Below are 144,179 nucleotides of genomic sequence, written 5' to 3' on the forward strand. Positions count from 1 at the left end.
TTCATCCTCTCAAAGTTCTGCTTGAAATTTCAGGACATTAATGTCACAGCTGCCGACAAACATCTAGTCAAACCACCACCCAACTAACTCTTTAACATTTTAAATCCACCCTTTAATGAGGCCAAAAAAACAAGGCCTTTGTTTATATCAACCGCCAACTGGCTTCATCCAGATCATCTCCTGGTTTCCATCCTCTCAGCACTTTAGGTTAACGAGGCCACTGGCCAACCCACTCCATCCGTAGTGAAAATGCCATTGCCTCCAATAGGGCTGGCAAGTCTTGGGATAGGGAGAGATCGTAGCCTGTGTGTGTTTGTGTGTGTGTGTGTGCTTGTGTTTGTGTGTGTGTGTGTGACTGCTGAGCATGTGTGTGTGTGTGTGAGTACGGTGAAGAGGCTATCGTAAAAGACTGCATTTCCACACGGCTAAATAGTCGACATAGCTCCCTCCCTCCCTCCTTTCCCTCCCTTCCCCCTCCCTTCCCCCTCTCCATCCCTCCCCCTCTCCCCCCTCCCCCTCTCTATCTACAACTCCAATAGCCATGCAGTACATGTCTTTCATCACCACAGCCAATCAGGGAGGACTGATCACAAAGGTACTTCTTGCTGAGTCAAAGAAACCAAAATGACTGCCTATGCTTCCTGACCTCTTCCCTAGAACAGCCCAGATGCAGTGACACTGATGTGACACACACTGTTTATTCGCTGGTGTCCTTATGGAGGTGCGGGTTGGCCCCACATGCAAATCTAGGATCAGATTACCCCACTCTATCCTTACCGTGACCATTAGGCGGTAAAAGACAAAGCTGACCTCAGATCAGTCCATGGGGGCAACAACAGGCTTCACAAGTAGATCACTCGATGACGTGTCTCTCCATGCTCGTCACGCTATATCTTGAAATGCGTGTAATCAATTTGCCATTAGAATTTACTGACTTGGAGTCAGATACCCACTGGGCACACACTGGTTGCATCAACGTTGTTTCCACGTCATTTCAATGAAATAAGGTTGAACCAACATGGAATAGACGTTGAATTGACATCTGTGCCCAGTGAGTATGGAGTTCATTTTCCATGCTAGTACCCCAAGCACTGGTCACGTTGAAGTTATTGTGAAACCAGCAGGCTACACTTGGCAGTGAGATGAATCGGACGGGATACACTCTCAGAAAAAAGGGTTCCAAAAGGGTTCTTCACTCTTAGAAAAAAGGGTTCTTCACTGTCCCCATAGGAGAACCTTTTTGGTTCCAGGTAGAACCCTCTGTAAAAAAGGTTCTATATGGAACCCAAAAGGGTTCTTCTACCTGGAACCAAAAAGGGTTCTTCAAAGGGTTATTCTATGGGGACAGCCGAAGAACCCTTTAAGGTTCTAGATAGCACTTTATTTTCTAAGAGTGTACTGCCAAAAAACTTTGCCTTTCAAATTGGAAACAGGTCACAGACAGACACCACACGCGACGTGCACGTTTTCCCATCCTATCTCCCATTCAGAAATTCCTCATATCTCCAAGGTTCTTCAACAAGTGGCCCAAATCTTCTGACTTTACTGACACAGCAAGCAGTTAGCTGAGCTCCAACAGCAAGGTCATTGGCTGATAATGGCAATTGGGGTGTTATGGTTAATTCTTCACAGGAATCAGACAGCAGCCAGTGGTCCCAAGAATATAAGGAAACGCGTAACCAGGACAAAATAAAGAAGTGGATGTGAGTTTGTATGTGAAAGTGCAATGCAGATTAGTAAATACTTCTTCTCTTTTATTTATGATATTATGAACTTATAAATGATGCAAAAATATGCTGAGAGGAGGGCTGACAGAAACACAATTGTTGTTTGGAACATAAAACTAAAGAGTATTTAAACAATTCAGCATTAAGAAGTGCAGCTTTTTTAAAAACCATTTCTATAACAGCTTTTTGTTGAGAGATATATCCAGGAACAAGAGCAAAATTGTCTCAGTTGAAATCAGTGAGTATGTGAAACAGAGATGCCATGCATATGAACTTTACCATCAATCAACACAAACACTACAGCCCCTCCAACTGCAGGCAGTGATCGCCCTCTTGTGTCAACATATGGTAATGGCAATCAGAAAGATAACCTTTTACTAAAATACTCAAGAAACATCATGACATTAATATTTTAATAATTTTAAAGATTGTACATGAAATGCTAAGGAGGCTGTAAAGTACAGATAATTTTTGATAGGTTAACAAACATTTGTAATCAAGTAAAATCCATGCAAAGTGAGGGCTGTGTATCATTTCAATAAAGTTTTCCTTCATGTCTGATTCCGCACCCATAGTTATTATAGGGTTTCCTTTCCAGACATAGTCCACAGTCCGGTAGTTATGTACGTGCCATCGCTTCCCCTGGAACTCCAAACGACATTGTTCTCAGGGGTTACCACTGTGTCGTTGATCCACCAAATGATGTCCACCAAATGACGTGTGTTTAAACCACTGGGGTAAACCACTGAGGACACACACCAGTGTAGGTGAGGCACCAGGTTTGCTCCCAAAGGAGGAGAGGATTAGCACAGAGGGATTAGAAGGGTTCAAACCTGAGGAGAGAAAGAACATCAACATGCATGAAGCTCTCGGGGTGAAAGAAGTTGCAACCAAACACTTTTAGAAACATTTGGAACTCTGTACTACAGTATATCTCTTGAGCAAATGTTATTGAAATACAGACAATTGGGATTTTCCACGAAATGGGTGCCTTTTGCGTCCCTTTGATATTTTAAGTAGAAATTGTAAAAGCCACTCCCTGTTGCACACAACAAGATTCCATTCCCCCTTTCACAAGGGGGTGTATGGCTGATTTAAGATGAAATCCTCAACCCTGTTACGGTCAACCTTGTTACTTTATTTGGTACTTAATAGAGAGCAATAGTAATGGCGTCTTTTTGTAGGCACTAACTCCGCCATGGCTCGTTGGTCAAAGCCTACGGGGATTTTTATTTTTTATTTTTTGTAGGGTTTTTGGATAAACACCGAAAATAAGGTGTGTGGTAAACACAGGCTTTTTGTGAATTTTGAAGGATTTACGTAATCAAAACAAGCTCATAAAGCACATAAAGGCTTCATAATTCACAAAGTTCATGTTAACTGACTGATATTATCTCATAGCGAGCTCTATAAGCACTTACTATAGTCATATTTATTTATCCTCTTGAAGGAAAACTAGTTTTTTTATTAAGTTGAACATGTGCTGTTGCCTAGTCACTTTACCCCTACCTATATGTACTGTACATAGCTACCTCAATTACCTCGTACCCCTGCACATCGACTCAGTACTGGTACTCGCTGTATATAGCCATGTTATTTTCTACTCCTTATAGATAGCCATGTTATTTTCTACTCCCTGTATATAGCCATGTTATTTTCTACTCCCTATATATAACCATGTTATTTTCTACTCCCTATATACAGCCATGTTATTTTCTACTCCCTATAGATAGCCATGTTATTTTCTACTCCCTGTATATAGCCATGTTATTTTCTACTGCCTATATATAACCATGTTATTTTCTACTCCCTGTATATAGCCATGTTATTTTCTACTCCCTGTATATAGCCATGTTATTTTCTACTCCCTATATATAGCCATGTTATTTTCTACTCCCTATATATAGCCATGTTATTTTCTACTCCCTGTATATAGCCATGTTATTTTCTACTCCCTATATACAGCCATGTTATTTTCTACTCCCTATATATAGCCATGTTATTTTCTACTCCCTATATATAGCCATGTTATTTTCTACTCCCTATATACAGCCATGTTATTTTCTACTCCCTATATATAGCCATGTTATTTTCTACTCCCTATATATAGCCATGTTATTTTCTACTCCCTATATATAACCATGTTATTTTCTACTCCCTATATACAGCCATGTTATTTTCTACTCCCTGTATATAGCCATGTTATTTTCTACTCCCTATATATAACCATGTTATTTTCTACTCCCTAAAGATAGCCATGTTGTTTTCTACTCCCTATAGACCGCCATGTTATTTTCTACTCCCTATATATAGCCATGTTATTTTCTACTCCCTGTATACAGTCGTGGTCAAAGGTTTTGAGAATGACACAAGTATTGGTCTTCACAAAGTTTGCTGCTTCAGTGTTATGATATATTTTTGTCAGATGTTACTATGGTATACTGAAGTATAATTACAAGCATTCCATAAGTGTCAAAGGCTTTTATTGACAATTACATTACGTTTATGCAAAGAGTCGATATTTGCGGTGTTGACCCTTCTTTTTCAAGACCTCTGCAATCCTCCCTGGCATGCCGGCCATTAACTTCTGGGCCACATCCGGACTGATGGCAGCCCATTCTTGTATAATCAATGCTTGGAGTTTGTCAGAATTTGTGGGTTTTTGTTTGTCCACCCGCCTCTTGAGGATTGACCACAAGTTCTCAATGGGATTAAGGTCTGGGAAGTTTCCTGGCCATGGACTCAAAATGTCGATGTTTTGTTTCCTGAGCCACTTAGTTATCACTTTTGCCTTATGGCAAGGTGCTCCATCATGCTGGAAAAGGCATTGGTCGTCACCAAACTGTTCGTGGATGGTTGGGAGAAGTTGCTCTCGGAGGATGTGTTGGTACCATTCTTTATTCATGGCTGTGTTCTTAGGCAAAATTGTGAGTGAGCCCACTCCCTTGGCTGAGAAGCAACCCCACACATGAATGGTCTCAGGATGCTTTACTGTTGGCATGACACAGGACTGATGGTAGCGCTCACCTTGTCTTCTCCGGACAAGGTGTTTTCCGTATGCCCCAAACAATCGGAAAGAGGATTCAACAGAGAAAATGACTTTACCCCAGTCCTCAGCAGTCCAATCCCTGTACCGTTTGCAGAATATCAGTCTGTCCCTGATGTTTTTCCTGTAGAGAAGTGGCTTCTTTGCTGCACTTCTTGACACCAGGCCATCCTCCAAAAGTCTTCGCCTCACTGTGCGTGCAGATGCACTCACACCTGCCTGCTGCCATTCCTGAGCAAGCTCTGCACTGGTGGTGCCCCGATCCCGCAGCTGAATCAACTTTAGGAGACGGTCCTGGCGCTTGCTGGACTTTCTTGGGCGCCCTGACGCCTTCTTCACAACAATTGAACCTACTCCATGAAGTTCTTGATGATCCGATAAATGGTTGATTTAGGTGCAATCCTACTAGCAGCAATATCCTTGCCTGTGAAGCCCTTTTTGTGCAAAGCAATGATGACGGCACGTGTTTCCTTGCAGGTAACCATAGTTAACAGAAGAAGAACAATGATTTCAAGCACCACCCTCCTTTTAAAGCTTCCAGTCTGTTATTCTAACTCAATCAGCATGACAGAGTGATCTCCAGCCTTGTCCTCGTCAACACTCTCACCTGTGTTAACGAGAGAATCACTGACATGATGGCAGCTGGTCCTTTTGTGGCAGGGCTGAAATGCAGTGGAAATTTTTTTTGGGGATTAAGTTCATTTTCATGGCAAAGAGGGACTTTGCAATTAATTGCAATTCATCTGATCACTCTTCATGACATTCTGCAGTATATGCAAATTGCCATCATCAAAACTGAGGCAGCAGACTTTGTGAAAATTAGTATTTGTGTCATTCTCAAAACTTTTGACCACGACTGTATAGCCATGTTATTTTCTACTCCCTATATATAGCCATGTTATTTCCTACTCCCTATAGATAGCCATGTTGTTTTCTACTCCCTGTATATAGCCATGTTATTTTCTACTCCCTGTATATAGCCATGTTATTTTCTACTCCCTATTTATAGCCATGTTATTTCCTACTCCCTATAGATAGCCATGTTGTTTTCTACTCCCTGTATATAGCCATGTTATTTTCTACTCCCTGTATATAGCCATGTTGTTTTCTACTCCCTGTATATAGCCATGTTATTTTCTACTCCCTAAAGATAGCCATGTTGTTTTCTACTCCCTGTATATTCTACTCCTAGAATATAAACATAGAACTACACAACATAGAATATACACACCCTGACTCCACAAATAGGAGTCCCCAGAGTCAGGGCGTGACAGTACCCCCCCTCAAAGGTGCGGACTCCGACCGCACAACATACACATAACAGGGTAGGGGCCGGGTGGGCATTCCGCCTCGGAGGCGGATCCGGCTCAGGGCGTGACGACCTCTCACTCTTCGCCTCCCTATTGCGCCCCTGGTCTGGTCTAGACCACGGTGCGTTGCTTCCCCTCTCCTTCCTCCCACTATACTCCAAGCCCTGTCTGGACCCTGGTGTGGGAGACCCCGAACCTGGAGAGGGGCTGACGTCTGGGTCTGGACTGGAGCCGCTGACCGGAGGTGGACCGGGCACCGGTGGAGCGGACTGCTCAGGCTCCGGAGTGGAGCCGCTGACCGGAGCTGGACTGGACCCCGGTGAAGCGAATTGCTCTGGCTCCGGAGTGGAGCAGCTGACCGGAGCTGAACCAGGCACCGGTGGAACAGGCACGGGCCGTGCCGGACAGGACACATGCACCACTGGCTTGGTGCGAGGAGCAGGAACAGGCCGGACCGGGCTGGCGACGCGCACCACTGGCTTGGTGCGAGGGGCAGCAACAGGCCGGGCCGGGCTGGCGACGCGCACCACTGGCTTGGTGCGAGGGGCAGGAACAGGCCGGGCCGGGCTGGCGACGCGCACCACTGGCTTGGTGCGAGGGGCAGGAACAGGCCGGGCCGGGCTGGCGACGCGCACCACTAGCTTGGTGCGAGGGAAAGGAACAGGCCGGGCCGGGCTGACGACGCGCATCACTGGCTTGGTGCGAGGGGCAGGAACAGGCCGGGCCGGGCTGGCGACACGCACCACTGGCTTGGTGCGAGGGACAGGAACAGGCTGGACCGGGCTGGCGACGCGCACCACTGGCTTGGTGCGAGGGGCAGGAACAGGCCGGGCCGGCGACGCGCACCACTGGCTTGGTGCGAGGGGCAGGAACAGGCCGGGCCGGGCTGGCGACGCGCACCACTGGCTTGGTGCGAGGGGCCGGAACAGGCCGGACCGGGCTGGCGACGCGCACCACTGGCTTGGTGCGAGTAACAGGAACAGGCCGGGCCGGACTGGCGACGCGCACCACTGGCTTGGTGCGAGGAGCGGGACTGGGTCCCTTTATTAACCCCCGCTCCTTCTGCTGCCTAACCAGCTCCTCTCGCCGTGCCTCTACACTCTCCTTCTCCCTTTTAGCTTCCTGTAGCCTCGTCATCCACCCCGTGTGCCCCCCCCAAAATATATTTTTTTCTTGGGGTTGCCTCTCGGGTCTCCGTCGTCGGCACGGTTGGCGCCGTTTCTCCTCTCCTGCCTGGGCAACTACCTTCGCCCAAGGCCCTTTCCCCGCAAATATCTCCTCCCATGACCACCATTTGCCCACCTGTGACATGGCTATTCGCTCTTCCTGGGCACGCTGCTTGGTCCTCGTTTGGTGGGATCTTCTGTCACGTTCGTTGAAGAACGGGTCAGACCAAGGCGCAGCGTGATATGCATACATGTTTATTTGAACCGAATAAACAACGACAAAACAACAAACGAAACGAAACGTGAAGTCCAAGGTACACAAACAACATACCTCACACGGAACAAGATCCCACAACCCACTAGTGCCAATAGGCTGCTTAAGTATGGTCCCCAATCAGAGACAACGAGCGACAGCTGCCTCTGATTGGGAACCACACCGGCCAACATAGAAATACACCAGTCCCCAGAGTCAGGGCGTGACATATTTTCTACTCCCTGTATATAGCCATGTTATTTTCTACTCCCTAAAGATAACCATGTTATTTTCTACTCCCTGTATATAGTCATGTTATTTTCTACTCCCTAAAGATAACCATGTTGTTTTCTACTCCCTATAGACAGCCATGTTATGTTCTACTCCCTATATATAGCCATGTTATTTTCTACTCCCTGTATATAGTCATGTTATTTTCTACTCCCTAAAGATAACCATGTTGTTTTCTACTCCCTATAGACAGCCATGTTATTTTCTACTCCCTGTATATAGCCATGTTATTTTCTACTTCCTGTATATAGCCATGTTATTTTTTACTTGTTATTGTTATTTGTTAATCACTCTGTATTTATTCTTTGTGTTGCTATTTACATTTTTTTCATCTTATATTTAACTCTGCATTGTTGGAAATGGACCCGTAAGTAAGCATTTCATTTTTAGTCTACACCTGTTGTCTTCAAAGCATGTGACAATTGATTTGATTGGCTCTTTATGACAGAATGTTAAAATTAGGTGAAATCAAACATTTTTTGGACCAAGTTACACTTCTCAAAAGGCACCGAATTGGTGGAACGACACAATTGTGGCCTGCATTGTGGGAGAATGTGTCAATAACAATTAGCTTTACATTTACATTTTAGTCATGCAAATGGGATTTCATTCTAGTCTACCTTCAACAAAGGGTTGGATCCTTCTACTGAATACCACTTCCCTTTGAGGGGGCTTGCTCCCATCTACACACCTGAGGAAAAATATGACCATAATTATCATCAGAACACTGCAATAATCCACAGTACCTACAGTGCAATCTGCATTGAAAGTTGAGCTGAAAGTTACCCCAGTAGTAGTAAAGTGAAACACAGTCCTCGTGCTCTGTTCATTCTGGCTGAGTGGTCTGTTTCAGTTGGTGCTCTGGAGAGGAGAAAAGCCCAACTGCTTGAGTCCCTTGAGGATCTTGGTGTCTTGTCCTGCAGTATCATACAGCTCTCTCCTCTCACATGGACTTCTACCGCAGGGAAAGATAGTTCTTCACCTCAGGTTTTTATTTGAGCATTTAGCCCAATCCTGCTAAGAACTGTCAGTTAATCACTAATTAGGAGAATATCAATAAATGATACAGTCATATTGCAATCTCCTCTAAAGATAGAGACTTTCTCACAACTAAGTTGGTCTAGAGGAGGGACAACGGTGCAAAGAGGAAATGTTGTGAAAAACTATCTGGGTGGAACATGAGTGTTTTCCCAAGGCACATTTTGTCCCCCTCTATCGCAGGCTCAAAACAAGTAAATCAGTTATTCAGTTTGTAGGAGGATAGAAAAACAAGAACGGCTGGCACAAGTGGTTGTGTCTGAAACAGATGTAGACTCAGGTACGACTTCTCCAGTTCTGCCCACTATGGAGCATTTGGGGGGATACTGACAATGAGGATTGTCTGTGGTAAACCACAAGTGGCTTAACTTTACATATGTTTCTGCCCTTCTCCCTTTGCCATTATACTGTTAGTCAACCCACTAGAAATATTCCATGAAACACCATGAAAGACACTTGGTATATAAATCACTCTTAGAACATGGCAATACCAAAACAACAACATCAACCTGAGAGTTTATTAGGGGTTGCTTTGGAAGACCAATACAGAGTACCCTATACAGATGTAGGATCTTAATTTGAGCCAGTTTGCTACAACAGGAAAATAATCCTGCAGCAACTGGAAATGTGAATGATTATGTGGATTATAATTAATGGATCTTTTTGGTAGGGGTTGATCATTATTTTGTTACGGCAAATCAGTCAGAAATGTTAAAGCGGAAATTACAAACCTTAGAAGCCTTTTTAAACCTTGAATAAACTATTTGTTTGCATTTCCTGCTGTGCAGAAAACATACTCAGCAACAAAAGAGTGATCAAATTAAGATCCTACATCTGTACAGTACAATGTTACTACATAGTATACCTTACATTCATCTCTACAAATCAGTTGTTGTTTCTCTCAAGTCCTTCTGTAAATCTACAGTAATAAACTGCCATGTCACTCTCTTTAGATCCATGGATCTCTAACTCCTGCTGGTGAAGTGGGCTGCTATCGTTGGTCTGGACAGTGAACTAGTTGGGATGGAAGCCTTGACCGTAGAGCAGATGGGAGGTGTTGGTCAGGGGTGTTAGCAGTTGATGTTATTCTTCAATAACACAGACCCCAAAGCAAATCAGGGGGAGAAAAATATATTTATTCAAAGAGAACAAATCATAGTTGTTATGCTGGAAAGTAGATGGTAGATGTTAATTATTCCCTGTCCTCAATGTTTCTCCACTGAACAAAGAGACAGGATGTAGTTTATACCCAAGCCCATGGTTGACCAATTAGAATTCCTTGCAATAAAATTGGCCCAATGACCAAATACCAAGTATACCATTTCAGACAATTTGGACCAATGAGAACTTGCCACATGTAGCTATGAGTCCCTGGTTGGAACCCCTACACAGATTCTAAACAGATGTTGAACTGAAAAACAACCATTTCCATTGATCGTTAATTCCCTCTTGACCTCTAGTCCTCCGCATTGTGTATTTATCTTAGAATATTCTTACAGGGGGTAGCTCCGTACTAGCTCTATCCTCTCTCCTGGACTCTGCCTGTACCAGCTCACAGTTTCCACCCTACAGTTAGTGGACAGAGGGCAGTCCAGAATTACATCCTCCCCCACTTTCACTGATAAGCTCTTCTCTCAAATGTAGACCTGTAGAAGTCACAACAGAATGTCAAAGAAGGCAAGTCATATAGGGCTAAAGACAGTGGCCCGGTCTAGAAACAACCGTAGTTCTCGAGTCAATTCTGTTTTGAAAATGCATTACATTTCATAATGTCTTAATATGCGTACTGAACTTCCACAGAGACATAGTGTCACAATTACTGAATGGTTGTAGGGTACTGTATCTGACAGTAAAGCCTTTAAATGCATTGCGGACCACAACCAACAAACACTCGATCCGGTTATATCAAAATAATGTTTCCTATGATGTGTAACAATTTTGAGATTGTTATTTTAAAACAGAATTCAAAAGCCACTCACATATCTGAGCTATCTTTGTTGCAGGTGCATGGTAACAGTTGAATAAGATGAGAAAAAAGAAGAAACCCGCACACTGCTCTTGATAGTATCACTCCTCTTGATAGTATCACTCCTCTTGCTAGTATCACTCCTCTTGATAGTATCACTCCTCTTGCTAGTATCACTGCTCTTGCTAGTATCACTGCTCTTGATAGTATCACTGCTCTTGCTAGTATCACTGCTCTTGATAGTATCACTGCTCTTGATAGTATCACTGCTCTTGCTAGTATCACTGCTCTTGATAGTATCACTGCTCTTGCTAGTATCACTGCTCTTGATAGTATCACTGCTCTTGATAGTATCACTGCTCTTGCTAGTATCACTGCTCTTGATAGTATCACTGCTCTTGCTAGTATCACTGCTCTTGATAGTATCACTGCTCTTGATAGTATCACTGCTCTTGCTAGTATCACTGCTCTTGATAGTATCACTGCTCTTGCTAGTATCACTGCTCTTGATAGTATCACTGCTCTTGATAGTATCACTGCTCTTGATAGTATCACTGCCCTTGCTAGCATCACTGCTCTTTATTAAGCTTTACGTATCAGCCTCAAGGCCTTCGTCAGAGCTTTTGTTATTGTAATTGTTATTGTGAAATTGACTTACCATTTTGTATAACTGACAAGGGTAACATGATTCTCGTTATCCCTTTCATGGGCTGGTTCAGTGCTCTGTTCTGTGAGATGATGAAAAATAAGCCTTCTATCCCAGACTGCCTTACTGTATAGACTCTACTTGAGGTTTCTCTGGAGAGAAGGTAGGCTATGTTTGATAGTCCAACTGAGTCTCACAGAGGAACTGCCTTCCAACATGTTGTGCACAAACTCATCAGACCATTTCGACTGCAGATGTGTGTCTATCACAGTCTGCAAAGGCAGCATTACCTTTAGGCTCTCATATATTGTACTGTATTGTTGGGATGTGTTAATTTACATAGAGGACTGTGAATGACATACAGTGTGTGTGTACAATAGCATGTCCATAGGTAAAACATTTGGATAAAACATAATCGCCCCAAACTTTCTGATGACGTTTTTTGATGGGTTATTCATTTTCTGGTTTTCTGTCTCATTGAAATTGATGTCTTGCTGAAAATGTGTTGCATCAGTTCAGTATTTCAAGCAAGTATAGGCTCAGTATGCCAGGGTAGTACAACTTCCAAGAGGACTGGACTTCGTTATAAAGCATGGGCGGTAGTTAGCTTTCCCTGTCACAACAGGGTCGCAAGTTGGTGCAGTTCGAGCACTTTCCCTTCAGTTAATACACTGGTGGCAATGATGGGATAATCCTCGGGCAGTCTCTCATGATAATGCCTTTGATGGAAGTGTGAGGTTTGTACCTTGATGGCACAGATTGCTCTGCAATGAAAAAGATTGTTGGTTCAAACACTGTTCTAATCACTACACAAGTAGCCTATACTGAAGCTCGGATAGCATTGGATCCTTAGATTCAGTATGTGGGCAACACTCCTGCTGAACCCACAACAGTTATAGATTGTGCTTCCAACAGTCACATCCCTCTTCCTGCTAGTCCGTAATTTACCTTTATAAAATTATGATAGACTTATTATAATTATTATAAGTCTAAGTTAATGTTGAGTAAACTGAGGTTCGTTTTTACTGGAGGCTGAACACAGCTCTACTGGTATGAAAGAAAGACAAGTAGAAACAGGATTTCAAAATATCACTTTCGTTTCCACACAACAGACACACCCCCAAGTCTACTGAGAAACAGATACACAACACTTGCAGGTCAAACTGAACCGTAGGCTCAGCTGCACGTGGATAAAATCTCCAAGCAATCTCGCTAGGTTTGTATAGTTTACTTTAAGTTACTCTTTGAACATTATCTAATTTTTGGACGATCATTGGCTTTAAGAATTCAATGTTGCATGATGGTATATGAATATGTTATTACATTGACAGCATGTCCTTCAACTTCCGGACGGTATCTGGAAGTCTTCATAATTTTCCTGCACCAGTTTTGCATGGTGAGAAACCTTCATCAACACTTTCGGCAACAGTCCTGTTGGGAGAGGACGGCAAACCTGACTCGAGTAAAGTCTGCAAGGAGAATGTGATAAACACACCTGGGTGGGTTGCAGGTAAGCAAATAAGTGTAGACTATTATGATGTTGGAGTAATTTCTTAAAGGTCCAATTTTTTATCTCAATATCAAATCATTTCTGGGTAACAATTAAGTACCTTACTGTGATTGTTTCCAATGAAAATGGTCAAAAAGAAACAACAATTGCTTCTTAGCAAAGAGCAATTTCTCAAGCAATAATTTTGCTAGGACTGTATGGGAGTGCAGAAGGGAAAACTGAAAACTAGCTGTTATTGGCAGAGAGGTTTAGAACTCTCTTTCTTATTAGTCTATTAACTAATTTACTGCCTGATGTCACCAGGCAGGCCAAAACTCCATCCCACCCAAAAAGGCAAACATTTCAGGCGGTCATTTCAAACAGCTCTTACTCTAAAAAGGCATTATCATCATTTTCACAATTTCACAGTACTATTCCAACCTCATAGTGTGGAAATATATATAAAACACAGGGAAATCTGCACTGGGCCTTTAATAGCCTAACAGGGAAATCTGCACTGGGCCTTTAATAGCCTAACAGGGAAATCTGCACTGGGCCTTTAATAGCCTAACAGGGAAATCTGCACTGGGCCTTTAATAGCCTAACAGGGAAATCTGCACTGGGCCTTTAATAGCCTAACAGGGAAATCTGCACTGGGCCTTTAATAGCCTAACAGGGAAATCTGCACTGGGCCTTTAATAGCCTAACAGGGAAATCTGCACTGGACCTTTAATAGCCTAACAAGGAAATCTGCACTGGGCCTTTAATAGCCTAACAGGGAAATCTGCACTGGGCCTTTAATAGCCTAACAGGGAAATCTGCACTGGGCCTTTAATAGCCTAACAGGGAAATCTGCACTGGGCCTTTAATAGCCTAACAGGGAAATCTGCACTGGACCTTTAATAGCCTAACAAGGAAATCTGCACTGGGCCTTTAATAGCCTAACAGGGAAATCTGCACAGGGGCCTTTAATAGCCTAACAGGGAAATCTGTACTGACTGCACTGGGCCTTTAATAGCCTATTGTGTGCTGTGAGACTCATTGCCACTTTCCAGTAGACTTACCTGAACATTCATGATTTTTACTGGTTTGCTCTTACAATATACTCTTTCGACTCTAGGCCTGCCAGGGGCAGAACAGTGGCAAAGTAAGATGGAGTCCCCATGGAGGGAGGTGGCATGGACTGAGGAGTGAGTAGGGTATTACACCAATACATTCAAACTTACCTATGTACACCAACTAGGCCTACAAAACTATCCACCATGTAATCATATTGAATTGATGATGACCCATGTTTACCCAGACGCAGGGAGACCCTGATGGAGTCTATCAGTTCATATAAGCCTGGTTGTGAGGCTGTGTCTGAGGCTCGGGTTCTGCTGCTGGGGCCTATCGGAGCCGGCAAGTCCAGCTTCATCAGCTCTGTTCAGTCAGTCTTCACAGGAAGATTCACTAACCGGGCCATGGTTGGCTCTTCCTCTGCCAGCTTCACTAAAAAGGTAGAGGTAAAAAAAAATTTGAAAATATGTGAGAAACTGGGAGTATTGGGGCTGGTTGATATAGATAAATTACATGCAAAATAAAGATACTTGACTGGTTCAAAATATTGAGTTAAGTTACAAAAACTATTATTGTTAATCATTCCATATTTTTAAACCACATAGTATTTCCTAACGCATATAATTCTGTCTATGTCCTCTGTCTTAGCTCCAGTTGTTCAACATTCGTGGGCGGAATCCAAAGCAGCCTACTGCACTGGTCCTGTGTGATGTCATGGGTCTGGGAGATGGGGAGACTGGACTAACCCTCCATGATACTCTGGCTATCATCAAAGGCCATGCACCCGAGGGACACAAGGTACGTGAGGGAGAACGGACACAGGTGCCACCGGTGTGTGTAAGACAGAGTGCAAGTATTGGGAGTCAACGTTCATATAACTCAGAGTTTAGCAACGGGGCACAGTGTGTAACGGTTTTTGTTCCAGTTTAACTCTTAACACACCTGATTCAACTAATCACAGTCTGTAATTTAGACCACTATTATAAATCAGGTGAGTTAGTGCTGGGTTGGAACATAAGCATGCAGGCAGCCTCACAGGACAGGAGTTGCTCACCCCTGATATAAATGTCTCTGTTTGGTAGAGAATATTCCAATACTCTCTCAGCTGGTTGGTTTGAATAACCAAGCTAATGTTCTCATTCCCATTCATCCTCTACAGTTCAGTCCTGAGCAACCTGTGAGATCGGAGACTGTGGGCTATGTGAAGAAGCCGTCCCTTAAAGACAAGGTCCACTGTGTCGTCTTTGTGGTGGATGCTTCTAAAGTGTCCAGCTACACCAAAGGCCTAGGCGCCACCTTCCAACAGCTCCGAGAACACATCAGTGACCTGGGTGAGCACAATAGGAAGTGTTTTATCAATGGCAGTAATGGTTGTTGGAACTGTGGTCAATTCTGTCAGTTGACAGTGTGTGAAACAAATGTGTTTTGTAGGTGTGCATCAAGTGGCACTGCTGACACACGTGGACCAGGTGTGTCAGGAAACCTCCCGTGACATCACCCAGGTGTACAACAGCCGGATTGTTCAGCAGACGGTACTCTCAATAATACCCCTTATTGATGTTAGTCAGCTATTGGAATATCAGCTATTGGAACATCTGAAATTTAACCTCCCTGTATGTACAGTAGTTCTAGCGCAAATATGCAGGGGTAGGTTTATGTAAGGGTTGGTGTGAGGTGTGACCCAGGTGCGGTGCCGGATAGACAGTAGGCAGTAGGCAGAGACAAGGATCTTTACTGGTGGTACCAAAGCCAGGATACAAAATAACGGACTTGTTACGATAAAATAAAGGAGGAGCAAATTGGTCTCCAAAAAAAGGCTGACAGCAAACATACGAAATACTAACTACGACTGAAACAACAATGAAACAGGGATAACACTTCTCAAGTACCTGTACATACGTCTCGCGGTCAGACACTGATTAGTACTGTTTGCCATTGAGAAACTAGCAGAGAAAACTGAGCAAGGGAACACAGGGAAGTGAGGGCATAAATACACAGGTGAACAGGTAGACACAGGTGAGTAAGGAGGTGCCTAAGGTTGTCGGAGGATGACACCTAGTGGGTCGCTCCGGAATTGCGACCCCCCTCCTGTAACAGTGCCCCCGGAAGGCAGGTGGCGCCGAGGCAGGTGGTGAAGCCTTCCAGAACCTGGAGGCGAACTGAGGGCCCCGATCCGACACCACATCTTGGGGAAGGCCGTGGACCCGGAAAACGTGCTGCAACACCAACTTAGCCGTCTCCCGGGCCGACAGGAGTTTGTGAAGGGGAATGAAGTGGGCAGACTTCGAAAACCGGTCCACAACGACCAGGATGACTGTGTATCCATCAGAGCGGGGTAGGGTGGAAATGAAATCCAGCGAGATGTGGGACCAGGGGCGCTTGGGGATAGGCAGGGGTCGGAGCACCCCTGCTGCGGGCTGATGTGAGCTCTACGTGCGCACACACACCGGGCAAGCCGTAGCGCTGCTCTGACCAGCCTATCGATTCCCCATGAAACTGGGGTAGCAATCAGGGCGTTGGGGACAATGGGGTCGTCCCTCTCAACCAGGTCCACGGGGTCGAACTGCCGGGAGAGCGCGTCAGGCTTGGTGTTCTTCGACCCCGGACGGTATGAGATCGTGAACCGGAACCTGGTGAAGAACAATGCCCACCTGGCCTGGCGCGAGTTGAGCCTCTTGGCCCCCTGAATGTAGACTAAGTTCTTATGGTCAGTCCATACGACAAATGGATGGGCGGCCCCCTCTAGCCAATGCCTCCACTCCCCCAGGGCGAGCTTGACCGCTAGCAGCTCACGGTTCCCCACGTCGTAATTCAGCGTCGCCGGGGACAGCCGACGGGAGTAAAACGTGCAGGTGTGAGTCTTACCGTCCGTGAGGAACCGCTGGGACAGGATTGCTCCCACCGCAACGTCTGAAGCATCCACCTCCACAATGAACGGCAGGGACGTATCAGGATGACCTAGGACAGGGGCTGATGTAAAGCGCTGCATAAGCGCATTAAATGCGTTCCCCGCTTCCGGGGTCCAGGTGAAGGAGCGCACGCTCGTCTGGGTGATGGCTGTCAGGGGAGCGGCTAGGGAGATAAAATTGCAAATCAATCGGCTATAAAAATTAGCAAACCCTAAAAAACTTTGTAGTTGCTTGAGGGAGGAGGGCTGGGGCCAATCCAGTACTGCGCTGACCTTGGCTGGGCCCATCCGTAAGTCCCCCTGAGTGACGATGAACCCCAGGATGGAGACTGTCTCTGTGTGGAACATGCACTTCTCCGCCTTGACGTAGAGCTGGTGACGGAGAAGGTGTTGGAGGACCTGCCGAACGTGCTGCTGGTGTTCACTCATGTCTTTTGAAAATATTAGGATGTCATCCAAATATATACGAAGACGCTGTAGTCGAGGAGGTCCCGGAGCACGTCATTGACCAATGCCTGGAACACCGCAGGCGCATTGGCTAGACCGAACGGCATGACTTGGTACTCGTAATGCCCACTGGGTGTGTTAAACGCGTCTTCCACTTGTCCCCCTCCCAAGTCCTCACCAGGTTGTAGGCATTTCGTAAGTCCAGCTTGGTGAAGACCCGGGCTCCCTGCAATGACTCGAATGCCGTCGTCATCAGGGGGAGAGGTTAGAGGTTCTTAACCGTGATGTCGTTGAGCGCCCGGTAATCAATGCACGGCCGCTGCCCACCGTTCTTTTTCCCCCGAAAAAGAAGCCCGCGCCCGCAGGTGAGGTAGAGGGACGGATGTGACCCTCGACGAGTGCCTCGTCGATACACTCCCTCATGGCCAGCGTCTCCGGCCGGGACAAGGAAAACAATCGCCCTCGTGTGGGCATGGCGCCCGGCAGGAGATCGATAGTGCAGTCGTATGGCCTGTGAGGAGGTAGGAACTGGCTCAGAGAGGGAGGGTAACGGAACGCTCCACCCTTGGGCCAGCGTCGCGTCCATCACGTTGCCCGCGGCCCCCGAATCCACCAATGCATGTGCCCGACGCGCATTGCGCACCGCGGGCCCACTGAACCCTGACGGGGAGAAAAGTCAGGGAGTCTCTGGAGTTGGGGTCCCGTTTCCTGGCTTCTCCGGGCATGAATCGTAGTGGTGACCTGCCTGGTCGCAGTACAGGCAACGTCCCTGGCGCAGACGCCTCTGCTTCTCCATCCTGGACAAGCGCGCCTTGCGTCATTCCTCTCTCGTGCGCCTTCTCACGACGCTGATTGTCTACCCGCACCGAGAGGTCGATTAGGCCATCCAGTTGCTCAGGCAGCTCCCTGAAGGAGAGTCCTTCATCCCCTCCGATAGCCCCTGCGCGTAAAGGACGACCAAGACAGCCTCCTCCATCCTGCCTTTCGAGCCCGGGTCCGGACCTCCATGGAGTAGTCTGCCACCGAACGGTCACCCACCCGAAAGGCCGTGAGCCGCCTCCCGACCTCGTGCCCCAACACCACCCGAGAGGTGTCGAACACCTTGCATAGCTCTCAGGTGAATTGGTAGGAGTCGGAGCAAGCCAGAGTTTGGCTCTCCCACTACGCGGTAGCCCAGGAAAGGGCCCGACCCGTCAACAGAGTGATAATGTAGGCCACCCGGCCCTGCTCCGTCGGGAAGGAGGAGGGTTGTAGGCTGAATACCAGGGAACACTGGGTGAGGAATTCCCTGCAGCCCTCTGGACGTCCGTCGTACCTCTCCGGAGGTGGTAGGCGGGGTTCCCGCGATGTCGCAGGCGAGACTGGAGATGCCGCTGCCGCGGCTTCCGCTCTGCTGGCTGCCGGGGCTGGTCGGGTGTCCACCCGGCTCAGCACGGCAATCGTCAGCAGGCGGAGATTCTCGTGATCTGCTGCAGGGTGCGGTCGTGCTGGTTCAGCATAGCTCCCTGCGTTGCCAATGCGCTATGATACTGTGCTGCCTCTGCTGGGTCCATATTGGCTCAGTTTTCTGTAAGGGTTGGTGTGAAGTGTGACCCAGGTGCGGTGCCGGAGAGACAGTAGGCAGTAGGCAGAGACAAGGATCTTTACTGGTGGGTCCAAAGCCAGGATACAAAATAACGGACTTGTCAAAATAAAATAAAGGAGGAGCAAATTGGTCTCCAAAAACAGGCTGACAGCAAACATACGAAATACTAACTACGACTGAAACAACAATGAAACAGGGATAACATTTCTCAAGTACCTGTACATACGTCTCGCGGTCAGACACTGATTAGTACTGCTTGGCATCGAGAAACTAGCAGAGAAAACTGAGCAAGGGAACACAGGGAAGTGAGGGCATAAATACACAGGTGAACAGGTAGACACAGGTGACACCAATAGGATAATGATTAATCCAGACTGTGAGTGAGGAGGTGCCTAAGGTTGTCGGAGGATGAACTGCAACCCCCTCCTGTAACAGGTTTAGGGCTAGGGTTACAATTACGGTTAGGATTAGTGTCAGGGTTAGGGTTACGTTAAAGGTTAGGGAAAATAGGATTTTGAATAGGAATCAATTGTTTGGTCCTCACAAGTATAGTAAAACAAATGTGTGTGTGTGTGTGTGTGTGTGTGTGTGTGTGTGTGTGTGTGTAGATTAATAAGGCGGGGGCTCTGCTTGGCATGTCCACCTCCTACATCGTCCCGGTGAAGAACTACTCGTCTGAGCTGGACGTTGATGAGAACACAGACATCCTTCTGCTCAGTGCTGTGGACCACATCCTGCAGTATGTGGATCTGCACTTCCAGGACTGTGCAGCAACAATGCCTAACCTGTCTCTTTAAAAAGGCTGTGAAATGCTGTGTAATATAAAAATGTATAACATATGTTTATCATGTTTTATAACTTGCTTACCTTATTGTTAACTTGTTAACAGATGTCTTGCTTTGAGTAAAACAAATGTGTAAGAGCCATTTTGAACTGTGTATATGTTGTCTGTCTAAGGATTTCTTAACCTGTTTTGTACACTAGGGGCACTCTCACATGGGGTTATGGGTCACTGGCCACATGTATATAGGTACAACGTGTTAGCTTAGCACAGGTGAGCAAGTATGGTTAGCTGCAGCCCAATATGGTGACCGGAGTATGGGCGAGTGGGTGTGTCAAAAAGAGTGGGTGTATGGAAAGCGAATCAGCTAATTGGGCAGATTTGTTTTCACTCAAGACCGTTTTGCATGACTAATTTGACTACACGACTAGTTGATAAACCGGCAACGGCAACCAGTGCACCGGGTGTTGAATCATTGTGCCTGCCGACTTGATGTGCTTCCTACTTCGTGTCAAGGTTGTGTCGCTAACGTGACCATTTCTTTCTCTCACATTATTTTATTTCAAGTAGCATAGCAACTTACACAAGAAATAACTAATATTGATAACCATCTAGATGTCACCTTGATTCATACATACAGTCTACTACTCAATGGGGAGGGCATGAACGGCAACAACAAGGGTAGAGTGACGTTCGCTCCCGCTTGACAATTACTACTGTCTGGCAACAGCGTGGGAAGTAGCTACCTAGTAGCCAATATCAGGGTGACAGCTGTACATTCATTCCATGCATGAAGTACACCCATCATCAATACTTTTAATTTAAAAAAAACAATCATCAGTTTTATAACTGAAAATGTACCATTATTTTTTGTGTGTAAAACTGACAGTGAAAAATGACTCAGACTCATCCTCTGGCTAAAAAACAAAGTCCAAACTCTCACTGTATGGTAGGTCAATGTAAGGTGGTTGCAAGGTAAGAAATGGAAGAAGAAAAATACACAGCTCAATGAAAATAGTCTAACCCACGTGTCAAACTCATTCCACGGACGGCCGAGTGTCTGCTGGTTTTCGCTCCTCCTTTGTACTTGATTGATGAATGAAGGTCACTAATTATTAAAGAACTCCCCTCACCTGGTTGTCTACGTCTTATTTGAAAGTTAAAACCAAAAACCCGCAGACACTAGGCCCTTCATGGAATGAGTTTGACACCCCTGGTCTATCCTATAGCAGAGTGCTTTCGACTCACCAACTCCTTTCCACACGCCCACTCCTTTCCACACGCCCATTATTTTCTTTCAACATACCCACTCGCCCATACCCCGGTCGCCATTTTGGGATGCATCTACTCGCTTCTCCAGGTGAGGGACCCGTTCAACGGGGACAGGGTCACTCTTCCTGTCTACGGTGGCCCATAAGGCCTTTCTGGAGATAAACGAGGAAGCCACCACTGGCATGGTGACCCTAGAGATCCTAGTAAATTTACATTGTAGTCATTTAGCCGACGCTCTTATCCAGAGCGACTTACAGTTAGTGCATTCATCTTAAGATAGCTAGGTGGGACAACCACATATCACATATCCTCAATAAAGTAGCTATCAGCAAAGTCAGAGCTAGTAAGGGGGGGAAGCCAATTGCGAGTGTTGGTTCACGAAATACATGTTATTATATATGTATTTTATTAGTATTATTATTCCTAAGTCTATGATGGTGACGTTTTGTATGATCCGACTGGAATGCTTCACGGCTTATAGACACAAGACCAACTCCATCCTCTTCCTCCACACGTTTTGCTCTCCTCTGTAGAATAAGTGTAGAGAGAAACTGAATCCTTTAAGCCATATAAAAAATTGCTATTTGGGGATTGAAGAGTGCTAGCTAGCTATTATCTTTATCTGTTAAAGATAAGCCTCCAATCATAATTTAAAATGTTGGGTGATTTGAATAAATTCACTATAAGATAACAGTTTATTTCCATTTTGGTACAGTGATAGAAACTTTATTGGTGTAAGAGTGTGAATTGGAGTTGATGATCATTGATTAGTAATGTCTGGCCTGTGTCTATAAATTCCTGTGTGTCAAGTGAAATGATTGAGATGGTGGTTGGTTCTAGAGAATAAAGACATGTTTTGTAAAGCTCCTGTCTGGTCTTAACTTTCCTATAGTTGACGTTCCAATCTCCGAACCCTCTAAACGGAGTGTTATATTGGCATAGAAAAATATTATCTTGTTTTAAACTTACAGGCCTAAGCAAGCACCCTGGACTATACCAAGTAATATGAACATATTCAATCAAGCAAACCACTATATAATGTAACAGGGCATCATCTGGCAAATTCCATAATAAATAACATAATTTCACTTATAGTACGTCTTTCACAATACATGAAAATCATTGCACATCCTGTTGTGTTCTAATCAATGCACTATGTTTTCAGATAGTCCCGATATCATCTCTGTTCCTATTAGATGAGTTTGCTAATGGTGAGCCCAGCAGCAGAGGGAAATAGGTGTCTTGCTGAAAATGTGTTGCATCAATTTAGTATTTCAATCAATAGGCCTAAGTGTAGCCTCAGTATGTCAGTGTACAGCCTCTTCCAAGAGGTCTGGACTTATTAAGCATGGGTGGTAGTGAGCTATCCCTGTAACAGCCGGGTTGCAAGTTGGTGCAGTTTGAGCACTTCCCCTTCAATTGCTACACTGGCAGCAACGGTGGGATAATCCTCCTGTAGTCTCTCATTCTCATGCCTTTGATGGAAGTGTGAGGTCTGGAACTTTATGGCACAGATTGCCCTGAAACGAGAAAGATCGCTGGTTCAAACACTGTTCTAATTACTACACAAGTAGCCTACACTGAAACTCGGATATACACTTATTATAATTATTCTATAGCCTAAGTCTATGCTGAGTAGGCTGTGCTTATGCTGAACACAGCTATACTGGTATGAAACACTGTCCCTGTAGCAATACTGGGCTCGAACGAGTGATCCTCTACTTTGCAACACAAGTGACCACCCTCCTTGACAACGTATCAACTGTTTGAGGTATACAAAAGGTACCAATTGGGTAGCTCCATCAGCAACATTTCAAGCTAGCTGTGGAGTGAGCTTACGGCACGTTCTTAACTCTGTTACACAAGGAGTACTGGCACCGGAAGGGGCCCGCCCTCCCTGGCTCCCCTTGAGCCTGTGTAGGGATATGATATGATTAGGTTTTTAACAGAAAAGTAGGTTGATTTAGTTTTATTTTATTGGTAGTTTGTATGATGTTTTGTCTTCTTCCCCACATTGAAACTGTTTTGGACATATTGTTAACATCCCGCTCAGTAGGTGGCGGCATGCACATTACATTTGTGCGTGCCAGAGAAGAAGAAGAACTTCCTATCTTTCGTTTCCTCATAACAGACACACTTCTCTACTGAGAAGCAGATAGGCAATGCTTGCATGTTAAACTGAACTCAGCTGGGTCAGCGATAAAATCTCCAAGCAAACTTCTCACTACTGTTTTGCATTATTTAGGCTACTTTAAGTAAGTAAGTAGCTAAGTAAATTAGGTTCTTCTTTGAACCCTATCTGATTTTAGGATGACTGTAATTGGCACAACATTTTTGAAAGTTGTGATAAATGTTTGAATATGTTTTTACATTGACAGCATGTCCTTCGGTGGCTTCATGCAACCTGTTAAGGTAGGCCTAACTGAGATTTCTGCACCAGTTTTTGGTGGGGGTACATCTTTCTCAGTATTACCGTTAGCCTCTGAAATCCCAGTGACTACATCGGCAGGGGACGACAAATCCAAGTCCAGGAGGAGAATGACAAAAAACTCTGAGGAGAATGGGATAAACTCATCTGGGGGTTTTGCAGGTAAGCAAAATAACAGCATAGACTATCATGATGCCGGAGTAATTTCAAAATAGCGTATTGTGTGCTGTTTAATTGCCACTTTCCAGTAGACTAGACTTACCTAAACATTCATGATGTTCACTAGTTTGCTCTTACACTATACTCTATCGACTCTAGGCCTGCCAGGGGCAGAACAGTGGCAAAGTAAGATGGAGTCCCCATGGAGGGAGGTGGCATGGACTGAGGAGTGAGTAGGCTATCACACCAATAAACTCAAACGTACCTATGTACACCTAATAAGGTACTAAACACATGGGTAGACAATGCTATGTTTCCTACCCGGTCGGAAGACAGTGACAAACATAACACGCAGAACCCGTTCTACGGGCATGTGGGGGGAGGGTTCTTGAAATGTAACATTCAATAAAAATGTAGCTGCTGGAAGTTACCAGACCATTCTAGACGTTTTGACTAATACAAAATTCTCCATACCTCCAAAAGAGTCGTGACATAACAACAGGATTTGGAGGCATGGCTACGTGAGATTACATCTGGTGTAATCAAAATTAATTTAAAATGAGCCATGTTTACCCAGTCGCAGGGAGACCCTGATGGAGTCTATCAGTTCATATAAGCCTGGTTGTGAGGCTGTGTCTGAGGCTCGGGTTCTGCTGCTGGGGCCTGTCGGAGCCGGCAAGTCCAGCTTCATCAGCTCTGTTCAGTCAGTCTTCACAGGAAGAGTCACTAACCGGGCCATGGTTGGCTCTTCCTCTGCCAGCTTCACCAAAAAGGTAGAGGTAAAAAACAACAAAGTATTTGAGTTTGTGAGAAACTGGGAGTTTTGGGGCTGGTTGATATAGATAAATTACATGCAAAATAAAGATACTTGACTGGTTCAAAATATTGAGTTAAGTTACAAAAACTATTATTGTTAATCATTCCATATTGTAAACCACATAGTATTTCCTAACACATATAATTCTGTCTATGTCCTCTGTCTTAGCTCCAGTTGTTCAACATTCGTGGGCGGAATCCAAAGCAGCCTACTGCGCTGGTCCTGTGTGATGTCATGGGTCTGGGAGATGGGGAGACTGGACTAACCCTCCATGATACTCTGGCTATCATCAAAGGCCATGCACCCGAGGGACACAAGGTACGTGAGGGAGAACGGACACAGGTGCCACCGGTGTGTGTAAAACAGAGTGCAAGTATTGGGAGGCAACGTTCATATAACTCAGAGTTTAGCAACGGGGCACAGTGTGTGCCGGTTTTTGTTCCAGTTTAACTCTTAACACGCCTGATTCAACTAATCACAGTCTGTAATTTAGACCACTATTATGAATCAGGTGAGTTAGTGCTGGGTTGGAACATAACCATGCAGGCAGCCTCACAGGACAGGGGCTGCTCACCCCTGATATAAATGTCTCTGTTTGGTAGAGAATATTCTAATACTCTCTCAGCTGGTTGGTTTGAATAACCAAGCTAATGTTCTCATTCCCATTCATCCTCTACAGTTCAGTCCTGAGCGGCCTGTGAGATCGGAGACTGTGGGCTATGTGAAGAAGCCGTCCCTTAAAGACAAGGTCCACTGTGTCGTCTTTGTGGTGGATGCTTCTAAAGTGTCCAGCTACACCAAAGGCCTAGGCGCCACCTTCCAACAGCTCCGAGAACACATCAGTGACCTGGGTGAGCACAATAGGAAGTGTTTTATCAATGGCAGTAATGGTTGTTGGAACTGTGGTCAATTCTGTCAGTTGACAGTGTGTGAAACAAATGTGTTTTGTAGGTGTGCATCAAGTGGCACTGCTGACACACGTGGACCAGGTGTGTCAGGAAACCTCCCGTGACATCACCCAGGTGTACAACAGCCGGATTGTTCAGCAGACGGTACTCTCAATAATACCCCTTATTGATGTTAGTCAGCTATTGGAATATCAGCTATTGGAACATCTGAAATGTAACCTCCCTGTATGTACAGTAGTTCTACTGTGAACATCCTTGACTGACTTGTGTGTGTGTGTTTGGTTTTACTGTCATGGTGGGGACCAGAAGTCTTCACAAGGATAGTAAAACAAGGAAAATGCAGACAAGTGGGGACATTTTGACGGTCCCCAGAGGGAAAAAGGCTTTTTTAAGCTCAGGGTTTAGGTTTAAGGGTTACAATTAGGGTAAGGGTTAGAATCAGGTTTAGGGGTTAGGTTTAGATTTAGGGTTAGGGTTACTTTTAGGGTTAGGAATAGTATCAGGGTTAGGTTAAGGGTTAGGTGTTAGGGAAAATATGGTCCCCCCAATTATTTGGTCCCCTCAAGTATAGTAAAACAAACTTGTGTGTGTAGATGACCAAGGCTGGGGCTCTGCTTGGCATGTCCACCTCCTACATCGTCCCGGTGAAGAACTACTCGTCTGAGCTGGACATTGATGAGAACACAGACATCCTTCTGCTCAGTGCTGTGGACCACATCCTGCAGTATGTGGATCTGCACTTCCAGGACTGTGCAGCAACAGAGCCTAACCTGTCTCATTAAAAAGGCTGTGAAATGCTGTGTAATATAAAAATGTATAACATATGTTTATCATGTTTTATAACTTGCTTACCTTATTGTTAACTTGTTAACAGATGTCTTGCTTTGAGTAAAACGAATGTGTAAGAGCCATTTTGAACTGTGTATATGTTGTCTGTCTAAGGATGTCTTAACCTGTTTTGTACACTAGGGGCACTCTCACATGGGGTTATGGGTCACTGGCCACATGTATATAGGTACAACGTGTTAGCTTAGCACAGGTGAGCAAGTATGGTTAGCTGCAGCCCAATATGGTGACCGGAGTATGGGCGAGTGGGTGTGTCAAAAAGAGTGGGTGTATGGAAAGCGAATCAGCTAATTGGGCAGATTTGTTTTCACTCAAGACCGTTTTGCATGGCTAATTTGACTACACGACCAGTTGATAAACCGGCAACGGCAACCAGTGCACCGGGTGTTGAATCATTGTGCCTGCCGACTTGATGTGCTTCCTACTTGGTGTCAAGGTTGTGTCGCTAACGTGACCATTTCATATCAGAGTCCAGATGAGCCACTCGGTCACGTCTGTGATGCTTTAGGCTAGAAACAGGTGGTAAAATGCCAGAGGAAGACACGACTCTGATGAACATGGGAACATCTTTGATTTGTCTCTATGACATTCAGAAGCTGTGCTTCGACCTTCTAAGGTCGAGGAGTCAAATAAATTGGACTTTGCTTGGGAAGTAATCTTATACAATGTTTGACTCTGTCGCTATCAATTAATCGAATCACTTTTTGGAAAAGAGAATATTGTAACGACCCTGTATTGTGTTCTGTGTTCATGGTTGTGTTATCGTTCTCATGGGTGCTAGCAGGGGTTAAATATGCCAGGACAGATGGAAAGGTTGGGGGGGTATGATGGGTAATCCCGCAGGGTTTTGGAATGCTTAAATAGGGGTTACGGTCTCATCTCTCTCTCTTCTGTTCGGGACCCTTGATTTGACATGTTATATTTGTGTATGTTCGAGGTTTAGCGGCGTGGGCTGTGGCCTGAACAATAGCCCATTCAGGAATAAACCTGTGTTCTGCCTGTACACCTGGTGCCCGTCTCTCTTTTACTTTATGACCCAGCTGGGTCATTACAATATGTATAATTAAATTGAGGGTTCATAAAAAACATTTGGTAGCGGAATAAGATTTTGGGAAATCGGGTCTAGACTTTATTTTTATTATTATTAATAATATTATAATTAAATAGCCTACCTAAAATATGTAATGAGTCTTGTGAAACTACGTAGAATTGCAGCAAATGAGCTTCAAAACAAGAACATTTTCCTAGGTCCCTCAGATTAAACAAAATTAAGCTTGTGTACTTAATATAGGCTCAATAAAAATAAAAACATTTTCATGTGAAAAAGGGGGCCCTAAGGATTTTTTTGGGGGAACCCCTGATCTATAGATGAACAAATGTGATGATTTGTATCATGAAAACAACAACAAGACAAGTCACCATTGCCACTAAAGCTCAAACACTGGTCCTCCACTCCCAGGCAGGCCACAGTGCTGTTATACACAAAGTCTTGGAAGCTGCTGTAGGAGTTACATTGTCTTCCGTTAGCCAGCAAACTGGGGGCTGTAGGAAGAGAACAGAAATGGATATCTGTGGATATGCATTCTACATTCAGTGGTCATGGGTAGCTACAGTAGCTATAAATAACTATTTGCATTGCTAACGCAATGGAAACACATTCAGGAAGCATGTTGTTCTGGTTCTGATAGTGGAATTGAGCCAATGAGACAGTACAGTACAGTATAAACTCTCCTCGTGAATCTTATGTCTTACCTACAGTGAGGTCTAACATTATTGACACCCTTGATAAAGATAAGTAATAATGACTGTATAAAATAAATAATTAAAATACTGAACTACATTGTTTGCAACAAAAAAGGGACATTATGTTATTTATACTAATAAAATGGCTCAGAGAAAGAGAGTTTGTTTAATACTTTCTTTCTCAAAAAGGTAGGGGTCAAAATTTACACCCCTAAAAATTCTTATAAATAAAGTAGTCAAAAGTGTAGTATTTGGTCCCATATTCCTAGCACGCAATGATTACATTAAGCTTTTACTCTACAATTTTTTATTTTTTATTTTTTGTGTTTCAGATTATTGTAATTTATTGTGTCATTTTAGAGTCATTTTGGAGTCAAATAAGAATAGAATATGTTTCTGAACACTTCTACATTCATTTGGATGCTATGATGATTACGGCTAATGCTGAATGAATCATGAATAATGCTGAGTGAGAAAGTTACAGAGGGTCAGATATCATACCCCCAAGACATGCTAACCTCCTCTGTTATTGGTAATGGAGAGAGGTTAGAATGTCTTGGTGGTATGATATTTGACCCTCACTCATCATTATTCACGATTCATTCAGGATTATCTACAATCATGGTATCTAATGTAGAAGTGTTTAGAAACATATTCAATTATTATTTATAATAAAAGTGACTTCAAAATGCCAATACATTATTTACCATTATTGCTTTATTAAGGGTGTCAATCATTTGGGACCCCACTAAAAACCCTTCTAATGATTTAGCCATGTATTTCAATCACTGTGGCGCGTAGGGCAGCAACAAAGGCTCTCCACTTCTGGTTACAGTATGTGTTTGTGAACTGTCTTTCCCCCCATTTTTTTCCATCAGGGGACATTAGTTGCTATGAAATTGTACTAAATGAGAAAATCTCCAGAACAGGCATGACACCTCAGCTGGAGTATTTGCACAAGCATTCATCATTTAACATTTTAGTAATTTAGCAGACACTTTTTTCCAGTGTGGTGTCGAGTTAACGTTGCTAATTATGCTGTGATGACCAAGGAGGACCCGCTGACGCTGTATTTTTATCATAAGGTTTATTCATTACAAAGGGTTACAGCGTCGATTTACAGATACCTGCAGATACCCGGAGAATAATCGCCCCATCTCAAATATGATTATTCTGTCTTCCTCTGCCCTAACTGTGGTATATATCCTATGTAATCTGATATGGGTGTTCCCCTACAGACCAATCACCTCTCTCCACACAACAGACTTCCTCTGTTCTATGGTGTCACTCTAAAACGGCTCCCTCTAAAACTGAATAAACCTCCTCTCAGGTTCCACTTGAAAACATTAGCAAAGTCATAATTCTTCATACACTACACCAGAGCGACTTACATTACTGCATTCATCTAACATGCAAACCTCACCGGCCAAGTTGGGTGCGTGAGCGGTGCAAAAATAAATGTACACATACAGTGCCTTCAGAAAGTGTTCATAAAAAAAATATGTTTTAGTAATTTAACAGACGCGCTTATCCAGAGATACTTACAATTAGTGAGTGCATACATTTTTCATACTGGCCCCCCGTGGACCCCATTACTTTTCCCCCATTTTGTAGTGTTACAGCCTGAATTTAAAATGGATTAAATTGAGATTGTGTCACTGATCTGCACACAATACCCCATAATGTCAAAGTGGAATTCTGTTTGTAGAACGTTTTAGAAATGTATAAAAAATGTTTTAAGGTGAAATGTCTTGAGTCAATAAGTATTCAACCCCTTTACTATGGCAAGCCTTAATAAGTTCAGGAGTAAAAATGTACTTAACAATTCGCATAATAAGTGATCAATAAGTGATCATTCCATGATCAATAATAGTGGTGTAACGTGATTTTTTAATGACTACCTCATCTCTGTACCCCACACAAACAATTGTCTGTAATGTTCCTCAATCGAGTAGTACATTTCATGCTTCAACCACAAAGACCAGGGATGTTTCTCAATGCCTCGCAAAGAAGGGAACCTATTGGTACAGTGGCTTGCGAAAATATTCACCCCCCTTGGCATTTTTCCTATTTTGTTGCCTTACAACCTGGAATTAAAATAGATTTTTGGGGGGTTTGTATCATTTGATTTACACAACATGCCTACCACTTTGAAGATGCAAAATCTTTTTTTTATTGTGAAACAAACAAGAAATAAGACAAAAAAACAGAAAACTTGAGCGTGCATAACTATATAGGCTTTGGATGGTGTCTCAATACACCCAGCCACCACAAACATACAGGGGAAAAAAAAGAATAATGGGCAAATATTATACAATCCAGGTTTGCAAAGCTCTTAGAGACTTTCCCAGATAGACTCACAGCTGTAATCGCTGCCAAAGGTGCTTCTACAAAGTATTGAATCAGGGGTGTGAATACTTATGTAAATAAGATATTTCTGGATTTCATTTTCAATACATTTGCAAACATTTCTAAAAACATGTTTTCACTTTGTTATTATGGGGTAATCCATTTTGAATTTAGGCTGTAACACAGCAAAATGTGGAATAAGTCAAGGGGTATGAGTATTTTCTGAATGCACTGTTATTCAATAATTGCGCAGGTGAACAAGCGTCTGCGTAGCCAAGCGCTAAAATAGAACTTGGTTCTATAGTATTTCAGACCCGCCAGGCAGCTGCTTCTTATTGGATACCAGGAGGATATACAAACCCACGTGGTTGCTTGAAAGACAAATGAGGAGACATTAATCAAAGATAACTAAAAACTACCTAGGTTTCCCTTTCTGTCTTTGGATGGAGCACAGTTAGAAAGATATGGCATATAGAAGTAAACCGGATGGACATCATGAAAATGATCGGAGAGGTTGAGGGTAGAGGAAGTTCAGGAGTAAAAAGAAACAAAATAGAATTATTGTAAAATTGACTGTGTCCATAAAATTTATATAGTATGTATAAGCTGGAAGTAGAGGCCTAAGCATTGTTGTTCACAAGTTTACTCCAATTAGGGAAGGGGTGGTGGGGTTGGAAAGTAATAAAGGGAAATATATTTTTTTAAAGGATATGTACAGTGGGGGAAAAAAGTATTTAGTCAGCCACCAATTGTGCAAGTTCTCCCACTTAAAAAGACGAGAGAGGCCTGTAATTTTCATCATAGGTACACGTCAACTATGACAGACAAAATGAGGAAAAAAAAAAGGATTTATGAATTTATTTGCAAATTATGGCACTCCAAAATGTACTCCCTGCCGAGCCCAACACTTCCCATCAAAATGAAAAGGTCAGGCCTAGCAATGGCTGCAACCAATTCCCGCAGTACTGCAACCACTGTAAACATAGAAGTGTCACAATATACTGCGTCATCGGTTAAAAACCCGCCCCACCTAGTCCAATGGCAACACCAATGACTAGTGGGCAGATCACCAGAATACAGGCCATACTAATCTGTACTAGCAGATAGATGGTACCTCAATATCCTGTTACAATACTACCGACCACTAATGGAATAACACAAAGTGTCACTCTACATTGTGTACACGGTAGGCCGCCTCACTCAATCAATGGAACCCCAGAGATTAGTGGGCAGATCCCAGAACGTGATTCATACTAATCTGAACAAGCATATAGATGACGTCACATTCCGTCAAATTGTCATGACCGGTCTAATAGTACTGTAACCAAGGTTACTACTATTGTCCCTCATCATTCCGCCTCACTCCAGTGAATCACTGGTGGGCAGATCAATACATGCCCTCTACTGTACTGAACCTGTCAGTCAGGAGTCATGCCAAAAATATGTCCTTCTATCAGAAGCGGACCTGATGGAGACCTTGTCTCCACAGTCCTGCATTCCTCTCCTCCTAGCTCAAGTTCTCCCTTCAGCTACGCTGAGTACAGACTGAGCCAAAGAGTTAGAAGACATATCCAAGAGATAGAAACTGATAAATGGAGACGGTGTTGACCATGACGCCGCTCTACATATCTCCTCTACCCCTGTTCCTCTGAAAAGGGCAGTAGAAGCTGCTACTCCACGAGTGGAGTGAGCTCTGATACCCTGAGGCAATTGTCGCCCGCTGCCTCATAAGCTGTCTCAATGCCCTCACAAAGCCAATGAGACAGACGCTGTTTCGAAAGTGGTCTACCTAGTGCAGCCGCACCGTGACACACAAACAGCTGAGGCGATGACCTAATCGATGCTGTGCGCTCGACGTAACGCGCTGTGGGGATCTATTTTCTCATAATTGGATCTGTATGTGATGAATAGCTTAGAAGGAATGCATTGGTGATTAAACATAAAAGGTTTGTACTGTACTGATATAAATTGTTTCACATAACAAGCTGTGATTCATGTGAGGAACGTTAGGGGGTAGGATGAGATAAGTACTTGTGTCTCAAAATACTAGACTACACTGCCTCTATTGTGATCTGTGAACCGTCCAAGGACGTGTACTGCAAAAGTGCTGACTTTCTGGATAAGTTGCAAAACAACTAGACACCTGGCAACAGTGGAGCGCCGAGGGTCTGGGACCAGCCGGTGCGCCAACGGATTGGCTGAGTAAGTCTAAACCACGCTCAGTCTCTACTCTGATTGGCCCAGCAGGGAGTGGGAACTATCTCTGTCAGAGTATTTGAAGAAGAACCTGTAACAATGGATCAGTTCTCTGTCTGCCCTGCGTGGTATTTCAGTGGACCCGTATATACGAACCATCATACTTATCGTACATACTTTGCATATAATAAATTTAGCTTGGATGGAATATCTCTTGATTATGTTTTCTATTATTCCAATACCAGATTTGAATTACGCAATTTCTAACAATTGGTGACCTCCGACTGTGATCTGGTAGCGGAACTTCGCTGGAATTCACCCAGCCCATTGGACATCGCTGTCGTCGAACGGTGTGTTTCACAAAGTGCCCGGGCTTCTAAAAACAGGTAAGCAGACACCTATTGTTATGTAACTAAAGTTCTGCACATTGGCTTTATCCAAATTAATTTTGTGAAGCACCTGTTTGATGTAAGTGAACTCTATTACTCTATAAATAACGATTATAGATTACTAATTCGATTTTATAAGATACCATGCAAATGTTTGATAATTCTGACGGTTAAACCCATGGGATAATAGGAGGCTGTGTGCCCCATAGTAGAAGGAGGCTGTGTGCCCCATAGTAGAAGGAGGCTGTGTGCCCCATAGTAGAGGAGGCTGTGTGCCCCATAGTAGAGGAGGCTGTGTGCCCCATAGTAGAAGGAGGCTGTGTGCCCCATAGTAGAAGGAGGCTGTGTGCCCCATAGTAGAGGAGGCTGTGTGCCCCATAGTAGAGGAGGCTGTGTGCCCCATAGTAGAGGAGGCTGTGTGCCCCATAGTAGAGGAGGCTGTGTGCCCCATAGTAGAGGAGGCTGTGTGCCCCATAGTCAAATCAAATCAAATTTTATTGGTCACATGCGCCGAATACAACAGGTGCAGACACTACAGTGAAATGCTTACTTACAGCCCTTAACCAACAGTGCATTTATTTTTAACAAAAAAAGTAAAGATAAAACAACAACAAAAAAAGTGTTGAGAAAAAAAAAGAGCAGAAGTAAAATAAAATAACAGTAGGGAGGCTATATATACAGGGGGGTACTGGTGCAGAGTCAATGTGCGGGGGCACCGGCTAGTTGAGGTAGTTGAAGTAATATGTACAAGTGGGTAGAGTTAAAGTGACTATGCATAAATAATAAACAGAGTAGCAGCAGCGTAAAAGGATGGGGTGGGGGGGGCAGTGCAAATAGTCCGGGTAGCCATGATTAGCTGTTCAAGAGTCTTATGGCTTGGGGGTAGAAGCTGTTGAGAAGTCTTTTGGACCTAGACTTGGCACTCCGGTACCGCTTGCCGTGCGGTAGCAGAGAGAACAGTCTATGACTAGGGTGGCTGGAGTCTTTGACAATTTTGAGGGCCTTCCTCTGACACCGCCTGGTATAGAGGTCCTGGATGGCAGGAAGCTTGGCCCCAGTGATGTACTGGGCCGTACGCACTACCCTCTGTAGTGCCTTGCGGTCGGAGGCCAAGCAGTTGCCATACCAGGCGGTGATGCAACGAGTCAGGATGCTCTCGAGGGTGCAGCTGTAGAATATTTTGAGGATCTGAGGACCCATGCCAAATCTTTTCAGTCTCCTGAGGGGGAATAGGCTTTGTCGTGCCCTCTTCACGACTGTCTTGGTGTGTTTGGACCATGATAGTTCGTTGGTGATGTGGACACCAAGGAACTTGAAGCTCTCAACCTGTTCCACTACAGCCCCGTCGATGAGAATGGGGGCGTGCTCAGTCCTCTTTTTTTTTTCCTGTAGTCCACAATCATCTCCTTTGTCTTGGTCACGTTGAGGTAGAGGTTGTTGTCCTGGCACCACACGGCCAGGTCTCTGACCTCCTCCCTATAGGCTGTCTCATCGTTGTCGGTGATCAGGCCTACTACTGTTGTGTCGTCGGCAAACTTAATGATGGTGTTGGAGTCGTGCCTGGTGATGGTTCGGAGAGTACGACCCTGCCTTACACAGGAAGCGGCACAGGTCCTAATCCAGGCACTTGTCATCTCCCGTCTGGATTACTGCAACTCGCTGTTGGCTGGGCTCCCTGCCTGTGCCATTAAACCCCTACAACTCATCCAGAATGCCGCAGCCCGTCTGGTGTTCAACCTTCCCAAGTTCTCTCACGTCACCCCGCTCCTCCGCACACTCCACTGGCTTCCAGTTGAAGCTCGCATCTGCTACAAGACCATGGTGCTTGCCTACGGAGCTGTGAGGGGAACGGCACCTCCGTACCTTCAGGCTCTGATCAGTCCCTACACCCAAACGAGGGCACTGCGTTCATCCACCTCTGGCCTGCTGGCTCCCCTACCTCTGCGGAAGCATAGTTCCCGCTCAGCCCAGTCAAAACTGTTCGCTGCTCTGGCACCCCAATGGTGGAACAAGCTCCCTCACGACGCCAGGACAGCGGAGCCACTCACCACCTTCCGGAGACATTTGAAACCCCACCTCTTTAATGAATACCTGGGATAGGATAAAGTAATCCTTCTACCCCCCCCCCCCCTTTACTCCAACCCCCACCCCCCCCCACAATAAAAACAAAAAACAAAAAATAAAAAATAAAAATAAAAGAGAGAAAAAATGTAACAAACAAAACAAAAATATAAAAATATAAAAAATAAAAATAAAACATTTTAAAGTGGTTATCCCACTGGCTATAAGGTGAATGAACCTATTTGTAAGTCGCTCTGGATAAGAGCGTCTGCTAAATGACGTAAATGTAAATGTGCCTGGCCATGCAGTCATGGGTGAACAGGGAGTACAGGAGGGGACTGAGCACGCACCCCTGAGGGGCCCCCGTGTTGAGGATCAGTGTGGCAGATGTGTTGTTACCTACCCTTACCACCTGGGGGCGGCCCGTCAGGAAGTCCAGGATCCAGTTGCAGAGGGAGGTGTTTAGTCACAGGATCCTTAGCTTAGTGATGAGCTTAGAGGGCACTATGGTGTTGAATGCTGAGCTGTAGTCAATGAATAGCATTCTCACGTAGGTGTTCCTCTTGTCCAGGTGGGAAAGGGCAGTGTGGAGTGCAATAGAGATTGCATCATCTGTGGATCTGTTGGGGCGGTATGCAAATTGGAGTGGGTCTAGGGTTTCTGGGATAATGCTGTTGATGTGAGCCATGACCAGCCTTTCAAAGCACTTCATGGCTACAGACGTCAGTGCTACGGGTCGGTAGTCATTTAGGCAGGTTATCTTAGAGTCCTTGGGCACGGGGACTATGGTGGTCTGCTTGAAACATGTTGGTATTACAGACTCAGTCAGGGACATGTTGAAAATGTCAGTGAAGACACTTGCCAGTTGGTCAGCACATGCTCGGAGTACACGTCCTGGTAATCCATCTGGCCCTGCGGCCTTGTGAATGTTGACCTGCTTAAAAGTCTTACTCACATCGGCTACGGAGAGCGTGATCACATAGTCATCCGGAACATCTGGTGCTCTCATGCATGCTTCAGTGTTGCTTGCCTCGAAGCGAGCATAGAAGTGGTTTAGCTCGTCTGGTAGGCTTGTGTCACTGGGCACAAGCCCAGACCTGTGTGCCCCGTAATAGAGGAGGCTGTGTGCCCCATTGTATACCTTTGTTATCTGTGTGTCCTAAGAAACTTTAGTTGTGTGACAAAGAATTACGATTGTGTGTGTCATTTATGACTGTGTGATAGGATTATGACTGTGTATTGTGAGTGAGTGTGATAACTGTGTACTATTTTTGCTGTGTGATAACTGTATACTACGTTTAACTGTGTAATAACTGTGTACCATTTTGGCTGTGAATACAAACAACATTTTAAAACAGTAAATAATGAGAATTACAATTAGGAAATAAAGTTTAAATTGTGCAAACGTTAAAATAGATAGGCAGTGCAACGCTATGGCACATATCAGTTCAGACTAGATATGACTAGGTTCAAAGGAGACACTTAAAATTCTTTAAGACAGGGGTGACGCTATGCATGAGAGTGTGAATGATAAACCTGTATACCTTGATAGAAAACTAATTGGGAATTAAAGACGTCTGTGGCTGTCCAAACTGTATAATTTGTGAATAACTGTTGGGTTTGTGGTTGCTTAAACCGTATAACCCGCTAATAACAATTGGGGACATAAAGCTAAAGTGATGAATGGCTAGTGTGACTGAACTGAAACGTTTGAGCTGATATGATTGAACTGTAACGTTTGATGTTTGACCCTGTAAAATACTGGTTAAATAATTAGACCGAAATAATTAGGTTTATCGTTGAAATATAAATATGCACCGACTTTAACTAATTAGGTGGGAATAATTTGATTTAAATAAATAGACTAAAGTAGTTTAAATAACGGCAGAATATTGGAAACGCTAAAACGAAAAACAGACAACGCCTGTTCCCACTGGACACGGAAGAGAGAGTTGCGAGGGGAGGGGCTGGAGACAGCGAGAGTGTGGCTTTTGAAGAGTCAGGAGAGAAAAGGGGGGTGATTTGTGTCGATTGAAAATTGGCTAAAAACACCACGAAACGATTGTTTGAGAGGTGCCTGTGGGTTTCTGACGATATATACGTATGAACTTGCTCACCCGAACGTAGACGTATATCAGGGGTGAGAAAGTAGAGAATATTTACATTTGCATTTTTGGTAATTTGGCAGACGCTCTTGTCCAGAACGACTTGCAGGAGCGATTGGGGTTGAGTGCCTTGCTCAGGGGCACATCGGCAGATTTTTCGCCTGGTCGGCTCGGGGATTGGAACCGGCGACCTCTCGGTTGTTGGCGCGGCACTATTGGTCACTAAGCTGCCTGCCGCCCCATATGAGTTTAAGGTTGTGCCGTTGTTTCAAATCAAATCAAATCAAATCAAATCAAATTTTATTGGTCACATGCGCCGAATACAACAGGTGCAGACATTACAGTGAAATGCTTACTTACAGCCCTTAACCAACAGTGCATTTATTTTAAACAAAAAAGTAAGAATAAAACAACAACAAAAAAGTGTTGAGAAAAAAAAGAGCAGAAGTAAAAAATAAAGTGACAGTAGGGAGGCTATATATACAATAGAATAAAGTGACAGTAGGGAGGCTATATATACAGGGGGGTACCGTTGCATAGTCAATGTGCGGGGGCACCGGCTAGTTGAGGTAATATGTACATGTGGGTAGAGTTAAAGTGACTATGCATAAATACTTAACAGAGTAGCAGCAGCGTAAAAAGGATGGGGTGGGGGGGCAGTGCAAATAGTCCGGGTAGCCATGATTAGCTGTTCAGGAGTCTTATGGCTTGGGGGTAGAAGCTGTTGAGAAGTCTTTTGGACCTAGACTTGGCACTCCGGTACCGCTTGCCGTGCGGTAGCAGAGAGAACAGTCTATGACTAGGGTGACTGGAGTCTTTGACAATTTTGAGGGCCTTCCTCTGACACCGCCTGGTATAGAGGTCCTGGATGGCAGGGAGCTTTGCCCCAGTGATTTGATCATGTGATAAGGTTTAATGGGTAATCGGACCATAACTAATGTGGTTATGGAAGTAATGTATAGATAGTGGAGAGCCAATAGGGGGCTCCATTGAACTATTATGGTTTATTTGGCATTTCGGTGGCATGAGATGAAGTCTGTGTGTATGAGTGAATTCAACGGCTGGTGTGGGTGGTGACCGGATGCTACTGAGTATTTGCTTTGGTAATGTTGAATGGACGATTTGTAGCGTGTTTTGGGGTTAAATAGAAAAACTCACTTATTCAATAGGGAATGGGTGAAGGGAGAGAGAGTTTTTTGCTGAGGTGAAAGCTAGTGCGATTTTCATTTGGTGACGTCACTTGCTCTATGAACTGGAAGTAGTTGCTTTATGAGAATCACAGATGGTGTGGAGTGACTAGCAATGTATGTAGAGGGTCCCTGGTTCGAACAAAGGTAGGGATAGTAGGTAAAGCTTTCGCATTGGGGCTATAGACCTAGATTACTATGTGGATTGGGAAATGTGAAAGGTTGAATAAGATAGCTTAAGTAGAAGTATTCTAGAAAGGTCTATGAAAATATGTTACTAGGTCCCCGCCCCTTCTGCGTTGGATAGAAAGGAGAAAGGGGAGGGTGAGAGATAGTTCAAATGTTAGGAACATCATTAAATGTATGCTTATCAACGATAGCAAGTATTTGTTTTATTAATTAGGGCCTAATCAGAGAGAACAGTTAAAGAAATTGAATAGCGAACTGAAATGGGTTAGCGGGAAAATACAAATAGATAAAAAAAAATCGTTACGGGGAAGCAAGTGGCATTGGCTGTTGTGCTGGGGGAATAGCGCCAGCCTGTGGTGGGTTCTGGATTTGTTACATAAACAAACTTATATTTTAAACTAAAGTGATGGAATAGGCTACAATTATAACATTATCAGAAAAAAGGCACAATATAATTTCAAGAGTCTTTTCCTATCCACTGGCGTACTGTATATAACAACTGTGAATATACTGGAGTCCTTTTCCCACAGACTATAGCCTATCTGTTTTCGTAACTATCATTGCCCTGATAGTCATACTGTGACTTGAATAACTAGTATACAGTACACAACTGTGATGTATTTTGTAGTAGAGCGTAAACTTGCATATAACCTGATCTTGCAACGCCAGGGTTGTGGATTCGTTTCCCACGGGGGGTCAGTATGAAAATGTATGCACTCACTAACTGTAAGTCGCTCTGGATAAGAGTGTCTGCTAAATGACTAAAATGTAAATGTAAATGTAATAATGTGTAATAGTTATTACAATTATTATGAATAGCTATTACAGTTATTATCATTGATCCAGTAATGATAGAAGGATAGTAGAGGAAAGGCAAGGGATTAAATCTAATTTAGGGAAGGAAGAAGAGTATGAAGATATATTAGGGAGAAAATACTATTAATTGAGGGATATAAAACGTTTAGCTGAAAAAAGAAAACAGGAATAATTTACCTTACACCCTAATATAGACATTGCATTACTTTTGATGTAACCGTGATTGTATTGGCTAAAAAGTGAAGTATGACATTTACAGGGGGGACAGGAACAATAGAAGGGGAGACAGATTTTCCTAGGGGGTTGAACAAATAATTGATAATGGATCATTTGAGATGAGATCACATGTAGCAGAGTTAGGGTAATCAATTAAATAATCATTGTATACTCAAGGAATTTTGAGTGGTTTTATGGATTAGTTATGAGGAATTAGATTGATACAAACAATTATTGATGGGTTAAGACTGGGGATATCTGTATCATGTTTTGTGTGTACTACCATCTTTAGATTATAACCAGGAGAAAGAGATTAGCTCATCTCATTGGAATGTTGCCCAGGGCTAGAGGGAGCAGTAGTGAAGTTAGGCAGTATTTAGGTCATAAAAGTGAGCTACCAAATTAAGTGAGGCCTGGCTATTTGTGGTTGTTGTTTTTCAAATTGGGTTTTCAGCAGGTCAAGGGTGATAGGTCTTAGAGGAGCACGCACAGTGAATTTTATGGAGTTTTTTAGGTTTTGGCTGAGTTTGGGGTATATATGATTTCTTATGAGAATGAATGTCATGAGGACTTAATGAACACTTGGGATAACTAACATTTATGAAATATTTAGAATAATGGTAATGTTTGGTATACTATGGGATGGAACAGTTCGTTGAATAATTTCAATTGCCTCTGAACTCTGTTTTAACCTTCTGGTGTTAATTAATCATCCACACTAGTAAATTCTAAAGGCATGAGAGGAGGACTTTAAGATGAGGGTTGAGGGTAATTTATAATATTGTGAAAAGTGTGAAGAAGATTATAATTTGGTAATAATATATATGATTTGAACCATAAAATAACAGAAGAGAGAGTGGAGGGATGGCAATTGGATAATGAATTACCAATATTACCTAAGTGATTGTTTAGGTAGGTGGTAATATTGACACATGAGCAAATCATGTGTCAAAAGGGGGATGGTAGGATTAAATAATAAATATATATGAAGGAGAGGACAAAATACTTTAAAAAAAAACAAAAAACAACAACAATAGAAATTGAGAGCTGAACATGTATGTGTGAAGATAGTTTATTAACCACACCCATATGTCAGAGGTTTTGTGCCCCACAGGTGAACTAAAGGAGAAGGTGACCCACTCTATCTAACCAGGAGACTGGTGAGCATCCAGTCCCTAAAAGAAGAAAAACTGGAAGCAGGCCTGTTGGGAAGGGCCCTACCAAGTCCTATTAGATCCACCTGGGTGCATGTCACACACTGCAAAAAGGTAAACCCAGCTACACCTGACGAACAAACACAGAGTTAGGAGAAAGAACCGATCACCACTAGGGCTCGGGGGTTGGCTCCTTAACGAAGATTCCCTTACCCTGTCTGATCATCCCTGTGTGAGTTCGATAGAAGGTAAAGCAATGGGTTGGCCTCTGGCGTCTGACATGTTCTCAGGGCGAGGGTGGGGATTCACAGGTCTCCTGACGGTAGGTAGCTGTCTGATTGTGGGGGCCATATTCCTAACACACTCAAACCCTCCTGATCAGCCAGAAGTAGTAGTTAACCTAACACAAGTTGATAAAATAATACCCGAGCACAGTCTACGAAGGCATAGGAGACAGCTAGATGTAGGGAAAGGGGAAGTACTAGGGACTGTAGGGAAGGACATCACCATATGTATGTCACCATGTACATCCTGGGACTATGTAGTTGCTCATACCAAGCGGGAGGGGATATGTCAATCTCCATACACAGTTTAGGGACAGGTGTAGTATTGTGAAAGTAGGGAATTACCAGAAATGGCAGTGAGACCCATATAAGGGTAGGTACTGTCTGAAAGTCTGAATTACGCTAAAACAGGTTACAGACCTGAACAAGTGAGATATCCTCTTCAACTGGGGCACCCTATAGAGGTATCAAGGCGCCGCCTTGTGTTACCTCATAGAGGGATTGGCTGAGCAGACAGCGGCAACTAGCTTAATGGCATGGCAGAATAGAATCGCTTTAGATATGCTTTTGGGTGAGCGGGGCAGGGTTTGTGTTCTGTTTGGATCTATGTGCTGTACTTTCATCCCCAAACAATACAGCACCGGACGGGTCCGTGACCAAAGCGCTTCAGGGACTCACCACGCTGACGAACGAACTGGCTGAGAACTCTGGTATTGATAGTTCCCTAAACGGTTGGTTTGATAACATATTTGGTAAATGGAAAACTATTGTTGTAACTATTCTGGGTGAAGTTATAGCTTCTATGGGTATACTTGTTCTTTGTGGATGTTGTCTTATTCCATGTGTCTGAGGGGTGTACTGCAAAAGTGCTGACTTTCTGGATAAGTTGCAAAACAACTAGACACCTGGCAACAGTGGAGCGCCGAGGGTCTGGGACCAGCCGGTGCGCCAACGGATTGGCTGAGTAAGTCTAAACCACGCTCAGTCTCTACTCTGATTGGCCCAGCAGGGAGTGGGAACTATCTCTGTCAGAGTATTTGAAGAAGAACCTGTAACAATGGATCAGTTCTCTGTCTGCCCTGCGTGGTATTTCAGTGGACCCGTATATACGAACCATCATACTTATCATACATACATTTTGCATATAATACATTTAGCTTGGATGGAATATCTCTTGATTATGTTTTCTATTATTCCAATACCAGATTTGAATTACGCAATTTCTAACAATGCCAAGGCGCGTACTGGGCACAGGCGATGGAGCCTTTCCTCACTCCTCTCCCTATGAGGAGGAGGAGAAAAAGCCCACAGCTCCACGGTCTGTGATTTATATGAACTCCTAATAACCTTCGGCACAAATGCCGGGTTAGGACGTAACACCGCTCTGCTCAGATCGCCATTAATGGCCAGGCAGTCGGGTCTCGTCGAAAGAGCACACAAATCACTGACACGCTTAGCAGTAGTCAAAGCGAGCAACAGTGCCGTCTTCATAGACAGCATCTTGAGGGGTATTTGATTCAATGGCTCAAACGGCGACTTACATAGCACTTCGAGCACCAAAGCCAAATCCCACTGAGGAAGCGTGGCTCTAGGTGTTGGCCTAAGCCGCCGTGTTCCTAATAGGAAACGTTTCACTAGAGGGTGGCTAAAGACATTGTCTCTGCCAAACCCCTTGTGACAAGCTGAAATCGCCGCTGCAAACACCTTAATGGTGGCGGGCGATCGCTGCTTATCAAACATAAGCTGTAGGAAAGAGAGAATACTCTCAACCTGACAGCTCATGGGGTCTACACCTTGTGTGACACACCATCGTGAAAACACGTTCCATCTACTGGCATACATCCTGGAAGTGGAATTGGCACGTGAACCCTGTATGGTCCTGATCACTGCATCAGATAACCCACGGCGCTCTAGCCTGTCCCTCTCAGCAGCCAGGCCTTCAGTGGTTGGCCGATTATGGGCAACTGCCCTATCGTGCCCCCCGCCTGAGACAACGCGTCCCGTCGATGTGGAATTGGCCAAGGTGGCGCAATCAACATCTGACTCATCTCCGCAAACCAAGGAGCCCCTGGGCGATCGGGGGCTATCAATATCACTGACAGCCCTCCTGACCTCACCCTGGCTAACAGTGGGAGAATGCAGGACAGCGGAGGGAATGCATACAGAAGAACTCTCGGCCACGGGTGGTGCGCAAAAGCGTCTCTTCCCAGTGGCGGTTCGTCCTGTTCCCTCAGAGAGAACCATAGGGGACATTGCGCGTTCACGCGTGACGCGAATAAATCCACCTCGGCTCTCCCGAACTGTTCCCAAATTTGGAGAACAATGTCCGGATGCAGACGCCACTCGTCATCTCGAGGACCGCCTCTTGACATGAGGTCTGCTCCTACGTTCAAGTAGCCCGGAATGTGTGCTGCTCTCAATGAGCAAAGGTGCTCGTGAGCCCACAGCCACAATTCCTCTGCCGCCCGATGGAGAGCAGGAGACCTGACTCCTCCCTGGCGATTTATGTGGGCTACTGTGGTCCGGTTGTCTGACCAGACCAGCACATCGCGACCCCGAAGGGTAGACGCGAAGTGGGTCAAAACCAGTCGAACCATTTCCAACTCCAAGAGGTTGATGTGGCGACTCGAAAGAGGCCACACACCTCCTATCGCTTGGGTCTGACATGTCCCTCCCCATCCAGTCAGAGACGCATCTGTGAACACTGGGATGTAAGAGGACACTTTGCCTATCGGGACTCCGTGCGTGAGAACGTGCGGGTTTCTCCAATAGTTCAGATCTGCACTGAGCGAGAGGGGAACCACCACCAACCGATGACGTTGACGCAATGGGTCTAGTCTTAGTTGGGCGAACCATCGCTGCATCCTGCGCATGTGCAGGAGTCCCAGCGGAACCACAGAGTGGGCTGACGACATGAGACCCAAAAGTGACATGATCGACAGCGCCGTCACCGTGTGATTCGGACGACACTTCCTCAGGGCTAGCAACAAGGCTACCCTTCGGGGGTCCGAAATTCGAGCCCTCATCATTACAGTGTCTAGCTGTATCCCCAGGTAGACAATCTGATGACTGGTCCAGGGCGCGCTCTTTTTCCAATTCACAGCGAACCCCAGACGTGTGAGATGAATCACTGTCTGTGTCGTGTGAGTGATCGCCAGCTCTGCTGACGGGGCGAGAACCAGTAGGTTGTCTAGGTAGGCTAGTAGCCGTATTCCCTGACGACGCAACGGTTCCAATGCCGCCTCCACACACTTGGAAAACGTGCGAGGTGCCAGGGCGTACCCAAATGGCATCCTCGTGTATTCGTACGCTACCCCTTGAAAGGCGAATCGCAGAAACTTCCTGTGACGCGGCTGTACCGGCACATGAAAGTACGCGTCCTTTAGGTCTATGCTCGTACAAAAGTCTCCTTTCTGGACACATTCCAGCAGACGTTTTGTCGTTAGCATTCGAAAGGGCCGTTTGGTTACGCTCTCGTTGAGAATGCGTAAATCCAATATCGGCCTCATTCCCCCCATCTGTTTGGGCACCAGGAAGTAGGGTGAATATAGCCCTTTGTTCCTTTGCTCCTGGGGAACTACTGTGACCGCCTCCTTCACCAAAAGTTCCGTAATCTCTGAAACCAGAGCGGCCACTTTTTCGGGCGTTTTCATCACCGTCTCCACCACTCTCCTGAATGGGGGTGGGGTCCGATGGAATTGGAGGGCATAACCCTTCTGCAACGTCTGTTCTAGCCAGCGTGAGAGGGTGCAGCTTCGCTGCCACTGCCAGCAATGCAGAGAAAGCGGGCGAGCGCGAAGCTGTGGTACATTCAGTAGGAAGGACCTGTATTCCTCTATGGCCCTTGCCGCCGCTGTTCTCCAACACTGAGGTGGTGGAACAGCCCAAGAAGGGCCTCCCATGAAAGGGAGAGGAAACATTAGTGCGCTCTGAGAGAGAAGGAGGGGCAGAGACGTCAGTTAAACCCGTAACCGTCGTATTCCTGCCCTCCGTGAACGCAGCGCGGGTCTGAATTGCACTGACCGAGGCCACTTCCTGCGACAGGGCACCATCCCCAGCAAGCGATTGCGTCATCATCCCAGATGACTGCAATTCGCTATTAGAGCCCCTCACTACAATACTCCTAGGAGTCTGTAATATGAGGTCTCTATGAGGTAACACAAGGCGGCGCCTTGATACCTTCTTAACCTTCACCTTCTGTGTGTGTTCAACTCTGCACCTCTGGTGGGTTGAGCCACACTCAGAGTGGTGAGCATCAGCGCGTTCTGTGAGAAGCGGGGGCGCCGATACATTGGTTATACCTGTAACCGTAGTAATCAGACCCTCCGTGAACGCAGCATGGTTCTGAATCGCATTAACAGAGACCTTAGTCTGCGATAATGCGCCATCCCCAAACAGCGGTTGCGTCATCCTGTCTCCTGACTGAGACTGCAACCTGCTATGAGAGACACTCACTACAGTACTCCTTGGAGTCTGTAATGTGAGGTCTCTTTGAGATAACCTAAGACGGTGCCTTGGTATCTTTTTCCCTTTCACCTCCTGTGTGTGCTCAGCTCTGCACCTTGGTGGGCTGAATTACACTCAGTGTGGTGAGCATTGGCGCGTTCTAAGAGAGGTGGGGGCGCCGATACGTTGGTTACTTTCGTGACCGTGGTAATCGGGCCCTCCGTGAACGCAGCATGGGTCTGAATCGCACTAACTGAGACCTTAGTCTGCGATAGTGCGCCATCCCCAAATAGCGGCTGTGTCATCATGTCAGTGTCTGACCGAGACTGCAGCCTGCTATGTGAGACACTCACTACAGCACTCCTAGGAGTCTTTAATGTGAGGTGTCTGTAATGTGAGGTTTCTATGAGGTAACACAAGGCGACGCCTTGATACCTTCTTAACATTCACCTCCTGTGTGTGTTCAGCTCTGCACCCCTGGTGGGCTGAGCTACACTCAGTGTGGTGAGCATCAGCGCATTCTGAGAGAAAACGGGGCCGCCGATATGTTGGTTAAACCCGTAACTGTAGTATTCCGGCCCTCCTTGAATGCAGCACGGGTCTGAACTGCACTGACAGAGGCCTTAGCCTGAGACAGTGCGCCATCCCCGAATAGCGGTTGCATCATCCTGTCACTATCTGACTGAGACTGCAGCCTGCTATGTGAGACACTCACTACAGCACTCCTAGGAGTCTGTAATGTGAGGTCTCTATGAGGTAACACAAGGCGGTGCCTTGATACCCTTTTTAACATTCACCTCCTGTGTGTGCTCAGCTCTGCACCCCTGGTGGGCTGAAGGGGGGGGGGGGGGGCAGCTTAATCTCCAGCTGTTTAGCAGCCCACTCAATGAGACCTGAAAATTCAGAGCACAGAGAGGCTGTGGCGTCATCATCCAGGGATGTAAATGACCTCACACTTTCCTGAGGGAAAAGGGGTGTTAAACATCTGGGTCAGTGTAATGAATTGTTTCAATAGAATATTCATTTCTTCCCCAATAGCCCTGTCATCTCCTGAGTCAGCCCCTCAGATGATGCCTCAGAAGCTGAGACTAACACTGATAGCACATCCTCAAGAGGAATATCCTCCCTTAAAATGCCCAACGCTGCCTCCTCTCCTTCAAAAAAGGAGGGCGCAGCTGGCGCATAGTGGGGGATTAATGAGGCCGTCCCTGGCGTGCTGTGTCCCTCAACCCACGAAACATAAGTCGGTGGGGGTCGACAGCCGCCAAGGGGAACAGCTTTTGTTTAATACTTACCCTACGGATAAGCTTGGTGTGCTCATTGTAGGACGACGTCGATGATCTGGAAAATCGACGGCGTTTTCTTCGTCCTGAGTCTTCTCTTCGTCTCTTCTTGGCTTCTTCAGTCTAGTCCAGTCGCTGAAGATAAAGGGAGGCTGATTGAGGGGAGGCATCCCCTCTTATAGGGACACCTGTACTCCTATTGGCTGCAGGTGTGTGCATAATTTTGTCTCAGGCTGATGCTGCCTTAGGGCAGTGGGTAAACCAATAGGAGCAGAGCTCCCCTATGGGGCGGAGCTCCACTATATAGAACTGTCAATCTCCCTCGGCCTGGGGCTCCATGCAAGTTCTCACCTCGTGGAGATGCAATGATCATGAGAACGGTGAGGAATCAGCCCAGAACTACACGGGAGGATCTTGTCAATGATCTCAAGGCAGCTGGGACCATAGTCACCAAGAAAACAATTGGTAACACACTACGCCGTGAAGGACTGAAATCCTGCAGCACCCGCAAGGTCCCCCTGCTCAAGAAAGCACATATACAGGCCCTTCTGAAGTTTGCCAATGAACATCTGAATGATTCAGAGGAGAACTGGGTGAAAGTGTTGTGGTCAGATGAGACCAAAATCAAGCTCTTTGGCATCAACTCAACTCGCTGTGTTTGGAGGAGGAGGAATGCTGCCTATGACCCCAAGAACACCATCCCCACCGTCAAACATGGAGGTGGAAACATTATGCTTTGGGGGTGTTTTTCTGCTAAGGGGACAGAACAACTTCACCGCATCAAAGGGACGATGGACGGGGCCATGTACCGTCAAATCTTGGGTGATAACCTCCTTCCCTCTGCCAGGGCATTGAAAATGGGTCGTGGATGGGTATTCCAGCATGACAATGACCCAAAACACACGGCCAAGGCAACAAAGGAGTGGCTCAAGAAGAAGCACATTAAGGTCCTGGAGTGGCCTAGCCAGTCTCCAGTCCTTAATCCCATAGAAAATCTGTGGAGGGAGCTGAAGGTTCGAGTTGCCAAACGTCAGGCTCGAAACCTTAATGACTTGGAGAAGATCTGCAAAGAGGAGTGGGACAAAATCCCTCCTGAGATGTGTGCAAACCTGGTGGCCAACTACAAGAAACGTCTGACCTCTGTGATTGCCAACAAGGGTTTTGCCACCAAGTACTAAATCATGTTTTGGAGAAGGGTCAAATACTTATTTCCCTCATTAAAATGCAAATCAATTCATAACATTTTTGACATGCGTTTATCTGGATTTTGTTGTTGTTATTCTGTCTCTCACTGTTCAAATATACCTACCATTAAAATTATAGACTGATCATGTCTTTGTCAGTGGGCAAACATACAAAATCAGCAGGGGATCAAATACTTTTTTCCCTCACTGTATATACAGCTGTGGAAAAAATTAAGAGACCACTGCAAATGTTTCTTAAATCAGCATCTCTACATGTATGACAGCCATTCCATTCCAGTGTCTGTTGAATTCCAACACAGGCACACCTCATTCTACTGAATTAGGTACTGATTAGGTGATCACCTGAACCAAATCTTATTTAACGAGGAAAAGTATAAAAACCACTGCTGTGGTCATCACTATACTCTTGCAATAGGACCAGCTGGATGGCAAAAACAGTGCTAGTAGTACCTCAAAGGTAGTATTAATAAAAAAATAACTATTGATCATGCCGAAAGAGTTGAAAAGGAAAGTTCTGAGTGAGAAAAAGAAGGGTTCAATTCTGGCTTTACTGGCAGAGGGATACAGTGAGCGTCAGGTTGCTTTCATCCTTAAAATTTCAAAAACGGGGGTTCATAAGAACAAGGTCAAGCAGCAGACATTGGGGACAACAAAGTTACAGACCGGCAGAGGGCGAAAACTACTCTCTACTGACCGGGATGACCGCCAACTCATTCGAATGTCACTCAACAACCGTAGGATGACATCAAGTGACCTACAAAAGGAATGGCAAAAGGCAGCGGGGGTGAAGTGCACGGCGAGGACGGTTCGAAACAGGCTCCTAGGGGCAGGGCTGAAGTCGTGCAAAGCTATAAAAAAGCCCTTCATCAATGAGAAGCAAAGAAGAGCCAGGCTGAGGTTTGCAAAAGACAATAAGGATTGGACCGTAGAGGACAGGCGTAAGGTCATCTTCTCTGATGAGTCCAATTTTCAGCTTTGCCCAACACCTGGTCTTCTAATGGTTAGACAGAGACCTGGAGAGGCCTACAAGCCACAATGTCTCGCACCCACTGTGAAATTTGGTGGAGGATCGGTGGGTGCTTCAGCAAGGCTGGAATCTGGCAGATTTGTCTTTGTGAAGGACGCATGAATCAAGCCACGTACAAGGTTGTCCTGGAAGAAAACTTGCTTCCTTTTGCTCTGACATTGTTCCCCAACTCTGAGGATTGGTTTTTCCAGCAGGACAATGCGCCATGCCACACAGCCAGGTCAATCAAGGTGTGGATGGAGGACCACCAGATCAAGACCCTGTCATGGCCAGCCCAATCTCCAGACCTGAACCCCATTGAAAACTTCTGGAATGTGATCAAGAGGAAGATGGAAGGTCACAAGCCATCAAACAAAGCCAAGCTGCTTGAATTTTTGCGCCAGGAGTGGCATAAAGTCACCCAACATCAATGTGAAAGACTGGTGGAGAGCATGCCAAGACGCATGAAAGCTGTGATTGAAAATCAGGGTTATTCCACCAAATATTGATTTCTGAACTCTTCCTAAGTTAAAACATTAGTATTGTGTTGTTTAAAAATGAACATGAACTTATTTTCTTTGCATTATTCGAGGTCTGACAACAATGCATATTTTTTTGTTATTTTGACCAGTTGTCATTTTCTGCAAAATAAATGCTCTAAATGACAATATTTTTATTTGGAATTTGGGAGAAATGTTGTTAGTAGTTTATAGAATAAAACAAAAATGTTATTTTTATCCGAACACATACCTATAAATAGTAAAACCAGAGAAACTGATAATTTTGCAGTAATTTTTTCCAGAGCTGTATATATATTTGCTAGAAAAAACAACATCTGGTGGATTGGAAGTGATGCAGACAATGACATTGATGGAAGTTACTATCTATCTGCAATATTAAAGCTGATCTATCCCCTACAACAACAAAAATATATATATATAAAAATTATATAAAGAACTACCTAAAAAGGTAAAGTAACAACCCAATTTTCATCTCCCAGGACAAACTGCTAGCAGCAGCTATCTAGCTTAATGTCCATGAATGTTTCATGTGTGTTTCGACTTAATAAATAAATAAATAAATAGTTGGTTTACAGTTGGTTTTGGTATTTTAATCTGCGTGTCACGATCACGTCTGGTGGGGATAGATAAAACATGCGCTCGATTGCGCTGGTGTAGTCAGCACCTAAGATACAGGTAACTGCCAAAATAAAGGAAATGCCAACATAACAACATAAAGTGTTGCGTTGGGGCGGCAGGTAGCTTAGTGGTTAAGAGGGTTGGGCCAGTAACCGAAGGGTCCGTGGTTCAATTCCCTGAGCTGACTAGGTGAAATATCTGTCGATATGCCTTTGAGTAAGGCACTTAACTAATTGCTCCTGTATGTTGCTCTGGATAAAAGTGTCTGCTAAATTACTCAAATGTAAATGTTGAAACGTTTAAATGCACCTTGGCATCAGTGGTAATTATAACATGAAAATATTGGTGGGCAAACTCAATCAAAAAAATTATAATCGACAAACCTTCATATCATAACTGCTACACACAGCCTACATCGTTGTCACCATATTAGCTAACATCAACTTAGCTACTAGAACTAACACGTTAGTAAACAATCATGCAGTACAGTCAGCAAGCAGTTTAGCAGTTACACTGGCAGGCCCCGGTGGCAATAAATTAATAAAAACAAAAACTTACCTCGACTTGGAAGAGTTCCAGTGTTGGATAGCCAGCTAGCTAACATAGTATCCCTCTTTGTTTGAGCTGGGTGTTTGAGTAGGCTAAACTAGCTAGTTGCATTCGCTAGCTAAGTTAAAGTGAAAAAATATACTATGAAATATAGCTAGCTCTCTCTCTCTTGCTTCTCTTTCATTTTTCAAAACTGTTCATATATTGTCTTTCTCTCTCTTTGAGTCAACTACTCACCACATGTTATGCACTGCAGTGCTAGCTAGCTGTAGCTTATGTTTTCAGTACTAGATAGGTTGGAGGACATCTTTCAGAAGTAGTCATAATCACTGTGTAATTCTATGTAAAGGGGTGAGAACCATGAGCCTCCTAGGTTTTGTAAGTTAATGTACCCAGAGGAGGACGGAAACTAGATGTCCTCAGGATACACCATGGTGCTACCCTACAGAGTGCTATTGAGGCTACTATAGACTTTCATTGCAAAACAGTCTGTTTTAATCAATTATTTGGTGACGTGAATATATTTAGTATACTGTAGTTTTATCTAAAAGGGATAGCATTTTTAATGTTTCACTATTTTTATTTTTATGAAATTCAATTCCTCTGAGGAGCCTCCACTGGTTCCACTATGCAAGAGGTGGTCAGGGAAGTTTTATGAACATCAAGGCAGTGAATTATGTATTTTATTCAACGTTTTGAATGGCCAAAGTTGTCAAGCCTCCGATGGGCCTCCGCAGTGCACACATGTAGCCTACAGTTCTTCATCATTCTCGCCACCACCAGAGAGACGAAAACACCATTTGCCTACCTCAAAGCTGCTGTAGCCTACATATTTATTTGTTTTGTCATTCTAGCGTTTTTTATGAATTTATTTAGGTAATTAAATATAATTTATTTAAAATTGATCAGAATTAATTTTCGGTGTATTTTCAAATTGAAAAAAGTGAGGCCCTCGCGCTCCCCCAGCAATTGAAAACCACTACACACACAAACGTCATAACATTTGGTTATGATCAGTTTACTTCCCATAGTCAAATTCAGCCTGGGTCTACAATATTGCTACATTGTGTATTGCTACATTGTTCGAGTATTGGGACGCAGTCAAAACACTGTTCTGAGTGCATCTGCCAGCCTGTTATCAAGATACTACAGTAAAGAATAAAGCAACAAAGTTTATAAAGTTACTCCATTGCTTCATCTATTGCATAGTGGCGGCAGGTAGCGTAGTGGGTAAGAGCGTTGTGCCAGTAGCCGAAAGGTCGCTGGTTCTAATCCCTGAGCCGACTAGGTGAAAAATCTGTCGATGTGCCCTTAAGCAAGGCACTTAACCCTAATTGCTCATGTAAGTAGCTCTGGATAAGAGCGTCTGCAAAAATGTAAATTTATAGTGAGCGTTCCATGGGTATAACAGTCTGACATCAGAAACTAACAACAAACCACGTTGTAACAGATGTTAGCCACTGCTTCCATCCACCACCAACCACAGTTGAATCTTCTTTTCCAGCTTGCTTTATTTTAACGGATGGCCTTATTTCAATGTTTAGTGGCTGATGAGCACCAAGACGTTTTATCTCTACATTTCCTTCATAACGCTAAGTTTGAAAATGATTTGCTAGGAGATAGTCAACATGATTCATGATAAGTTTTCAGCTAGCTAGCTAGAAAACGTGGTAAACAATATAGTTGACACACATCAGTCCAATCAAAGTTACCGGAGAAAAGACAGACTTAGCTGTGACCAATGACCTTGAGCCTTCTGGGACGGGCACTGCCAATGTAACTCTATGGCAGCACCCAATGGGGCAAAAGCTGCTGGCCCTCAGTGGGCTCTCCCAGTAGGTGTTGCAGTGTTGTGAGTGACATAACCATGAGCCAATCACGCGCAACCAGAGAAGATCAACGACGCCTACACTCTGTGCTTACTCTGATGCCACAGAAGGCACTGAGCGAGGCTGAGCGAGGCTGAAGCAGCTGCCTTCTGGAGCTGCCTTACTCAAAGAAAACTTACCAAAACAATAATACGACAGGGAGGAGTCGAGTATGCTGCTTTATTAACTCAAGCAATGATTTTGTTTATATCGTTTGCTAACTGATTTGATATATTATTGTGACACAAATTAATGCCAGAATTACATGCAAAACAATGCCATCTGCTGGATAGTGGTGGAGCTGTGCCACACTTGCCCTGAATGGCGATTCACCACTGCTTGTCTGGAAGGAACTCTATTGGAGGGACGCAACACCATTACTCCACCAGAAATTCCATAATTTGGTTTTGTTGATGGTGGTGGAAAACTCTGTCTCGGGCGCCACTCCAGACCATAAGTGTTCAATTGGGTTGAGATCTGGTGACTGAGACGGCCATCGCATATGGTTTACATCATTTTCATGGTCATCAAACAATTCAGTGGCTACTTGTGCCCTGTGGATGGGTGCATTGTCATTATGGTAGCCAAAACATTTTTATACATGACCCTAAGCATGATGGGATGTTAATTGCTTAATCCACATTTGTGTGGAAGCACCTGCCTTCAATATACTTTGTATCCCTCATTTACTCAAGTGTTTCCATTATTTGGGCAGTTACCTGTAGCTAGGAGAGGCAACAACATACTGTATCACAATATTAGCAAGTACATTTTCCCTCTACAAAAGTAGTTATCAAAGTCGCTGTGGGATTTAGTTAAGATACTCTTTAAAGAGGTAGGGTTTCAGACATTTTCTGAAGATGGGCATGGACGCTGTCCTGACATGTAACAACAACAACACACTCAGATCATATTTCTTCAAACTATGACAATTGAAATCAGGACATCAAATACATTGTTGAAAACCCAAACTTAATTTAAGTAGAGGACAAAAGTGTCTTACCAGACAGAGTTTCATTGTTGCACCCATCAGTGTTACAGCAGAGCTGGTTAGAGGCAGCCCTTATGATGCCCAGGTTCACTGACACTGTGACTTCAGTGTTAAGAGGAGTTACACAGATGGAGGATGGTGAACACACCTTGAGTACCTGGGTGGTATTTATGGGACCTTCACCAGTAACAGATCCATTACAAAACCAGAGAAAGATAGATCAATTTAGAATATAATCTGATGGAATAGTAGCATAGAGGAAGGAGTCAATTACCATGAAATATTGTACAATGTAATTTTACAGGAGGGTTCAAAAACATCCTTCATGAGGAACCTAATAGCATCATTTAATTGGTCATGAAACGTTAGCGTGAAGTGGATAACAAACTCTAAACACACCTTTTATGGTTCTGGTAGCAGTGAGACATCTTTCGTTTGAGGCTGGACAGGTGACTAAAGAAGAGTTTCTACATGCCGCAATCAGTGCAGTTGAAACACTGCAGCATTTCAACTGAAAAATAAGAAAATATCAAAACTACACATTCAATAATTTATTGACTAATGTACTGTAAAGGCAATTTAGCAATGATGAATATTAACACAGGCATTTGGGGGTGATGCAGTTAAGAAACCATTTATCTTGGTAGATGCCCATATCAGTGTGAGAGGTCAGAGGTGTTACCTGAGCAGAAGAGAGTGCAGATGAGAGAGAGAGTCAGGATCAGCTTCATCATGGACAGATAGACAGGCAGGTGAACAGCAGTGGTATCTGGGCTGGGAGACAGGTCATTATAAACCAGTGAGGAGGAGGAGATATGGAGACAGAGATTGGGAGGAGAGTGTGAAGCTAAAGGCAGTAGTGGAAAACGTACTCCATTGTCATACTTGAGTAAAAGTAAAAAGTAAATGCTATGTATAAAATTCCTTATATTAAGCAAACCAAACAGCATTTCTTTTTTTTTAAATTTACGGACAGACAGGGACACACTCCAACTAAGACATAATTTACAAACACAGTATTTGTTTAGTGAGTTCACCAGATCAGAGGCAGTAGGAATGACAACTCGTTATTTTGATAGGTACGTGAATCAGACCATATTGCTGTCCTGTGTCGTGGATCTCTAAAATGAGGATCTGCTGGAGTCCATGTCAAACCATGATTATTTAATTCTGAGCTCAGAGAGAATGGAGTTACACAGTGCAGTGTAGACAGTCTGAATTCTGAAACAATGGGTAATAAGCAAGTCTTTATAGTCCCTGTTCTTGGGCGGGATGCTCCTGTGATTATGCTCATTGTTGCTATTTTGCTCAGCAACAATGTTGCACAATTGGTTTTCACAATCCAACCTTGTGCCCTGTCAGGAGCATCTCAATCAACAACAGGAAAAGCTCACCAGGATATTATAATGAGACAGTTTCTGGTTAGTCACGTACTCAGTTATGTGGATTCAAATTCTAACGACTGACTGCTTTTAGGTGTCAGGGAAAACGTACAGGAGTAAAAAGTACATATTTTGTTTAGGAATGTAGTGGAGTAAAAGTAAAAGTTGTCAACAATATAAATAGTTAAGTACATACTGTGGTGAGTGATGGAAGGAGTCAGGCGCAGGAGTGTAGTAACCGAATACAGAGTTTATTCCATCCAGACATACAAATGCGCTGTATAGCGACAACCGAAACAGGCACAGGGGAAACTATCCTCCCTGACAATATACTGTAACAGTAGAATACAACAAAAATCATTGGTCATTGTCAACAATACAGCCTAAAACAGATCTGGGACCAGGCTAGATGTGAACTGTACCGGAGCCTGCAATACCTTTGACTGAAGGGTGAGGTAACTTCTGATAAATGCAAAAAATCTATATGTAACACAGTGAACTATTTTCTTCTGTTCCGTTGAACAAATGAGCATTGTATGCCTTTTCTTTCTTTATCTTCAAATACAAACACAACACATTTTAAACAGTTATAGTTCAAGAAGTACAGATAGTATTAACAATCTTTTGAAATTAAATCTATATTGAGTCAGTCTGCACATGTGAATGATGAATAAGCTAAATCATGCAAATATAACTTGTCAGTATATAAGGGAACTAACAGGACTGCCCCATTAGAGCTCACTTCAGACCGGTACTTTATGCATCTAAGTTTGACTGTGACCTCTCCAGCTTGCTGACAATAAAGAGTGATTAATTTAAGATTGACTTCGAGTGTCCCTGTGTAAGAATTTCCACAACAATATGTAAATATGTTTAACCGTTCGCTAGCTTGATGCTAACAAAATTTAGCTTGGCTAAGCGCTAACTAGCTCTAGGCTAGTTGGTTTGAGTCAATGTTAGCTTACATGTTAGTGGTTTACAGTGGGGAAAAAAAGTATTTAGTCAGCCACCAATTGTGCAAGTTCTCCCACTTAAAAAGATGAGAGAGGCCTGTCATTTTCATCATAGGTACACGTCAACTATGACAGACAAAATGAGGAAATAAAAATCCAGAAAATCACATTGTAGGATTTTTTATGAATTTATTTGCAAATTATGGTGGAAAATAAGTATTTGGTCAATAACAAAAGTTTCTCAATACTTTGTTATATACCCTTTGTTGGCAATGACACAGGTCAAACGTTTTCTGTAAGTCTTCACAAGGTTTTCACACACTGTTGCTGGTATTTTGGCCCATTCCTCCATGCAGATCTCCTCTAGAGCAGTGATGTTTTGGGGCTGTCGCTGGGCAACACGGACTTTCAACTCCCTCCAAAGATTTTCTATGGGGTTGAGATCTGGAGACTGGCTAGGCCACTCCAGGACCTTGAAATGCTTCTTACGAAGCCACTCCTTCGTTGCCCGGGCGGTGTGTTTGGGATCATTGTCATGCTGAAAGACCCAGCCACGTTTCATCTTCAATGCCCTTGCTGATGGAAGGAGGTTTTCACTCAAAATCTCATGATACATGGCCCCATTCATTCTTTCCTTTACACGGATCAGTCGTCCTGGTCCCTTTGCAGAAAAACAGCCCCAAAGCATGATGTTTCCACCCCCATGCTTCACAGTAGGTATTGTGTTCTTTGGATGCAACTCAGCATTCTTTGTCCTCCAAACACGACGAGTTGAGTTTTTACCAAAAAGTTCTATTTTGGTTTCATCTGACCATATGACATTCTCCCAATCCTCTTCTGGATCATCCAAATGCACTCTAGCAAACTTCAGACGGGCCCTGGACATGTACTGGCTTAAGCAGGGGGACACGTCTGGCACTGCAGGATTTCAGTCCCTGGCGGCGTAGTGTGTTACTGATGGTAGGCTTTGTTACTTTGGTCCCAGCTCTCTGCAGGTCATTCACTAGGTCCCCCCGTGTGGTTCTGGGATTTTTGCTCACCGTTCTTGTGATCATTTTGACCCCACGGGGTGAGATCTTGCGTGGACCAAGCTGCTTACCTATTGCAGATTCAGTCTTCCCAGCCTGGTGCAGGTCTACAATTTTGTTTCTGGTGTCCTTTGACAATTCTTTGGTCTTGGCCATAGTGGAGTTTGGAGTGTGACTGTTTGAGGTTGTGGACAGGTGTCTTTTATACTGATAACAAGTTCAAACAGGTGCCATTAATACAGGTAACGAGTGGAGGACAGAGGAGCCTCTTAAAGAAGAAGTTACAGGTCTGTGAGAGCCAGAAATCTTGCTTGTTTGTAGGTGACCAAATACTTATTTTCCACCATAATTTGCAAATAAATTCATTAAAAATCCTACAATGTGATTTTCTGGATTTTATTTTTTCAATTTGTCTGTCATAGTTGACGTGTACCTATGATGAAAATTACAGGCCTCTCTCATCTTTTTAAGTGGGAGAACTTGCACAATTGGTGGCTGACTAAATACTTTTTTCCCCCACTGTATAATGTAATGGTTGTAGCATTGTTTTAGCACAAGCCTCCAGTAATTTATAGCTTTTTCGAAATTGACACTGATAGTACAGTGAGTTATATATAATGTGAATGTGTAGATGTGTGGTGATAGTTTTGGAACCTGAGACCTTTAATTTTTTTGATACTGGAATATGAAATGTGAAAATGTAATACTACAATAGAGTTGTAATGGATAATTGATTTTGACAACAACAACAAAATTAACAAAAGAGACCAATATTTAATACATCTCAGAGAATTCCTACTACTGAACACTATTAACGTTTCTCCGTCTCATCATTTTACCCTGTTAATTCAGGTCTATTATCTGCTGACCACATCTCAGTCCATTTAACAGATTTTGGGGGGGCTCGTCCGGGATTGGTGCCACCTTCAGGAGATAGCTGATCCAGAGATCCATGAACCAGGGACAGCGTGACGCGTGACCAGTGCGAAAGGGCTACGAGTGGGTGACTAAGCAGCAGCAGGTGACCAGCGTGAAAGGGGATCCTGGCAGAGAAAGTGCAACACTAAGTACCTGAAGTGTTTGGAAGCATGCATCATGTCCGACAACGAAAGGAAGGGACTGGTCTGGACCATTAAGAAGAGGTTGTCTACGCTGACATCTGATGAAGTTTTCCAGTTGGCCGAAAGTCTTGATGTGGTACCAGAGCTAGACCCAGCTGAGTTAAACCAGTCTGACGGTGAATGTTGTTTTGACTATGTGTGTGAATTCATGTGTTGTAAGACCCTGCTTGAGCTAGAGGATAGAGGTATGGCTCAGCTACTGTTTATAAAGGATGCTATTGACGAGGTTATCCAAGGGCGTGAAGCGAGTCCAGTGACTACTCAAGTTAACACTGAGTTTGAGGTGCCAGCACAGCCACCAGATTTATCCGCTAATATAGCTACTGCTGATACTGAAACACAGGAGTCTGAGTATCAGCGGATTTTGACCAGTTATGAGGAGATAGGCAGAAAACTCCTTCAGTGTAAGGTAACACCTGTCACACCAGACAAATCACCTCCTGTAAAGGAATGTAGCAGCTTGTCTAAAGATTTGAGCACTGGTCATGTGGCACACCTCACACAAAAAATTATAATCGTTTTGTTCACAATGAAAATTAAAATTCTATCTTGAATAAAATCCTGAAGTGGTATCAATATATTGACGACCATTCTTTGCATATGGGGAGGAACGGGTGGAGAGCTGTCAGACTGTCAGACGGATGTGAGTGGAGCAATGTTTACATAAGGGTGCAAATTAAAAACACTCACAAAAGCTCTGACAAAGGCCTTGAGGCTGATATGTAAAGCTTAATAAAGAGCAGTGATACTAGCAAGAGCAGTGTGCAGGTTTCTTCAGGCGTGGAAACGGGCTCTGTGCGTCCTAGGAGCAGGCGGCCACCAGAAGCGTCTTTTAGGGAGTCCTGTTCCTTGCCTTTACCTGTGTGTAACCTTCTGGTTTGAACTCCTTTCCAAGGCAACCAATCAGCAGGCATGGACATGATGGTCCTGAAGCTCATGCAATCTTTTTTAAATTTCTGGGACAGACAATAACACACACCACAGTGTTAGTTGACTTATGGCTTCTCTCACACTCCATTAACTCAATCAGCATGAAACAGTCTTGTAAAAAAGTCTGTCCTGCTCCTCTACCTAACTTCCCATCAAGATCCCTTCAGTTTCTCTTAAGTCCCATTAGTTTGGCTGCTCAGCCTACCTAAGTTATCCCTCACCCATCATAGCCCTGCAATTCCCAACAAATCAGAGCGCTTGGAAATGCGCATCTGGACACTGCACCCGCCCACTCAGGTCAGACTGTTATGATGGTCCGACGGGAGAAGAGTCATGTTTCTGAGGACTTTTTATTTGTGCTTGCATCGAAATGTAAGTTTCGGGGGGGGGGTTATTGGGGATTTTACATGCTGTGTAATAATAGGTAATTACCACTAATTACTTCATGTTACTTTGATAAGTTTCAGCCATACTGTATGTCCTGCTGTATGGCTGTTAGTATTCTTTAATGTTAGAGTTGCCAATGTTGCTTTGCCTATTGTTTGTCATATGTAGTATTATTCTGTACTGCCATAAGTGTTATTATTGCTCGTGGAGCCACAGCCAGCCACAGCCATGGGGCCTGTTCTGGTTGCCATTGCGGAGTCGTTTCTCATCCCAGTGGGGATCCCCTGCTAGTCGAGGCAGACGCTCTGGTGCCCGAGGTTTGACTGTCTGCTACCCTGGAACCTTAAGCCACAAATACTCCACCTGCTCTCCCTCAGGAGCCCCTCACTGCTCCTGGCCCAGAGCCCAAGCCCGGGCTGAATTTGTCGCCAGCTCCTTTGTTGGAACCACATCCTGCAGCCACTGCAGAGGTCAAGTACAGCCCAGACATTGGGGCATCTCCAGTCACAGCCTGGTGGGACCTACCCGTCCCAGGCCTGGAGTCCCTGCTGGCCCCAAATCAAATAAAATGTTATTTGTCACATACACGTGTTTAGCAGATGTTATAGCGGGTGTAGCGAAATGCTTGTGCTTCTAGCTCCGACAGTGCAGTAATATCTAACAAGTAGTATCTAACAATTTCACAACATATACCTAATACACACAAAACTAGTAAGGAATGGGATTTAAGAATATATACATATATAGATGAGCAATGACAGAGCGGCATGGACTAAGATACAGTAGAGCATTATAGAATAGAATGCAGTATATACATATGAGATGAGTAGTGCAAGATATGTAAACATTATTAAAGTGACTAGTGTTCAATTTCTTAAAGTGGCCAGTGATTTCAATAGGCAGCAGCAGCCTCTAATGTGCTAGTGATGGCTATTTAACAGTCTGATGGCCTTGAGATAGAAGCTGTTTTTCATTCTCTCGGTCCCAGCTTTGATGCACCTGTACTGACCTCGCCTTCTTGATGATAGCGGGGTGAACAGGCAGTGGCTCGGGTGGTTGATGTCCTTGATGATCTTTTTGGCCTTCCTGTGACATCGGGTGCTGTATGTGTCTAGGAGGGTGGGTAGTTTGCCCCCAGTAATGCGTTCAGCAGACCGCACCACCCTCTGGAGAGCCCTGCGGTTGCGGGTGGTGCAGTTGCCGTACCAGGCGGTGATACAGCCCGACAGGATGCTCTCAATGCCACATTTCTTCAGCCTCCTGAGGTTGAAGAGGCTCTGTTACGCCTTCTTCACCACACTGTCTGCGTGGGTGGACCATTTCAGTTTGCTAGCACTGTGATAGTTCCATCCCCGAGGGTCCTGCTACCTCTAGACCTCCCCTCAGGGGACCTGCCAGACATCACCCCGGGTGACCCACCGGAAGTCACCCCTGATGTCTCCCCTGACCTAGTTGTACAGTTCCCTTCCTTCCTGGTAGGGTCAGAGCTCCATTCCTTCCCGGTAGGGTCAGTGTTCCCTTCCTTCCCAGTAGGGTCAGGTTTAAAGTTCCCTGCCTTTCCAGTAGGCCAAGTATGTCCTGACCCTCAAGTAGGACTAGTGTATCCTGCCCTGCATGGACCACAGACCCCCTCCTTATTGGGTACGCAGTGTCCTAGCCTGCCAGGCTTAGAGCCCCCTGCCATACTAGGCCATAAGTTAGCTGCCCCGTCTGCAGGTCTGCAGTCTCCTGCCCTGCTCAGACCGTAGCCCCCTCTGTTAGTTGTTAGGCAGTTGCCTATCCCACCAGGTTTAGAGCCTCCTCCCTTACTAGGCCCCAAGTTCGTTGTACTAGGCTCGCAGTCTCCAGATATAGTCAGCCCACAGCTCCTTAGCTCACCAGGCTTAGAGCCTTATGTCCTGCTAAGCCAAAAGTTACCTGTGCTAGGTTCTCAGTCCTCAGACCTTGTCTTCCCTCAGTCCCTAGCACTAGGTCATTGGTCTCCAGCTACACTAGGCCTGTTGTCTCCATCATTTGTCGGCCCTCAGTCCTTAGCCTAGGTGGGTCATCAGGCTCCTGCCCTGCTAGGCTCAAATGTACCCGTTTCTGTAGTAGGCCCAGAGCTCTACTATTCTCCAAGTCCAGCATCAGTTTCCCTGTCAGGCCCAAAGTTATCAGCGCTAGGCTCAGAGCCTTCAGCTGTTCTAGTTTTGCTGTCTCCAGCTCTAGTCGGCCCTCAGTCCACTGCTCCGCCAGGCTATAGGTTCTATGCCCCACTAGGTCTGCAGCATCTGCCCTCAGGTGGTCCGCAGCCCCCAGCCTCAGTCAGCAAGCAGTCAGCTCCCTCAGTGCTACACGCCAAACCACCTGCCCTAGTTCTAGGCCCTGGGTCTCCCGTCCCGCTAGACCCAGAGTTATCTGCTCCTCTAGGTGTGCAGTTAGACCGTTCGTAGCCCTCAGCCTGTACCCAGCCTCGAGGCCTGTGGCTTTTCAGAGACTTTGGCCCTTTAAATACTGTGAACCCCATTAGAGACTGTGCCATTTAGGTTAGAGGCCTTTTCGTGGATGTTAATATTTCCATAAGAAATATTGGGGTGGCTGTAAAAAAAGGCTGTCCTGCTCCTCTCCTCTCTACCTAACTTCCCATCAAGGTCCCTTCAATTTCTCTTAAGTCCTGTTAGTTTGTCTGCTCAGCCTACCTAAGTTATCCCTCACCCATCATAGCCCTGTCATTCCCAACCAATCAGAGCGGTTGGAAATGCGCATTTGGACACTGCACCTGCCCACTCAGGTCAGAGTGTTATTTTCGTCCAAAGGGAGAAGACGCATGTTTCTGAGGACTTTTTATTGTTGACAGTAACACAAATATCTGAATGTTGTGTGTGCATCAAAATGTAAGTTTCAGGGGGGGTTTATTTGGAATTTTACATGCTGTGTAATAATAGGTAATTACCACTAATTACTTCATGTTACTTTGATAAGTTTCAGCCATATGTCCTACTGTATGGCTGTTAGTATTCTGTAATGTTAGAGTTGCCAATGCTGCTTTGCGTATTGTTTATCGTATGTAGTATTATTCCATACTGCCATAAGTGTTATTATTGCATTGGTTGCATAAGTACTTTTGCAGAAGTGGTTTAATTGTTGATTGGTAAACATAGTCTTTTGCATGCACCCACTAGCACAGCGTTTTCCATAGTGGCCTTTATTAAGGTGTTGTATTGCGCTGCCATGGACGATCTTCTATAGTCAACTATGAAATAACACCTCCTCCAGGCTGTGTAAGGGCTATTTTACCAAGAAGGAGAGTGATGGAGTGCTGCATCAGATGGCCTGGCCTCCACAATTCCCAGACAAGAACACAATTGAGATGGTTTGGGATGAGTCGGACGGCAGCGTGAAGGAAAAGATGCTAACAAGTGCTCAGCATATGTGGGAACTCATTCGAAACTGTTGGAAAATTATTCCAGGTGAAGCTGGTTGAGAGAATGCCAAGAGTGTAAAAAGCTGTCATCAAGGCAAAGGGTGGCTATTTGAAGAGTCTCAAATATAAAATGTATTTTGATTTGTTTAACACTGTTTTGGTTACTACATGATTCCATATGTGTTATTTCATAGTTTTGATGTCTTCACTATTATTCTACAATGTAGAAAATAGTAAAAATAAAGAAAAACCCTTGAATGAGTAGATGTGTCCAAAAAAGTGGCGATCGGGAATAGGCATGCCGCTGGCTTGATGCTGAAAAAATGTCTTGCCTCCGACTAGCAACTGTAGTGTCGCCGGCCGGGAGAAGGGCGGGTCATGGGCGGGTGGGCTGAGTGAGGAAAGTGGCACGTGAACGCTTGACAAAGCGGCATATCGCGGGCGCCCTGTGAATAAGGAGATGGGAAAAAAAAGCTGTCGCAAGGCGCGCGACCACACTGGAGGGACACCAGCCTCCCGATTGCTCATTGCTAATTTTGTGCCTGTGTTTGAGTAGTCAACAGAAAACAACAATTCAGCCTCACTGAAGTCTGTCCAGAAAAATGCAGTGTATACATTAATTTGAGTAGCTTACTGTGAAGGTAGGCCTATATCACTGTAAATAACATCTTAACTCACACAAGCCCAGAAAATTGAGAGAGGATTCTCTCTCTCCCAAAAAATGCAAATCAGGTCAGTGTCCGTGATTGTTCAACCCGGCTAAAATGCCTACACCACCTACAATAAGTGACATAGATTAGAGTCAGGACCAGAGGCGTCATGCCCACAGGGGCATGTGCCCCCTCAGATTTGTCCTGTAAAAAAAAGAAGTTGATGTTGTGTTGTTGTTTCTTTGTTCTACTACTAGCCACCTAGCAATTTTATGAAGTTGGCTTTAGCTAGACCAGTTAGGTTCCCAATCTCCCAACCACATAACTAGCTACCGAGAAGCCATTTCAGGCTATCAATCAAGTTACAGTAGCTAGCTTGTCTAACTATCTTAGATGGCATGCATGCTAGCAAAGTTGGACTTTAGAAAAGCAAGAAATAACTAAATGTACTGAATAAGACCCACATTCCTTTCAATCTTTTAACCAGATTTTAGCAGAGATGCAGAAAAGTATATTAAGTTTCTTTAAAAAAATAACCCCCAGTCAGGATACAGACAGCTCCCAGGCCCTTATCTATGGATTTCATATGACTGGGCAGGGGCGCAGCCATGGGTGGGCCTGGGAGGGCATAGGCCCACCCACTTGGTAGCCAAGCCAACCCATTGCATGCTCCCTCAAAACCTGAGACATCTGTGGCATTGTGTTGTGTGACAAAACGGCACATTTTAGAGTGGCCTGTTATTGTCCCCAGCACAAGGTACACGTGTAATGACCATGCTGTTTAATCAGCTTCTTGATATGCCACACCTGTTGTTGTGGAAAATAACCACTATACTTTATTACAAATAAGATCTTACAGAGTTTTTGTTGCATCAAGAAATGACTTTATTAAAGTTTTCAACAAAGCCAATATCAGTCTGCAGAGTGGCACCCCACTTACGGTCTCCCTCCAGCTAATATAGTCCTCTTCAGTTTTCCCGCTCGTTTTTTGCTCCGCCCACTTCCTTTGTCTCTGAGAGCGGCTAAACTCAACTTTCATTGAGTTCAGAGTACTACAATCAATCAATCCTTATCTTTCTGTTATGATGAGTTTCTCAGGTATCAAAGAATCAAGGATGCAATAATTTACTTAGACATTCATTTACGTCATTTAGCAGACGCTCTTATCCAGAGCATCAGTAATACACTACGCCGCCAGGGACTCAAATCCTGCAGTGCCAGACGTGTCCCCCTGCTTAAGCCAGTACATGTCCAGGCCCGTCTGAAGTTTGCTAGAGTGCATTTGGATGATCCAGAAGAGGATTGGGAGAATGTCATATGGTCAGATGAAACCAAAATAGAACTTTTTGGTAAAAACTCAACTCGTCGTGTTTGAAGGACAAAGAATGCTGAGTTGCATCCAAAGAACACCATACCTACTGTGAAGCATGGGGGTGGAAACATCATGCTTTGGGGCTGTGTTTCTGCAAAGGGACCAGGACGACTGATCCGTGTAAAGGAAAGAATGAATGGGGCCATGTATCGTGAGATTGTCGTATCGAGTGAGTGGTGGCAATTATTGCTGATAAACAAAGGAGTCCGCTTAAGCTGTACCTTGATTAGAAGTCTTTATTCATTATCACAAGCTTACAGCATAAGTTTACAGACTCGCGAGGTCTGGAGAGCAGTGTCCTCCAATTCTAATGGCTGCTCTGACCTCTCTTTGTCTAGTCCCTATTTATAAACAATGCAAAAAGATGGGTGGCTCCCTCTTCTGGCCAATCACCAGTCTCCCCTGGGGCGTCACCCTCCAAACGCTACATTTGAAATAAGATCATAAACATTCCCTCTTCTGTTCCTCTAAAACAGTCATAATGTTAATACACCACATATTCCCCCCTTCGAGACAAATTAAAAGTCTCGACAACAAACAGAATAGGATTATGACTAGTAACAATTTATCCTATTGAGTATCTTTAACACTAAACCAAAAAACATTCTCCTCTAGAGTGTAAATACCTTTCTATGAAATATGAACAACTGTTTATGAAGTGTGAATACATTACTATGAAATATGAACAAATCTTTATGGAGTGTAAGAGCGAAAAACTGTCCGGCAACCTTCCATCCATCAATCAAGACAGTAAAATTCTCTCACGGTCCCTCTGCCCCAGGCAACCACCTTCGGTACTCCAGATAACCTCATAAACAATGTAAATGCCTTTGAAACTATGATGCAATCAAATACACATGTAAGCCCCTGCAAACAAAATCCTATCCAAAAACATCCACTTGTAAGGCTGGTCAACCCATTGGACCCTACAGTGAACCTCTCCCTGCCTAAATTCCCTGTCCCTAAACATCACCGAAATAAACAAAAACATCTAAGATCCTCACATGTATTCAATAACATCAAATATCCTTCTACAAAAATTAATCCCTAAGAATATGACACAATTATGTATTACACATGTCTATATTTCATTGCAGACACTGGAATGTAGTCCACTACACTTCATCTCCCCGTAGTCTCGACTTCCAATGGCTTTGTTGATGATGGAATCGGCCACACCCTCCTTGTTTCATCTCCTCCAGTCATATTGTCCCTGTTTGAGTATTTCAATCTCCATATGTTCCCCAAATGCTTCTGGAAGAAAAGAAAAAACCAAACAGTATCTTTTGCAAAACAACACTTTCAAATTAAACATCAATATCAACTAAGAATATAAAAATGATATATAAATGATGTATGAATCACATAAACCCATTCCCCCCTTTGATTCATAAATCATACTACAAATCACACCAATATTGATTTTTTTTTTTTTTTTTTTAAATGATCAAATAATCAAAAATGATATTTATCCATTCAGTTCCACTTGTCCATCTTTATCCAGATCAGGAACAGTCAACACCGGCATCTGAGTGTTGTCTCCAGGCATCACTCTCCAACCTATCTCAATATCATAGCTTTCTCAAAGGTCAGTAACAAATTACAAACATCACACAGTGCTATCAAAGCTGCCATTAAATGTAACCCAGCACTGCCCCTACTGGCCTACATGATCTTGCAACCAAGACTTCTCAGATCTCCCACTCCTTCAGATATACCAAATGCATCCCTTATATTCTTCAATGCATATATATATAACCCTAGTGATAATATCTGAACTCAAAGTACACCTAATATTATCAATATGATCTTCCCAAATGTTACACCATACCATGGAAAAAGTCCCCCCTTCTCCCTTAGATTTATCCTTCAATGATAGGCTTGAAGACTATGACATGTAGCCATGTCTCTTTTCATCCAATTTCAAACCTAGCTTCAGATTTCTGTGTCCGGTGCTACCCCTCTTATAATGGTAAAAACCTCATATGGAAGCTTCAACGTTGACATGTAACAACATCCTGTCCATCCATAAACATCACAATCTGATATTCCCATAAACATACCCCTTACCTCATATGTTTTATTAGAACAAAAACAACTTTTAGCCCTCAATGGTTACACCTCAAATGCCCCAGGGTTCGCTGTTACCTGATTTTTCTTTACCATCCAACAAATTCACACAAGTTAATTCACTTAACCCAATAACACCTAAACCTAGGCTTAAACAAATGTTTTGACAACGACATTATTTTATCTGTTACTGATTATTGTTGCTGATACCACAGTCATGACAACGCATAAAATTGACACATACTTGATAGAGGTCGAACGACCGTCTCTAACATGTTTGTTGCTGGAATTCTCAACAGACATGGACCCTCAAGATTCCTCACTGATCTTACAGAATGAGCTGCTGGAACCTGCCCATCTATCTCTAATTTTCACAACAGAAGAATCAAACCACTCCCTTTAGTTTCTCTCTCCCCTAACGAGCGGTACTGATCAGATACCTCTCCTTGTCTGTCATTAAAATCAAAGACCTCATCCTGTACCTCCATGATGAATCTATATTCTCTCTACCACTATCTGCTCTCCTATTTTAAGTCCTATTCATACTATAATTGACAGCACTCTCCATCCGTAACATAACCCCTGAGTCCTTCTTACTACCCCTTTAATTTCAGAAAAGTTGTTGTCGGTGTCATACTTCCTACATTTGCTATTGCCATCGTATCATTAATCCCTTCCAAAGTTACCATTAAAGTATGTATTAACCTTAATTATTTCTAGTGGCACAGTTACCAATATCCTCTGTGTATTATCTACTGTTGGAGTGACTACTGTAATCTACTCCTCCTGAAATACCTCAATGACTGTGGAGGCTACAACAGACCTCAACTCTTCCATTATAAGCGTTACTTTATGAATTACATAGCCTTTTAGCCAATAATTCTTAACCGGAACAAATTCTAATGCTTGCACTAGATAAGTACACATATATTCTCCCTGACCTTTCTCTGTAACATTACGCCACATAAGTGAACAGTCACTCCTAACCCTCTTCCAAACTATACCTCCTTTGATTAGGTGCCACAGCTTCTACTCTTGGTCCTGATAACAATACTTCTTCTCCATAATTATCTCTCCATGTGGGAGAAACGTCCCCATCCTAACCCTAATAAGTATTTTTTCCCCTAAAATTGGTGCTGGCTATTTGTTCCCTTATAATCAAATGCGATATATTTATGGCTTTAATAACTATCAATGTTGAAAGAGTTAAATTGCTTCTCACTGTTGTTTTAATAGACTGAAGTGTTAATGTCCTTAGTTACTTCTAATTTTCCCCAACGAAAAGTTGTCTTTGCTTGTACTTCCATCTATCACCACTAGTGTCACTTTTTCCCAACTCTCAGTCCTATCTCTAATCCCTAACTTTCAAACTTTTGATTATAAAAAAATACACCTATAATTACCTTGATCTCCCTGCTGGGAACTGCAACTATAGATACTCAATCACCCTCAATCTTCTCTTATCATTCAGCAACACATACTTTCTCAATGCATCTGCTCCTAACAGATCTAAACTCCTACCATATCTTCCCACTAAACTTTAAAATGTCCTTCACTACTGTTCTCTCTCTCTTACTACTAACTTTGAAACTTAGCTTACTGTCTTAGAGTTCCTTCAACCTAGTTCTCCTAACTTATTTTAATCTAATCTTTTCCTCCTAACCTTTAAAAACCTTTTCCCACTGATTTTATTCACAAAATCCCTTTACCACCAATTTTTAGACTATGTGATTGGAAAAGTCCCCACCTGTTTCTGACTTCTTTTACACAGACTTGGCAAATTACTAAACACCTTTTAGCCTAGCCTGAAATCTCTTGGTGTAAGAATGTAACCCAGAATAACAGTCACCCCTTTTAACTTTTTTTTCCAGACAGATTGTCTAATAGGCAGTCTAATATATTATCATCCTTCCTATGATATTATATTTTTAAGCAAATGATTCCCAAAAACCCTACTTTTTAAAATCTTCTACCAGACAGCCGTTTAGTGTACATCTTATTGTACAATTCAATTTAAACAATGCATCTCTTCCCAACACTGCCATAACAGTATCTTCTAATATTAGTATGTCTATTTTAATTTCTCCTTGATTTTTTATAGCATAGCTCAATTGGTTCCCTAAGAGTAATTAGCTGTTTACTACCTCAAATCCCTATCCTAATTAGTCAATTCTACATAGTGATATGTTTAACCTCTTTAGGCTCAACACAGATAAGTTTTTCCACTATTCACCATCACTTCTAATGGTCGGTTGTTTTTACTTCAATTGTTGGATATTTTGTCTTCTTCTCTAATCGGTGCTATCAGCTGACACCCCCCTCGTATCTTCTAGGCACTCTAGAATCTTTAGGGTTCACCTGGAGAACAGGTGATCTTGACTTGCTCCTTTATCTTCCTCTGTTTTCTCCTGGCGCATTTCCATCACAGGTAAAGTGACCAACCTGTCCATAATTATAACAGTCTTCTGAAAGTTGCTGGAAGTGTAGCTGAAATCTTCCTCCTCCTTCTAAGCCTTCTCGTCCTCTTCCTCTCCAATTCTGTGTCTGTCCAGAACCTGGCTGTGGATATGGAACACCTGGTACCCTCCTTGACTGGTACAATTGCATTTGATATTGTTCAGTTGAAGCTGTAACAGTGATTGTTGATTTGGTTCACTCTGATTCTTCATAACCAAAGCTTCTCTTCTCCTTCTTCTCCAGTTGTAAGTTGTATTTGATTGAGTTTTCAGAGAGTTTCTTGGTCCTGTTCCTTCTCGCCGTTGACATATCAGTATTCTTCAAACAGCTTATACTCTAAGTTCTGTCCTCGAAATATCATCTTCCATCATCTTCTTACTAGTGGCCTTTTCTTGACCTCAATCTTCTCTTCCAGACATCTCATTTTCTTCCTTCTGGAGTTTTGATTCATCTTCATCGTCGTTTCTGCTTGCCCTCTATCTATTATTCGTTCATCTTCATCTCTGATGCAATAATCACCCTCCTGGATGATCACTGGAAGCTGAGGATAAACATCCCTAAGCTCTACTTTTTAGCCTTATCTCTATAGCTTTGGTTATCTTATCGCTGGAATATTTTATCAGTTTTTGTTTGAGAATGAAGGGCAACTTTTGTTTCACTTGCCGGATAACCTCGCAATACTTTAGTTAAAGGGTCACTATTTTGTACTATATCAATCGGTGTAATCACCTTCATATAGCCTTGCTGTCCTTTCTCCCCATTGTAACTACTCTTTTATATTCCTTTATCGTGAATTATTTTATTTTAGACTGTATAGCCTATGGCTTCCCCCCTCTAATTATTAATATAACCAAACAACTCCTAAAAAAAAACAAACTTTATTTTTTATTTTTTTATAAATCAATTAAAAATCATGAATAATTAAAACCAATTTTTTATTTCTATATCCTATGTCATCAATTTATCAATTAGTGGCTATCTTACCACAACCCATCGGGAAAGTAAATGTAAGTTAGTCAACTTCAAAGCAATCCCAAAAAGAAAGCCTTCTAACCTTACAACCCTTTGATTTTTATCAATTCCATTGTTTAATATGCACCCAAGTATCTTAATTGCAGAATAATGTCAGTACCTGATTTCCAACCGAACTGTAATCCAGCCCAGTGATGCACAGAGACTCCAAAATGCAAATTTTATTCAAATGAGTATTTGCCAAGCCTATGTGAAATTGTCATACCACATATTTTAACTAGCCTGATATCTGATCCTCTGCCTGCGTCACACCTTGTCACGTGACGCACGTCAGCACTTCCTGTATCTCCTCTCTCCTCTCGTTCCTCTCATATGACAGAAGAACAAAAACACAGAATAACATTGTAGTAGTTAATGCAATCACTGAGTATTTCCAACCATTCAATATTCGTTCGTTCTACATTATTCACTCTAAGACTAAACTCAGAACTAAATAGATCGCTCAAAAACATTTTTATTTTATTTTAATCCGTCATTTAATTTAATTCATTATACTCCGTCAACATCTCTCTCATTTATCAATTCAATAGGTCACAAAACAAGTTTCATCTTTAACCATCCGCCGTTTAAACTAGAATACTCGTGTCAAAATATATCTTCTCTTTGTTTCCTCGTCTGTGTCTATTTCTCTCCCTGCGACACGCAGGCCCACAGAAATATGACACGTTACCCACAATCCCCTTTGTTGTAGTTTTAGCATACTCTCGTGGTGTAGGTTTAGTACCGGAACCCAACGTCTCCTAATCTCGTGCCATAAACTCCAAATCCCACGTTTTGTAGTGTAGTGTCATAAAATTAAACGCATGCGCAAATGCATTCAATGATACGATTCCCGGACAATAGAACGATAGCATTACGCTACAGCTTCACTATTTTATACCCTATACTCACACAATTACACATAACAGAGCTCACATTTGCGTAGAACTTTAAATTCTACACACACATACATATTTTAAGAGGCTTAGTCCATCGCAATGGGACCTCTAAGGATACATTAGCATGTAGCACACAACACAATTAGCATTTAGCATTAGCCGCCATGTACCATGTAGCATGAAACACACTCCCGTTTAGCATTAACATTAGCCTTAGCCTTTAGCTAACTGCGGCCTACCACGCCCTAAGTAACCTGCACCGTGGCCAAATCATTGTCCAATTATCCCCGTCTAACTTTATGCTGCCGTAAGTTCTGGATAATCATAGAGAGGTTATCCCACACATATACTTCGTCAACTATAAGATGAGCATAACATACATATAATCCGTCCAGCTTATAATTCCCAGAATCAACCTTACCCCACCGAACGCGTTGCAAGGATTTTATGGCCCATTCCTAAAGAATCGCCTCGCTTCGAGGTCTTTACCAGATTCACGGTGCCCTAAATATTCATACGTATTCCAGCCTTTATTCTCTACCAATCCATTTGTTCTAGACTTTACCGTTTACACATCAACCAAATTTAGAATATTTTACTTCAGCCTCCTAGTCAACAGCAATAACGCCACCCGAGGCACGGTCGTAATGGTACATCTCTCCAGTGTACACAAGTCGTATCCAATCTAACAAGCTCCGAAGCGGTAAGAAAAACTCACCCTTGTCTGGCCATGCTTCAAAGCGAGTTAGCCTGGCGGCTGACTGAAACAAAGGAGAGGTGCAGACCAGCCCCACGTTGGGCGCCATTTGTCGTATCGAGTGAGTGGTGGCAATTACACAACATGCCTATCACTTTGAAGATGCAAAATATTTTTTTCTTGTGAAACAAACAAATAAGACAAAAAAACAGAACTTGAGCGTACATAACTATTCACCCCCAACAAAGTCAATACTTTGTAGAGACACCTTTTACAGCAATTACAGCTGCAAGTATCTTGGGGTATGTCTCTATAAGCTTGGCACATCTAGCCACTGGGATTTTTGCCCATTCTTCAAGGCAAAACTGCTCCAGCTCCTTTAAGTTGGATGGGTTCCGCGGGTGTACAGCAATATTTAAGTCATACCACAGATTCTCAATTGGATTGAGGTATGGGCTTTGACTAGGCCATTCCAAGACATTTAAATGTTTCCCCTTAAACCACTCAAGTGTTGCTTTAGCAGTATGCTTAGGGTCATTGTCCTGCTGGAAGGTGAACCTCCGTCCCAGTCTCAAATCTCTGGAAGACCAAAACAGTTTTCCCTCATGAATTTCCCTGTATTTAGCGCCATCCATCTTTCCTTCAATTCTGACCAGTTTCCCAGTCCCTACCGATAAAAAACATCCACACAGCATGATGCTGCCACCACCATGCTTCACTGTGGGGATGGTGTTCTCAGGGTGATGAGAGGTGTTGGGTTTGCGCCAGACATAGTGTTTTCCTTGATGGCATAAAAGCTCAATTTTAGTTTAATCTGACCAGAGTACCTTCTTCCATATGTTTGGGGATTCTCCCACATGTCTTTTGGCGAACACCAAACATGTTTGCTTAGTTTTTTCTGTAAGCAATGGCTTGTTTCTGGCCACTCTTCCATAAAGCCCAGCTCTGTGGAGTGTACGGCTTAAAGTTGTCATATGGACAGATACTCCAATCTCCGCTGTGGAGCTTTGCAGCTCCTTCAGGGTTATCTTTAGTCTCTTTGTTGCCTCTCTGATTAATGCCCTCCTTGCCTGGTTCGTTAGTTTTGGTGGGCGGCCCTCTCCTGGCAGGTTTGTTGTGGTGCCATAGTCTTTCAATTTTTTAATAATGGATTTAATGGTGCTCCGTGGGATGTTCAAAGTTTCGTATATTTTTTTAAAAACCAACCCTGATCTGTACTTCTCCACAACTTTGTCCCTGACCTGTTTGGAGAGCTCCTTGGTCTTCATGGTGCCGCTTGCTTGGTGGTGCCCCTTGCTTAGTGTTGTTGCAGACTCTGGGGCCTTCCAGAACAGTTGTATATATACTGAGATCATGTGACAGATCATGTGACACTTAGATTGCACACTGTTGGACTTTATTTAAATTTAGTTTCATTTCACTTCACCAATTTGGACTATTTTGTGTATGTCCATTGCATGACATCCAAATAAAAATCATTTTAAATTACAGGTTGTAATGCAACAAAATAGCAAAAACGGCAAGGGCGATGAATACTTTTGCTCTGCTAGTCCTAAATCGAGACAAAATCCATACACATGATTGTTATAACCCATGTACATTGAGGGAAAAAAGTATTTGATCCCCTGCTGATTTTGTACGTTTGCCCACTGACAAAGACATGATCAGTCTATAATTTTAATGGTAGGTTTATTTGAACAGTGAGAGACAGAATAAGAACAACAAAAATCCAGAAAAACGAATGTCAAAAATGTTATGAATTGATTTGCATTTTAATGAGGGAAATAGGTATTTGACCCCTCTGCAAAACATGACTTAGTACTTGGTGGCAAAACCCTTGTTGGCAATCACAGAGGTCAGACGTTTCTTGTGGTTGGCCACCAGGTTTGCACACATCACAGGAGGGATTTTGTCTCACTCCTCTTTGCAGATCTTCTCCAAGTCATTAAGGTTTCGAGCCTGACGTTTGGCAACTCGAACCTTCAGCTCCCTCCACAGATTTTCTATGGGATTGAGGTCTGGAGACTAGCTAGGCCACTCCAGGACCTTAATGTGCTTCTTCTTGAGCCACTCCTCTGTTGCCTTGGCCGTGTGTTTTGGGTCATTGTCATGCTGGAATACCCATCCACGACCCATTTTCAATGCCCTGGCTGAGGGAAGGAGGTTCTCACCCAAGATTTGAAGGTACATGGCACCGTCTATCGCCCCTTTGATGCGGTGAAGTTGTCCTGTCCACCTCCATGTTTGACGGTGGGGATGGTGTTCTTGGGGTCATAGGCAGCATTCCTCCTCCTTCCATTTGCGAATAATCACACCAACTGTTGTCACCTTCTCACCAAGCTGCTTGGCAATGGTCTTGTAGCCCATTCCAGCCTTGTGTAGGACTACAATCTTGTCCCTGACATCCTTGGAGAGCTCTTTGGTCTTGGCCATGGTGGAGAGTTTGGAATCTGATTGATTGATTACTTCTGTGGACAGGTGTCTTTTATACAGGTAACAAACTGAGATTAGGAGCACTCCCTTTAAGAGTGTGCTCCTAATCTCAGCTCGTTACCTGTATAAAAGACACCTGGGAGCCAGAAATCTTTGATTGAGAGGGGGTCAAATACTTATTTCCCTCATTAAAATGCAAATCAATTCATAACATGTTTTTCTGGATTTTTTTGTTGTTATTCTGTCTCTCACTGTTCAAATAAACCTACCATTAAAATTATAGACTGATCATTTCTTTGTCAGTGGGCAAACGTACAAAATCAGCAGGGGATCAAATACTTTTTTCCCTCACTGTACGTTATGGGGGAACAAACATATGTGTTCCTGGGAGTGTGCACTTTCAGGAATGGGGTCCATCTTGTTCCATCTTCTCCCACTGCCGGCCAGTGGGCTTCCTCTCACTACCATTTGTAGAATGTCTGCCAAAATCCATCTCATTCCATCTTCTCCCACTGCCGGCTAGTGGGCTTCAGGCCGACTTTCTGCAAATATTCTCATTGATGAAATATTTGATTTTAATACAGTTTTCTTTTCCCAAAACTACAATCTGTTATGAATAGAGTGGACAAAGTTTAGTAGACTTAACCCTTTGCAAAGGTTTTTAAAAATCGCGTAGTTTAGAAGGAGTGCAAAGGCGAATTGAGTAGTTGTACACGCGCACTTCACAGAGTAGGCGTTCCCTAACGGAAATATGCAGATGCATACTAGAACATGCCAATAGAATCTCGCTAGCTCGTGCTTGGCTCTGCCCACCTCATTGCTTGTTCTGCCCACTATGACTCATTTGTTCCCATTGGAAACGACAGGCTGTGGTCTATGTTTAGTTGTAAAAATCTTTGGTTTTACTGTATGTTGCTATTCTTGCCACGAGAACAAACCTTTCGACCTGGGGCAATGATCGGCTCAAACATGAACGGTTTCAGGAGGTTTATTGGCTCCCTAACTATTTCCTCCTCTGCCATTAATTCATATTCAGACTCTGTAAATTCAGTGTTTTTGGGGAATTCCAAAACTTTCTCTCCTACCAGTGACGCGACAATGGCAATATGGCAATTTACAGTTAGCTGGCGTTCTAAAGCCTAGTGATTCCCTTCCCCTTTAAATAAATCATACATATTTTTATTACATGTCCCTCCTTGGCCTGGGACTGATTGTAACCCAACACCACCCCCACTTGCCCTCATACCCCTTGTACAAGGTTTAACCCTTTAAGCTAACTCTCATCTTAGGACACACCACCTTGCGAAACACATCCCAGTCCTCAAGCCTGTATTCCACTCCTAAGGTTTGGTCTGTATATTCTTATCCTTCGGTTAAGGTATAGAGCTTCACTCTACAGCCCGGGTAATCAAACATATAACCCCATAGTTGTCCATTAGACATAACCACTTGATCTCTCAGTACCGTTATGGGTGGTGTTTGGGTTATGCACAAATGTATAAAACTATTTTTTGGAGCACCATATTGCTGATTTATACTAAGCCCTTTTTCTATGTTGTAGCCTGGGTCCTACTTCCGATGTTACAGTCGTCATGTGTGTGTCAGTACATCACAACTCCATGTTTTCTTTTTCTCTTTAGAGGTTTCTGTGGTTTCTCTCTCTTGAGGTTTCTTCTCGCTCATCGTGTTCACAGGACAAGCCTAAGACTTACTTATACTCAGGCAGAGCTACCCAGAAAATACTTTTTCCTGTTCATTCTACAAGGGGCAACATGTTCACAAGCTCACTACACAGCAGTTCCATAAGTTCACTACAAAACTTCCCAACTGTTTGAACTGTTCAAAAGTTCAAATTACTTTTGATTTCAAACATATTTTACGTCAAACACATTTTTTAAAAGCTCAACAAGGTCACTACAAATCACATCAATCACCAGGCCATTACTTTTTACTTCAAACATATTTTAAAAGTTCAACAAGTTCAAACTCTTAATGACATCTTCAGAGGATGTCACTAAGAGGCCAATAAGTTCAAACTTATTGGTGCACTATCAAGTTACCTAATGACATACTAAATATCGTGAGAACATCCGGAGAGAAAAAGAAAAACACATCAATCACTTTTTGACAGCAACCGTCTACTATATTCTCTCTCTTATTTTATTGCCGACATTGCTAGCTAAGTTATAAAATACAATCTTACAGTGTTAGGCTTTCAAAAGGCACTAAAGACAAACAGATTCTTATTTTGGTGCGCATAGAATGGGGTAATGAGTGCATTCAAGTGCTTGACTGGCTACCCAAACTTCTCCGCAATGAGTCTGAATCTGAGTACCTCCCCAACTATTTCTAGAATAGAAATCCATGCTAGACCGTCTGACTGGTCGGAGAAACCGATGTGTTGGACCAGACCCAGAACACGTGGGTAAAACTGCGTTTTGGAAAATCATAATTGGCTTTGATACTCTGATTGGTTAGAGATGATCCAACCGCTGATATATTTTTGTACAACACCCCTCATTTTGACATCACCACAAATGACTTCAATGCTTGCAGTCACAGACTGAAATATTTTGCAAACAATAGAGCAGCGGAATAATTAAGTTTGAGTCGTCAGGCAATTCAAGTGTGTGTTCCGTGGCTAATTATCTTCACAATACAACAAACATAGGCTCATTGTGTTCAGGACAACCCAGCTACTACCTACAGATGTATCACGAAAATCAAGTGCAATTTGCATTTGAAAATGTCATGGGATGCATTTCTTCCATTGTTCAAAAGTAATAATTGGTGGCCCAGTTGTTGAAGGTATTGACAGATTAAGGAGTGTGTTTTAAGTATCCTTTAAGTATCCTATCATTACAAGCTCCACAAACCCTGTTGGCTTGCCATCTTCAACATGCCAACACCCTGTTTCCTCCATTCCTGAGGAGGTTGGCCAAAAGCATCCTCATCACGAACTCCACAAACCGTGCTTGGCTTGTCAACTTTAACTGGTTTCAGCCACATGGAATGCAGCCTAGGAGATTCTAACGTGGGGATCTAACTCTCGTGTTATTAAACCTTTGTTTCCTCATATCTCTCAAAACATTAGTCTTTCAAAACAGAACATTGAGTGCCACTGGTCTTGGCTAGGCTCCAGAAATGCTGATGGAACTTTAATTACGGGTCTTAGCACCAGTCCTAGCAATCTTTTTCCTAAACAGTACGTTGTAAATAGTATGTAGTACAATTAGTACACAATATGCAGTTTTAGTAAGTAGTAGGCAAGACAGATTTCAGACACTGTCTCTGTACTAGTATAAAGACAGTTTGTGAAGAATAGTTGTTGCGTTCCAAGATGGCCACTCCACCTAGGGCTATAACGGCTATTAACAATTAGTCAAATTTCATGAAACTCGGCAGGATTGTAGAACCCACAAAACTGGACATTTCCCCCAACAACTTAGACAATAACGTTTAGTAGTGGTCACCAACATTTTTTGAGTCAAGATCACTTTGAATCAAAATACAAGCTGAGATCTACCATTGTTTATTTTGTTTTTACATGACTTAAAAACATAAGCCTATGCAACTATTCTGCCCGGGAATTGCGTTCCCATGCAAAACTAGACAGATAGCTAACAACTGAGTCTTCAATAAAACTTCCAAGGCGTGACTTTTCTTGAATGAATGTATTGAAAACGTTTATGTTGTGAAACTGCAAATACAGAAAATAATATACTTTAGTATTCAATTCACATGTACAGCTACAGTATGTCAATTATACATTTCAAGTTGAATTTACAAGTTGAATACAAAGCAAGTGCCAAGTTACCATGTATCTGACATGACAAACCAAATAGATAATTACTCTATGAGTAAGAACTAGCCAACTCCTTTCATTACTCTAATAATGTGCAAACACCTCTGTACAATAACAAAGCATATTACACTAGAAACAGTAACAAACTATAGTATGTTTTACACTTCTTTTACATGACGCACGAGCAAACTAATACAGCTGACGACATCCATGAAAGTCGATGCAATTTGCGTGAGTAAATGTAACCAACTAACATTGATAAGTAAACAATTCTATCAATAACAATATTATCATCACTAGCAATATGCTTGAATTGAACTTACAAACAAATATTTTCCGAGGCTGAAGCGTGACAAGAAATAGTTGCACAGAAAGAACTGCACCGTAGCGTTGTTTCTAGCTGCTTGTCTGTGTGCAGAATGACTACTTTACTTCCGGGTTTTGTACATTATTCTAAGTACCAGAAAGCTCCACTAGGGGGCGATAAACACAATGGAACACAATGAAAGTCACTCTTAACCACTATAATAAAATAATATGTTACCTTCTAACAGGATGGCAGCACAGCAACATTAACCTATTAAAAACAGTACTGCAGTAATGAAGTTTGAGCAATATGCTTTGCCTCAAAACATTATCACTGCATTTGTTTAAATTGCCCTGCCAATTAATTGTTTTTCTTCTCAGACCATTTGAAACCGACCGGCTCGACTCGGTCTTATGTAGCAAAATTTGAAATTGTGTTTTTTACATTGGATAAAAGTAGAGACTCAGAGCTAGAAAATTGTATATCATACACTACAGTTGAAGAACAATGGGAAAGTAATTCTGCTTTGAAAGTTGATAAAATGGCCCTTGAATGTTTTGGTACCTACTGGAGAGCTCTTCTTTGTCTACACCCATTTAGCGTCGTTCACACTCTCATAAGCTTTAGACCCACCCACCTCTTTAAGGATCCACATGAAAGTCTATGTACTAAACAACAAAAGATTTCAAGACTAAAGGCTGGTTTATACTATGTGTGTGTTCGTAAATTTAATCTGCAGTGCCAGAGTGTGCTCTGGGCGTTCGTAAACTCAGAGCGTTGTCAGGTTGTCCGTTTGTAAATTCAGAGCATTTTGCTCTCTGAGCGTTCAGAGCGCACACTGTACGCTCTGCTGAGGAGTTGGGTTGATCTGAGCGTTCTGACCTAACAACAGCAGTCAAGCACCCAAGCTAACTGGCTAAGAACAGCTCACACTGACCATTTTACTACCCTAGCAGAGCTGGTTAGGCTGTTTTATGTTATCCAGAACGTTGGTGACTGCAACTGTGCTGCTCGCAACAATTTAACTACGCTTTTTTGCTAATGTTTACTGACACCGGCCATATTCAACGGGTGTTGAGCGTTCATAAATTTGTCAGTTATTCACACTCAGACGAGAGTGCTCTGGAATCGGATAGAATTTACCAGCTACGTCTATCGACAGTTGTCGCAGTGACATCATAAATATTCTATTGAAATAGTTACTTGCATAGCGGAGTCTTTTCTTTAGACATGTAGCTAGCAAGCTAAACAATGAACCATAATCCCAACTCATAACATTACTACCCTGCATGAATCTGCAGGTAGCTAACCAACCAGGTTCAATGTTAGCTAGCTAACACTAGGCTGTAACTAGATACAAATAATAATACTACACAGATAATACATGTAGCGTTAGCTAGCTATCCAGCCAGCTAACGCTCGCTAGCTAGCTAACAGTAGACTTTAACTTGAAATGAAAATGACTTTCTGACAAAATTAGAAACATGTCATATCAGAAAATGTAGCTAGCTAGACTATCTTACCCGTATACATGGATGGATGTTTCTCCCTCTCTGTCACGGATGCCATGGTTGCCCTTAGTTTGAAGATGTAATCTGGAGACAGGTGTTTTATACAACAGCCTGCTGTGTGTTCTCTTTTCGACTGGCAGAATGTTCTCCATCTCCTTAGCTATCATGCTCTAATTCCACTCATTTCAAAACTTGCTCCTCCAGAAAGTGGAGAGCAACACTTATGCAGTTCTACCATGTGATATCTTTCAAAAAAGCCACGTTAGAAAGGATTACCTACACATACTGACCAGCTCATGTTATAGACAGAAGCGTGCTACATGGCAGACCAATCCGAACTCATCTCTCGGCATGTCCAGCCAACTCATTATCTCAGCCAATCATGGCTTGCGGGAAATGTCTTTTTCCGTGGCTAAACCAACTAGGCTCATAATTTAACAATTTTATTCGTATTTACAGATGGCATACACATTTGTTGTTAAGGCACATGAAAGTTCACGTTACAGAAGGCATTTCCAACAAAAAACGCATTTAGATTTTTTAAAAGGTTCACGTTAAAATGGCGGTCCTGTGAAGTAGTGACGCGCTACATACGCCTAGTTTCCTGAAACTAGTCACATTTTTTAAAATTATATTTCAACATTTGAGGCAGGCTATATGATCACACCGGTAATAGATCGGTTGTTGTATTACTTGTGAGGTACAGCTGAGTGAGCATACATTTTAGTTATTCAATTTTTTATTTTACTGGGCTGATGGAGCCTGCATCTGATGGTCAGTCTCAGCAGAGGGAGAGGGCAGCAGAGAGTCCGCCTCTCAATGTCCCTCCACACTGACCAAAAAGGGACACCGTCTTTAGCTGATGGTAATACTTGAGTCGCACCGCATTATTTCTTCCTCGTGCACAAATTTATGTTGTTACTGCTATGACCAGAGAAAGTGAAATATTCATTAATTAAAAAAATTACTGTTGTGTATTAGGATTATGCCTTTGTTAAATGTTTTTAAGTGGAACTGAAAGAATGTTGATTTTAGTATCAAGAGGGAATGTTTTAGCGTAACGCCACATACAACAGACAGGAAGTGTGTTGTAGACAGGGGAGACTGGTGATTGGCCAGAAGAGGGAGCCCATCTTTTTGCATTGTTTATAAGTAGGGGTTAAACGAAGAAGAAGGCAGAACGGCCATTACAATCTGGGACGCCGTTCTCCGGATGTCATGACATCTGTCACTTATGCTGAAGCTTGTGATATGAATAAACCTTATGATCCAAGTTCAGTATGAGCTCCTTTGTTCATCAGCAATAATTGCCACCATTCACCCGATACGACAAATGGCGCCCAACGTGGGGCTGGTCTGCACCTCTCCTTTGTTTCATTCAGCCGCCAGGCTAACTCGCTTTGAAGCCATGGCCAGACAAGGGTGAGTTTTTCTTACCGGTTTGGAGCTTGTTAGGTTGGATGCTATGTGAGTGTACACTGGAGAAATGTACCATACGACCGTGCCTCGTGTGGCGTTATTGCTGATAACTGGGGGTCTGGCTAATCATTATCAATTGTTGCACTGGTAGACAGGGCAAAAGGGGGGAGAGTAGGCTTGGAATTTTAGAGCATTGCAGGATTTGATAAGCCCTCAACGAGGCGACCGCATGGTGGGCCATAAAATCCTGGTAACGCGTTATGGATTTCAGGTCAGTCTTGGACTGGGGTTTGGTTGTAGATTTATTGGGGGTTGCTTGCCCATCTTCTGTCCGACGGGATATCTGCTTGGGGGGGGACCGCTCATATAAATATCCATACTCACGGCAGAATAAAGTTAGGACAAAGGAAAAAGTAATTAAAGACGCAATGTCAGGTGCATTGTTTTTATGCTACATGGTGCATACAGGCTAAGGCTAAATGCTAATGCTAAATGCTAATATGCTGCATGCTAACATGTGACCGTAGAGGTCCACTGCGATGGGAGAAAGCCTCTTAAATTATGTTTGTCTGTGGAATTTCGGTTCTATGTTTTGTGAGCGCTGTTAAATGTTGTTTGACTATGAGGGGAAAACGGAGGTACAGCAGGACTGTTAAACCGTCTATTTGGGGTTGGGGAGAGATCTAAGAATCTCCCTTCCACGGTGAAAAAGTATTTTTGAATGTATCGCGCATGCGTGGGATTTTACTAAACAACACATCTGTGTCGCAGGGGGAGACAGGGAGACACAGACGAGGGAACAAAGAGGAGAGATTTTAACACGAATCTTATAGTTTTAAAGCGGCTGGTGTTTGAACATGAAACTATTTGTTGAGATGTAGTGAATTTATAAAGTAGGTATATGTTGACGTAATGAATTAAATTAAATGACGGATTAAAATAAAATAAAAATGTTTTTGAGCGATCTATTTAGTCCTGAGTTAAATGACGGATTAAAATAAAATACGTAATGAATTAAATTAAGTCTTAAAGCGAATGTGAGTATTGGGAATATTGAATATGGTTGAAGTAACTCAGTATTGCAGTAACTACTAAAATCTTTTTCTGTGTCTCTGTTTTTGTCATATGAGAGACGACAGGAGAGAGAGAGAAGGAGCGGGGGTGCTGACGTACACGTCACGTGACGCGACAGAGGATCAGATATCAGGCTAGTTCACAAAATCTTCCCCTAACAGGATATGTGATGTTATGACAATTTCACATAGGCTTGGCAAATACTGATTTGAATAAAATTTGCATTTTGGAGTCTCTGTGCATCACTGGGCTGGATTACAGTTCGGTTGGAAATCAGGTACTGACAGTATTCTGGAATTAAGATACTTGGGTGCATATTAAACAATGGAGTTTATGGGAATTGTAGTGTTGTAAGGTTTTTGGGATTGCTTTGAAGTTGACTAACTTACATTTACTTTCCTGATGGATTGTGGTAAGATAGCCACTTATTGATAAATGGGTAAGTTAGGATATAGAAATAAAAAATTGGTTTTAAATTATTCATAATTTTTAATTGATTTTTTAATTGATTTTTTATTTTAATTAGAAATGGTTTTTGAATAAAACATTTAATTGAATTTTTTAATATTCACATTTTAGTTGATTTTTTTTTTGGAGTTGTTTAGTTATATTAATAATTAAAGGGGGGAAGCCATAGGCTATATAGTCTAAAATAAAATAATTAATGATAAAGAAATATAAAAGGGTTGTTACAATGGGGAGAAAGGACAGCAAGGCTATAAAAGTCAGTACACCGATTGATATAGTACAAAATAGTAACCCTTTAACTAGAGTATTGCTAGGTTATCCGGCAAATGAAACGAAAGTTGCCCTTCATTCTCAAACAAAAACTGATAAAAGATTCCAGCGATAAGATAAACAACGGTATAGAGAAGGCGACAGAAAAACTAAGCGCAGAAGTCAGTATACCTTTCTCACATACGGATTCAGCGATAAGACACCCACCTTATGAGAAGGAAGTAGAGCTTAGCGATGTTTATACTCAGCTTCCAGTGATCATCCAGGAGGGTGATTGTTGCATCAGGGATGAAGATGAATAATAGATAGAGGACAAGCAGAAACGACCAGAAAGATGAATCCAAAACTCCAGAAGGAAGAAAAACCGAGATGTCTGGAAACTAAGAGAAGAATGAGGTTCGGAAAGATGAGGATGAAGATACAGAGGAAGAAAAACTGCTGAGAAAATAATCCCAAGAATTGGAGGAGGAGAAGAATACATTGAGGCCAAGATGCTGAAGAAAAGTAAGAAGATGATGGAAGATGATATTTCGAGGACAGAACTTAGAATATAAGCTTTTGAAGAATCCTGATATGTCAACAGCAAGAAAGAACAGGATCAAGAAACTCTCAGAAAACTCAATCATACAACTGGTGGAGAAGAGTAGCTTTGGTTAGGAAGAATCAGAGTGAACCAAATCAACAATCACTACTACAGCTTCAACTGAACAATATCAAACGCAATTGTACCAGCCAAGGGGGGTACCAGGTGTTTCATATCCACAGCCAGTTTCTGGACAGACACAGAATTGGAGAGGAAGAGGACGAGAAGGCTTAGAAGGAGGAGGAAGATTTCAGCTACACTTCCAGCAATTTTCAGAAGACTGTTATAATTGTGGACAGGTTGGTCACTTTACCTGTGACTGCAATAAGTCAGGAGGAAACAACAGAGAACATTTTTAAGGAAGATACAGGGGCCAGTCAAGATCACCTGTTCTCCAGGTGAACCCTAAAGATTCTAGAGTGCCTAGAAGATACGAAGGGGTGTGTCAGCTGATAGCACCGATTAGAGAAGAAGAGAAAATATCTAACAATTGAAGTAAAACCAGAGGACTATGAGAAGTGATGGTGAATAGTGGAAAAGCTTTTATCTGTGTTCAGCCTAAAGAGGTTAAACATCTCACTATGTAAAATTAACTAATTAGGATAGGGATTTGAGGTAGTAAAACGGCTAATTACTCTTAAGGAACCAATTGAGCTCTGCTATAGAACTCAAAGAGAAATTAAAATAGACATACTAATATTAGAGCATTGAAAGAATAGGGTTTTTGGGAATCATATTTGCTTAAAAAGATAATATCATAGGAAGGATGATAATCTATTAGACTGCCTATTAGACAATCTGTCTGGAAAATAAAGTTAAAAGGGGTGACTGTTATTCTGGGTTACATTCTTACACCAAGAGATTTCAGGCTAGGCTAAAAGGTGTTTAGTCGTTTGCCAAGTCTGTGTGTAAAGAAGTCAGAAGCAGGTGGGGACTTTCCCAATCACATATTCTAAAATTTGGTGGTAAAGGGATTTTGTGAATAAATCAGTGGGAAAAGGTTTTTAAAGGTTAGGAGAAAAGATTAGATAGAAAAGTTAGGAGAACTAGGTTGAAGGAACTCTAAGACAGTAAGCTAAGTTTCAAAGTTAGTAGTAAGAGAGAGAACAATGGTGAAGGACACTTTAGAGTAGGGAGATCAAGGTAATTATAGGTGTATTTTTTATAATCAAAAGTTTGAAAGTCAGGGATTAGAGATAGGACTGAGAGTTGGGAAAAAGTGACACTAGTGGTGATAGATGGAAGTACAAGCAAAGACTTCAAAGCTTTGGGGAAAATGGATGAAGTAACAATAAGGATATTAACACGTCAGTCTATTAAAACAACAGTGAGAAGCAATTTAACTCTTTCAACATGGATAGTTATTAAAGCCATAAATATATCGCATTTGATTATAAGGGAAGCAATAGCTCCAGCACCAATTTTAGGGGAAAAAAATACTTATTAGGGTTAGGATGGGGACGTTCCTCCCACATGGAGAGATAATTATGGAGAATAAGTATTGTTATCAGGACCAGGAGTAGAAGCTGTTGCACCTAATCAAAGGAGGTCAGGAAGAATATGTTACAGTAGTCACTCCAACAGTAAATAATACACAGAGTATATTGGTAACTTTCCCACTAGACGTAATTAAAGGTGGTAATACATCAACTAAGTCAACTACTTTAATGGTAACTTTGGAAGGGATTAATGATACGATGGCAATAGCAAATGTAGGAAGTATGACACCGACAACAACTTTTCTGAAATTAAAGGGGGTAGCAAGAAGGACTCAGGGGTTATGTTACGGATGGAGAGTGCTGTCAATGATAGTACGAATAGGGTTAAAATAGGAAAGCAGATAGTAGTAGAGAACAATATAGATTCATCTGAAATAGTGAAGGATACTATCATGGAGGACAGGATGAGGTCTTTGATTTTAATGACAGACAAGGAGAGGTATCTGATCAGTACCGCTCGTTAGGGAAGAGAGAAACTAAATGCATGTAGTTTGATTCTTCTGTGGTGAAAATTAAAGATAGATGTAACTCATTCTGTAATATCAGTGAGGAATCTTGAGGGTCCATGTCTGTTGAGAATTCCAGACAAACATGTTAGAGACGGTCGCTCGACCTCTATCAAGTATGTGTCAATCTTATGCTTTGTCATGACTGTGGTATCAACAACAATCAGTAACAGATAAAATAATGTCGTTGTCAAAACATTTGTTTAAGCCTAGGGTTAGGTGGTATTGGGTTAAGTGAATTAACTTGTGTGCATTTGTTAGATGGGAAGAAAAATCAGGTAACAGCAAACCCTGAAGCATTTGAGGTGTAACCATTGAGGGCTAAAAGTTGTTTTGTTCTAATAAAACATATGAGGTAAGGGGTATGTTTATGGGAATATCAGATTGTGATGTTATATGATAACTTTGGGTATGCATGACCTTAAGGGTAGTAATGAGAAATATGTTACTTTTTATGTACCAGGTAGTAAGAAGAGCAGGACTTTGATGGTTAAAAGATTAGCTTTTGCCTGACAATGTGACTATGGGGAATTTTAGAGATATTTGGAGGGTTTGTGGTGATGAAATATATATTCTTACCCTATTGATGGACAGGATGTTGTTACATGTCAAGGTTGAAGCTTCCATATGAGGTTTTACCATTAAAAGAGGGGTAGCACCGGACACAGATAAATCTGAAGCTAGGTATGAAATTGGATGAAAAGAGACATTGCTACATGTCATAGTCTTCAAGCCTATCATTGAAGTATAAATCTAAGGGAGAAGGGGGGACTTTTTCCATGGTATGGTGTAACATTTGGGAAGATCCTATTGATAATGTTAGTTATACTTTGAGTCCAGATAGTTCAGATATTATCACTAGGGTTATATATGCATTGAAGAATATAAGGGATGCATTTGGTAGATCTGAAGGAGCGGAAGTCAGCGAAGACTTGGGTGCATGATCAGGTAGGCCAGTAGGGGCAGTGATGGGTTACATTTTAATTGCAGCTTTGATAGCACTGTGTGTGAGGTTTGTAATTTGTTACTGACCTTTGAGAAAGTTATGATATTGAGATAGGTTGGAGAGTGATGCCTGGAGACAACACTCAGATACCGGTGTTGACTGTTCCTGATCTGGAGGAAGATGGACAAGTGGAACTGAATGGATAAATATCATTTTTGATTATTTTATCATTTTTCAAAAAAAAAAAATTCAATATTGGGGTGATTTTGGTATGATTTTATGAATCAAAGGGGGGAAGTGTATGAATGAATAATTATCCTAGTTCATTATTCTATCATTAATGTGATTCATACATCATTTATATATCATTTTTATATTCTTAGTTGATATTGATGTTTAATTTGAAAGTGTTGTTTTGCAAAAGATACTGTTTGGTCTTTCCTTTTCTTCCAGAAGCATTTGGGGGACATGTGGAGATTGAAATACTCAAACAAGGACAATATGAAGGGACAATATGAAAGGACAATATGACTGGAGGAGATGAAACAAGGAGGGTGTGGAAAGATTCCGATTCCATCATCAACAATACATTGGAAGTCGAGACTACGGGGAGATGAAGTGTAGTGGACTACATTCCAGTGTCTGCAATGAAATATAGACATATTTGCATGTGTAATACATAATTTGTGTCATACTCTTACGTATTAATTTTTGTAGAAGGATATTTGATGTTATTGAATACATGTGAGGATCTTAGATGTTTTTGTTTATTTCGTGAATGCTTAGGGACAGGGAGTCTAGGCAGGGAGAGGTCCACTATAGGGTCCAATGGGTTGACCAGCCTTAGAGTGGATATTTTTTGGATAGGATTTTGTTTGCAGGGGCTTACATGTGTATTTAATTGCATCATAGTTTCAAATGCATTTACATTGTTTATGAGTTTATCTGGAGTACCGAGGTGGTTGCCTGGGGCAGAGGGACCGTGAGAGAATTTTACTGTCTTGATTGATGGATGGATGGATTTGGAACGAAGGTTGCCGGACAGTTTCTCGCTCTCACACTCCATAGAGATTTGTTCATATTTCATAGTAATGTATTCACACTTCATAAACAGTTATTCATATTTCATAGAAAGGTATATACACTCTAGAGGAGAATGTTTTTGGTTTAATGTTAAAGATACTCAATAAGATAAATTGTTACTTGTCATAATCCTATTCTGTTTGTTTTCGAGACTTTTAGTTTGTCTCGAAGGGGGGAAATGTCGTGTATTAGGATTATGCCTTTGTTAAATGTTTTTAAGTGGAACTGAAAGAATGTTGATTTTAGTATCAAGAGGGAATGTTTTAGTGTAACGCCACATACAACAGACAGGAAGTGTGTTGTAGACAGGGGAGACTGGTGATTGGCCAGAAGAGGGAGCCCATCTTTTTGCATTGTTTATAAGTAGGGGTTAAACGAAGAAGAAGGCAGAACGGCCATTACAATCTGGGACGCCGTTCTCCGGATGTCATGACATCTGTCACTTATGCTGAAGCTTGTGATATGAATAAACCTTATGATCCAAGTTCAGTATGAGCGGACTCCTTTGTTCATCAGCAATAATTGCCACCATTCACCCGATACGACATTACCCAAGCCGCTAATAATAAAAACAACGCAAGCCTATCGATACACTTTCCTACTCATTCATTGCAGCTGCAGTGCTGGTTGTCGCGCGAGTGCAAGTGGAAGTACGGAAAATGTGCTTTTTATGGCTTATAAAAGTGTCATATAGAAAGTGTTGACGGTGGTGAGTAAAAACTTAAACATGAACTCACTCATAAAAACAGCAGCTCCTTGCTGTATTCGTTGACAGTCTCTCTCTAGTCATGGTTTTCAACGTTTCGATATCTCACAGTATGAACTTTGCTTTAGCTTTCTTTTGCGCCTGCTACATTACAGCAGACACTGTAATCTGAGCCATCTGATAGGCCAGTGGTAGGCCTATAGTGCACTTGATTTGCTCCCCCCGGACCCGCCGGGAAGGCAGTTTGTACCTTCAGACATACAGTGGGGAAAAAAAGTATTTAGTCAGCCACCAATTGTGCAAGTTCTCCCACTTAAAAAGATGAGAGAGGCCTGTAATTTTCATCATAGGTACACGTCAACTATGACAGACAAATTGAGGGAAAAAAATCCAGAAAATCACATTGTAGGATTTTTTATGAATTTATTTGCAAATTATGGTGGAAAATAAGTATTTGGTCACCTACAAACAAGCAAGATTTCTGGCTCTCACAGACCTGTAACTTCTTTAAGAGGCTCCTCTGTCCTCCACTCGTTACCTGTATTAATGGCACCTGTTTGAACTTGAACTTTGAATTAAAGACACCTGTCCACAACCTCAAACAGTCACACTCCAAACTCCACTATGGCCAAGACCAAAGAGCTGTCAAAGGACACCAGAAACAAAATTGTAGACCTGCACCAGGCTGGGAAGACTGAATCTGTTAATAGGTAAGCAGCTTGGTTTGAAGAAATCAACTGTGGGAGCAATTATTAGGAAATGGAAGACATACAAGACCACTGATAATCTCCCTCGATCTGGGGCTCCACGCAAGATCTCACCCCGTGGGGTCAAAATGATCACAAGAACAGTGAGCAAAAATCCCAGAACCACATGGGGGGACCTAGTGAATGACCTGCAGAGAGCTGGGACCAAAGTAACAAAGCCTACCATCAGTAACACACTACGCCGCCAGGGACTCAAATCCTGCAGTGCCAGACGTGTCCCCCTGCTTAAGCCAGTACATGTCCAGGCCCATCTGAAGTTTGCTAGAGTGCATTTGGATGATCCAGAAGAGGATTGGGAGAATGTCATATGGTCAGATGAAACCAAAATATAACTTTTTGATAAAAACTCAACTTGTCGTGTTTGGAGGACAAAGAATGCTGAGTTGCATCCATAGAACACCATACCTACTGTGAAGCATGGGGGTGGAATCATCATGCTTTGGGGCTGTTTTTCTGCAAAGGGACCAGGACGACTGATCCGTGTAAAGGAAAGAATGAATGGGGCCATGTATCGTGAGATTTTGAGTGAAAACCTCCTTCCATCAGCAAGGGCATTGAAGATGAAACGTGGCTGGGTCTTTCAGCATGACAATGATCCCAAACACACCGCCCGGGCAACGAAGGAGTGGCTTCGTAAGAAGCATTTCAAGGTCCTGGAGTGGCCTAGCCAGTCTGCAGATCTCAACCCCATAGAAAATCTTTGGAGGGAGTTGAAAGTCCGTGTTGCCCAGCGACAGCCCCAAAACATCACTGCTCTAGAGGAGATCTGCATGGAGGAATGGGCCAAAATACCAGCAACAGTGTGTGAAAACCTTGTGAAGACTTACAGAAAACGTTTGACCTGTGTCATTGCCAACAAAGGGTATATAACAAAGTATTGAGAAACTTTTGTTATTGACCAAATACTTATTTTCCACCATAATTTGCAAATAAATTCATTAAAAATCCTATAATGTGATTTTATGGAGAAAAAAAATCTCATTTTGTCTGTCATAGTTGACGTGTACCTATGATGAAAATTACAGGCCTCTCTCATCTTTTTAAGTGGGAGAACTTGCACAATTGGTGGCTGACTAAATACCTTTTTTCCCCACTGTATGAAATGGTTGTCACGATCGTCAGAAGGAGGAGACCAATGCGCAGCGTTGTGAGTGAACATGATGACTTTATTATTAAAGCAACCACGAAAAAACAACAAAAGACGATACGTGAAGTTCTATACTGAATACGACTAACAGCAACAAAGAAACAATAACCCACAAAACAAAGGAGAAAACACACAGAATATATATGGCTCCCAATCAGAGATAACGAGCCGACAGCTGACACTCGTTACCTCCGATTGGGAGTCATAGACCAATCACCATAGACACAAACAAAATGAAACTCACCCATCCCCAACACCACCAAATGAAATACACCCAAACACAAGAAAATGAACAACCCTGGCTCAATTATAAAGTCCATAGAGCCAGAGTGTCACAGTACCCCCCCCCTAAAGGTGCGAACTCCGGGCGCACCAACATCAGGACTAGGGGAGGGTCTGGGTGGGCGTCTGTCCACGGTGGCGGCTCTGGCCCCGGTCGTGATCCCCACCCCACCACAGTCACAACCTGCTTCGGTAGCCTCCTCCCAATGACCACCCTCCAACTAACCCCACCTGGACTAAGGGGCAACACCGGACTAAGGGGCAGCATCGGCCTAAGGGGCAGCACCGGGATAAGGGGCAGCACCGGGCTAAGGGGCAGCACCGGACTAAGGGGCAGCACCGGACTAAGGGGCAGCACCGGACTACGGGGCAGCACCGGGCTAAGGGACAGTACCTGACTAAGGGGCAGCACCGGACTAAGGGGCAGTACCAGGCTGAATGGCGGATCCCGGCTGGTCGGCTCTGGCGGATCCCGGCTGGACGGCTCTGGCGGATCCCGGCTGGACGGCTCTGGCGGATCCCGGCTGGACGGCTCTGGCGGATCCCGGCTGGACGGCTCTGGCGGATCCCGGCTGGACGGCTCTGGCGGATCCCGGCTGGACGGCTCTGGCGGATCCCGGCTGGACGGCTCTGGCGGATCCCGGCTGGACGGCTCTGGCGGATCCCGGCTGGACGGCTCTGGCGGATCCCGGCTGGACGGCTCTGGCGGATCCCGGCTGGACGGCTCTGGCGGATCCCGGCTGGACGGCTCTGGCGGATCCTGGCTGGACGGCTCTGGCTGCTCATGGCTGGCTGACGGATCTGGCTGCTCATGGCTGGCTGACGGATCTGGCTGCTCATGGCTGGCTGACGGATCTGGCTGCTCATGGCTGGCTGACGGATCTGGCTGCTCATGGCTGGCTGACGGATCTGGCTGCTCATGGCTGGCTGACGGATCTGGCTGCTCATGGCTGGCTGACGGATCTGGCTGCTCATGGCTGGCTGACGGGTCTGGCTGCTCATGGCTGGCTGACGGGTCTGGCTGCTCATGGCTGGCTGACGGATCTGGCTGCTCATGGCTGGCTGACGGATCTGGCTGCTCATGGCTGGCTGACGGATCTGGCTGCTCATGGCTGGCTGACGGATCTGGCTGCTCATGGCTGGCTGACGGATCTGGCTGCTCATGGCTGGCTGACGGATCTGGCTGCTCATGGCTGGCTGATGGTGCTGGCTGGGCGGCTGGCGGTGGAGGCGGACCCCAGCCTCGGATTGCAGTCATCACCTCCAGCAGGGCGGCTCCCATCTGCAGGAGCTGCTCTTGCTGGTCCCGAACCTGAGCTTCCAGTCTAGTATGGGCTGCGTCGGCTCCTGCTGATTCCATAGCAGGTGTATGATTCTGTCTGGCGGAAGGCTCTAGCGGCTCCTGTCTGGCGGAAGGCTCTAGCGGCTCCGATCTGGCGGACGGCTCTGAAGGCTCATGGCAGACGGGCGGCTTTGCAGGCTCAGTACAGACGGGCGGCTTATGCAGCGCTTGGCAGACGGGCAGTTCAGACGCCCTAGGGCAGACGGGCAGTTCCGGCGCCGTTGGGCAGACGGCCAGTTCAGGCGCCGTTGGGCAGACGGCAGACTCTGGCCGGCTGGCGACGCACATCGTGGACCTGGTGCGTGGAGTAGGAACAGGCCGGTCCATACCGGGAACACACACCACTGGCCTTAACTGGGGATCAGGAACGGGCCGGACCGGACTGGTAACACACTTCAGTCTCTCATGCCGTGCCACAACAACTTCCCTCCTTCTACTCGCCAATGGCTCCCGTACTCCGTTAGCCTTCTCTCCTTTTCTCCCTGTGGCAGCCTCCTGCTGCCCAGCTGCCCAAGCCATGTGCCCCCCCCAAAAAATTTCTTGGGGTTGCCTCTCTTCCACGGGCTTCCAGCCTCGCCTTCGCGCTGCCTCCTCGTACCACCTCCTCTCGGCTTTGGCTGCCTCCAGCTCTTCACGAGGGCGGTGATATTCCTCCGGTTGTGCCCAAGGACCCTTTCCAGCCCGAATCTCCTCCCATGTCCAAAAATCCTTAGGAGGCGTCCATAACTCCTGTGTAGGTAGGTCCTGTTGCCGCTTGTTACGCTGCTTGGTCCTTTTGTGGTGGGTTATTCTGTCACGATCGTCTGAAGGAGGAGACCAATGCGCAGCGTTGTGAGTGAACATGATGACTTTATTATTAAAGCAACCACGAAAAAACAACAAAAGACGATACGTGAAGTTCTATACTGAATACGACTAACAGCAACAAAGAAACAATAACCCACAAAACAAAGGAGAAAACACACAGAATATATATGGCTCCCAATCAGAGATAACGAGCCGACAGCTGACACTCGTTACCTCCGATTGGGAGTCATAGACCAATCACCATAGACACAAACAAAATGAAACTCACCCATCCCCAACACCACCAAATGAAATACACCCAAACACAAGAAAATGAACAACCCTGGCTCAATTATAAAGTCCATAGAGCCAGAGTGTCACAATGGTTCAAAATGTGAACACATCGCCTACCCGGTGCGCAGGGCAGCTGAATCGGGTGCACCATTCGCCAACAGCACGAGATGGATAAAAAAATAGGAACATAAGACTTATTGTTGGGTTTTTTACTGAAATATTTGCAGATCAACTAAGAATGCCTTGAAGATCGACCAGTCAATCGCGATCGACCGGTTGGTGACCACTGTTGTAAATGTTTTTTTTGGGGTCTTTTTTTTTGTCTGTTATTAATACAATGTCATTTCAAGAAAAAACTCAAATTAAGGCATCTAGTACCTATTTATCATTCCGCTATGCAGCATGCCTACCAAATGTACCTTTGAATGAACTTTAACTAAGATTTCTGGTTGAGTTGGAGATGTGAATCCAACATATTATTTGTTAACTTGCTACTTAGGCCGGGATTCAATCCGATACGCATTATAGTGCGCTTGAAGCTGGGCTCCCTGCCTGTGCCATTAACCCTCCCGTTGTCTTGTCCGGGTCAAAATGACCCAGGCTACGTGATAGAGTGAGTGGCTGTATAACCCCTAGCGTTGTCCTGTCCTGTCCGGGGTCAAAAAAGACCCAGGCTACGTGTCAGTGCCTACGTGTTAGAGCGAGTGGTTGTATAACCCCTAGCGTTGTCCTGTCCTGTCCTGGCTGGGGTCAAAATGGCCCAGGCTACGTGTCAGAGCCTATGTGTTAGAGCGAGTGGCTGTATATCCCCTCCCGCTGACCTGTCCGGGTCAAAAAGACCCAGGCTACGTATTAGAGTGTTAGAGCGAGTGCCTGTATAACCCCTAGCGTTGTCCTGTCCTGTCCTGGCTGGGGTCAAAACGACCCAGGCTACGTGTTAGAGTGTTAGAGCGAGTGGCTGTATAACCCCCAGCCTGGGTGCCAAAGCTATTATGAGTGCTGTGCGTTTCACGGCCAAACAGGTCCTAGAACATATATTTTCCAATTACTCTGACTGCGACTAGGAAGCGGAGGAGGAAGCGTCCGAAGAAGAAGACGGGGAGGAATACAACCCAGAGGACGAGGAGACCGCCGAGGACGAGGACGAGGACGACTACGACGCCGCCGCCGCCGCCGACGACGAGGACTACACCCAAGTAGAAGAAGGCCAAGGCATAGAAGACGAGCAAGACGATGACGACGACGACAACGACGACAACGACCAAGAAGAAGAAGGAGAAGAAGAACAAGGGGAAGGTGAAGGTGAAGGAGAGCGAGGAGACCGCCGCCGCCGCCGTCGCCGCCGCCGCCGCCTCAGCCGCCGCCGCCTCAGCCCCCGACCACAACACGATATCCCTCGAGTGGAAAGAGAGACATTCGTGTCGGGAAACGGCCAAATCCAATGGTGCTCGTTGCCCTGTGACAACAATCGGGGCGTCGGAGGGGCCGCCGCAGCGACGAAAAGTAACAGGCCGGTTGCTGAGGTGCCGAAGGACATGAGGCCCGGGCCTACTACGCAGGCCGTAGGCCAAGCCCGCGACATCCTCTCCACGTTCCGCCTGTTTTTCACACCGGAGATAGAAGACATCATCCTGGAGATGACCAATCTGGAGGGCGTTCGAAAATACGGAGGCCGAGGCGACGGCGACGGCTGCGGCGACGACGACCACCGCCACTACGCCGACGACCACGAAGACCAAGACCGCGACCGCCGAGGCTGCTGGAAAGCGACTCCAAATCCAGCTACGCCTGGAACATGCAGGTCTACACCGGGAAGGCCACCTGCGGAGGCCCCGAGAAGAACCAGGGGATGAGGGTCGTGCTCAATTTGACGCAGGGACTCAGGGGTCACAACGTCACCTGCGACAATTTCTTCACCTCATACGAGCTCGCGCGCCAGCTCCTGAGGAGGAACATCACCGTGGTCGGCACAGTAAGAAAGAACAAGCCAGAGCTCCCGCCGGTGCTGCTCGCCTCAAAGGACAGGCTCCTCTTCTCCTCCAAGTTTGCCTTCACGCCCACCACCGCTCTAGTGTCCTACCTGCCAAAGAAAAACAAGAACGTCTTACTCCTGAGCACGCTGCACACCGAGGCTCACGTTAGCCGTCGCCAGGACAAGAAGCCGGCCATCGTCCTAGACTACAACAGCAACAAGGGAGGTGTGGACAACCTAGACAAGGTGATTGGAACCTACAGCTGCAGGAGGATGACCGCCCGCTGGCCCCTGGTCATCTTCCACAACATCCTTGACGTGTCCTCCTACAACGCTTTTGTCATATGGCGAGAGCTCAACCCTACTTGGATGCCTGGTAAGCGAAACAAGAGGAGGGTGTTCCTCGAGCAGCTGGGAAAGGCACTCGTGACTCCGTTCATACAAAGAAGGGCCCGTCTCCCTTGCACCGAAGCCTCTGCGGCGCTCGTCAAAGCTGTTCAGAGGGCTACGTATCGTGATCAGCCCTGGGATCACGCCCCCGCCGCACCGGCACACGCACCGGCCAACGCACCGGCCCAAGCACCCAACCCCGCACAACCCAGTAAGAGGAAGAGGTGTCAGGTCTGCCCCACAAAGAAGGACTGTAAAACACACACTGTGTGCACCAGGTGTAACAAATACATCTGCAAAGGCTGTTCGCACGCATACTGTCCCACATGTTCCAATTCGTCCTTTAGTGAGAGGGGGACAGTTCGACCCGGAGGGCACGGTGTGTGTACAGAATACCAGGACAACGGGAGGGTTAACTAATGTCACCAGGCAGGGCAAAACTCCATCCCACCAAAACAAACTGAAAGTTTCAGGTGGTCTTTTTAAACAGATATTACACTAAAAGGGCATTATCATCATTTTCATAATTTCACAGTATTATTCCAACCTCATAGTGTAGAAATATATATGAAAAACAAAAGAATCATGTTTTTGACTGCACTGGGCCTTTAAATCACCATTGATCATTTAAATATGAAACAGCAACAGTCGTGGATGTCACACCCTGGCTCTGGGGACTCTATTTGTGGAGCCAGGGTGTGTAGATTCTATGTGTGTTTGTTCTATGTTCACAGTCTAGTTTGTATTTCTATGTTGGCCAGAGTGGTTCCCAATCAGAGGCAACGAGTGTCAGCTGTTGCTGGTTGTCTCTGATTGGGAGCCATATTTAGACAGGCTGTGTTCCCACAGGTGTTGTGGGATCTTGTTCCGTTTGGTTTGTTCCGTGTTGGTTGTTTAACCTAGGACGTCACGTCATCGTTTATTGTTTTGTTCTTGTTATCACTAAAGATAATAAAGTATGTTCGCTCATCACGCTGCGCCTTGGTCTACTCCGTTCAACGATCGTGACAGTGGAATGGAATGAACATGCTTGAACATTTGTGTTTTTGGAGCACAGTGTCTCATTGTTCCCCTCTATATTGGTCCTTAACTGTTCCTTTACCATTCTTGATGGCCCAGTACTACCTGAAGTTCAACTTTCTTCTGCCATGTCTTGCCTATGTTTAGTGGCCTATACCAGTGGTGTAAGTACTTAAGTAAAAATACTTGAAAGTACTACTTAAGTAGTTTTTTGGGGTATCTGTACTTTACTATTTATATTTTTTGCCAACTTGTACTTTTACTTCACTACATTCCTATAGAAAAGAATGTACTTTTTACTTCATACATTTTCCCTGACACCCAAAAGTACTCGTTACATTTTTAATGCTTATCAGGACAGGAAAATGGTCCAATTCACACACTTATCAGCAGAACATCCCTGGTCATCCCTACTGCCTCTGATCTTGCGGACTCTCTAAACACAAATGCTTTGTTTGTAAATTACGTCTGAGTGTTTGACTGTAAACTTTTAATTTTACGCAAGTCATTTTCTATTAAGGTATCTTTACTTTTACTCAAGTATGACAATTGAGTACTTTTTCCACCACTGGCCTATACTATTACAAGAAATAATGGCAACATTTCACGCTACAACTTAGGAGCTTTAACTTCTCTTAGAGACTGTGACTATGTCCCTTCTAGGACAAGTTACACATAACAGAGGTCTTACTGTGTGGTTCCCTGTTCTCGACCAAGAGAAGGAACACAACAATCACTCTGCTGAGTCTCTATATTATTTTGGGGCCTCGCCACCTCTTTCAAATGAAGTCGCTGCAAGACCAGAGCACCATTGCTGAAACGCAAACAACACCCTCTCCCAACGCATAACTCATATCCAGTTTAGTCCAGTTTAGATTGTGACACAGAGCGGGGAAAATAATGCATACAGCTGCTGCAAGAGGAATCCAAAAGAGTAGTTTTGGTCGCGGGTGACTTCACTGAATTTGATCTTTATCGACAGACTGTGACATTAAAACATTTAAAAATGACAAGAGGAAGGTAAAAGTTTCATAATTACAATAATGTTCATTACAATGATAATGTAACAGCGGCCACAGTGCAGGCAGCCTCACAGGACAGGAGTTGCTCACCCCTGATAGTAATGTCTCTGATTAGTAGAGAATATTCAAATATTCTCTCAGCTGGTTGGTTTGAATAACCAAGCTAATGTTCTCATTCCCATTCATCCTCTACAGTTCAGTCCTGAGCAGCCTGTGAGATCGGAGACTGTGGGCTATGTGAAGAAGCCTAGTGTCCAGCTACACCAAAGGCCTGGGCACCACCTTCTAACAGCTCAGAGAACACATCAGTGACCTGGGTGAGCACATGAGGAAGTGTTTTAGCAATGGCAGTAATGGATGTGTTACTACATTACACAAGCTGACTTTTTGAACACATCGAATTTGTCCACCACATAGTGGATCCTGTCCTGCAGGTTCACAGACTGCAGGAACTCGTGGGCATCCGCTTGCAGAGGGACTGAGGGGTTGAACTGGGAGAGGGAAAGACATTTTTTTACATTTTTTACATTTTTTGTCATTTAGCAGACGCTCTTATCCAGAGCGACTTACAGTTAGTGAGTGCATACAATGTTTTATTTTTTTTATTTTAACATTATTATTATTTTTTATACTGGCCCCCGTGGGAAACGAACCCACAACCCTGGCGTTGCAAACGCCATGCTCTACCAACTGAGCTACAACCCTGCCTGCCTTTCCCTCCCCTACCCTGGACGACACTGGGCCAATTGTGCGCCGCCCCATGGGTCTCCCGGTCGCGGCCGGCTACGACAGAGCCTGGATACGAACCAGGATCTCTAGTGGCACAGCTAGCACTGCAATGCAGTGCCTTAGACCACTGCGCCACTCGGGAGGGGTTTGGTTCACACTGAGGAGAAGCAAAGTGTGTGTGGTGTAGTGTGGTGTGTGTGTGTGTGGTGTGGTGTGTGTGTGTAGTGTGGTGTGTGTGTGTGTAGTGTGGTGTGTGTGTGTGTAGTGTGGTGTGTGTGTGTAGTGTGTAGTATTTGTTTTATTTATCTTATACAGTCTTTTTTGCTCCTCTTTATCAAGGGTGCCAAGTAATTATGAATGTGAAGTATGTACATAGTATGTATATAGCCATAGCTGTTTGAAATGCCTCAGAAATGTATTGGAAAGTTCAGGAAAACATCATGGATGACCATCAAGCAATCTTTGTGTACCATCTTCTGAGGAGAATAAATGCATTTCACCCAGTCATTCTGTGCGGATTCGGCACAGTCCCTTCTAATGAGTCCTGCAAGGCTTGTGAGGGACTGCGTCATGTTCTTAGCTAATAAACGGTTTGATATTTAGCTAATCAAATCAAATCAAGCTGGCACATTTCAGACATGGAATGCAACGCAATGCGCTTCACAGGAAGAAAAACAACAAATAAAAAACAATGAAAATAAAAGCTGAAATATTTACAACACAAAACATAAGATTATACTTTTTTTTAATGCAAAAATGTTGGTGCATTATGTACTGACTGTCAAGAAATTGCAGTCTCTGCTTTAACAATGGGAATCAGTGTCCAGTGTCCACAAAGGTGGAAGGTAGGCTTGAGGAGGGGGGAGCAGGCCGGAACATTCTAGCCAATGAGATGGGAGATTTGCATGTGAACAACTCCTAAAATTGTTTTCCTCAAAGTTTACGGGATGTCAAGCGTATCCACTTACTGTATACCAGTACATTCTTAACAACCTAAGCATTACGAAAATTATTTTCAATCAAATAGGCCTCACGTAGCAAATTAGCAATACATTTTTATGTTGACATTATTCAACACTCTCCCTTTGCCCTCCATTTTTTTTTTAAACACTTGCACTGCTTCACGCTTTATTTTTGCACAGGCAGAGTCCAGCATCTTGTTTTGCTTCTTTCTCGCTGCCTAACGTCATAATGGCTAATACACAGTTAGACCTTTTCTGATCTTGGGAGATATCATTGCTGCTTTTCAAACTTGTTAAAGTACCCTGAGCATGCATACCAAGTGAACTGAGTCAATGAGAAGATTTTGCCAAAAATCCAAGATGGTGAAAATCCCTCATGACGGACTTTATCGGTTCTAGAGGCAAGTTGTGAGGAGACAAGCCTGTATACCAATGCCCACGAGATCAAGGTTGTGTTCCCCTGCTCATACGTTACATTGCATCGACCAATGGACGATTTCCAAGCGGTTCACAATGGGTTCAAAGCTGAAAAAAGTCACCGCCTGCGTCTGCAAAATGTCTGTATACTGCGCAGCGCTGTATTAGCTCACCACCGCCTGGCAACGCTGCTCTACAAGCAAACCAATTTCTGGCGTGAAAGACGGTTGAGCGCAGAGTGTTGTGCTAATTATCGACCAATCATTTGGGTGTTTTTGATCTACCCATGCGAGGGAACCAACTTTGTTGAGATTCATGTATACAAAGGATGTGATATTTGAGACCATCTCTCTCACCAATTGATTGTGCAGTTTGTGAGTATGTGATTTGGGGCTTAGATACATGTTTATTTCGACATTATAAAGAAAAAAAATGGCAGCTATGTTCAAACTGACGTATTGATCTGAGCCTTACTTTTGGAAAACCACTACAGTGTCCGATTTTTGTCTTTCACCTGCCGACTTTTGTCTGTAGTCGTCTGTAGTGGTCTTCAGTAGCCAATGACTCAATCTCTGGTTTTAACCACTTGGAATGCAGCCTAGCATACTGCTGTGAGAATGTACTGTACCTCTGTCTAGTTATTAAATGTTTGTTTCAGAACTGTAGACCAGAACTGAACTTGAGAACCAACACATAACTACGGTGGCCCTAAGGGGAAAAAACACTTTCAAAATAGCAGGCTGCAAAGTTTGGTTAAAGGCTCCAAAATATTTCAAAGGCATGCAAAGTTAGGTAATAGGCTGTGAAATATTTTGGTCAGCAATATATGTTGGTCAGCAAAATAGTTCAAGCTTTGGAGTTTGGTAAAAAGTAGCGAAATATTTCAAAGGTCTGCAAAATATTTCAAAGACCTCCGAAATATTTCAAAAATCTGAGAAATGTTACATCTTTTCAAAATATTTCAAAGGCTTGCAAAATATTTCAAAGGCTATCAAAATATTTCAAACCTTCTAAATATTTAAAAGGTCTGCAAAATATTTCAAAGGCCATCCAGATATTTCAAAGACCTGCTAAATATTTCAAAGGCCTGCGAAATATTTAAAAGGCTATACAAATATTTCTAAGGCCTGTGAATATGTTACTGAACTATGTCAAGAATCCAGTATATAAATAAATATGCGGTTTGTATAAACATTGCAGGCCTTTGAAATATTTCGCTACTTTTTACCAAACTCCACAGCTTGAAATTTTTTGCTGCCCTAATTATTTTGCCAAACTTCGCACCCTATTACCAAACTTTGCATGGCTTTGAAATATTTTGGAGCATTTAACTAAAATCCAATGTACAGTAGTAGAAATATAAGAATGAGCAATGTCGAGAGTACAGTATTTAAATCACAAAATGGATAGAATCTGCAGGAATTAAGGACACCTGCTCTTTCCATGACATATACTGACCAGGCGAATTTAGTTGAAAGCTATGATCCCATTTCACTTGTTAAATCCACTTCAATCAGTGTAGATGAAGGGGAGGAGGGAAAGGGAGATACCTAGTCAGTTGTACAACTAAATGCATTCAACTGGAATGTGTCTTCCGCATTTAACCCAACCCCTTTGAAACAGAGAGGTGTAGGGGGCTGCATTAATCGACATCCACATCATCGGCGCCTGGAGAACAGTGGGTTAACTGCCTTGCTCATGGGCAGAACGACAGATTTTTACCTCGTCAGCTCAGGTATTTGATCCAGCAACCTTTTCATCTACACTGATTGATGATGGCGCCGGAGAAGATCGCTGCCGTTTTACAGCCCTCTAACCAATTGTACTGTTATGTGTGTTTTTTTGCGTTATTTGTAATTTATTCTGTACATAATGTTTCTGCCACCGTCTCTTATGACCAAAAAGAGCTTCTGGTTATCAGGACACCGATTACTCACCTCGTATTGGACAAAGATTTTTTCTTCAACGAGTCGGACGTGAAGGATATCTTACAGACACCCGACAAGGCCCAAATTCCCGTCATTCGCATGAGAAAGAGATGGAGATATCGTGGACGCAGGTCGGGGTGCCTTGTAAGGATCCGACGGCGAGCGAGTAAACTGCCTCTTCCATCAATCCTATTAGCCAATGTTCAATCATTAGAAAATAAAATTGGACGACCTAAGATTAAGATTATCCTACCAACGGGACATTAAAAACTGTAATATCTTATGTTTCACAGAGTCGTGGCTGAACGAAAACATGGATAACATACAGCTGGCGGGATATATGATACATCGGCAGGATAGAACGGCCTACTCCGGTAAGACAAGGGGTGGCGGTCTGTGTATATTTGTATACAACAACTGGTGCATAAGATCTAATACTAAGGAAGTCTCGAGTTTTGCTCGCCTGAGGTAGAGTATCTCATGATATGCTGTAGACCACACTATTTACCAAGAGAGTTATCTATATTTTTCGTAGCTGTCTATTTACCACCACAAACCGATGCTGGCACTAAGATTGCTCTCAATGAGCTGTAGAAGGCCATAAGTAAACAGGAAAATGCTCATCCAGAGACAGCGCTCCTAGTTGCCAGGGACTTTAATGCAGGGAAACTAAAATCCGTTATACCTCATTTCTACCAGCATGTTAAATGTGCAACCAGAGGGAAAAAAACTCTAGGCCACCTTTAATCCACACACAGAGACACGTACAAAGCTCTCCCTCGCCATCCATTTGGCAAATCTGACCATAACTATATCCTCCTGATTCCTGCTTATAAGCAAAAACTAAAGCAGGAAGCACCAGTGACTCGGTTAATAAAAAAGTGGTCAGATGACGCAGATGCTAAGCTACAGGACAGTCAATGTCCAGGGGCGGAGGAGGCATACCCCGGGGGACGGCATCCGCCAGAGGACCAGGAACCACCGGCCTGAGGAGAGACACATGAAAAGTGGGTGAGACACGGTAGTGAGGGGAAAGGAGCAGCCGGTACGATACCTCATTTATCTGCCGGCGGACCTTAAACGACCCCACAAACCGGGGGCTCAGTTTCTTGCAGGGCAGGCGGGAGGTTTTTGGTGGACAGCCAGACACGATCCCCAGGCTGGAATACAGGGGCCTCACTGCGGTGGCGGTCGGATTGGTCCTTCTGCCGACGAATGGCCCTCTGGAGATGGACATGGGTGTCCCAGACCTGTCCGGCCCTGTGGAACCACTTGTCGACAGCGGGCAGATCGGTCTGGCTGGGTGTCCAAGGGGCCAGGGCCAGCTGGTACCCCAGGACGCACTGGAAGGGATTGAGCCCCGTGGAGGAGTGAAAGAGGGAATTCTGGGCATATTCTGACCAGGGAAGAAATCTCGCCCACTCACCCTGCCGGTCCTGACACTGGCAACGAAGAAACCTCCCCAGCTCCTGGTTCATGCACTCCACCTGCCCATTCAACTGAGGCCTATACCCGGAAGTGAGGCTGGCTGTGGCCGGGATCTTCTCCAGGAAAGCCTTCCACACTCGGGAGGTGAATTGGGGGCCACGGTCCGAAACGATGTCCTCCGGAAGTCCAAAATGCCGGAAGACCTGTTGGAACAGGACCTCAGCGACCTGGAGAGCAGAAGGAAGACCAGTTAGTGGCAAAATACGGCATGATTTGGAGAACCGATCTACGACCACCATGACTGTGGTGAAGCCGTCAGAACGTGGAAGGTCGGTGACAAAGTCTATGGACAGGTGTGACCAAGGTCACTGAGGCACTGGGAGAGGAACTAGTTTGCCTGCCAGGGCATTCCGAGGTGTCTTCGTTTGGGCACATACAGAACAGGAGTTGACATAGCGGGAGACATCAGAAGCCAAGGTTGGCCACCAGTATTTCTGGGCTAGAGAAGGCAGGGTGCGCGTAATACCAGAGTGCCCTGCCGTAAGGGTAGTGTGCGCCAAGATTAGCAGGTGGTCACGGACACTGGTGGGTACATACACGCGCCCCGGAGGGGCATTGGCAGGCTCTGGGTCCTCCTGAACCGCCAGGCGGATGTCTTCATCCACATCCCAAACAACAGGTTTAATGATGAGAGACGAGGGCAGGATAGGACCCCCCCCAGATCCTTCCTTTCTCTGGTATGGTGCATCCTGGAGAGTGTGTCTGCCTTCACATTCTGGGATCCTGGGCGGTAGGACAGAATGAATTGGAAGCGAGTGAGAAATTGGGCCCACTGGCTTGACGAGAGTTCATCCGTTTCACTGCCCGTATGTGCTTCAAATTCCGGTGGTCAGTAAGAATCTGGAATGGATGGACTGCGTCCTCCAGCCAGTGTCTCTATTCCTCCAGAGCGAGGACCACTGCCAACAGCTCCCTGTCTCCAACTCCATAGTTCCTCTCTGCGGGGGTAAGCTTTTTTGAGAAAAAGGCACAGGGATACATTTTCTCTGGCTTACTGTGCCGCTGGGAGAGGACCGCACCCACGCCCTCCTCCGATGCGTCCACCTCCAGGATGAAAGGACAAGATGGATCTGGGTGTTTTAGGATGGGCGCTGTGGTGAACCTCTCCTTCAGCCTCTTGAAGGCAGCGTCAGCCTCAGCATTCCAGGCCAGCTTCTGAGGCCCACCCTTAAGGAGAGAGGTGAGAGGGGCGGCTATGGAGCTGAAGGACCTGATGAAACGCCGGTAGAAATTAGCAAAGCCCAGGAAGCTCTGTAGGCCCTTGATGGTGGTGGGAACTGGCCATGACCTGACGGCGTCCGTCTTCACTCCTTCCATGAACACCCCCTGAGGACTGATCCGGAATTCCAGGATGGAGATGGCCTGTTGATGGAATTCGCATTTCTCCCCCTTCACCAACAGGCTGTGTTCACGTAAGCGGACTAGGACAGCTCGGACGTCCCTGACGTGCTCAACAAACGTAGCTGAGTAGATCAGGATATTGTCGATGTACACCAACACCTGTCTACTCAGCATGTCCCAGAACACGTCATTGACGAAGGACTGTATTACAAACCCCGTGGCTGTAAAAGTCTAGGGTGGATGGAACAGAGACCCGTAACATAATTCATGCAAATTAGTATCATGACATGGAAACAGTGAGAACAAAAAATACACAGACAACCATAAACTACTGTCAAACACAATATGTTTATTTTGAACACACGGTAAAGGTTTGGGAAAAAGGGCTGAGCAGGACCCAAGAAATGAAACAATAATGAAAAAAAAAAACTAAACTGATCTTGCCTGCCTCAAGAACCGCTAAACTACTGCTAATCATACAAAAATTACAGCGGGTGGTCCTGTCACGTTCGTTGATTGACGGGATGGACAAAGGCGCAGTGTGATATGCATACATGTTTATTATAACGAATAAACAACGACAAAACAATAAACCAACGACACGTGACGTCCTAAGGCAACACACAACAAACCTCACAAGGAACAAGATCCCACGACCCACTTGTGCCAATAGGCTGCCTAAGTATGGTCCCCAATCAGAGACAACGAGCGACAGCTGCCTCTGATTGGGAACCACACCGGCCAACATAGATCTAGACATACTAGACTATAAACATAGATCTACACCACATAGAAAATCACACCCTGACTCAACAAATAAGAGTCCCCAGAGTCAGGGCGTGACAGTACCCCCCCCCCCCCAAAGGTGCGGACTCCGACCGCACAACCTTTACTTAACAGGGTAGGGGCCGGGTGGGCATTCCGCCTCGGAGGCGGATCCGGCTCCAGGCGTGACAACCACCTATTCTCGGCCTCCCTGTTGCGCCCCTGGTCTGGTCTGGACCTCGGCGCGCTGCTTCCCCTCTCCTTCCTCCCACAATACTCCAAGCCCTGTCTGGACCCTGGTGTGGGAGACCCCGAACCTGGAGAGGGGCTGACGTCTGGGTCTGGACTGGAGCCGTTCACCGGAGCTGGACCGGGCACCGGTGGAGCGGACTGCTCAGGCTCCGGACTGGAGCCGCTGACCGGAGCTGGACTAGGCACCGGTGGAGCGGACTACTCTGGCTCCGGAGTGGAGCCGCTGACTGGATCTGGACTTGACCCCGGTGGAGCGGACTGCTCTGGCTCCGGAGTGGAGCCGCTGACCGGAGCTGGATCAGGCACCGGTGGAGCGGACTGCTCTGGCTCCGGAGTGGAGCCGCTGACCGGAGCTGGACTGGACCCCGGTGGAGTGGACTGCTCTGGCTCCAGAGTGGAGCAGCTGACCGGAGCTGGATCAGGCACCGGTGGAGCGGACTGCTCTGGCTCCGGACTGGAGCAGCTGACCGGAGCTGGATCAGGCACCGGTGGAGCGGACTGCTCTGGCTCCGGACTTGAGCTGCTGACTGGTGCCAGACCAGGCACCGGTGGAACGGGCACGGGCCGTGCCGGACTGGACACACTCACCACTGGTCTGGTGCGAGGAGCAGGCACGGGCCAAACCGGACTAGGAACATGCACCACTGGCTTGGTGCGAGGAAAGGAACAGGCCGGGCCGGACTGGCGAAGCGCACCACTGGCTTGGTGCGAGGAGCGGGAACAGGCCGGGCCGGACTGGCGACGCGCACCACTGGCTTGGTGCGAGGAGCAGGAACAGGCCGGGCCGGGCTGGCGACGCGCACCACTGGCTTGGTGCGAGGAGCAGGAACAGGCCGGGCCGGGCTGGGAACACACACCACTGGTTTGGTGCGAGGAGCAGGAACCGGCCGGGCCGGGCTGGCGACGCGCACCACTGGCTTGGTGCGAGGAGCAGGAACAGGCCGGGCCGGGCTGGCGACGCGCACCACTGGCTTGGTGCGAGGAGCAGGAACAGGCCGGGCCGGGCTGGCGACGCGCACCACTGGCTTGGTGCGAGGAGCAGGAACAGGCCGTGCCGGTCTGGCGACGCGCACCACTGGCTTGGTGCGAGGAGCAGGAACAGGCCGGGCCGGCGACGCGCACCACTGGCTTAGTGCGAGGAGCAGGAACAGGCCGGGCCGGGCTGGGAACACGCACCACTGGTTTGGTGCGAGGAGCAGGAACAGGCCGGACCGGACTGTGGAGGCGGACTGGAGGTCTGAAGCGGAGAGCTGGCACAACCCGTCCTGGCTGGATGCCTACTTCCGCACAGTATGTGTGAGGCATTGGCACAGGACGCACAGGGCTGTGCACGCGCACTGGCGATACAGTACGTAGAACCGGCGCAGGATATGCGGGACCGAGGAGGCGTACTGGAGACCAGGAGCGTTGAGCCGGCACACCCCGTCCTGGCTGGATGCCCATCTTCGCACGGCACGTGCGTGGTGCTAGCACAGGACGTACAGGACTGTGCCGGCACACTGGCGACACAGTACGTAGCTCCGCATAACAAGGAGCCTGCCCAGTCACACGCTTCCTCGCGTGAGTACGGGGAGTTGGCTCTGCTCTAACACTAGGCTCCGCCAACCACCCTTTTAGCCCCCCCAAAAATGTTCTTGGGGCTGTCTCTCTGGCTTCTTCCTCGACCGGCTTCCTCTGTGTTGCCGTTGCTCCTCTCCTGCCTGGGCATCTACCTTCGCCCATTGCCCTTCCCCGCAAATATCTCCTCCCACGACCACAAATTGCCCACATGTGACATGGCTACTCTCTCCGCCTGGGCACGCTGCTTGGTCCTCGTTTGGTGGGATCTTCTGTCACGTTCGTTGAAGGACGGGTCAGACCAAGGCGCAGCGTGATATGCATACATGTTTATTATAACGAATAAACAACGACAAAACAATAAACCAACGACACGTGACGTCCTAAGGTAACACACAACAAACCTCACACGGAACAAGATCCCACAACCCACTAGTGCCAATAGGCTGCCTAAGTATGGTCCCCAATCAGAGACAACGAGCGACAGCTGCCTCTGATTGGGAACCACACCGGCCAACATAGATCTAGACATACTAGACTATAAACATAGAACTACACCACATAGAAAATCACACCCTGACTCAACAAATAAGAGTCCCCAGAGTCAGGGCGTGACAGGTCCGCTCAGGTCTAACTAGTGTTTTTAGACAATTTTCTTCCTACGGGTAATGTATGCCCATGGGCAACTTGCTTAAATCCCCCTTTTCCCAGAAACACATAACACAGTTACCAAACAGAGTAACCAGCAAATGAGTGAGTACACAAAACACAGGACACCACAGTATCCATACTCACATACGGCAATCGTCTCCCAACAAACACAACTGACTGGCTTTTAAAACAATGGGAGGTGTAAGTGAAAAACCAGAAACAGGTGGTGCAATACAGAGGAAAATCCACTGATTGGTCCACCTCAGCAATCAGCAGCCAAACGGATGTCGGACAGGTGGGACACCCCAACGACCACCAATCAGGAACATAAAGGACACCTGTGATTAGGGCAGAAGGAGAGGAAAAACACAAAAACACACACAGGATACCTGTATCCGTAACACTCCCACCCTTAAAAGAGCAAACCACAAGGGTTTGCGACACACGTACCATCACAACACCCAAAATCCAAAGATCAACCGCATCCTGACGGGATAACAAAATAAACCTAGTTCTTTAAACACGAGACAAAGCATCTGCCAACACATTATCCGACCCCTTTTTGTGGCGGATCTCCAAGTTATAATTTTGCACTACAAGTGCCCAACGCATAAGGCGTTGGTTCTGGTTGTACATCCGGTGGAGAAAAACTAAGGGGTTATGGTCAGTATACACTATCACTGGTAATGCACTGGAACCAACATAAACTTCAAAGTACTGCAGAGCTAATAACAAAGCTAGAGCTTCTTGCTCAATGGTGGAATAGTTTGTCTGACATTTGTTAAATTTCCGAGAAAAATAACAGACAGGATGGTCCACTCCACTGTGGTCCGGCTGCAGTAACACAGCACCAGCACCTCTGGCACGTGCATCTACCTCCAGTTTAAACGGCCGTTCAAAATCTGGCGCAGCAAGAACAGGGGTACTACATAAGAGTGCTTTAGCAGTGTTGAAAGCAGTACGACAATCTTCAGACCATACACATTTTCTCGCCGGACTGAGCAAATCCGTTAATGGAGCAACTACCGCAGATACATTTTTACAGAAACTACGGTAGTAGCCAACCATCCCTAAAAAGCGGCGTAGCTCTCTTCTGGTGGTAGGTGTGGGAAATGCGTTTATTGCTGAGACCTTGGCATCTACAGGGCGCACCTGACCATGGCCGACCTGTTTACCGAGATAAGTAACAGTGGCCTTCCCAAACTCGCACTTTGCTAAGTTCAGGGTTAGAGAAGCGGCTTCTAGACGTTCACACACTATCCTTAGAGTGTTAACATGATCAGACCACTCAGTTGAATAAATTACCAGATCATCAAGGTAAGCACTACAATTAGGAACTCCAGCCAATACTGTGTTAACCAGGCGTTGGAAAGTGGCTGGTGCATTCCGCATCCCAAATGCCATGACAGCATATTGTAGGAAGTGGTCTGGGGTCACAAAGGCAGAGATGTCAGAGGCACGTGAGGTTAACGGCACCTGCCAGTAACCTTTTAGAAGATCTAGTTTGGTTACATAAGTAGCAGCACCAACAGTGTCTATCCAGTCATCCAGTCTGGGTAACGGGAACGAGTCGGGCACCGTGACAGCATTAACCTTCCAATAGTCCGTACATAACCTGGATGTCCCATCAGGTTTAGGAACCAGAATACACAGAGAACTCCAAGGACTTGAACTTGGCATAGCCAGGTTATTCTCCAGCAAATTACCTACCTCATCCCTCATTATCTTTCTTTTAGAGACGTTGACACGATAAGCATGTTGCTTGATAGGTGCAGCGTTTCCAACATTAATGTCATGTTCTAACACATTTGTGCATGTAGGAACATCATTAAAAAGACATGGAAAGCTGTGTAATAGCCTCACAATATCATCTGACTGTCCATCCGTTAAATGAATCAGGCTTGACGGGAGAGACAGCAGCATCTCTGAATTGGGCAATCTAGCACTGTCATGAACCCTGCATCCTGAGTCGGTTCCTGCCTGTGTTGCCTTTTTTCTGCTCGGAATCTCCAGTTTCCTGAGGGTTCGTGAACGCTCCCGGCCTGGTTGCCGGGCGACGTTGCTAGGCGGGAGATCTCCCGATTAACCGCACCTGCATCTCATCAGCGGTCTGCACACCTGGTCCTGATCATCACCCTTCTTAAGCCCTGACCTGACATCCATTCCCTGCCGGATCGTTAGCCATGAACAGTATGTTTGTCAGTGTATCAGCCTTGGAGTTTCTAGCGTTAGTTTTGTTGTTTTGCACCTTGTTGGCTTGCCGTGTACTTACCTCCGTTTTGTTTCTATCTGCAGTCAATCTCCCGGAACCTTCACCCAACCCCTGCCTGGTTGTCGGCGGCTGCCGAGCCATTCTTGGATCTACCACTGCACCTCCACCAACTCATCTCCGCCGTCCGCTCTGTCCCCTGGATTATTCTACATCGTTTTTTGAATCTGTTAAATAAATACTCACCTTCGTTCAACTCACCTTGTCCTGGTCTGCTTCTGGGTTCTGGCTTAGTAAACCGTGACAGAACGATCCGGCCAGAAATGAACCCAGCGGACCTGGACTCTGTTCGCCATGCCATTACCCATCAGGAGAAGATGTTGGGACAACATAGCACGGCGCTACAGGAGATAGCTTTGTCCGTTCTGAACTTTTCTACCCGTCTGACGAAGATCCAGGATCAGCTCAGTTTGCCGGTGGAGAATCCACGACCGGTTTCACCCATCTCGCCTGCCGCTTCTGGAGCTGTGCCCTTCCGTGAGCCCAAGGTTCCGACGCCTGATAAATATGAGGGGGAGTTGGGAAGATGCCGTTCTTTCCTTATGCAGTGTGGATTAGTGTTCGATCTACAGCCCCACTCTTATGCCACAGACAAGGCTAGGATAGCCTTTGTCATTGAGTTGCTGCGTGGTCGAGCTCTGGAGTGGGCTTCAGCCGTTTGGGAACAACAGGACACCTGCATGGCCTCATACCAGGAGTTCACGGCCGAGATGAGGAGGCTATTTGACCATCCCGTCCGAGGTATGGACGCAGCTAGGCGCCTGTTTTCGCTTCGCCAAGGAACTCGCAGCGTTGCCGACTTCGTGATCGAGTTCAGGACTTTGGCTGTGGAGAGTGGGTGGAATGAGGAGTCTCTGCAAGCGGCCTTTTACCAGGGGCTGTCGGAGCAGCTCAAGGATGAGTTGATCTCCTATCCGGAGCCTAGTGACCTGGACAGCTTGGTAGCCTTGTCTATTCGGGTGGATAACCGAGTTCGAGAGAGAAGGAGGGAGAAGCAATGGGGCCCGTCCACTTGTTCCCGGCGGTCGTCAAACTGCTCGGCTCGCTAAAGTTGGGAGGACTTTTAGCGAGCCAGTTTCAACCTCTCAATACCTCTGTCAGACCCCGTTTCCCGGCTACCCTCATGAACAGGAATCAGAGTCTAGCGATTAACACTTTCGTCGATTCAGGTGCCGATGGAAGCTTTATTGATGCCGAAGTGGTGGAACAGCTGGGGCTTTCCAAGGAGCGATTACCGGAAGCCATTGAAGCTACCACTCTGAACGGCAGTAGCCTGGCACGTATCACGATGAGGACTGAACCGGTTAAGATGCTATTGTCAGGGAATCATTCTGAGGTGATCTCATTCTTCATTCTGCCTTCTTCCCATGTTCCTCTGGTCCTTGGATACCCCTGGCTGAAAGAACACAATCCCACGATTCGATTGGGTGACTGGCAAGGTAACTAGTTGGAGCCTTGAGTGTCATGCTAACTGCCTCAAGACTGCCTGTTCCCATTCTGTTCCCAGTCAGGTGATTGAGGCTAGACCCCCAGATTTGTCCCTGGTTCCCGAGACATATCACGATTTGGGGGAAGTGTTCAGTAAGCAGAGGGCTCTGTCACTCCCTCCCCACCGACCATATGACTGTGCCATAAACCTGTTCCCTGGAGCTGTCTATCCCAAGGGACGGTTATACAGCATCTCCCGACCTGAACGTGAGGCTTTGGAGACCTACATCAAGGAGTCCCTAGCGGCTGGTCTCATTCGTCCCTCATCATCACCCCTGGGGGCAGGATTCTTCTTTGTGGGTAAGAAGGATGGCTCTCTTCGACCGTGTATTGATTATCGGGGGTTGAATGATATCACGGTCAAGAACAAGTATCCCCTGCCCTTGATGAGCTCTGCCTTCGACTCCTTACAGGGTGCTACTGTGTTCACCAAGCTAGACCTACGCAATGCATATCACCTGGTCCGGATCAGAGAGGGGGACGAGTGGTTGACGGGTTTCAATACACCGATGGGTCACTTCGAGTATCAGGTGATGCCGTTTGGACTGACCAATGCTCCAGCAGTGTTCCAGAGTATGGTGAATGACGTCTTGAGAGATATGATCGGTCTCTTTGTGTTTGTTTACCTGGATGACATTCTTATCTTCTCGAAGGAACCTTCCAGCCACGTCCAGCATGTCAGGCAGGTTCTGCAGCGATTGTTGGAGAATCGCCTGTTCGTGAAGGCCGAGAAGTGCGAATTTCACGCCCACACTACATCCTTCCTCGGGTACATCATCTCCAGGGGAGAGATTAGGATGGACCAGGAGAAGGTTAGGGCGGTTCTGGAATGGGCCCAGCCCGGTACGAGATTGCAGCTCCAGAGGTTTCTGGGGTTTGCGAATTTCTATCGCAGATTCATCCGGGATTACAGCCGTGTGGCCGCTCCTTTAACTGCCCTGACTTCCAGTACCAGGACCTTCAGTTGGAACCCTGAGGCGGACCGAGCGTTCCTGGATTTGAAGAGGCGATTCACCAACGCACCGATTCTCTCTCAACCTGACACGGCCCGTCAGTTCGTCGTGGAAGTGGATGCGTCTGATGTGGGGGTTGGCGCCATCCTGTCCCAGCGATGCTCCACTGACGGGAAACTCCATCCCTGCGCCTACTACTCTCGTCGTCTTTCGTCTGCGGAGAGGAACTACGATGTGGGTAACCGGGAGCTTCTCGCGGTGAAGCTTGCCTTGGAGGAGTGGCGCCACTGGTTGGAGGGGGCGGAGCAACCGTTTATTGTCTGGACCGACCACAAGAATCTTGCTTACGTGCAATCGGCTAGACGTCTCAACTCCCGTCAGGCCAGGTGGGCTTTGTTTTTCGGACGCTTTAATTTTTCCCTGACGTTCCGACCTGGGTCTAAGAACAGCAAGGCGGACGCCTTGTCCCGGATGTTCTCCAAGACGGAGGAGAGTGGGGCCAAGACCGAGACGATTCTTCCCCGGAACTGTGTCATGGGAGCAGTTATGTGGAGGATTGAGGAGGAGGTTATGGCGGCCCTTCGGACGCAGCCCGGTCCCGGTAACGGTCCACCCGGTCGTTTGTTTGTGCCTGAGTCGGTTCGTTCTGCTGTCCTCCAATGGTCCCACGCCAGCAAGATGGCTTGTCACCCTGGCGTGGCCCGGACGATGGCGTTACATCGCAGACGATTTTGGTGGCCGGCCATGGGAGAAGATACTCGGAGGTTTGTTGCTGCCTGTCCAGTGTGTGCGCAGAATAAGAGTGCCAACCGGCCCAGCTCTGGACTACTTCACCCCCTCCCTATTCCCCGGCGACCATGGTCGCATCTGGCCCTGGACTTTGTCACTGGGTTTCCCTCTTCTGAGGGGAACACGGTCATTCTGACTATCGTGGACAGATTCAGCAAGTTCGCCCACTTTGTGCCCATTTCCAAGCTTCCCTCGGCCTCTGAGACGTCCGAGATCCTGGTTAGGGAGGTTTTCAGGGTCCACGGGTTGCCCAGTGACATAGTTTCCGACCGTGGCCCTCAGTTTACCTCTGCTGTCTGGAAGTCTTTCTGTTTGGCCATTGGAGCTACAGTCAGTCTCACATCTGGTTTTCACCCCCAATCTAATGGTCAGGCGGAGAGAGCCAACCAGAAGATGGAATCCACGCTACGCTGCCTTGTCTCCTCCAACCCCACCTCCTGGGTCTCTCAGTTGCCTTGGGTTGAGTATGCTCACAATACTCTCCCTACATCTGCCACTGGGATGTCTCCCTTCCAGTGCCTGTATGGCTACCAACCTCCCTTGTTTCCTTCTCAGGAGAAGGATCTCTCAGTGCCCTCTGTTCAGGCCCACATTCGTCGTTGCCACCGGACCTGGCATCGGGCCAGAAAGGCCCTCCTTAGAGTTTCTGACCGGTATCAGCTCCAGGCGAATCGTCACCAGATTCCCGCCCCCACCTATACCATCAGAGATAGGGTCTGGTTGGCCACACGGGATCTTCCTCTGCGGACTGAGTCTAAGAAACTGTCACCGAAGTTCATTGGTCCGTTTGTGGTGGAGAAGGTGATCAATCCTGTTGCGGTTCGACTCAAGTTACCTAGAACGCTCAGAGTCCATCCCACCTTTCATGTCTCCTGCCTCAAGCCTGTTCTCCTCAGTCCTCTGTTACCCCCTCCGCCTCCTCCTCCTCCCCCTCGGATGATCGGAGGTGGTCCTGCCTACACGGTGCGCCGCATTATGGATTCCAGACGGCGGGGCCAGGGTTTCCAGTATCTCGTGGACTGGGAGGGGTATGGTCCTGAAGAGAGGAGTTGGATTCCTCGGCGCCAGATCCTTGATGCTGACCTCCTTCGTGACTTCTACCGCCTCCATCCTGGCGCTCCGGGTAGTCCGCCCGGTGGCGTTCGTCGGAGGGGGGGTACTGTCATGAACCCTGCATCCTGAGTCGGTTCCTGCCTGTGTTGCCTTTTTTCTGCTCGGAATCTCCAGTTTCCTGAGGGTTCGTGAACGCTCCCGGCCTGGTTGCCGGGCGACGTTGCTAGGCGGGAGATCTCCCGATTAACCGCACCTGCATCTCATCAGCGGTCTGCACACCTGGTCCTGATCATCACCCTTCTTAAGCCCTGACCTGACATCCATTCCCTGCCGGATCGTTAGCCATGAACAGTATGTTTGTCAGTGTATCAGCTTTGGAGTTTCTAGCGTTAGTTTTGTTGTTTTGCACCTTGTTGGCTTGCCGTGTACTTACCTCCGTTTTGTTTCTATCTGCAGTCAATCTCCCGGAACCTTCACCCAACCCCTGCCTGGTTGTCGGCGGCTGCCGAGCCATTCTTGGATCTACCACTGCACCTCCACCAACTCATCTCCGCCGTCCGCTCTGTCCCCTGGATTATTCTACATCGTTTTTTGAATCTGTTAAATAAATACTCACCTTCGTTCAACTCACCTTGTCCTGGTCTGCTTCTGGGTTCTGGCTTAGTAAACCGTGACAAGCACACTGCTGCTGAGTATTGCGCAACTCCAAACCATCTCCGTCCACATCATTAACATGACCTCCCACAACAACCGCAGCAGCAATAGAGACAGCCGACTCGGACAGTTTCTCTGGCCTGTCTATCTGAGTGATGGGTCTGGTGCAGTATGTCTTCAACATGTTAACGTGGCACACACAAGATTGGCGTTTTCTATCAGGAGTCTGTATCACGTAGTCAGTTTCACCTAGTTTCTTTTCAATTACATAAGGACCAGAGAAACTTGCTGACAATGATGCTCCTGGCACAGGCAACAATACAAGAACTTGGTCACCTGGCTGCAGTTAACGAGAAACAGCCTGGTTGTCATAGTGCCGTTTCATACGTCTCTGTGAGGAAGACAGCACTTCCTATGCTAGAGCACAGGCACCACGTAGGCGCTCACGAAAGCGACTAACGTAGTCCAACACATTTTCTTTCACACACAACTCTTGTGATAAAAACTGATCCTTAAGGACTTTCATAGGTCCTCTCATGGTGTGTCCAAACACCAGTTCAGCTGGGCTGAACCTTAGGGATTCCTGTACTGTCTCACGGACAGCAAACAAAACTAGAGGAACTCCCTCATCCCAATCCTTCTCAGATTCCAAGCAATATTTACAGAGCATAGACTTCAGTGTCTGATGCCAACGTTCAAGCGCACCCTGAGACTCTGGGTGATATGCGCTTGACACACGGTGTGCAACTGACAAGGATTTTAACACTTGTTTGAAAAGCTTAGAAAGGAAATTCGTACCCTGATCAGTTTGTACCACTTTAGGTAACCCAAAAGTTGAGAAGAATTTGATCAAAGCTTTACTCACCACCGGAGCAGTAATCCTTCGCAGAGGAATGGCCTCTGGGTACCTAGTGGCCACACACATAATCGTCAACAGAAACTGGTTACCAGATTTTGTCTTAGGTAATGGTCCAACACAATCAACCATCACATGTTCAAATGGTTCACCTATGGCAGGTATGGGACAAAGAGGCGCGGGAGGAATAACCTGGTTCGGTTTCCCAGTTACTTGACAGGTGTGGCAAGTCCGACAGAACTGAGCCACATCTTGTTTTAAACCAGGCCAAAAGAAATGTCGCAAAACTCGTTCATAAGTCTTGGTGACTCCCAGATGTCCGGACCACTGGTGATCATGAGCGAGGGATAAAACATTTTGTCGAAAGGCTGTAGGAATCACTATTTGGTAAACAGCATTCCAATCTCCACCAGCGTCAACATGGGATGTCCATTTACGCATGAGGAGATTACCATCAATGAAGTATGCCATGTTTTTCTTCTTTAGCTCCTCCTCTGAGACAACACTAGAAAAACATTTAACCAGGCTAATGTCAACCTTCTGGTTAGCGATCAGCTGCTCACGAGTGACTGGTAACTGTATTGCCTCAGCACCAAGTTCCACATACTTCTTCCTTTCCCTGGGCTGTTGGTCAGACTGCACCAGCTTACCAGAGGTAGCACCCGAGCTATCCTCTGGGTCACAATCTCTGAATAGAATCGTGTTCGACAAATCTATCACGTCACCCACTTGTCGTGCTTGAGCACGTGTGACAGCACAAATGGGGAACACATCTGGATAACCCTGTGCCAGCTCCTCGGAAAGAGACTGGTCACTTTTATCCAATACCTCCAATACAGGTATCACCTTTCCTCCGGCAATATCGTTGCCCATTATAAATGTCACACCTTTTACTGGCAACATAGGACGTACTCCAACTCTGAACAATCCACTGACTAACTCAGAGTGTACGTTCACAAAGTGCAATGCCACTGGGACGAATCCCATTTCAATTCCTTGTACTAACACACTGGAACCACAATATGTATTATTGGACAAGGGCAACACATCAGATAGTATGAACGAATGCGCCGCACCAGTATCTCTGAGGATTCTAACCGGACGCTGAGATGCTTTGTCATCTGATATGGAAACAAACCCCTCAAAAATGAACGGTTCATAACTGTGATCTGGGACTGGGACTTTCAAACCACCTTCACTATGAGGCATCTGTTTTGATTCCGGCCTTACAACCGTACGAATCAGCCCAACACCCGTTGGCGGCCTGGCGTGCTGAGGCATCCCCTGTTTGCGTTTTAGCAGAAAGCAATCATTAACCATATGTCCCACCTTATGACAATAGAAACAGTGACGCACATCTTTTGGGCGTGCTGGATATACTGCTGGTCGACTAGGGCTAAAAGTTAGCAACTCCGCGGCCCTGCTCTCCGTACGAGCCGAAAACACACTCTTATGCGTCAACACAAACTCGTCTGCCAATACAGACGCTTCCGCCAGTGAGAATACTTTCTGTTCATTTAGGTAAACTACAATGCGTTCGGGTAAGCAATTTTTAAACTCTTCTTACAAGATTAACTCACGTAGAGATTTAAAATCAGTTACCTTACCAGCAGTGTGCCATTTATCAAACATATTTCCTTTGTCTCTAGCAAACTCCACATAAGTCTGAGTAGAATACTTTTTATGAGACCGAAATCTCTGTCGATATGCCTCAGGAACCAGCACATAGGCACGAAGAACAGTAGCTTTGACCACGTCATAATTCAAGCTGTCTTCAAGAGGTAGCGCTGACAGAACCTCTTGGGCTTTACCTGTTAATTTACACTGAAGTAATAGGCACCATACCTCTTTGGGCCATTTCAATGCTACTGCTATACGCTCAAAAACACTGAAATAGGAATCAACCTCTGACTCCCTAAACACAGGTACCAAGGTGATCTGTCTACTAATATCAAAAGTAGCAGACGACACAGCTGGTGAGGACGGCTCACTAGCAGGCAAGTTTGAGCAGAGACTAACCTCGCTGTTTCTGCCTCCAGTTCCATTTTACGCATCTGCAGTTCCATCTTACGCGTCTCCAGTTCTTGATCAAGCCTACGCGTCTCCAGTTCCATCTTACGCGTCTCCAGTTCCATCTTACGCGTCTCCTGTTCTGCCTCTAGCTTATGTGTCTCCAGCTTTTCTTGCCTGATTTGTACCCTCTCTTCCGCCTCCATTTGGAGCCATGTTGAGCGGACATCCATCCTGGCATCACTGTCAGACAGTGGGGAGAGTGGGTCAAAACGGGGCAATGTGGCTGGAGCCTTAGCCTCGTCCTCAGACACCAGATACAGGAGCAGCAGCCACATCCCCTACAGGAGCAGCAGACTCAGGCGGCGGTAACTCAAGCACTCGCTCGTTCAATAATATCTCTAACACCGCTTTCCTAACTTCTGCTTTCACTAGAACCCTTGATATGGGTACAGAAAAGTGGTCAGCCAAAGCCTGTATATCCACTCTACGGCAATTCTCAAAAACCTCCCACGTAGGGTTTTCCAAAAAGGCATCCAACTCAAAAGTAGCCATCTTATACTAGCAACACGAGCCGACGAATACTGAACACAAAACCAGTTAGTTACTCTGCCAAGCTCAACACTGAACCAGACACTAAACTAATTAGCATGAGTAGCATGGGTATCAATGAGAATGACCCCGGACGAGCCCCCATGTTATGTTACGAACCCCGTGGCTGTAAAAGTCTAGGGTGGATGGAACAGAGACCCGTAACATAATTCATACAAATTAGTATAATGACATGGAAACAGTGAGAACCAAAAATACACAGACAACCATAAACAAACACAATATGTTTATTTTGAACACACGGTAAAGGTTTGGGAAACAATTTTCTTCCTACGGGTAATGTATGCCCATGGGCAACTTGCTTAAATCCCCCTTTTCCCAGAAACACATAACACAGTTACCAAACAGAGTAACCAGCAAATGAGTGAGTACACAAAACACAGGACACCACAGTATCCATACTCACATACGGCAATCGTCTCCCAACAAACACAACTGACTGGCTTTTAAAACAATGGGAGGTGTAAGTGAAAAAGCAGAAACAGGTGGTGCAATACAGAGGAAAATCCACTGATTGGTCCACCTAAGCAATCAGCAGCCAAACAGATGTCGGACAGGTGGGACACCCCAACGACCACCAATCAGGAACATAAAGGACACCTGTGATTAGGGCAGAAGGAGAGGAAAAACACAAAAACAAACACAGGATACCTGTATCCGTAACAGACTGGAACACAGAAGGTGCGTTGGCGAGGCCGTAGGGCATGATGCAGTATTCATAGTGGCCTGAGGTATTGCTGAATGCCGTCTTCCACTCGTCTCCTTCCCTGATTCGGATCAGGTTGTAGGCACTCCTCAGGTCCAACTTGGAAAAGTACCGGGCCCCTTGTAGCTGCTCGATGGCCGACGGAACCAGAGGGAGGGGGTAGCGGTACTTGGTGGTGACTGCTTTCAGCCCCCTGTAGTCAATGCATGGTCTCAGTCCTCCGTCTTTTTTGGCCACGAAGAAGAAGCTGGCGGAGGCAGGAGATGTAGAGCGTCTGATGAACCCCTGTCTGATGAGACCTGGCCGTGTGGTGCCAGGATAACAACCTCTCCCTCAACGTGATAAAGACAAAGGAGATGATTGTGGACTACAGGGAAAAAAATAGGACTGAGCATGCCCCCCATTCTTATCGACGGGGCTGTTGTGGAATAGGTTGAGAGCTTCAAGTTCCTTGGTGTTCACATCAACAACAAACTATCATGGTCCAAACACACCAAGACAGTCGTGAAGAGGGAACACACACCAAGACGGTCGTGAAGAAGGAAAGCCTATTCCCCCTCAGGAGACTGAAAAGATTTGACATGGGTCCTCAGATCCTCAAAAAGTTCTACAGCTGCACCAATCGAGAGCATCCTGACTGGTTGCATCACCGCCTGGTATGGCAACTGCTCGGCCTCCGACCGCAAGGCACTACAGAGGGTAGTGCGTACGGCCCAGTACATCACTGGGGCAAAGCTTCCTGCCATCCAGGACCTCTATACCAGGCGGTGTCAGTGGAAGGCCCTAAAAATGGACAAAGACCCCAGCCACCCTACTCATAGACTGTTCTCTATGCTACCACATGGCAAGCGGTAACGGAGCGCCAAGTCTAGGTCCAAAAGGCTGCTTAACAGCTTCTACCCCCAAGCCACGAGACTCCTGAACAGCTAATCATGGCTACCCGGACTATTTGCATTGTACCGGAACCCCCTGTATATAGCTTTTATTTTTTACTTAAATTTTCTCTACACCTGTTGTATTCGGCGCATGTGGCAAATAAATGGCTACCTGCTCTTTCCATGACAGAGACTGACCAGGTGAATCCAGGTAAAAGCGATGATCCCTTATTGATATCACTCCAACCAACTTGCAAGAGGTTGAGGCCGCAGCCTGTGTTCCCCTCCTCGTTTACCTCCACAAAGACCCTATGAGCAACCATAGACAGGAAGTGCCCCCCTTCCCTCCTGCTCTTCATTGTAAACAGAGGGATAATATTAATACTTGGCCAGCCGGGATGTCCTTGTCCCATCGCGCTGTAGCGACTCCTGTGGCAGGCCGGGCGCATGGACGCTGACATGCGCACTGACATGGTCGCCAGGTGTACGGTGTTTCCTCTGACACATTGGTGCAGCTGGCTTCTGGGTTAAGCATGCATTGTGTCAAAAAGCAGTGTGGCTTGGCGGGGTTGTGTTTTGGAGGAAGCCCGACTCTCGACGTTCGCCTCTCCCGAGTCCGTACGGGAGTTGCAGCGATGGGACAAGACTGTAACTACCAATTGGGGAGTAAAGGGGGTAAAATAAAAAGGTTAGGTTTAAGATAAGTATAATGGTGCTATAAAATTCCACAGGCACAGGTTGAGAACATTCATGACGCATCCACATCTTTGACTTGGTAATGTTCCCCTTTGTTGTAGATATAAAAGATAAATGTCATACAACGTTAAGAGATGCATCTATAAGTGTTCGAGTCTGATGGTAGGAACAGTATACAATCTCCTCTCACCTGTGCTGACACTTCCTAGTCAACTACATGTGACCCATAACCCCATGTGAGAGTGCCCCTGCTGTACTAAACAAGTTAAAAGTTTCACTTTCAATTTTGCTGAAATGAAGCAACCATACGTTTTATTTTCTTTTAACATATTTGGGTGTGACAAAGTCACAGATTTGGAATCAGTGCCAAATTGACAGCAGAACATTTCTTTAAAAAAATGTACTTTCACTTTTACTCAAACCATAAGTGATCAGAAATATTTTTGTTATTATTGAGGTATAAAGCAGTATATATTTGGTCTATTTTTCTTGATGAGGAAATTAACAATAAAAAATGATCACAAAAAACAAGTATAGTGTAATGAATTCAGGAGAGAACCTGCACTGAACTCAAAACCAAACATTAATTTGGAGTGCAGTAGAAATACAGTCTCTAGTGAAAGTTTACACACCCCTTGCACAGTTTTCACATTTATTAAATCTAAACAGGAATACATTGGAATTTTCCCATCCCAATCTACACAACCTACTCCACATTTTCAAAGTGGAAGATTTGTTTTAATATTCAAAAGAACATATGTCTTCACACCTCAGAGTTAATTAATACTTGGTTGAAGCACCTTTTGCATTCATTACAGCTGTGAATCATTTTGAATAATCTACCAAGCTCAGTCAATTTGGTTGGGAATCATTGATGGACAGCAACATTCAAACCTTGTCTCTGATTTTCAAAACATTTAAGTCAGGACTGAGACTGGACCAAACAGTAACACTCAACATCTCTTGGAAAGCCATCCTGGTGTGTCTTTGGCATGACATTTTTTGCAATTATTGTCCCGTAATTTATTTTTTACTCTATCCCAGGGTTAGGTTTTCAGAAGACTGAGGCGGGTTTTCCTATTTTTACCTGGGCTTTGCTCCTTTCATATTTCCTTTTATCCTGACAAACTCTCCAGTCCCTGCCGATGACAAGCATACCCTTTAACATGGTGCTGCCACCACAATACTTGAAAATACAGGGGGTTTCACTCTGTGCTGTGTTGTATTGGATTTTACCCAAGACTGTAATTTTTTTATTTAGACCATAAAGGTTATGTCTTTGCTGTGTTGTCTTGCAGTATTATTAACAGTCTTATTGCAAACAGAATGAATGATATGGAGTTTATTTTCTAGCACAGGCTCCCTTCTTTTCACTTTGTCGTACAGGCCAGCAATGATGGAGAGAATGCAATGTTGTTAATCCTCTGTATTGTGGTGGCAGCAACATGTTATGGGTCATTATCACTTATGTTATCATAATAACTTATGTTCACAGGGCACATGAGTGGGGAAACCTGTTAAACATGAAATACTGTAACATTGCTGATTTTCCCCCTTCCTGCCCTACCCTCAATGTTGGGTTTATAATGAAAAGTCTCCCAGCCCAGATACCACTGCTGTTCACCTGCCTGTCTATCTGTCCACGATGAAGCTGACCCTGACTCTCTCTCTCATCTGCACTCTCTTCTGCTCAGGTAACACCTCTGACCTCATATTGAGACGGGCATCTACCAAGATAAATGGTTTCTTGACTGCATCACTCTCAAATGCCTATGTTAATATTCATCATAGCTAAATTGCTTTTACAGTATATTAGTACATTTTCTTATTTACTGTGAATTTGTATTATTTTCTTGTTTTTCAGTTGAGATGCTGCAGTGTTTCAACTGCATTGGTGCGGACTGTGGTACAAACCAACCTTTAGTCACCTGTCCAGACTCATTAAACAAAGCATGTCTCACTGCTACTGAAACCATAACAGGTGAGTTTAGAGTTGGTTTCCACTTCACGTTAACGCTTCAAACTAAATTAAATTATGCTGTTAGCTTCCTAATGAAGTATGTTTTTGAACCCTCCTGTTTAATTACAATGTACAATATTTCATGGTAACTGACTCATGGCTCTATGCTACCATTTCATTAGATTATGTTCTAAATTCATCTCTCTTTCTCCGGTTTTGTAATGGATCTGTTACTGGTGAAGGTCCCATAAATACCACCCAGACAATCAAGGTGTGTTCACCAATCTCCAACTGCGGAGGTCCTCTGAACTCTGAAGCCACAGTGTCAGTGAAACAGGGCAACATAACCGTTGCCTCTAACGCGCTCTGTTGTAAAACAGATGGGTGCAACAAACAAATTATACTGCCTGGTAAGAGAACTGTGTCTTTTACCTAAATTATCTTTGGGGTTTTTAGCAATTTATTTGATGTCCTGATTTCAGTTGTCATAGTTTGAAGAAATATATGATCTCAAATACATCAGCTGAGATGTCATGTCTGTTATGGAGATTTTGTCATTTAGTACAGTTTCAAAGTAACCAATGTCAAAAATGAGGTAAAAATAGAATAAAAGCTGAGTTTACAACTACATACTGTAGTCAGAAGTGGAGAGCCTTTGTTGCTGCCCTCTGTACCAGAGTGAGTTAAATACATAGCTAAATCAATGGAAGTGTATTTTTCATGTATTTATTTAATCTTATTTAAGATTGTAGCACTTTGAAATGTAGTCCGTCACGTAGGCAGGGTTGGATAGTAACGGATCTGGGATCACGTAATCCGATTACAAAAATGATCTGTAATCAGCCCGGATTACTAAAAAATCTTCAGATTACTGTTATATTCCTAAAAACATTTGTTTATCTAATATCAAAAGGAACATTTGATAAAACTTTGTCAATACTGCTGTCACAAAGCCTCAAGACTTCTAACATGCTCTATTGTCCTGCATGATTCTATTGTCCTGCATGATTCTATTGTCCTGCTGATCGCCCATCAAGGGTGGATGGTGGAGTTCCTTCTTTCTGCTTTGTATTGCAGCATTGTGCTTTCAATCTCTCTTTTTTTGTGTGCTCAAAAGCAAGAGAGAGAAATGCTTTCTGATTTCAATATGCAATCACAGGAAAAGCTGTCTTGAAAGCAATCACTGTTGTTAGGCCAGGTGTTGACAAGAATAGGGTCCTAGCTTTCTGTAGGTCTGAATTGTATTAATATTTTTGGGGGTATTTTATTCGGATCTACATTAGCCTTTGTGAAAGCAGCAGCTACACTTCCTTGGGTCCACACAAAACATGAAACATTACATAATACAGAACATTATTAGACAAGAACAGCTCAAGGACAGAACTGCATAAAAAAAATTGAAAGGCACACGTAGCCTATATATCGATAAATACACACAAACTATCTAGGTCAAATACAGTGGGGAGAACAAGTTTTTGATACACTGCCAATTTTGCAGGTTTTCCTACATACAAAGCATGTAGAGGTCTGTAATTTTTATCATAGGTACACTTCAACTGTGAGAGACGGAATCTAAAACAAAAATTCAGAAAATCACATTGTATGATTTTTAAGTAATTCATTTGCATTTTATTGCATGACATAAGTATTTGATACATCAGAAAAGCAGAACTTAATATTTGGTACAGAAACCTTTGTTTGCAATTACAGAGATCATACGTTTGCTGTAGGTCTTGACCAGGTTTGCACACACTGCAGCAGGGATTTTGGCCCACTCCTCCATACAGACCTTCTCCAGATCCTTCAGGTTTCTGGACTGTCGCTGGGCAATACGGACTTTCAGCTCCCTCCAAAGATTTTCTATTGGGTTCAGGTCTGGAGACTGGCTAGGCCACTCCAGGACCTTGAGATGCTTCTTACGGTGCCACTCCTTAGTTGCCCTGGCTGTGTGTTTCGGGTCGTTGTCATGCTGGAAGACCAGGCCACGACCCATCTTCAATGCTCTTACTGAGGGAAGGAGGTTGTTGGCCAAGATCTCGCGATACATGGCCCCATCCATCCTCCCCTCAATACGGTGCAGTCGTCCTGTCCCTTTTGCAGAAAAGCATCCCTAAAGAATGATGTTTCCACCTCCATGCTTCACGGTTGGGATGGTGTTCTTGGGGTTGTACTCATCCTTCTTCTTCCTCCAAACACGGCGAGTGGAGTTTAGACCAAAAAGCTCTATTTTTGTCTCATCAGACCACATGACCTTCTCCCATTCCTCCTCTGGATCATCCAGATGGTCATTGGCAAACTTCAGACGGGCCTGGACATGCGCTGGCTTGAGCAGGGGGACCTTGCGTGCGCTGTAGGATTTTAATCCATGACGGCGTAGTGTGTTACTAATGGTTTTCTTTGAGACTGTGGTCCCAGCTCTCTTCAGGTCATTGACCAGGTCCTGCCGTGTAGTTCTGGGCTGATCCCTCACCTTCCTCATGATCATTGATGCCCCACAAGGTGAGATCTTGCATGGAGCCCCAGACCGAGGGTGATTGACCATCATCTTGAACTTCTTCCATTTTCTAATAATTGCGGCAACAGTTGTTGCCTTCTCACCAAGCTGCTTGCCTATTGTCCTGTAGCCCATCCCAGCCTTGTGCAGGTCTACAATTTTATCCCTGATGTCCTTACCCAGCTCTCTGGTCTTGGCCATTGTGGAGAGGTTGGAGTCTGTTTGATTGAGTGTGTGGACAGGTGTCTTTTATACAGATAACGAGTTCAAACAGGTTCAGTTAATACAGGTCATGAGTGGAGAACAGGAGGGCTTCTTAAAGAAAAACTAACAGGTCTGTGAGAGCCGGAATTCTTACTGGTTGGTAGGTGATCAAATACTTATGTCATGCAATAAAATGCAAATTAATTGCTTAAAAATCATACAATGTGATTTTCTGGATTTTTGTTTTAGATTCCGTCTCTCACAGTTGAAGTGTACCTATGATAAAAATTACAGACCTCTACATGCTTTGTAAGTAGAACAACCTGCAAAATCGGCAGTGTGTCAAATACTTGTTCTCCCCACTGTATGTGAGGCGTCGTGCCATGAGGTGTTGCTTTATCTGTTTTTTAAAACCAGGTTTGCTGTTAATTTGAGCAATATGAGATGGAAGGGAGTTCCATGCAATAATGGCTCTATATAACATTTACGTCATTTAGCAGATGCTCTTATCCAGAGCGACTTACATACCCCCGTGGGAATCGAACCCACAACCCTGGCGTTGCAAACGCCATGCTCTACCAACTGAGCTACATCCCTGCCGGCCATTCCCTCCCCTACCCTGGACGACGCTGGGCTAATTGTGCGCCGCCCCATGGGTAATACTGTAGGCATTCTTGAATTTGTTCTGGATTTGGGGAAAGATCCCTGGTGGCATGTCTGGTGGGGTAAGTGTGTGTGTCAGAGCTGTGTGTAAGTTGACTATGCAAACAATTTGGAATTTACAACACATTCATGTTTCTTATAAAAAAAAGAAGTGATGCAGTCAGTCTCTCCTCAACTCTTAGCCAAGAGAGACTGGCATGCATAGTATTTATATTAGCCCTCTGATTATAATAAAGAGCAAGATGTGCCACTCTTTTCTAGGCCAGCTGCAGCTTAACTAGGTCGTTCCTTGCTGTATATAGTCAGAGCCATATCCCTGTAATGCTTAAAGAATATCTTATGTCAAGTGTTATTGAAGTGTTGTGGTTGCAGGTTGACTTGCCACATTTAAAGCCTTTTCTTTTGGGGTGTTGCTATGGGCCACCAAGTGCGAACAGTCAGTATTTAAATAATATGTGTGAAATGCTTGATAGTGTATGTGATGTAAACAGAGAGGTCTACTTTCTTGGGGACATGAATATTGACTGGTTTTCATCAAGCTGTCCGCTCAAGAGGAAGCTTCTTACTGTAACTAGTGCCTGTAATCTGGTTCAGGTTATTCATCAACCTACCTGGGTGTTTACAAACACTACAGGAACAAGATCATCCACATGTATCGATCACATTTTTACTAATACTGTAGAACTTTGTTCTAAAGCTGTATCCTTACCGATTGGCTGCAGTGATCACAATATAATGGCTATATCCAGGAAAGCCAAAGTTAAGAAAGCTGGGCCTAAAATTGTGTATGAGAGATCATACAAAAATATTTTGTATATGTGGATGACGTAAAAAATATTTGTTGGTCTGATGTGATTAATATGGATCATCCAGATGCTGCACTCGATTCATTTATGAAATTGCTTCTTCCAATTATTGATAAACATGCACCTGTTAGGAAACTGACTGTTAGAACTGTTAAGGCTCCATGGATTGATGAGGAATTAAAAAACTGTATGGTTGAAAGAGATAGGGCAAAAGGAGTGGCTAATAAGTCTGGCTGCACATCTGACTGGTTGACTTACTGCAAATTGAGAAATGATGTGACTAAACTCAACAAAAAGAAGAAGAAACTGTATTATTAAGACAAGCTCAATTATATAAAGAATGATTGAAAAAAACTTTGGAGTACTTTAAATGAAATTATGGGCAGAAAGACAAATTAAACTCCATCTTTCATCGAATCAGATGGCTTATTCATCACAAAACCATTTGATGTTGCCAATTATTTTAAAGATTACTTAATTGGCAAAGTGGGCAAACTTAGGCAGGAAATGCTAACAATGAACAGTGAGCCATCGTATTCATGCATAAACAAACAAATAATGAAAGAAAAGCATAGCAAGTTAGAATTTTGTAAAGTTAGTGTGGGAGAGGTGGAAAAATTAATGTTATAGATCAATAATGACAAACCTCCTGGCATTGACAACTTAGATGGAAAGCTACTGAGGATGGTAGCTGACTCTATAGCCACTCCTATCTGTCAAATCTTCAATCTGAGCCTAGAGGAAAGTCTGTCCTCAGGCCTGGAGGGAAGCCTAAGTAATTCCGCTACCCAAGAATGGTAAAGCAGCCATTACTGGTTCTAACAGTAGACCTATAAGCTTGCAGCCAGCTCTTAGCAAACTGTTGGGAAAAATTGTGTTTGACCAAATACAATGCTATTTCTCTGTAAACAAATTAACAACACACTTTCAACATGCTCATAGGGAAGGGTACTCAACATGTACTGCACTGACACAGATGACTGATGATTGGTTGAAAGAAATTGATAATAAGAAGATTGTGGGAGCTGAACTGTTAGATTTTATTGCAGCCTTTGATATTATTGACCATAACCTGTTGTTGAAAAAACGTATGTGTTATGGCTTTTTAACCTTTGCCATATCGTGGATTCAGAGCTATCTATCTAATAGAACTCAGAGTTTTCTTTAATGGAAGCTTCTCTAATGTCAAACATGTAAAGTGTGGTGTACCACAGGGCAGCTCTCTAGGCCCTCTACTCTTTTCCATTTTTTCCAATGACCTGCCACTGGCATTGAACAATGTGTGTCCAGGTATGCTGATGATTCAACCATATACGCATCAGCAACCACAGCTAATTGACAGAATAACAACAAAGAAACCCAGAAAAACGCATGTCAAAAATGTTATAATGTTATATATAATTTATATAAGGGGGACGATGAGTGGTGTTGAGTTATGTAAGGGATGTAAGGAGAATATCAAATAGGACTATGACATGGTGCTATGATTAAAAAATAGGGCGTGTTCAGATAAATGAGTAGAATACGGATATAGGATATGGTTTGAGGCCATGAATGTTTAAGAACATTAATGTTTAAGGATATGGTTTGAGGCCATGAATGTTTAAGAACTTTAATGTTTAAGGATATGGTTTGAGGCCATGAATGTTTAAGAACATTAATGTTTAAGGATATGGTTTGAGGCCATGAATGTTTAAGGACATGGTTTGAGGCCATGAATGTTTAAAGGCATTATCAAAAATTTGGGTTTGAGGTATTTTTTTATGTGTACAAATGAAGGCGGTTCAATCCTCTGAGAGATTAGTATTTTGTTAATTACTCAAAATGTCCAGGAGATGGAGCCAATGCAATGTAACATATTGAATCATAGCACCAAAACGACAAATTGGAACTAAATGTTTATACAGATCAGGATTGGGATTTTAATTTAAGTATTTCATTACTAATAATGCATGAACTAATAGCAGTAATGAATGGCCAGCTTAGTAGACCGATATCTGGAAAAACAGTCACCATTAAGAGTAAAGCAGAGCTTCATTTAACTCGAAGTGAAAGACAGGAAATGACTAAATTATTACAGGTAAATCCGCATTTAGAATATTTGAATCTGAAGGATGCATAATAAGTTCTAAAAATGGGTATAATAATTTGATATAAGTTTGGATAAGAAGTTACGATATATAACATAATTAATTCATAGAATATCAAGGAGTGGTATGGAGATTGTGAGGTTATTTTAGAAAGAAGAAAGGTCTGTATTTTCTGGACAGGCAGGGCAGTGTCCGGGAAATTACAGTCAATTTTTTTGGTCCGCTGGGAAAATGTTTGAAGAAGTGATTTGTGTCAATTAAGAATGGTTAAAAACACCACGAAGGGATTATTTGATGTGAGTACCTAGGAAGTTTCTAACGTTATATATGTATTAACTTGCTCACCCAAATGTAGACATACGTCATGGGTGGGGAAGTAATTAATATGGGTTTTCTAAGTTTGTACCGTTGTTGGATCATGTGATAGAGATAAGGTTTAAAGTGATAAACTGACCATAAGTAATGTGGTTATAGACGTAATGTTTAATATAGTACAAAGCTAATATAGGGTTTCCATTGAACTAATTATCAGGGTAGAGCTAAGGTAGTGAAGTGATGGAACTTCATTTTGTATCAGCGGGTAAGATGACAAACCATTGTAATTGCGCTATTTGTGGGATTTATTTGTCATTTCAATGGCATAGAGTAAAATCTGTATTCATGAGTGTAATTCAACTGCTGGTATGTGTTGCTTGAACAGAGAAGACAAAAGTATTTGGTTTGGTGATGTAGAATGGAAGGCTTGTAGCGTGTTTTGGCTCAAATAGAAAGACACTTATTTAACAGGTATAGAGAGACGATTGCGTAGTAGTCATTTTGGCGTTGACTAAGGGTTTGCTAGATTAAACGATTGAGAATGGTGGCGTAATGTCTATAAATAAATTGGATATTGATAATATGGATATGAATTCAATATATGATGGTAAACTACAGCAAGTGTTTGGTCTTACTTGTAGCCTACTTAGAAAGGACAGTTACCTAGATCTGATGTATTCTGATAATGGCGGATTGGTGGTTTCATAAGGGGCTGTGGCTATGATCTTAGTTGATTACAGGGGAAATAGAATGTAGTTTAGGACGCACAGAGAATCGAATGTCTTATCTTTATGGGAAGTGAAGCAGGGGAATTCAGAGAATAAAAGGAAATATAACATTGACTGAGGACTATGGCAACTTTTGGTTGAGGTCAATACAGAAGTATTATGGACATACTATTGTAATAGATAAACTGAACCAAACATGACGTTACTACAACAATTTAAGATGGTTCATGTTGTTACGATAGAGGTAAATGTCCATGTTCTTGTCTGCGGGTGTTAACCATTGGGGCTCGCTGAAACGTGAGAGTGCTGTAAGGGGACATTATGGGTTACGTTAGGTGTATAAGGATCAATGGTTACTGTGGAGAAGGAAGTCATAGGGGGTTGAATGTTTGGTATGAAAGGGCTAGCTAGTTAGTGGTGAGAACTAGTGATGTTTAGAGTGGTGATGTAACTGTGGTCCTCTGTAGCTCAATTGGTAGAGCATGGCGCTTGTAACGCCAGGGTAGTGGGTTCGATCCCCGGGACCACCCATACGTAAAAATGTATGCACACATGACTGTAAGTCACTTTGGATAAAAGTGTCTGCTAAATGGCTTATTATATTATAACTTGGTCTGCGACGTGAAAGTAGTTGTTTAACGTGCTTTGCAAGGACCGTGGGTTTTGTGGAGCGACAGGTAATGCTGTTTCGATGGTGAATGTTGTTGATGTGTGTAGAGGGTTCCTGGTTCAAGTCCAGGTATGGACGGAAGCAAAGTCTTACATTGATAATGTTGGCGTGGATTACTGGTTTAATTGATAACATTATGGGAAAGAGATTGTCTTACCAACACATAGCGGATAGTATAACATAATAATTAAAGTTGCATCGCTGTGAATAGATGTTTTGTTTGTTTTGACTATAATTTAAAAATAATTTGTCATCTTTTGAGGTACCGTTATATGGAAAGTCAGCGGTAGAGAATGATAGATATGGTAGAGGGTTTTCTATGTTACAAAGTAAGTAGGATCATTGGGAGATGTGAAATGTTGAATTTAATTGTTTGAAGAAGGTTAAGTAGGCTTATTGGGAGATGTGAAAGGTTGACATGGATTGTTTAATAGACTGGTATTAAAATAATTATTTATATTTAGGTGAATGAAAATATGTTATTAGGTAGTAGTGCTTTGTGGAGACAATTTACTAATGAAATGATTTCGTAAGAGGGTGAAAGAAGGTAGTGATAAGTGGGCTATATTGACATACAGTTGAAGTTGGAAGTTTACATACACTTAGGTTGGAGTCATTAAAACTCGTTTTTCAACCACTACACACATCTCCTGTTAACAAACTATAGTTTTGGCAAGTCGGTTAGGACATCTACTTTGTGCATGACACAAGTAATTTTTCCAAAAATTGTTTACAGACAGATAATTTCTCTTGTAATTCACTGTATCACAATTCCAGTGGGACAGAAGTTTACATAGACTAAGTTGACTGTGCCTTTAAACAGCTTGGAAAATTCCAGAAAATGATGTCATGGCTTTAGAAGCTTCTGATAGGCTAATTGACATCATTTGAGTCAATTGGAGGTGTACCTGTGGATGTATTTCAAGGCCTACCTTCAAACTCAGTGCCTCTTTGCTTGACATCATGGGAAAATCAAAAGAAATCAGCCAAGACCTCAAAAAAAAAAATGTAGACCTTCACAAGTCTGGTTCATCCTTGGGAGCAATTTCCAAACACCTGAAGGTACCACGTTCATCTGTACAAACAATAGTACGCAAGTATAAACACCATGGGACCACACAGCCGTCATACCGGTCAGGAAGGAGACGCGTTCTGTCTCCTAGAGATGAAGGCACTTTGGTGTGAAAAGTGCAAATCAATCCCAGAACAACAGCAAAGGACCTTGTGAAGATGCTGGAGGAAACAGGTACAAACGTAACTATATTCACAGTAAAACGAGTCCTATATCAACATAACCTGAAAGGCCGCTCAGCAAGGAAGAAGCCACTGCTCCAAAACCGCCATAAAAAAGACAGACTACGGTTTGCAACTGCACAAGGGGACGAAGATCTTACTTTTTGGAGAAATGTCCTCTGGTCTGATAAAACAAAAATAGAACTGTTTGGCCATAATGACCATCGTTATGTTTGGAGGAAAAAGGGAGATGCTTGCAAGCCGAAGAACACCATCCCAACCGTGAAGCACGGGGGTGGCAGCATCATGCTGTGGGGGTGCTTTGCTGCAGGAGGGACTGGTGCACTTCACAAAATAGATGGCATCATGAGGAAGGAAAATGATATGGATATATTGAAGCAACATCTCAAGACATCAGTCAGGAAGTTAAAGCTTGGTCGCAAATGGGTCTTCCAAATGGACAATGACCCCAAGCATACTTCCAAAGTTGCGGCAAAATGGCTTAAGGACAACAAAGTCAAGGTATTGGAGTGGTCATCACAAAGCCCTGACCTCAAACCTATAGAAAATGGTGTGGGCAGAACTGTAAAAGTGTGTGCGAGCAACGAGGCCTACAAACCTGACTCAGTTACACCAGCCCTGTCAGGAGGAATGGGCCAAAATTCACCAAACTTATTGTGGGAAGCTTGTGGAAGGCTGCCCGAAACGTTTGACCCAAGTTAAACAATTTAAAGGCAATGCTACCAAATACTAATTGAGTGTATGTAAACTTCTGACCCACTGGGAATGTGATTAAAGAAATAAAAGCTGAAATAAATAATTCCCTCTACTATTATTCTGACATTTCACATTCTTAAACTAAACTGGTGATCCTAACTGACCTAAAACAGGGAATTTTTACTAGGATTAAATGTCAAGAATTGTGAAAAACTGAGTTTAAATGTGTTTGGCTAAGGTGTATAAACTTCCGACTTGAACTGTAGATATACTGTATATATTATTTAACACTGCCATGTATTATTTTTTTTTATTGACATTTCTTTTAAATGAAGGCTATTTATCCATTGAGCAATTGCCATAGTTCTCTCTCTCTCTCTCAAAGACAAATGCCATTGACTCCTGAGTGTTGAACTGTTGCCCACTCTATAGCCACTGTGGTTATTATCTGACCCTGCTGATCATCTGTGAACTTTGGAACATCTTGCTTAACGATAAGGCCTCGATGGGCACATGCACTCTTAAATCTGTACTCAGCACCGCCAGAAGAAGACTAGCCACCCCTCGGAGCCTGGTTCCTCTCTACATTTAATCCTAGGTTTATGACTTCTAAGGAGTATTTCCTAGATGCTGTGGTTCGGCAACTGCATTGATTGGTCTTAGGGTTTTAGACTGGGTATCTGTAAAACACTTTGTAAAACAACTGCTGATGCATAAAAGGGGTTTAAGAAATAAGTTTGTTTGATTGACAGATTTGTATTATAAAAAATTACATTGGGGGAAAAAAGTATTTAGTCAGCCACCAATTGTGCAAGTTCTCCCACTTAAAAAGATGAGAGAGGCCTGTAATTTTCATCATAGGTACATGTCAACTATGACAGACAAAATGAGAAAAAAAAATCCAGAAAATCACATTGTAGGATTTTTTATGAATAATTTGCAAATTATGGTGGAAAATAAGTATTTGGTCAATAACAAAAGTTTCTCAATACTTTGTTATCTATCCCTTGTTGGCAATGACACAGGTCAATCGTTTTCTGTAAGTCTTCACAAGGTTTTCACACACTGTTGCTTGTATTTTGGCCCATTCCTCCATGCAGATCTCCTCTAGAGCAGTGATGTTTTGGGGCTGTCGCTGGGCAACACAGACTTTCAACTCCCTCCAAAGATTTTCTATGGGGTTGAGATCTGGAGACTGGCTAGGCCACTCCAGGACCTTGGAATGCTTCTTACGAAGCCACTCCTTCGTTGCCTGGGAGGTGTGTTTGGGATCATTGTCATGCTAAAAGACCCAGCCACATTTCATCTTCAATGCCCTTGCTGATGGAAGGAGGTTTTCACTCAAAATCTCACGATACATGGCCCCATTCATTCTTTCCATAACACGGATCAGTCGTCCTGGTCCCTTTGCAGAAAAACAGCCCATGCTTCACAGTAGGTATGGTGTTCTTTGGATGCAACTCAGCATTCTTTGTCCTCCAAACACGATGAGTTGAGTTTTTACCAAAAAGTTCTATTTTGGTTTCATCTGACCATATGACATTCTCCCAAACTTCAGACGGGCCTGGACATGTACTGGCTTAAGCAGGGGGACACGTCTTGCAATGCAGGATTTGAGTCCCTGGCGGAGTAGTGTGTTACTGATGGTAGGCTTTGTTACTTTGGTCCCAGCTCTCTGCAGGTCATTCACTAGGTCCCCCCGTGTGGTTCTGGGATTTTTGCTCACCGTTCTTGTGATCATTTTGACCCCACGGGGTGAGATCTTGCGTGGAGCCCCAGATCGAGGGAGATTATCAGTTGTCTTGTTTGTCTTCCATTTCCTAATAATTGCTCCCACAGTTGATTTCTTCAAACCAAGCTGCTTACCTATTGCAGATTCAGTCTTCCCAGCCTGGTGCAGGTCTACAATTTTGTTTCTGGTGTCCTTTGACAGCTCTTTGGTCTTGACCATAGTGGAGTTTGGAGTGTGACTGTTTGAGGTTGTGGACAGGTGTCTTTTATACTGATAACAAGTTCAAACAGGTGCCATTAATACAGGTAACGAGTGGAGGACAGAGGAGCCTCTTAAAGAAGAAGTTACAGGTCTTGTTTGTAGGTGACCAAATACTTATTTTCCACCATAATTTGCAAATAAATTCATTAAAAATCCTACAATGTGATTTTCTGGAATTTTTTTTCTCAATTTGTCTGTCATAGTTGACGTGTACCTATGATGAAAATGACAGGCCTCTCTCATCTTTCTGGGTAAAAATTAAGTAGCTGTGATTGTTTTAAATTAAAATGGTCAAAAATAAACAAAAATAGCTTTCTCTGTCTGGGAGTGGTCTGAGTGGGGAGGGGAAAACTGAAAACTAGCTGTTATTGGCAGAGGTTTAGAACTCTCTTTCTTATTAGTCTATTAACTAATGTCACCAGGCAGGGCAAAACTCCATCACACCAAAACAGACTGAAAGTTTCAGGTGGTCTTTTTAAACAGATCTTACACTAAAAGGGCATTATCATCATTTTCACAATTTCACAGAATTGTTCCAAACTTATAGTGTGGAAATATATACAGTTGAAGTCAGAAGTTTACATACACTTAGGTTGGAGTCATTAAAACTCGTTTTTCAATCACTCCACAAATGTCTTGTTAACAAACTATAGTTTTGGCAAGTTGGTTAGGACATCTACTTTGTGCATGACACAAGTAATTATCATTGCTCTAGAGGAGACCTGCATGGAGGAATGGGCCAAAATACCAGCAACAGTGTGTGAAAACCTTGTGAAGACTTACAGAAAACGTTTGACCTCTGTCATTGCCAACAAAGGGTATATAACAAAGTATTGAGAAACTTTTGTTATTGACCAAATACTTATTTTCCACTGTCGTATATGATGAATGGTGGCAATTATTGCTGTCAACAAAAGGAGTCTGCTCATACTGAACGTTGATCATAAGGTTTATTCAGACCACAAGCTTCAGCATGAGTAACAGACCCGCGATGTCCGGAGAACGGCTCCCCAGATTGCTATGGCCGTTCTGCCGTCTCATCGTTTAACTCCTATTTATAAACAATGCAAAAAGAGGGGTGACTCCCTCTTCTGGCCAATCACCAGTCTCCCCTTTATATAACCTTCCAAGAGTTGAATGGCTCCCTCTACTGTCCAATCCCCGTATCTTACAACCCACTTCCTGTCTGTCATATGTCATTATACTAAACATTGCCTTTTGATACTAACATAACCAACATTCCATTTCTTCATGAAAAACATTTAACAAAGGCATAATCTTCAGACACTACATTCCCCCCTTTCGAGACGAACTAAACGTCTCGAAAACAAACAGAATAGGATTATGACTAGTAACAATTTATCTTATTGAGTATCTTTAACATTAAACCAAAACCATTCTCCTCTAGAGTGTAAATACCTTTCTATGAAATACCTGTTTATGAAGTGTGAATACATTACTATGACATATGAAGTGTGAATACATTACTATGACATATGAAGAAATCTCTATGGAGTGTAAGAGTGTAAAACTGTCTGACAGCCATCCATCCATATCAATCAAGACAGTAAAATTCTCTCACGGTCCCTCTGCCCCAGGCAACCACCGTCGGTACTCCAGATAACCTCATAACTCATGTAAATGCATTTGAAACTATGATGCAATTAAATACACATGTAAGCCCCTGCAAACAAAATCCTATCCAATAACATCCATTGTACGGCTGGTCAACCCATTGGACCGGACAATGAAACTCTCCCTTCCTAGCCTCTCTGTCCCTAAACATTCACGAAATAAACAAAAACATCTAGGATCCTCCCATGTATTCAATAACATCAAACATCATTCTACAAAAATTAATCCCTAAGGCTATTGACACAATTATGTATTACACATGTCTATATTTCATTGCAGACACTGGAATGTAGTCCACTACACTTCATCGCCCCCTAGTCTTGACTTGGATGAATGGATTGTTGATGATGAACTCAGCCACACCCTCCTTGTTTCATCTCCTCCAGTCATATTGTCCCTTCATATTGTCTTTGTTTGAGTATTTCAATCTCCACATGTTCCCCCAAATGCGTCTGGAATGAAAAGAAAAGAAACAACCAAACAGTATCTTTTGCAAAACAAACACTTTCAAATTAAACCTCAATTTCACCTAAGAATTTTAAAAAATGATATATAAATGATGTATGAATCACATAAACCTATTCCCCCCTTTGATTCATAAATCATATCAAAATCACCCCAATATTGGAAAAAAAAAAAAAAAAAAAATTCGATAAATAATCAACTCATAAAAAAAAATGATATTTATCCATCAGTAGTCCATCCATCTTCCTCCAGATCAGGAACAGTCAACACCGGCATCTGAATGTTGTCTCCAGGAATCACTCTCCAACCTATCTCAATATCATAACTTTCTCAAAGGTAAGTAACAAATTACAAACATCACACAGTGTTATCAAAGCTGAAACTAAAATCTGACCCATCACTGCCCCTACTGGCCTAATTGATCTTGCAACCAAGTCTTCCAAATGCATCCCTTATTTCCTTCAATGCCTCTATAACCCCAATATTATCTGAACTATCTGGACTCAAAGTATAACTAATATTTATCAATATGATCTTCCCAAATGTTACACCATACCATGAATAAAGTCCCCCCTTCTCCCTTAGACTTATTCTTCAATGATAGGCTTGAAGCCTATGACATGTCGCTTTTCATCCTATTTTGAACTCTAGTTTCAAATTGATCTGTGTTCGGTGCTACTCCTCTTTTAATGGTAGAAACCTCATATGGAAGCTTCAACGTTGACATGTAACCAAATCCTGTCCATTCATAATGTAAGAATATATATTTTATCATCACAAACCCACCAAATATCTCTAAAATTCTCCATAGTCACATTGTCAGTCAAAAGCTAATCGTTTAACCATCAAAGTCCTGCGTTTCTTACTACTTGCTACCTAAAAAGTAACATATTTCTCATTACTACCCTTAAGGTCATGCTTATCCAAAGTTATCATATAACATCCCAATCTGATCTTCCCATAAACACACCCCTTACCTCATATGTTTTATTAGAATAAAACAACTTTTAGCCCTCAATGTTTCACCTGAATACTTCAGGATTCTGTTGTTACCTGCTTTTCCTTTCCCATTTAACAATTCCCATAGGGTAATTAATTTAACCAAGAACAATTAAACCTAGGCTTAAACCACTGTTCTGACAACGACATTATTCTATCTGTCAATGACTGTTGCTGATACCACAGTCATGACAAATCACAAGACTGAACCACACCTGATAGAGGCCGCGCGACCGTCTAACATGTCTGGTGCTGGAATCCTCAACAGACATGGACCTTCAAGATTCCTCACTGATCTTACAGAATGAGTTAATCTATCTCTAATTTCCACAACAGAAGAACGAGCGGTACTGATCAGATACCTCTCCCTGTCTGTCATCAAAATCAAAGATCTCATCCTGTCCTTTCATGATGAATCTATATTCTCTCTACTACTCTCTGTTCTCCTATTTTAACCCTATTCGTACTATCATTGACAGCACTCTCCATCCGTAACATAACCCCTGAGTCCTTCTTGCTAACCCCCTTTAATTTCAGAACAGTTGTTGTCGATGCCATACTCCCTACATCGTATCATTTATCCCTTCCAAAGTTACCATTAAAGTAGTTGATTTAGTTGCTGTATCAACCCTAATTACTTCTAGTGCAAAGGTTCCCATTATCCTCGGTGTATTATCTACTGTTGGAGTGACTGTAATCTACTCTTCCTGACCTCCTTTGGTGACTGTGGAGGCTACAAACCTTAACTCTTCCATTATAAGCGTTACTTTATGAATTACATAGCCCTTTAACCAATAATTCTTAACCGGAACAAATTCTAATGCTTGCACTAGATAAGTACACATATTCTCCCTGACCTTTCTCTGTAACATTACGCAACATAAGTGAACAGTCACTCCTAACCCTCTTCTAAACTATACCTCCTTTTACTCCTGGTCCTGATAACAATACTTATTCTCCATAATTATCTCTCCATATGGGAGAAACGTCCCCATCCTAAACCCTAATAAGTATTTTTCCCCCTAAAATTGGTGCTGTATTGGTTCCCTTATAATCAAATGCGATATATTTATGACTTTAATACCTATCAATGTTGAAAGAGTTAACTTGCTTCTCACTGTTGTTATAATAGACTGAAGTGTGAATGTCCTTAGTTACTCCTAGTTTTTCCCCCAATATAAAAGTTGTCTTTGCTTGTCCTTCCATCTATCACCACTAGTGTCACTTTTTCCCCAAATCTCAGTCCTTTCTCTAAATCCCTGACTTTCAAACTTTTGATTACACAAAATACACCCATAATTACCTTGATCTCCCTGCTGGGAACTGTAAATATAGATACTCAATCACCCTCAATCTTCTCTTATCATTCAGCAACACATACTTTCTCAATGCATCTGCTCCTAACCGATCTAAACTCCTACCCTATCTTCCCACTAAACTTTAAAATGTCCTTCCTCACTGTTCTCTCTCTGTCTTACTACTAACTTTGAAACTTAGCTTACTGTCTCAGAGTTCTTTCAACCCTAATCTACTCCTAACTTATTTTAATCTAATCTTTTCTCTCATAACATTTAAAACCTTTTCCCCTGATTTTCACAAAATCCCTTACCACCAAATTTGTAGAATATGTGATTGGGAAAGTTCCCCACCTGCTTCTGACTCATTACACACAGACTTGGCAAAACGACTAAACACCTTTTAGCCTAGCCTGAAATCCCTTAGTGTAAGAATGTAACCCAGAATAATAGTCACCCCCTTTTAACTTTATTTTCCCAGACAGATCGTCTAATAGACAGTCGTCTAGTGTACATTTTATTGTACAATTCAATTCAAACCATGCATCTCTTCCCAACACTGCCATAACAGCATCTTCTAATATTAGTACCTTAAGAGTAAGTAACTGTTTTACTACCTCAAATCCCTATCCTAATTAGTTATCAATTAGTGAGATGTTTAACCTCTTTAGGCTGAACACAGATAAGTTTTCCCCTATTCACTATCACTTCTAATGGTCGGTTGTTTTTACTTCAATTGTTAGCTATTTTCTCTTCTTCTCTAATCGATTCTCTCAGCGGACACCCCCCTTCGTCTCTTCTAGGCACTAACACGTGATCCTGAATTGCCCCTGTATCTTCCTTAAAAATGTTCTCTGTTCTTCCTCCTGACTTGTTGCATTAACAGGTAAAGTACCCAATCTGTCCATAATTATACCAATCTTCTGAAAGTTGCTGAAAGTGTAGCTGAAATATTCCTCCTTCTTCTTTGTTCTTCTCCCTCTCCAATTCTGTGTCTGTCCAGAAACTGGCGGTCGATATGGAGCATCTGGTCCCCCCTTGGCTGGTATAATTGCCTTTGATATTGTTCAGTTGAAGCTGTAACAGTGATTGTTGATTTGGTTCACCCTGATTCTTCATCACACAAGCTTCTCTTCTCCACCAGTTGTATGATTGACTTCTCAGAGTTTCTTCGTCCTGTTCTTTGTTGTTGACATATCAGGATTCTTCAAAAGCTTATATTTTAAGTTCTGTCCTCGAAATATCGTCTTCCATCATCTTCTTACTTTTCTTCAGCATCTTTGCCTCAATGTATTCTTCTTCTCCTCCAATTCTTGGGATTTAAAAATGTTCTCCGCAGGTTTTCTCCTTGTCTCTTCTGTATCTTCAGCGTCTCGAGCTGTTCCTCTAGCTCCCTTACCTCTCCCAAAGTCGTCTCTTCCTCCAGGCCTGATACGCCTCGGTCTATATCTCCTATTTCTTCTTTGCCAGTCATTGTAGGATAAAATCCTCTTGAACATAAAGCACCCTTAATCTCCAAATCTTCATCGCTTTCTTCATCAGAACTCGAATCTCTTGTCTCCTTCTTCGTTCAACTTTCATCAGAGATCAAATCTCGTGTATCCTTCTTCGTTTCTCTCTTGCCAACTTCCTTCTGATCACAGAGTCATATCCACCCATGACCTCTCATCAATCACTCTCATCTTCATCCTCCTCATCTCCTTCACGTTCCATCCTGCTTATCCTCCCTCTTTTTTCCAGACATTCCTATTGTTGGGATCCTTTTCTTCATCAGTTTTTCTTCTCTTCATCTTCATCTTCATCTTTCTGAACCTCATTCTTCTCTTCGTTTCCAGACATCTCGGTTTTTCTTACTTCTGAAGTTTTGGATTCATCTTCATCTCTGAGGCAATTATCACTCTCCTGGATGATGACTGGAACTGAGGATAAACATCCCTAAGCTCTATTTTTTAGCCTATCCTATCGCTGGAATATTTTATCAATTTCTGTTTGAGAATGAAGGGCAACTTTTGTTTCACTTGCCGGATACCCTAGCAACACTTTAATTAAAGGATTACCACTATTTCAACCCGTGTAATGACTTTCATAGTCCTGATATCTTTTTCCCCATTGTAACAAGCCTTTCTATTCCTTTATTGTGAACTATCCTATTTTAGACTATATAACTTATATAGGCTTCCCCCCTGTAATTCTTAATATAACCTAAACAATTTAAAAAAATTTTTTTTTTTTTTTTTTTTTGTTAATAAACCGGCAAAAATATGAATATCAAAAAAATTCAATTAAATGTTTTATTCAACAACCATTTCCATAAAAATTAAAAATCAATTAAAAATCTAATTAAAAAAAAAAACGAATAATTAAAATCAATTTTTTATTTCCCTATCTTATCAATTTAGCTATTAGTGGCTCTCACCATAACCCATCAAATGCAAGTACCTAAATTCAGATTATAATCCTCAAAACAAAAGGCTGTACCCCTACAACACTACAATCCCCATAACCCCTTGTTTCTTCCTATGATATAAACCCCAAGTATCATAATTGCAAAATAATGTCAGTACCTGATTTCCAATCGAACTGTAATCCAGCCCAGTGATGCACATAGCCTTCAAAATGTAACTTTTATTGAAATAGAATTTGCCAAGCCTATGCAAAATTGTCATTTTACCACATTTCTTTAAATTGGAAAATGTTGCAACCTAGCCTGATATCTGATCCTCTGCTGCGTCACGTGATGTCACGTCATGTGATGTCACGCCACGCACACGTCAGCCCCTCCTCTCTCTCTCGTCTCGCCTCGCCGTTCCATGTTCCTCTCATATTTCAAAAAACATAGAAACAGACAAGATTTCAGCAGTTAATGCAATCACTGAGTATTTCCAACCATTCAATATTCGTTCGTTCTACATTATTCACTCTAAGACTAAACTCAGAACTAACTAGATCGCTCAAAAACATTTTTATTTTAATCCGTCTTTAATTTAATTCACTTTCTTATTCTTCGCCAACATATATTTAATTTATCAATTCAATAGGACACACCACAAGTTTCATCTTTAACCAATCTTTAAACTAGAATACTCGTGCTAAAATCTCTCTGTCTGTGTGTTTCTCCGTCTCCCTGCAGCCCCCAGATGGGACCTATGACCCTAACCAACCATTTAGTTTTGTAGGCTCAGCGCCTCATGTCGTAGTTTTTAGCCCTGTAAAATCAAACGCATGCGCACATCCATTCAAGCCCATGCTTACCACACAACAGAACGATAGCATTACGCTACAGCGTCACTATTTTATACCTTATACTCACACAATTACACATAACAGAGCTCACATTTGCGTAGAACTTTCAGTTCCACCACATACAAACAAGTTTAAGAGGCTTGAATCCATCGCAGTGGACCTCTAAGGTTAAAGTTATCATGTAGCACGCAACACAATTAGCATTTAGCAATTAGCCGTTAGCATTAGCCTTTAGCTAACTGCGGCCTACAACATGTAACAAACCCAGCATTGCGTCTTTAATTGATTACTGTTTCGTTTGCCCTAAATTTATTCTGCCGTGGATATGGCTATTTCAGTGAGCGATCCCCCCAATGCAACTATCCCGTCGAACAGAAGTTGAGTAAGCCATCCCCAAGAAATGTCCCACCAACCCCCAGTCCCAGACTGAACCTGAACACTCCTAATGCATGTCCAGGATTTTGGCCCACCCTGTTGGTCGCCCCGTTCGTCACGAGGGCTTATCTAAACCTGCAATGCTCTAAAGAATGCGCATATCTGAATTTACCAACCATTGTCACCCGTTACCAATGAAATATAACCTTATCATTGCCCATAGTTACCAATGACATATAAATGTCTCCTACCGTTTTCCTAAATTTGTCATTGCCCATAGTTACCAATGAAATATAAATTTATGCTCTAAATCCTCATTGCCATCCGTTACCAATGAAATATAAATTTATGCTTTAAATCCTCATTGCCATCCGTTACCAATGAAATATAAACTTATCACTCTAAATTATCATTGTCTATAGTTACCAATGAAATAACATTTTAGCAGACTCCAGTCGACCAGCAACAACGCCACCGAGGCCAGGTCGAAATGGAACATCTCTTCAGTGTACACAAGTCATATCCAATCTAACAAACTCCGAAGCGGTAAGAACACTCACCCTTTTTTTCGGCCATGCTTCAGAGAGAGTTAGGCCGGCGGTTGACTGAAACAAGGAAGAGACGCAAACCCAGCCCCACGTTGGGCGCCATTATGTCGTATATGATGAATGGTGGCAATTATTGCTGTCAACAAAAGGAGTCTGCTCATACTGAACGTTGATCATAAGGTTTATTCAGACCACAAGCTTCAGCATGAGTAACAGACCCGCGATGTCCGGAGAACGGCTCCCCAGATTGCTATGGCCGTTCTGCCGTCTCATCGTTTAACTCCTATTTATAAACAATGCAAAAAGAGGGGTGACTCCCTCTTCTGGCCAATCACCAGTCTCCCCTTTATATAACCTTCCAAGAGTTGAATGGCTCCCTCTACTGTCCAATCCCCGTATCTTACAACCCACTTCCTGTCTGTCATATGTCATTATACTAAACATTGCCTTTTGATACTAACATAACCAACATTCCATTTCTTCATGAAAAACATTTAACAAAGGCATAATCTTCAGACACTACACCACCATAATTTGCAAATAAATTCATTAAAAATCCTACAATGTGATTTTCTGGATTTGTTTTCTCATTTTGTCTGTCATAGTTGACGTGTACCTATGATGAAAATGACAGGCCTCTCTCATCTTTTTAAGTGGGAGAACTTGCGCAATTGGTGGCTGACTAAATACTTTTTTTCCCCACTGTAAATTCATAAAAAATCCTACAATGTGATTTTCAGAATTTTTTTTCCTCAATTTGTCTGTCATAGTTGCCGTGTACCTATGATGAAAATTACAGGCCTCTCTCATCTTTTTAAGTGAGAGAACTTGCACAATTGGTGGCTGACTAAATACTTTTTTTCCCCACTGTAAGTATACACTACCGGTCAAAAGTTTTAAAACACCTACGCATTCAAGGGTCTTTATTTTTACTATTTTCTACATTGTAGAATAATAGTGAAGACATCACAACTATGAAATAACACATATGGAATCATGTTGTAACCAAAAAAGTGTAAAACAAGCCAAAATATATTTTACATTTGAGATTCTTCAAATAGCCACCCTTTGCCTTAATGACAGCTTTGCACACTCTTGGCATTCTCTCAACCAGTTTCATGAGGTAGTCACCTGGAATGCATTTCAATTAACAGGTGTGCCTTATTAAAAGTTAATTTGTGGTACTTAATGCGTTTGAGCCAATCAGTTGTGTTGTGAAAAGGTAGGGGTGGTTTACCGAAGATAGCCCTTTTTGGTAAAAGATCAAGTCCATATTATGACAAAAACAGCTCAAATAAGCAAAGAGAAACAACAGTCCATTATTACTTTAAGACATGAAGGTCAGTTAATCCGGAACATTTCAAGAACTTTGTCAGTTTCTTCAA

At 43.9% G+C, this 144,179-nt stretch overlaps 3 protein-coding genes across 8 annotated transcripts; 2 read left to right on the plus strand and 1 right to left on the minus strand.

Moving 5' to 3' along the window:
• Positions 1-12,571: 12,571 nt before the first annotated feature.
• Positions 12,572-19,858, plus strand: LOC311137771 (interferon-induced protein 44-like). Of its 3 annotated transcripts, none has more exons than XM_084172358.1 (8): positions 12,572-12,659; positions 12,831-12,953; positions 14,053-14,122; positions 14,236-14,431; positions 14,640-14,789; positions 15,151-15,322; positions 15,423-15,523; positions 19,540-19,858. In XM_084172358.1, exons 3-8 carry the CDS (start codon positions 14,085-14,087, stop codon positions 19,726-19,728), a joined length of 846 nt encoding a protein of 281 aa, XP_084028484.1. In that variant the 5' UTR covers positions 12,572-12,659; positions 12,831-12,953; positions 14,053-14,084; the 3' UTR covers positions 19,729-19,858. The 3 variants fall into 3 exon arrangements, with proteins under 3 accessions (XP_084028484.1, XP_084028483.1, XP_084028482.1); XM_084172357.1 differs by having other exon boundaries at positions 12,578-12,659; positions 12,775-12,953; XM_084172356.1 differs by having other exon boundaries at positions 12,592-12,659; positions 12,775-12,953; positions 14,236-14,437.
• A 3,231-nt stretch (positions 19,859-23,089) lies between these two features.
• Positions 23,090-26,207, plus strand: LOC311137703 (interferon-induced protein 44-like). Of its 4 annotated transcripts, none has more exons than XM_084172252.1 (8): positions 23,090-23,239; positions 23,363-23,574; positions 23,731-23,800; positions 24,149-24,350; positions 24,557-24,706; positions 25,068-25,239; positions 25,340-25,440; positions 25,890-26,207. In XM_084172252.1, the coding sequence occupies exons 2-8, from the start codon at positions 23,364-23,366 to the stop codon at positions 26,076-26,078; spliced, it is 1,095 nt and encodes a 364-aa protein (XP_084028378.1). In that variant the 5' UTR covers positions 23,090-23,239; position 23,363; the 3' UTR covers positions 26,079-26,207. The 4 variants fall into 4 exon arrangements, with proteins under 4 accessions (XP_084028378.1, XP_084028380.1, XP_084028381.1 ...); XM_084172254.1 differs by having other exon boundaries at positions 24,149-24,344; XM_084172255.1 differs by having other exon boundaries at positions 23,094-23,243; positions 24,149-24,344.
• A 37-nt stretch (positions 26,208-26,244) lies between these two features.
• Positions 26,245-54,049, minus strand: LOC311137563 (phospholipase A2 inhibitor and Ly6/PLAUR domain-containing protein-like; the record flags this gene model as incomplete). Its single annotated transcript, XM_084172080.1, is given in 6 exon segments — positions 26,245-26,261; positions 27,550-27,684; positions 53,331-53,495; positions 53,718-53,796; positions 53,798-53,829; positions 54,001-54,049. Coding segments are annotated over 6 exon segments (477 nt in total).
• Positions 54,050-144,179: the final 90,130 nt, after the last annotated feature.

The sequence above is a fragment of the Coregonus lavaretus genome, assembly GCF_964263955.1.
Source record: "Coregonus lavaretus genome assembly, chromosome: 11".
NCBI classification, from domain to species: Eukaryota; Metazoa; Chordata; class Actinopteri; order Salmoniformes; family Salmonidae; genus Coregonus; species Coregonus lavaretus.

Bases quoted from the DNA above. Each gene is read 5' to 3' on its own strand.
- LOC311137771 (XM_084172356.1), top strand. From the start codon at position 12,776: ATGTCCTTCAACTTCCGGACGGTATCTGGAAGTCTTCATAATTTTCCT. The intron at 12,954-14,052 runs GTAAGCAAATAA...TTTCGACTCTAG, and splicing joins CACACCTGGGTGGGTTGCAG to GCCTGCCAGGGGCAGAACAG. The intron at 15,323-15,422 runs GTGAGCACAATA...TGTGTTTTGTAG, and splicing joins AGAACACATCAGTGACCTGG to GTGTGCATCAAGTGGCACTG.
- LOC311137703 (XM_084172252.1), top strand. From the start codon at position 23,364: ATGTCCTTCGGTGGCTTCATGCAACCTGTTAAGGTAGGCCTAACTGAG. The intron at 23,575-23,730 runs GTAAGCAAAATA...TATCGACTCTAG, and splicing joins CTCATCTGGGGGTTTTGCAG to GCCTGCCAGGGGCAGAACAG. The intron at 25,441-25,889 runs GTACTCTCAATA...TTGTGTGTGTAG, and splicing joins GCCGGATTGTTCAGCAGACG to ATGACCAAGGCTGGGGCTCT.